The 144,179-nt window shown below is 34.1% G+C and overlaps 9 protein-coding genes and 2 pseudogenes across 12 annotated transcripts; 4 read left to right on the top strand and 7 right to left on the bottom strand.

Moving 5' to 3' along the window:
• Window positions 1–6,756: 6,756 nt before the first annotated feature.
• On the bottom strand, window positions 6,757–9,906 carry LOC146884366 (uncharacterized). Its single transcript, XM_085665273.1, has 7 exons — window positions 8,163–9,906; window positions 7,822–8,078; window positions 7,572–7,739; window positions 7,393–7,497; window positions 7,255–7,303; window positions 7,075–7,161; window positions 6,757–6,985 (listed from the first exon to the last, which is right to left on the bottom strand). The coding sequence occupies exons 2-7, from the start codon at window positions 8,016–8,018 to the stop codon at window positions 6,896–6,898; spliced, it is 696 nt and encodes a 231-aa protein (XP_085521399.1). The 5' UTR covers window positions 8,019–8,078; window positions 8,163–9,906; the 3' UTR covers window positions 6,757–6,895.
• Window positions 9,907–10,323: 417 nt separating this feature from the next.
• Window positions 10,324–24,116, bottom strand: LOC114195038 (LEAF RUST 10 DISEASE-RESISTANCE LOCUS RECEPTOR-LIKE PROTEIN KINASE-like 2.1). 2 transcript variants are annotated; one of them, XM_085665800.1, is made up of 3 exons: window positions 23,224–24,116; window positions 22,418–22,450; window positions 10,324–10,419 (listed from the first exon to the last, which is right to left on the bottom strand). In XM_085665800.1, exons 1-3 carry the CDS (start codon window positions 24,050–24,052, stop codon window positions 10,355–10,357), a joined length of 927 nt encoding a protein of 308 aa, XP_085521926.1. In that variant the 5' UTR covers window positions 24,053–24,116; the 3' UTR covers window positions 10,324–10,354. The 2 variants fall into 2 exon arrangements, with proteins under 2 accessions (XP_085521926.1, XP_085521925.1); XM_085665799.1 differs by lacking the exon at window positions 10,324–10,419 and adding an exon at window positions 10,999–12,285.
• A 625-nt stretch (window positions 24,117–24,741) lies between these two features.
• On the bottom strand, window positions 24,742–40,516 carry LOC146884367 (rust resistance kinase Lr10-like). Of its 3 annotated transcripts, none has more exons than XM_085665803.1 (4): window positions 39,649–40,360; window positions 35,644–35,676; window positions 27,069–27,092; window positions 24,742–26,922 (listed from the first exon to the last, which is right to left on the bottom strand). In XM_085665803.1, exon 4 carries the CDS (start codon window positions 26,580–26,582, stop codon window positions 25,713–25,715), a length of 870 nt encoding a protein of 289 aa, XP_085521929.1. In that variant the 5' UTR covers window positions 26,583–26,922; window positions 27,069–27,092; window positions 35,644–35,676; window positions 39,649–40,360; the 3' UTR covers window positions 24,742–25,712. The 3 variants fall into 3 exon arrangements, with proteins under 3 accessions (XP_085521929.1, XP_085521927.1, XP_085521928.1); XM_085665801.1 differs by having other exon boundaries at window positions 26,633–26,922; window positions 39,649–40,516; XM_085665802.1 differs by lacking the exon at window positions 35,644–35,676 and having other exon boundaries at window positions 26,633–26,922; window positions 39,649–40,516.
• A 16,655-nt stretch (window positions 40,517–57,171) lies between these two features.
• On the top strand, window positions 57,172–59,121 carry LOC114195326 (rust resistance kinase Lr10-like). The gene is made up of 2 exons (XM_028085745.2): window positions 57,172–57,856; window positions 57,989–59,121. Exons 1-2 carry the CDS (start codon window positions 57,175–57,177, stop codon window positions 59,119–59,121), a joined length of 1,815 nt encoding a protein of 604 aa, XP_027941546.2. The 5' UTR covers window positions 57,172–57,174.
• An 85-nt stretch (window positions 59,122–59,206) lies between these two features.
• On the bottom strand, window positions 59,207–63,708 carry LOC114195321 (LEAF RUST 10 DISEASE-RESISTANCE LOCUS RECEPTOR-LIKE PROTEIN KINASE-like 2.1). Its single transcript, XM_028085741.2, has 4 exons — window positions 62,776–63,708; window positions 62,206–62,244; window positions 61,637–61,660; window positions 59,207–61,230 (listed from the first exon to the last, which is right to left on the bottom strand). Exons 1-4 carry the CDS (start codon window positions 63,593–63,595, stop codon window positions 60,017–60,019), a joined length of 2,097 nt encoding a protein of 698 aa, XP_027941542.2. The 5' UTR covers window positions 63,596–63,708; the 3' UTR covers window positions 59,207–60,016.
• An 8,030-nt stretch (window positions 63,709–71,738) lies between these two features.
• On the top strand, window positions 71,739–74,190 carry LOC114195323 (rust resistance kinase Lr10-like). Its single transcript, XM_085665719.1, has 2 exons — window positions 71,739–72,783; window positions 72,861–74,190. The coding sequence occupies exons 1-2, from the start codon at window positions 72,039–72,041 to the stop codon at window positions 73,955–73,957; spliced, it is 1,842 nt and encodes a 613-aa protein (XP_085521845.1). The 5' UTR covers window positions 71,739–72,038; the 3' UTR covers window positions 73,958–74,190.
• A 4,897-nt stretch (window positions 74,191–79,087) lies between these two features.
• On the top strand, window positions 79,088–82,886 carry LOC114195039 (LEAF RUST 10 DISEASE-RESISTANCE LOCUS RECEPTOR-LIKE PROTEIN KINASE-like 2.4). Its single transcript, XM_085665718.1, has 4 exons — window positions 79,088–79,901; window positions 80,384–80,422; window positions 80,916–80,939; window positions 81,419–82,886. The coding sequence occupies exons 1-4, from the start codon at window positions 79,088–79,090 to the stop codon at window positions 82,645–82,647; spliced, it is 2,106 nt and encodes a 701-aa protein (XP_085521844.1). The 3' UTR covers window positions 82,648–82,886.
• Window positions 82,887–119,631: 36,745 nt separating this feature from the next.
• LOC146884368 (uncharacterized) lies at window positions 119,632–121,020 on the bottom strand (annotated as a pseudogene).
• A 122-nt stretch (window positions 121,021–121,142) lies between these two features.
• On the bottom strand, window positions 121,143–124,322 carry LOC114195040 (uncharacterized). The gene has a single exon (XM_085665220.1). The coding sequence runs from the start codon at window positions 122,946–122,948 to the stop codon at window positions 121,143–121,145; it is 1,806 nt and encodes a 601-aa protein (XP_085521346.1). The 5' UTR covers window positions 122,949–124,322.
• A 2,050-nt stretch (window positions 124,323–126,372) lies between these two features.
• On the top strand, window positions 126,373–129,886 carry LOC146884369 (uncharacterized; annotated as a pseudogene).
• A 5,432-nt stretch (window positions 129,887–135,318) lies between these two features.
• Window positions 135,319–139,018, bottom strand: LOC114193381 (7-deoxyloganetin glucosyltransferase-like). Its single transcript, XM_028083147.2, has 2 exons — window positions 138,455–139,018; window positions 135,319–136,502 (listed from the first exon to the last, which is right to left on the bottom strand). The coding sequence occupies exons 1-2, from the start codon at window positions 138,978–138,980 to the stop codon at window positions 135,556–135,558; spliced, it is 1,473 nt and encodes a 490-aa protein (XP_027938948.2). The 5' UTR covers window positions 138,981–139,018; the 3' UTR covers window positions 135,319–135,555.
• Window positions 139,019–144,179: the final 5,161 nt, after the last annotated feature.

Here is a 144,179-nt window from a genome sequence, read left to right on the forward strand (position 1 = left end):
GGATTGACGTATGCTCGACTTTGAGAGACATAAGAGAGCTTATTAGGGTAGGAGACCTCAACATTTCGTTAAGCGAGAAGATGAGGGGCATAAAAAAATAGGTATCGTAAGTATGATGATAAGAAGGATGAAAGAGGAGATCCTGAAGTTTGACCATCACTTATCCATGTGTAATTTACCTTATTAACCTGTTATCCCATAACATCTCTCGATCTCTTGAATATTTGCTTTCCATTTCTCGATACCCCTAATAGTATTAGAAGAACTTTCTAGTGTATCATCTGCATTGCAAATGGGGGCACTAGTGCAGGAAAAGGTTTCAACTGTGATTATTTTGGTCATTTGGCCTCGTTTAAAAACCCAAGGCTTATCCAGCGGAGGCAAAAAAGGGTCACCTTTCTGCCTCGATTCTTAACCGCATATCCCATCATTACTGCCTATATTCTGATGGCAATCGACAAGGTGTAATATTCATTAAAAGTTAAAAAAAATACAGAAACTCCTCTGCCACGTTCTCGAGTCTTCTCTTCTCCAACCTTCCACTCTCTCGGCCTTCCACCACCCTTAGCCTCCCTTCCTGCCTTTGAGACACAATAGCCGTCGCACGGATAGGAACATGTTTCCATCTCTCGGGATTAGGGTTTTGCCATCCAAGTGTTTCTATCAAAATACAAACCCAATTTCTATAAAAAATCATTAGAATATCAAATTCAATCTTGAAAACCCAAGAACATACAAAACAATGCAAAAAAAAATGGAGAAGAAGAAAAAACGAACCAAAAATGTTCGGTGGAGGGACAAAACCAAAAATTGTGAATGACAGCAATAGAGACAACGCCGCAACGCTGGAACACCAGCGGTGGTATGAGCATGAGTGGCTGGCATGGCTGCTACGCGATGGAGGAACGAAACGCTAGCCAGAGGAAGAAGACAAGCAACTGTTGTTGGCGAGGATGAAGACAATATTGTTCATAATTTGGGTTTCTTAACCCTATACTTATTGCCTCGGTTAATTGAAACTAAGACATAAATCCTTATATGCCTCGGTTGGAAAAGGCCCGAGTCCTATTCTAGGTCATATGCCTTGGTTAAATTTGAACCGAGGCATAAAACTCACGATAAAATTTAAAAGTTTCAAAATAGTGAGAGATGTGAAAATTTTTTAGAGACATATGCCTCAGTTGTATGGATAATCAAGACATAAAACCTATTTTCCTCGGTTGTAATGAAAATTGAGGCATTAAAGTACTCATAAATTACAAAAAATGGCACCGCGTCTTCATATACCTTATTGGTATTTGTGCTAGAATCGCTGCATATAGGATGAGTTAATAAGTCCAAAATACACTAGCGGGAGATTCAATTGTGAGACCCATGAATGAGGAGATGAAGTTGCTTCATCTAAGCAATACTTAAACTTTTGTTTGTATGCTTATGGGTTTTAGGTTGATCAATTATAAATAAATTTTAAATTTTGAAGATGGTAATCTCGGAACCGATCAACAAAAATTGCGAGATGGGATTGGAAGCCCAAGAATTTACTCAAAGAAAGGAGTGGATTATAATGATGTTTTCTCTCTTATCGTTATGCAAAAACCCCTATAGATATTATTAGTCAAGGTTGAAGAGTTTAACCCTCATATAGAACCAAAAGGACATTATGATTGTATTCTTATATGGATACTTAGGAGAGACCACCTACATGAAGCAACCAAAATGATTTGAGGTAAGGAGATAAGAACGATTGTGTTTATAAACTAAATTGATTTTTGTATGGTCTGATTAAAAAAAATCCTCAAAGCAATGGAATAATAAGTTTGATAAGTTCATTAATAATATTAGTTTTAAACATATTAGTTTCTAGCAAAAGATCGCTCCATAGTATTGTTGTTGTATATTGTTGACATTTTGATAATTTATAATATTAAAATATAAGATTAAAAAATATTAAGGATGAACAATATAATAAATTTGATAAGAAGTTGCTAGAAAAGGATTGATATATATTAGAAACATATTTTTATTTAGTTGAAGTGCATTATATTATGTCGGAAAAAGGAAAGTATACTAATAAAGTTTTCGTTTTGTTTGTTTATGTTTTTAGTAAGTTTTTTTAGAATTGCATCTTATTTCTTAAAATGTTCTTTGTTCTTGGTTTATTAAAAAGGGAGGGTACAAGGAACAAACTTTTCTTTGTTCTTTACAAGAGCAGCAAACACATATAGTTTCTAGTGCTGATAATTGTTGTTATCAAAAGGTTGTGAAACAAGAATGAGAGCATAACTTTGTCCTAAATGCAAAAAAGAGCAATGGCCGGATTGGTAAGATGATCAGATCGAGAAGTGACCATTAAGAAACAAAAAAGAACAATGACGCAAAGTTAGACTACTACCATGTAAGTGTATTGAAGATGAAAATTAAGAGAAAGAGAATTCTTTATTGAAAGACTACACGTTAAAATTACATAGAAAAGATATTGCATATATATATATTTGCATATTCAAGTCACTAGAGAAGCAAAGAAAAAATCGGAAAACATAAGCAAAAAAAAGATTAATGTTCCTGCATGGATAATGTTAAGTTATTAGGGGAATCAAACCTTATCTGGCTCTTCGGATGGATACTCTATGATCTTGTTCATGATGTCTTCATTAGCGGATACTTGGGGGAACATGGGGTCGTTACCTGTTGAAAAGACTTTGACGATCAAGTCAACAAAAGCTCTTAAAGTCAAATTTCAGATTATGCTCTAATGAATTGCGTACCTTTAATTAATGGGGTCTGAATTTATTTATAAAGGATTAATCACTTGTAATTTCCTTGCTCGGTTTACTCGTGGATTGGGCTTTAACTAGGTTTAAGTGCCTTTGAACCAATCTCTATAGGACCTAACTGGGCTTTATTGGTATTGTGCTTTAGGCCCAATATTATTTGAAAAGGCTTAATTTAGACTTTGCCTTATTTATGGTTAAGTTAGAGTTGGTTCGGCAACATACCGACATAACAAACTTTGTTGTCTACATATATTTGGTTATTGTGCATGTCTCCTCTTTAGCTGAAAAGGCTGGATAGTTGACTAGTTTTGCTGCTATGTAATAGACCTTGTGCATATAAGGTGTAGATAGAGGCCAGGAACCATGCTATTTGCTATGTTACAATGTATCTAGCTGCAATGTTCGTAGTATATTGGGTTCAACGGTCATTTGGGTTCGCGACCATTTCGGGTTACCGATTTTATGGAATAACGGCCAATCCGATCCCTATAGTACAATCAATATAAGAAAAAAAATAAAATATTAATCATATCTCAATCAAAAAATGATAAATAAATCTAACTTATCAAACTCCTTTTTATTTTACAAGTCAAGTCTCCATCTACTCAATGTCGTTGAACAAAGTGGTGAGTTAGTCTTATGCTATTCTTTCAGCAATTCTTTGAAGTTCTGATAAATATACTAAAACAAATTTATTACTAAATATATTACTTTTTATAACATTTAAAAGATGTTGCTAAAGCCTAAAAAAATGTTACCATTTGCAAAGGTAACATTTATACACATGTTATCTCTAGTGCATGTTATCAAAAGGTTTTAGTAAAATTTTTACGTAACATTCGTATCATTTTTTTAAATGTAACTACTTAGCATCTTTACTAACATTTAAAAAATGTTGTGAATTTAATTTGTTTTTAACATTTGAAAATTTTTACCTATACATTTTCTAACATTTAAAGAAAATGTTACTTGTATATTTTCTAACATTTAAATAAATGTTACCAATTATCTTATTTCGTAACAATTAAAAAATGTTACAAATTGCCTTTTTGTAACATTTTAAAATTGTTACTAATTTATCTATCTAGAAGTAAGAATGGTACACTTTTTTGTGAAATTGAAACAATCCTATGACAAGATTTAGGTAAAAATCAATTTTATTGTACCATAAAATACTCCATACAATTCTATTCACTACATGATTTTTTAGATTTAGAACATTTTTCTAACATTTTTCTGTTAAATATTGTCCTAATGACTGCATCCTATTTTGAAAAGAGCATGAGAACGAAGATACATGCCCCAAGTGTGGCGCTTCTAGTGATAATTAAGTTACCAAAAGAAGTAGCAATACTTTTAATTAAGTTAAGCTCATTCTTCAAGATTTTATGCTCCAAAGTTATCAATGTTGAATTATTTGAATGTTTGGATGTTGAAATTGCATTGATTCTTTGCGAATTGGAAATAATTTTCACTCTATCTTTTTTTGTTATAATGGTTCATCTATCAATAGATTTAGCATATGAAGCTAGAATTGCAGGACCCGTGCATTACTGTTTGATGTATCCAATTGAGAGGTAATTTGATTTATAGTTTTGTGCTTTTATAGGTTTCTTTTTAATTTGTACTTTAGTTTTATACTTTTATGCTCATAGGTTTCTTCTTAAGTTAAAGATCAATCTTTGACATTTTGTTCCAAGAACTTAGATGACGATATCCAAACAATTCAATAAACAAGCAAGGAGTTTAGATGGTCCTATAGGAGATGGAGTCATGACAAGTTTGGATCCTCTTACATGCCGATATGTGTATTCAATTCTGATGCTATTAAACCATTTCTCAAGTAAAAAGATATGCATACTCGAGAATACATATTATTACTACATGTTATTATATTCCAACGCACCCCCATCACGCTGAGGTACATACATCTCGTGCGGGAGTCTAGAAATGGGTGGTCCGATAGCGACCCTATAGTAGGTGGAACAGAATGTCCAAGAAATCTCACTAGAATAAGCTTTTTTTTAAAATAATGGCTTTGATACCATGTTAGAAGTGGACCTTTAAGCCTAACACAATCCCATAAAACTGGCTTGTAAGGTGATGTTTGCAGCTCACTTATATATTATGAAATTGCCTTATCTCTAGTCAATGTGGGACTTCCAACAGGTTGTCAAAAGGGCCAAATACAGTTGCGAGAAGATTTTCTGCATATGCAATAAATGGCTAAGTTTGTCATTGAAAGTCATGAAAGAAAAACACAAAATTTAGGGGTTATGGTTGTTTCATCTATAGTCAAGTTTAGAAGCAAGAAAGATGAAAATCCCTTGGTAGAAAATGTTACTTACTATGGAGTTTTCAAAAATATAGTTAAATTGGATTACTATGGACATTTCAAGTTTGTTTTGTTCAAATGTCATTGGTTTCAAATTAAAGAAGATGGTTTTGGATTGGTACTCATAAATTTTTGAAGGTTGATCTATGAAAATGCTCCTTTTGTATTTGCATCTCAAGTAAAGCAAGTGTATTATACAAAAGACCTAAATGATGATTGGCATGTTGTTACTAACACCACCCCTAAAGATTTGTTTGATATATATGGTGATCTAGAGAATGGTGATATGGAAAAGCACTTGGATGATCAATTACGAAGTTCAATGTTTGATCAATTTACGAATGAAGATGAAAATATTTGGTTTTGGGACGATGTACCTAGAACAACAATTGATGCAAGTTTAACATATGATGAAGAAACAAGAGAAGAACCTAGACAAAAGTCACTTGATGATTGAGTTCACAATTTAAATTGCTTATGTTTTTATTTTTATACAGTGGTACAATAACTTGTTTTTCAAGAAGTTGCGACCACTAAACCTGTAGTGGCGAATTTTGCAATTGAAAAGTGAGGAATATCTCAATATCCCATTCTAAAAGAAAGAGGAGAAGGCGTGATGTTTGGGTTTGTGAAGAATCGACAAAGGTTTCTAAAGGTGAAAGGGTGCTGCAAGATTGAAACAAGGTTTCGACTTTTCCTCTTCTGCATCCAACAACGACATTCCCAAACCCGACTCTGCCCTTGCCTCCTCCTCCTCCTTTATCTTCAAATTTGTCAAAGCCATCCGTCACATCTTCCAAGCCTAGGATTTCTAGCAAGGAAGGATATGAGTAAAAGATGAAGAAGGAGCAAAGATAGATACAAGGGATCGCGGAGGTAGAGAATTAAAAGGGTTTCTCCTCGCAGAAAGCATAGGTCAGAAAAGGCGATGAATGATATAGGGAAAGTGAGTGAAACGAGAAAGGGAGAGAATGATGCAACTGTTTATTTCAACCTAATTGAACTTTATGAGGGTATGGAACGTTCCACTCTTCTAATTCCATTTTTTTCCTCTCTATTTGGCAGAAATTATCCATACTTCTTAAATACTTTTTTCACCAGGTCTTTGAAACTAGTAATGTTTGGAAATGAATTATTTTTCTTGATGTATCGAACGTTGATGTTAGGTACACTAATCTTGAATGTTCTGAAAATTTTTCCTATAGTCGAGTAGTTGATAATGAAATGATTATGTTAATCACTAACACAAAAAAGCCTTTTAACGTCCGACATTTCCGACCTTTGACGTTTGCCCAAACACCGACGTCGTACCGGGTGACGTCAAAATAACATCAGAAAAATAGTAGACGTCACTTGACGTCGGTCCTTTAAGAGTCCGACATTATCCAACATTGGGGCCAATAACAGTAGACGTCAATTTTTGCACTGAAATGAGGGAAAAACTTGAGCAATTTAACGTCTATCAGAGCCCGTCAGACGTTAAATAACGTGGCCTTGGTACGGTCAGACGTTAAATAACGTTTGTCATGGCACACCAAACGTCAAACTGCTCCATTTTTTTTAAAAAAATTTGATTGTTTTTACAACATCCATATACCTGAAAATCAAAAAATTTCTAGAACAATTTCATTATACTTTTAGCACAATTCTGGAGTTACAGTTATATATAATAGAACTTAAGTTTCAACATATATTCTAAACTAATATAAATAACAACAAACTAAAAGTTTCAACATGAAATTCTTGTACAATAAAGTTTTTGAAAGGAGTTCTAATTCATGTGGTATCAACTCCATCTCTCCAATAGATATGCTGCCCATTCCTGTCTTAGTGTGTGGATAATGTCATCTGGCAGAGGTGATGGATTCTTGAATCGCTGAAAAAGTAATACAATTTCATTATGTATGAATATCATTCTTTAAAGTTTGATATGATTTATAATATGTGAAAGATATATATAATTACCTCTATCCATTCATCTTTAATTGCAGCTCGAATGATTGTTCTTATCCAAGACATGACATAATATTCCCATTTCCATGAATCTTCTTGCTTGTTACACCGAACATTACAAATAAAATAAACACATCAAAGTCATAAGTTGACATACAGAAATTAATAACTTTAAAATGAATGAGTTCTAACCTTTGGATATATGACTTTAAGTTGTTGGCCTCTAGGCTTACCCACAATTCTAATGAAATTTTGGAAACATAAAACATATGTAAGTTTTTATAACTAAGTAGATACATAGGTTAGGATTGAAAAAAAAATAATACTTACTCTTGTAACATGTTTTTAAAAGCTGGTGGAATCTTCCTATGGCATGAACAAAACCATACAACTAGGCATTGTCTTGGAATGATGAGACAAAGTTGCCAATGATACCTACCATCAATCACAAGTACTTAGCCAAAATAATTAATAATACTTCACAAAATATTATTAGCAAAAACACTTACGAATCAATGTATGGTGCAAAGTAGATCTCTCTATTTGACTCAACCATCCATGTTTGCAAATAAAGTTTGATGTGGTCAGGTGAGTTTCCCGAAGGTTGAATTATGTGAGGTTCAATGAATCCATAGACGGAAGATCGACCTTGGTCCACAATGACTTTGTCCATGTACCTACAAGAAGACAGTTAGGTATAATATTAAAAGGTACCAATTCCTTGTTTTAAATATGAAATACAATAAAAAAAAATCTTACATGCACCATAGTTGTATGACTAAAATATTTAACATCTTGTCTCCTGTAATGATCTCTAGTGTATCATTCAGGTTTAATGGGACATGACAATGGAGGCCAAATACTTTTAACTCCCACTCTAGCTCTACTGGTCCTATTTTCAACTTGTGTAATTTTAGAAGCAGCTTTTCTAGAGGATCATCTTCTGCTTTTGCCATTTCATCATCTTCACGTATAACACGTGGACGTCAGACCGGCTGTTTTTCAGGACGAGTGGACTGAAATAAAGATTTAGAAAGGTGTGACGTTAAAAGTTTTATAAATTGTAAGATTGAACTACTAAAAACATGATGTCATAATACCTTTTGTGGGCTAAAGTATGGCATGATCAATGCTTTAGGCCAAGCAATAAATGTGCCTAAAGCTTCCCCAACAAATTGGATTTCTGAAGTTGGCACAGGCACTTAAGCATGGGGATCTCGAACTCTAAAAACACATTTTACACAAGTTTAAATTCCCAAACCGCATAAAATAACCATGATTCAATAAACAGTACCTGAAACCCTCATCACATTGCTTATTTCATACCCAAAAGACTTGGCACCCATATTCTCTTCCAAATTCTCAATTGCAGTATACTTTATAGCAAAAAGCACAACATATAAAATCCCAATTGAGAATAAAACGCAGGAATACAACCAGATAAAAATGCACATAACTCAACACCCCTAACCTAGAATGAGTGCTCAACAATTGTGAAGACAGGACCCCCTTGATTCAAAATCCCTTCTTGCTTCAACCCTTGCACCCCCAAAACTCAATTCACCCTCTCAAACTCGTGCTCCCCTTAAAAGCAAATTCCCAGCACTGCCAAAACCCTTCTTTTCCCTTAGAATGGCCTTTTGGAGGTGTCTTAATTAAGGGTTTAAAGGGTAAACGAAAAAAATGGGTTTAATTATGTTTTTAATTTCTTATTCATTATTCACTAAGGTTTTTCAACCCTTTGGCTACTCCTCCCTCTGATTTTTACCTTTGCCCTTTCAACTCCACTCTAAGCTAGAATTAGCAAAAATAAAGCCTTCTTTATGCCCAACAAGGTTTGAACCCATGACCTTCCACTCACAATGCAACAGCCACCACCACTATGCCAATTCACATTTAATGATATACACAAATCAACATCATACATAGGACTCGAACCCAAGTCCTTTCATACAAACCAAGTACTCTCAACCACTTGAGCTAGTACTTTTTCACGTCACCCTAAACAATAATTAATGCCATAAAGGCGCTTTCTACACGCATTTATTAATTAATTAAATATTTAGTTAATTAATTTCCACGGGTCTTACAACAGGCGTAAAGCAACCAATATACAATGATGTATGAAGAACCCTAGCTTCCCTTACCTGGAAATGGCTTGAACAAGACCTCGACTCTAAACAGTGGGGCACGACAGCTCAAGGAACAGCTTAAGGAGCTGGAAAAATTACACGAACAGTAGGGACATAAGTTACCCAGAGCAACAGTAGCAGAAAATGCAAGCACGGATGAGGAAACACTTATGTGGAGAAGAAATGAACTGGTTTGAACTTGCTTGACCAAGGTGGTACCAAACCCTATCAGAGAGAGGGAGAGAGAGAGACGGCTGTAGCTCTAAAGGAAAGGGGTTGTTTCTGAAATTGAGTAGAATGAGTGTGTTAGAGCAGACTTAAGGTTTGGTTTCTCCTTTGGGCCAGCTCTTAGGCCCATTAGATTTGGGGCAACCCTTAAAGATTGGGGCTGAAAAAAGAGGGCCTTACATTTACAAAGCGTCAACATACTCTCTCGCTCAAATGCATAGGCTGAATATAGAGGTTTTGTCAATGTTGTTTCTGAAACATGTTGACTCTGCAATCTTCTCCTAGAACTTTATTTTCCTCTCGCTCAAGCTACTTTGATGTAGTTCTATAATGTTAGTGTCATTTATCTATCCGGAAATCTTGTGTAGCATCAACTTACAAAACATATTGAGATTGTCCTTTTAATGATTTTCAAACTAGTCTAAGTGTCTTTGAACCTCCTGCTTCGACTATGGGGTGTGATACAATAGGAATTATTTTCCTATAATTATTCTAATTAATATCTTGTAATTAGGTATAGAATCGTTCTCCTAGAATTAATTTAATTTATTTTCTATAATTAAATAATTATTTTTTACTATGGAGTGGAATGTAGTGAGACGACAGAACATAGAAAAAAAAGTAAGTAAATTCTAACCATAAACCATAACTTCCTCATTCTTATAGTTTTTCAAAAGTTTATCTATTTTGATAAATTAGAAGAAAAATAATCACCTTGCATATTTAATGATCGATCAATATTACATTAGAGCTTTAGAAACAAAAATTTCAACACTTGTTTAAAATGATAATATGATCAAGTTTTAGTATTTTTGTTGTAGTCAACATCATATTTATCACCATAACTCACCAATCTCATCTTCTAGACCCACCCACCCACCCCCTTTCACTACATAGTAGGCCACACCAACCTTCCACCTTCTCTTTGCACGTCATTTCATGTTTTTCCCCTTTCTCATGCATCTTTCCTCGTACATATCCCATGAGAACCTTATCCCTAAATAATGAAAAATGTGTTTATATTAATATTTTATTATATGTAAGAAATTTATTTAATAAATAAGTGTATTGTTTCTTGATAATTTTTAATAACTAATATGTTTAAAGGGTTAAATATGTTTTATGTTTCTTAACTTTCAATAAAAATTGGAATTAGTTTCTTGTCTTTAGAAATGTGTCAAATTGTGTAAACAACTCAAATATTATCATGAAATGCATTCTAAAAATCAAATAAACTTAACAAATTTTGGTTAAAATGACTAAATTTATGCATTGGTAAAGTCGAGAGACTAAATTGGTCTTAATTTTTAATGAGGAACTAATTCTAATTTCCACTTAAATTGAAGAGACCAAACATATTTAACCCTATATTTAAATTATTAACAAAATTAATTTTAAATTGTCTAGAAAATTATTCTTTAAAATCTCTTCAAAAGCTTTGAAATATTAAATTTAATTTTTAAAGATAAGAGTATAAATTAAAACTAAAAATATAGAAAAGCACATCGACACTAATAAAAAGTTATAGACAATCACGCACATAATATAAACTAGCAATATATAAGGCATAAGCTTTAATTTTAAATTACACACTTTCCATTGTAATAATTAACTTCTACAAAATCAACTATTCCAAAAATTACTTATTAGGCATATTTGTATCGACATTCACATTAGAACTAATTGAATCACTCCATGGTGTTTCATCAGAGTAGATTGCACCACCATGCTCTAATATTTCATGAAGATAAAATGAAGGTTTTGGAGGAATTTCAAGAGTTTCAACTTTTGCTTCAAGCATCTCTACAACCTTGTTCATTGATGGACGGTCACTTGGTTTGAATTGTATACACCAAAGTGCAACTATGAACATTTTTTTCATGAGAATATTATCCATTTCTGAAGCATCTTTCATGTCAATATTTTTTTCTTCTTTAAATTGATCATGAATCCAAAAAGGAAAATAATGTTGACTTGAATGTTGTGCAAGAGGATTTGAGTTTTTCCTCCTACTTGTTATTTCCATCAAAAGCATTCCAAAACTATAGACATCAGCTTTATAAGAAACTCCACCTACATTTTTGTAGAATAATTCTGGAGCCATGTAACCCAATGTTCCTCTTATTGCAGTCAAAATAATGGATCCATCTTTTGTAGGATACAACTTTGCAAGTCCAAAATCTGAAACCTTTGGAATAAAGTTATCATCTAAAAGAATATTATGAGGCTTGATAACGAAATGTAAAATTTGCACATCACAACCTCGATGTAGATATAATATCCCATGAGCAATCCCAAGAGATATTTCATATATCTTTTCATAACTTAGAGGAACACTTCCTTCTTTAGAGAAAATATATTGATCCAATGACCCCTTAGACATGTATTCAAAAATTAAACCACGTTTTTTTTCCTTCCACACAATATCCAATAAGACTTACTACATTCACATGATGTATTCTTCCAATGGTAGCTACTTCATTTACAAATTCTTGTCCATTATCTTTGGATTTGCTCAACATCTTTACAGCAACATCTAACCCACTTCGAAGCTTTCCTTTGTACACACAACCAAAACCTCCTTCTCCTAACTTCACTTTGAAATCTTTAGTCATTTTCTTCACCGCTCGATACTCATATCTAATGGGATTTATGTTGTTTTCTAACAAAAAATTTTCAATGTTTTCATACATTGAAAAATGTCTTCTTCGCCATTTATAGATGATTAGCACTAACAAAAGTGAAAATATAAATAAATATCTAGCTATTATGAATATTGGTAGAATATCTTGACCTATAACTTCTCCCAAATCATTCTCGACCGGTAATGAACGTCTGGTCATTTTTATTCTCTGGAAAAATCCTGTGAAGTTAAGTTTAGTCAAAATTTGAAGTGTATGACCCTAAAACATATAGAGAGAAATAAGTTGGTTATAATGAAAAAAAAAATCAACTAACTTATTATATTGAGTAAATTATTAAAGGGAGAAATAAATAACTTCTATTACCTTCTATAATATTAAGAAAAAACACTACAAAAAAAAAAAACACTTCATAAATAATAAAAAAAAAATATGCATAACATCAAGACAAAAAATGCTTAATATTAAAAACTTTGGAGATACAAATATTCCACAAAAATAATGCGTTATTTAAATATTTTAAATATTTAATTGAATATATTTTATAAAGAAATTGTTGACCAGTAACAATAATATTATATTTTCTCCAAAAAGTGTCAACCATTTAATTTTATATTCTATATTTTATTTGATATAATATATATATATATATATAATATAATATAATATGATAATAAATATATAATATTTAATATAGACAACATAGAAAGAAAGTTAATATTAAATCATTCAAAGTAAAAAGACTTTTGTAAGGTCCACTTATTTTATGCCCTAATATTTAAGGGTCTGCCCTAATATTTAAGGGCCTACCCTAATCAATTGGGCCTAATGTTAGCTCATAGGGTTCCAAAACCCCTAAACCAGCCTGAACCCTCTCATTATGTCACTTTTCAGAAGTTGTTCCTATCCTCTCTTAGAACTACAACAACGCTCTATTAGGGTTTGGCCTCCGTTCCTTTTCAAGCTAGCTAAACCCCATTTCTATCCCACATAAGTTGATTCTCGACCTCTCTGGTTTTATTTCCATGGTTCCAACAAAGGTTCATTTTGATAACCTTGTATTCAATTTGTGCAATTATTTCCAGCTCACGAATTTGCTCCTAGAGCTGTAGTGCTCATTTGCTTAGGTGTCAGTGTCTTTTGCTAGCATTTTCCAAGTAAGGGAAGCTAAGGTTTTCGTGTTCCTTCATATTTGCCTATTTTTAGCTTTGTTTTGTATGTATGATGCTTGTGTGCTATTGTGGTTGCCTGGAATAATGATAAATTTGATGTGGTTTGCAAATGCCTGGTTGTTGCACACGTGAACAGTGGTAAGAACTGATATTCTCGCCTAAGCGAGCATACCTCGCTTAGGCGAGACTACCAGAAGCTCACCCAGGATTTCTGCCCGAATTGTCGCTCAGGCGATGAGCCTTCGTTTTAAGCGAGGAGTAATCTCGCTCAGGCGAGGAGGTCTCACTTGAGCGAGAAATCGTAGAAGCCATTATTCCACTGGTCGAGCTCTCGCCTAAGCAAGAAGGGCTCGCATGACCGAGAGAACCTCTCTCGCCTAAGCGAGGACTTCTAGCTTGAGCGAGACTAAGGCAGGTTTTGTGCTCTAGTTCTGATTGGTTCTCTGATGTGGTTGCTTGCCCGTCTGATAAAGTGTTTTACCATAGAAGCCTGATGTATGATGCCATGTATATTGTATGAGATTAAATGGGAATGAGATTTTGCTATATTGAGTATGAAATGGAAAACATGAATTTGTTGGTTGGTTAGTTGAATATTGGTATGAGATTGGTATGCATGATAAATCTATGATTGGTTGGTGAGACATGGCTATGTTATGGGTTGGACGTAATTCCATGAATCTCTTGGTGAGATCTCATGGTGGGGCCTAATGTAAAGGACATAATGGAATCTCTTGGTGAGATCTCATGGTGATGCCTCATGTAAAGGACGTAATTCCAAGAATCTCTTGGTGAGATCTCATGGTGATGCCTCATGTAATGGACGTAATTCCACAAACCTCTTAGTAAGGTTTCATGGTGGTGCCTCAGCTTATATAATTAGGTAAGGATTCAAGTAAGGATTGCATCTTGAAACTCTAAAGAGTCAGTTAGTCTCTCGTAGAGCGTACTGACTCAAGTGGTGCGAGTAGTAGGAGGCCCTAGTCAGGCTAACCTTGTGCATGGTAGGGTGAAACCCATTAGCAATGGCTTTGCAGAGTAGAGAGGCCACCACAAGTGCAAGCATCTAGTGAATCCGACCGATTATATGTATCCGAATATTTGAGTCTTAGAGTCTTGCTTGTTTGCTATCACATGATTGTTTGCTTATCTTGTTGCATGCATATGATTTGTTTTAAGTGTCCATGTTCCATAAGATGTTGAACTGATTTATACTCTAGCTTACCCTTCTTGTTTGTGTTGTCTTCTTGTGTGTGGTTTTTCCTTTTTGTAATGATCATTAATTTATTGATGTGAGTAGATGTGGAAACCCCTAGTGGTCATCAGGGTGATGAAAACTCCGCAGTGTAGCTAATCTTGGGTTGGATTCCCTGCTACGAGTACTCTTTAAGGCATTGTGGCCTATGTACTATCTTGCTTTATAAGCATGTATTTTGGATAATTGTCAAACACGTATTCTTGTTCTTCTGTTTTGTTAATGGGATCATAGTGTGCCTTAGTTTTCTCCGAGTATTTTGGATAATTATAAGGAGTGACACTTATACTCCATGGTATTGCTCTTTATATTATATTCTATGTGATGTTTCATTTAATTAACTTTATTTATTAAATAGGATGTTACAACTTTACAAAGCACTAATAAGTTTTTGAGGTTTTTTTTGGAAAGTGTTAGAGTTGGCTAATGATAAATTTATAAAATTCATATGGAATATAAGTAGATTTCATCGATTTATTTTATTTTATATTTTTCAGTTTTTTTTTTCAAAATAGGATTATTTACCTATATGTATATGTATAGTGTAGTTTTATCACGAATTTTATGTGATCCACCCATTTTTTTTTATCTTTTAATAATATCTTCATGTAATAATAGTGTTGTATTTCATGAACTTATTGGAATATTTATTGACATTTTTATTTAAAGTTACAACACATTCAAATGAAAGTAAAGTAATGAACATTATTTTTTTAATTTATACCATTGTATAAAACATATTGTATACAACTTTTTTTTTAATTTTACTCTTTAATATGTAATAATTTCTTTTAAAAAAAATCATTTTACCAATTTTATCCTTTAAGTCATCTTTTAAAATTTAACCATTCTTTCAATTTAACTATTTTTTTAATTTTAATAATTGTTTTAAATTAAAATAAATATCTATAATAAAATAAATTTACCCATATTTAAATAAAAATTCTCTAAAATAGAATTGTAAAAATTATTTATATTTTTATAATTATAATTTTATTTTTTTATTATAATAAAATATAAGTGAAAAGACGTGTAACTCACGTTCCATAAGTAATTATAAAATGTTTACCAAATGAAAACCAAACCCTGCGAGAATGAGAATAAGATAAATAAAAAATAAATAAAATTGAAAAATTAACCTGTGATAATATAATTTATTAATTAATTATTAAATTAAATTAATTTTTTAACTTATATAAGACAAGAAAAAACCTCAATTAATACTAATTCGTTTAATTATATATAAATACATGTATGGTTTATAAATTACGTTAAATGCTGAATTCTGTATAATAACAACTTTATACTCATGTTTTAATTTGTAATCGATGTTTTTATGAGCATTAAAAATATCATAATCAAATTATAATGGTGGTAAAAAAAGTAATTGGTTAAAAAGTTAAAAAGTAGTGTTAAGGGATAATTCATCTATTTGTAATTAACTGTGTATATAATCAAATTGAATAAAATAATGTAATGTAAACACGTTTACGGATAATAATAATAATAATAATAATAATAATAATAATAATAATAAAATATTTTATTATAAAACCTATAAAGTGTGATACCTAACTTGTTCAAACAATGTTGTAACCCCACGCACACATCATATATTTCATTCTCTATCTATCAAATAAAATAAAAAAATTACCTCTTCTTTCTAACTTTTCCTCTCAATATCTCGTCTATTTAAAAATCTAATGACATCTCGTAATAGGTAAGCAATCTAGGATATTGTTGTTTGGTTATAAATCCTAACTAAGTTTATGTTTACTCTATGGTTTCCTTTTTCTCTTACTTTTATATGATTTTTGTTATCAATCTTAGGTCAATTGAGAGAAATGCTCTTTTAAACTTGTTATATCAATACTAAATTTTTGTTAGGTTTAGAAACTTTGTTCCAAGTCTCTAGTTCTGAATATAGCTCTATTACTTGAGTAGTAGTAGAATTTAACTTTGCCTAAAGTTATTTCATGTAAGGGAACTAGTAATTTATTTTAAAAATGTTTGATTGAATAATCTGATGATAGAAATTATATGATCTATTTTTGTACGATGTGAAATTAACTTGTTGATATGACTTTGGTGACTCAATTTGTGGTTGGATTATTAATAACTTGATTTTGATTTGTCAATACGAATGAGTAATTTATTTGATTGATCTAAATATATCTTTTTAATGAATCTTCTCTATTTGAGGCATAATTTAGACCAAATTATTTTTTTAAAACTAAGAATATAGTGTCCAGATAGCCAAATTGACACTTTGATATATCAGTTATGTTTCTTTGAGATTATGTAAACTCACTTGGTGACTCAACCAATCACAAGCCAAAAAACAAAATTTAAGATATTAAAGAGCTCGAAGGCCTTACTCATTAGACGATCTGAGACCAGTCGCACGAGCTTTTGAAAAAAAAAAAAAAAAAAAAACTCTAATAGGCCTTGATCATTATGAGTAAATCACTCACTAGATGAAATTTTTTTGAGATGTTTATCTCCAATTTAGAGTTTTTGAGGCCTTGGATAGTACTTATTGGGCATAACAGTTACAACTAAGTAGTGAGATAATGGTTCAATGTAAATTATGTGATGTTGCTTTGAGTTTTTGTTTTCTGTATGTTTGTCAAAGAGTGCAAAGTCTTAAGTGTGTATGTGTGTTAAGTGTTGATTTTGACATGGTTCTGATATTTAATTTCATGTTCTTTTATTCTTATTCTTTGATTTTAATTCATTTTCAAATTTTTGTGAAAAAATCCTAGTTTTTATAAAAATGTGTTAGTAAGTTACTTTTAGAGTGATTTTTATATTTTGGTATATTTTGAGTCATTGACAGTAGGTTAATATAGCTTTGTGTTGGACTTGTGATTCAAATGTTCAACTTTAACTCATTTTTGTCTTGTGATTTATGTCAAGACTAATTTTTTCGTTGAGGTAAACACATTTATTTAAAAAATTAAAAATGTTTTTAATTAGTGGTAGGTAAAAAGGGTAAAATAAGTTTTCTGTAGAGATTTGCAAACTTAAACTTTAATTTTAGTACAAAAATAATAAAAAAATACATATAAAAAAATAAAAATGAAAAAATAATAAATAATAAAAAACTGAGAAAATAGAGGAAAGAGAAAAAAAAATAAAGGAGAACTCAATTTGTTTTTAATTATCAAACCTTTCCTCACGACGCTAAGGGTTTTTTAAACGTATCGTCCCTAGGAATGTTAAAAAAATTTGTACATGTGGGGTATCCGCGGATAAAACCAGTAACGAATGGAAAATGGATATTAAAAATGGATATCCGCAGATAACGGGTACAAGTACTTTTTATACCCGCTTGTTAACGGAGCGAGTATGGATATCATAGTATTCATACCCGTGGATACCCATACCTGGTATACTCTCATTTAAATCAAAACTTATTAAATCATTAACACATTGATTTTGAATGGATTATTTTTTATCAATTGGTTTTAAAAAATCTCCATTCATTTATAAATTGTCATTCAACACTATTTAAATGGGTTGTTTTCACTTTGTTTGAAATTTATAAATGTTCTGCATTTTATTTTTATTTGAATTTATGGTTAAAATTTGTTATTAAATATTAAATATTTTTTTTGTAAATACCCGCGGGTACTCGTGAATATTCGTGGATATTAAAAAAATATACAGGTACCCGCATAACGAATACCCACACAGATATGGGTATGAGCACGAGGCGAATATTTATCCAGCGAGTAGGGTACAGGAGAGCTACTACCCGTACCCTACCCGCCCCGTTGACATTCCTAATCGTCACCCCACTATTTGCTATTTGCACCCCTCACAATATTGTCCATATCGTTATCAAAAAATGTTTTGAGACTATCAACAAATATTTTGAAATTAGGAGAAGGTATGATTCTAATAAATTAAAGCAACATTCCTAATAATAATTAAAATCAATTAGTCTAATATGATTTGATTAAGGATGTTAACGGGGTGGGTAGGGTACGGGTAGTAACTCTCCCGTATCCTACTCGCTAGATAAATATCTAGCCCGTACCCGTATCCATATACGTCGGGTATCCATTATGCTGGTATCGGCATAATTTTTTAATATCCACGGATATCCACGAGTACCCGCAAGTATTTACAAAAAAAATAAAAATAAATATTTAAAAACATATTTTAATCGTAAATTCAAATAAAATACAATACATAACATTCATAAATTTTAAAGAAAGTTCAAATAACTCATTTAAATAGTATCGAATAATAGTTTACAAAGAAATGATTTTTTTTTAAACTAATTGATAAAAAAACAACTCATTCAAAATCAATATGTTAATATTTTAATCATTATTTTATTTTTAAAATTTAAATTAGAGTATAGCGGGTACGGGTATGCACGAGTATGGATACTATGATACATATACCTGCCTTGTTAACATGTGGGTATTAAAAATATTCATACCCGTTACTTATAAATATCTTTTTACAATATGTTGTCATCATGTTCAATTTCTTCTTTATATTGTTCGTACCCGTTATCCCCATATTTATATTATGATTTGTTTTTTATAATATGTTGTCATCATGTTTAATTTCTTCTTTATATTGTTTATTGAGGTTAGAACTACATTTGTATCACGATATGTGTGTATAAGCACACTATCATGACGAAAAATATTCAACCCCTCTTTTTGAACTAAATAAAAAACATAGAAAAGGAGGCATAGAGAAAAGAGAAAAAGAAGAGGAAAAAGGAGAAAATAAGTTGGAGTGTAAAAACCAAAAGAGTGAGACAGATAAAGATAAAGGAACAAAAGTTTGCATTGAGGCGTAAGTTTTAGCCATTTATTAGTTTGACATTCTTCATTGCTATACACTCATAGGTAGTTTAAAAAAAATCTAAGAGAACAATTTGTTTATTTGTTTATTTATTTATTTATTTGTGTAGCTGTTTTAAAACTGGATATTTGTTTATCTTTCCTTACACACAAATATACTAAATTTTCTTTTTTCTGTTTTCTTTTGATTTATGCGCTCATTTTTTTTCATTATATTTTTGTTTTAAATATTGTATGCACTTTTATATACCTAACTTTGAGATTTTCTTTTATGTCCATTATTTCTGCTATTAATTATTTTCATCATTTGTTATTTCATTTTAAATTTAATACTTTTATGGTCAGAGGCAAATATATTTGTATGCATCTACTATTTCTTAATTTTTAGCATTTATTCTTTAATACATTTACTATTATTTGTGTGGTGCAGACATTTGATTCATGTTTAATATGTTTGAATGGTTGTAATAATGATTGTCTTTTATAAGATAATGTATAATATGGTTTATTATATTTACACTAATTTATTTTATTTTTTTTTTTTAATATTTATTATGATCATATATTATACATAAGTACAGAAAGATATCGGTGAAGATATTTGGACAGTAGCAAGTTTGCGTAAAAGCCTTAAGGAAGTGTATAAAACTTTGATTAGTAGTGCAAATTTGGGATGTTACACATGTATATTAATTTATAAAATTTCTCTTTTATGGGAACTCCAATATAATTCATTTAAATTACAGAAAATACAAATTAGTTTGAATTATAATTTTCATCTCTTTTATCCATCGATATTTTTTCCTATGATTTTAGTTCCTTGGTTGTGAAAAACTTATTTTCAATTTTCATATTTTTTAATCGATAAATTATTTTCGGGTTGTTACCTTTTAACACTGAGGTGGAGTTCATTTGGATCAAAATAAAAAATAAAAAATAAATATACAGAATTAAGAATTGGTTGAAAATTACTTTTTAAAGTTTACTTGTAAGATCCACTTATATTTTTTGCCATAATATTTAAAGGTTGCTCCAAACCAGTTGGACCTAGGGCTGGTCCATAGGAAGCCAAAGACCTTAAACTGTCCTAACACCCTCATTCCCCTCACTTTCAGAAAAGCAGCCTCCCTCTCTTAGCACAACCACACTCCTTTGCTAGGATTTGTAGTTCATTCGAGTTCAAGTGAGTTCAACCCATTCTTCCACACTCATGTAAGTTATTTTCAGTCCATATTCTTCTCCTTTAGTTTGATTTCTGTGATTCTAGCTAGGGTTCACCATGGTAACCCAATTGGAATATGTTTTCACCATTTTCCAACTCCCAAACCCATTCTCAAAACTGTCGTGCTCACTCGCTTAAGTGTCAGAATCGTTAGGCTAGCTCTTTTCAGGTAAGGGAAGCTAGATCCTTTTCATGTTTTGAAGTATGTGGTTTGTTTCCATCTGTTTCATGCTTAAAATAATTTGGAAAGTGATTGTATTCGTGTGTGAATGATCTGTATGGAAGTGCTTGGTTGTTTCTAGTTTTGAAGGCGTAGAACAGTGGGAGAGAACTGCTATTTTCGCCCAAGCGAGCTCGTCTTGCCCAGGTGAGAGTAACAGAAACTCACCCAGGGGTTTTTGCTCGAACACTCGCTCAAGCGGAAAAACTGAGTTTTGAGCGAAACACCATCTCGCTCAGGCGAGATGGCCTCGCTTACGCAAGGGTTCGCAAAACCCCCATGAGCCTTGTTCGCAGTCTCGCCTAAGCGAAAGCTTGCAGCTTGAGCGAGAGCACTCCTCTCGCCTGAGCGAGGGCTCCTACTTGAGCGAGACCTGACATAGATTGTACTATTTTCTCACATGCTTGTTATTGATGGTATGATTGATTGGTTTTCTCTAATTAAAGTATGAGGTATGTGAAAATGTATGAGATCTCTGATATTATGGGCTGGATTCATGAGTTTTGGTATGATTTTGGCATGAGACATGTATGGGATGGTTGGTTATCAAAGTGACATGGAATTGGTATGACCATGAATGTTATATTGTTTAATGGAACATGTTGGTATGGTTAGGACGTAATTCCACGATAGTTTCGTGGTGGTGCCTTATGGGTTAGGGCGTAATTCCATGAATCTCTAGGTGAGATCTCATGGTGGTGCCTCAGTTGATTAGGACGTAATTCCATGACCCTTGTTAGTGGGAGTTCATGGTGGTGCCTCATTTATATAATTTAGTAAGGATTTAAGGTAAGGATTGCATCCTGACACTCTAAAGCGTCAGTTAGTCTCACGTAGAGCGTACTGACTCAAGTGGTGAGAGTAGCAGGAGGCCTGGAATACTTTAAGGGCTAACCTTGTGTGTGGGGTATGAAACACTAGAACAATTAGCTCGGTAGAGCAGTAAAGGCCATCATAAGTGCAAACATCCACTGAATTCGACTAATTATATGTATCCAGATGAGTCGTGTCTTGAGTCCTAGTGTATTGTTTGCAAGTCATAACATGATTGGTTGACATATGCATCTTAGACTATGAAATTATATGTAACTGTATGATAAATCATTTTCTGCTCTAGCTTACCCTTTGCTTGTTTGATTGTTATGTCTCTTTTTGAGATGATCATCAATTTATTGATGTGAGCAGATGCAAGAACTCCCCGTGGTCGTCAGGGTGATGGAGATTCCGCTGCCTAGATCATCTTGGATCAGATCCTGTTTTGTCTGAGTATTCTTTAGGGCTATGGCCCATGTAATATCTTGCTCGCTCTTTGGATGTTTATTTAAGTACTGTGTAACTTGTATCTGGTTTAGTCTATGACATCGTGGTGTGCCTTAATACTTCATTTTAAGTGCCTTGGATACTGTAAGGAGTAGTATTTATACTCCAGGACTTTGTCTCTTATATTATCTGTATGATATTTTCTTTAATTAGGGATTAATTAAATGGAGTGTTATTAAAATGAAAGAAAAAAAAATCATTGATAAAAAGAGTAAAGGAACCAAAATTATAATTTTACCTAAAACTTAATTTTAAGAAATAAATACAATACTATGGATGGAGAAAATAGTTTCGATAGAAGTTAATGATGACATATGGTTTAGTGCGCGTACCTTTAAGGTATCCTTCAATTCGTGATAAATTTCCTAAAATAATAAAAAGAAAATATTTATATAAAGATAAACATGTAAATTAAAATATTATATTATTTACATATAAAATAACTTTTAGAAGCAGTATTATCATTTAATTTAATATTTAATTATGTACAAACGACTTGAAAGCTTATCTCGAAATTAATATAATTTTATCTATGATTTTCAGCATTGGCCATGTTTTAGGAAATTAGTACATCTTAAAAAATTTACAAGAAATAAATAAGCCGTGTTTTAGAACATTCATAATAAAAAAAAAGTTCAAAAATATAATTTTGCTTTCTATTTTTCTAAACTGAGGTTTTGTTTAGCAATATAATTTTTTTAATTTTAAGAATATAAAAAAGTTAAATCTTAACACCAACCCTATAGGTTTTTCTACCTTCAGGTAAATTTTTGAAAACAAAAATTAGTAAATTTTAAAACAATTACTAGAAATAAATAAATAGTGTTTTAGAACCTAGATTGTTTATAAACAGATTGCATTAAAAAAATCTGTTTTCTATTTTTTTTTTTAAAATGAAGTTATATTTCACAATATATATTTTTTTTAAATATAAGAAAGGAAAGTCTGAACACCTTCACCACGTTATCGCAATGATGTTTTGAAACATAATTGTTTTTAATCAAAACACAATTTATTGAAATTTATATTTCTAAATTTTGTCCATTTTATAAAAATTAGAAATTTTAAAATAAATAATGATGAAATGAACACGATAAGATTAGGAAGGACGAGGCATAGGTAGAAGAACAACTCTCACCGCAATTCCGGATATAGAAGTGGAACATATCACAATCGGTGCATTGAAGTTGTTGTGTGGTTTGATTGAAGGCGCAAGACATACCCTTTCCACACTGATCCCAACAAGCAAGTCGTAACCAAGTCAACCAAAACCCTTCTTCAAGAGATTTGAGGATAACAGCACAGGAGTCCTTCCTGTCATGTGTCCAGTTTGCGAAGGTAGCAACCTTCAATCTGCACCCGACCTTCACGTCCATCCCTGTAAATACCGCCGGAAACCCCTCAGCGGTAACCCCGCCAACCAGAACGGCGTAGATATGGCCCCCGGAATCACAACCGTCGGCTTTCACTTCCACATATCGAGGATCATCACTCACTCCATTACTGCAGTTCAGAAACACTACTTTTGCAGGCTTATACTTATACTCCTCCCCAAACACATACTTCTCCCCAGACATAGCCAGCGGATCATAATCAAATCCACTGAAATTTCGTGTGCACAAGAAATAGCGAGGAAAAGAGCAAGAAGTGTCCTTCACAACGCCCGGATCAATCAGCCGGATTTGATACCTATCGTAATTGATTTCCTCCACAAAGTATTTCCCTGAAAACAGAGTAAACAGTGTTCTGTTATTCACGCACTCAAATTCGTACCCGGGAAGGCCGCAACCGCGAGGGTCGTTTTTCAGTCGGAATGGATATCTTATGTCGCGAATTTCGCCGCACGAAGAAGATGGACAGGAGGTGCGATGCTTGGCACTGCAAGTTTGGTGAAATAGCACAAGAATGGTGGCAACAGAGACAACCACCGATTGTGCGCAGCGACTGCACCAAGGTAAGACAGCCATTGTTACCTCATCTCCTCAAATCGGACAAAATGATGCTTAAATATTAGCACAGGCCGGATGCCTCAAACTATTAATCAAGGTTAAAATAGTTTTTGTCCAATTATTGTCACATTTTATCAAATAAATCCTAAATTTGGTTTTCTAAATTTGGTTTTGTATTTCATGAAGAGCAACGGTCACGTGTTACTTTGTGATTTCTTTGAATTTTTTTTTTAAATGTTCATGTGCTAATCCAGTCGCGTGTCACGTGTCAAAATCAATGTTCTATATTCAATTTGGTCCTTATATTTGTTAATTTTGTTAGTCCCATTTTTGTTTAAAATTAACCAATTTTGTTAGTTCCTATCGATGTGACCAAATTTAATTTTTATATCAAAGTTATAATGATGTGAATTTTAATATATTATATAAAAATATTCAATAAAAAATGTAAATTTTAATATAAAAAATAAATTTGGTTTCAATTTGGAGAGGGATCAAATTGATTCAGGTTAACAAAAATTAGGACTAAATTAAACAAAAATAACAAATATAGGGACCAAATTGAATATAGAACATTGATTTTGACACATGGCATGTTGTTGGGTTGACATGTGGATATTTAAAAAAAATTAAAAAAATTGAAAAAAATTAAAATAAAAAAATTCAATTTTTTTTTTAAAAAAATCACGAAGTGACACGTGACTGTGACTGTGACTGTCACTGTTCATGGTCGTTAATGATATAAACGATGTTAGCAAAAATGATCCAATTGAACAAAATTGACGAAAATTGAGATATATTTAAACATAAAACCAAAATTAGGACTTATTTAACAAAAGTTAACGAAAATTGGGACCAAAAAATTATTTTAACCAATAAAGATACTTTGTGTTTTAAATTGATTATGGTGACACAAAATTTATATATGTGTGTCTCTACTTATATCCCGTTTACCACTCTTTATTTAAATTACTAAAATAATTTTTAATTCATAATATAATTTAAAAAAAAAATTTAACATTTAATTTAATAACTTATATTTCAGTCATACGTTTAATTATTATTTTTCTACAATTACTTAATATTTTTAGTTGTTATTTGACGCTTTTAATGATTGAAACACATAAAAAGATCCACCTGCAAAAGCTCTTTGATGCTGCAAAAGCTCTTTGATGCTAAAGTCAATAAGATTTTGTAGTTATTTTCTACGTCATGGTTCTAACATTTCTCACGATAGCTCACCAATCTCATCTTTTCTTTTTACCACTTTTCATTGCATAACACGTCTTACCATCCTTTCCATTTCCCTTTACACGTCACTTCATGTTCTCCTTTCTCTTATATCTTACCTCTATATATTTCATTAACCTTATCTCTAAATAATGAAAAATGAGTATATATTAATCATTTATTATACATAATAAATGCATTTCATAAATAAGTGAATTGTATCATGATAATTTTTAATAACTAATATATTTAAATTATTAACAAAACTAATTATAAATTATCAAGAAAATTATTCTTTAAAATCTCTTCAAAAAATTTAAAAGATGAAATTAATTTTTAAAGATAAGAGTATAAATTAAAATTGAAACTATAGAATAACACATTGAGAATATTAAGAAGTCATAAAAGAGTATGAGCATAACTTGTACAAAATGAGTGATTCCAAAAACTAGTGATTAGGCATGTTTGTATCAACATTCACATTAGAACTAGTTGAATCACTCCATGAGTTGATTGTACCATCATGTTCTAATATTTCATGAAGATAAAAAGAAGGTTTGGGAGGAATTTCAAGAGTTTCAACTTTTCCTTCAAGCATCTCTACAACCTTGCTCATTGATGGACGATCACTTGGTTTGAATTGTATACACCAAAGTGCAACTATGAACATTTTTTTCATCAAAATCTTATCCGTTTCTGAAGCATCTTTCATGTCAATATCTTTCTCTTCTTTAAATTGATCATGGATCCAAAATGGAAAATAATGTTGGCTTGAATGTTCCGCAAGAGGATTTGAATTTTTCCTCCTACTTGCCATTTCCATCAAAAGCATTCCAAAACTATAAACATCGGCTTTATAAGAAACTCCACCTACATTTTTGTAGAATAATTCTGGAGCCATGTAACCCAATGTTCCTCTTATTGCAGTCAAAATAATGGATCCATCCTTTGTAGGATACAACTTTGCAAGCCCAAAATCTGAAACCTTTGGAGTAAAGTTATCGTCTAAAAGAATATTATGAGGCTTAATATCGAAATGTAAAATTTGCACATCACAACCTCGATGTAAATATGTTATCCCATGAGCAATTCCAAGAGATATTTCATAAATCTTCTCATAACTTAGAAGAACACTTCCTTCTTTAGAGAAAATATATTTATCCAATGACCCATTAGACATGTATTCATAAATCAAGCCACGATTTTTTCCTTCAACACAATATCCAATAAAACCTACTACATTCACATGATGTATTCTTCCGATGGTAGCTACTTCATTAACAAACTCTTGTCCATTATTCTTAGATTTGCTCAACATCTTTACTGCAACATCTAACCCACTTCGAAGCTTTCCTTTGTACACAGAACCAAAACCTCCTTCTCCTAACTTCACTTTAAAACCTCTAGTTATTTTCTTGACCGTTTTGTACTCGTATCTAATTGGATTTATATTGTTGTCTAACAAAAACTTTTCAATGTTTTCAAACTTGAAAAATGTCTTTTACGCCATTTATAGATGATTAGCACTAGAAAAAGTAGGACTATGAATAAATATCTAGCTGCTATAAATATTGGTAGAATTACATCGCCTATAAATTCTCCCTCAATATTCCAATACGGTGATGATCGTTTGACGATTTTTATTGTATGAAGAAATCCTGTCAATTTAAGATTAATTCAAAATTTGAAGTGTATGAAAAAAAACATATAAATTGATGAAATAAATAAGCTGATTCATGGAAAACTGAACTAATTTAATATATTGAGTAACTTAGTAAAGGGAGAAATAAATAACTTCCATTACCTTTTATAATACCAACAAAAAAACCTGCAAAAAAGAAAAACTGCTTAAATAATAATAAAAAAATATGCATAACATCAAGACAAAAGAACACTTAATATTAAAAACTTGTGATACAAATATTGCACAAATATAATGTATTATTTAAATATGTATAAATGTTAATCCAATATATTCTATAAAGAAATTGTTGTCGAATATTACCTTAAATTCATATCACTATATTAAATGTTATATTTAATATTTAATATAGTATATGAATTTTCACATTTTTATTTAAACTTGACACATTCAAATGAAAATAAAGTAATATCAATGATTTGAATATATAATTTTATTATTTTTAACCTATACCATTGTATAAAAGAAATTCAATATAAGATTTTTTTTTAATAATGATCAATTTTAGTGATAAAAAATAATTAGTTATCATGATGACAAATTTAGATACCAATTTATAAACTAAAAAATATTTGTAGTTAAAATAGTCTCAAAATTATAATTGATCTCTATACTGATGGGTAAAATTGTTTTTATTATGAGTTGGTCTAAATTGGTCACTAACATTAGCTACTAAGATTTTAACTACCAAAGAAATTAGTCTCTAAATTAGTCTCTAATTAAAAAATTGGTGTTCAAATATATTTTTATCACTAAAATTAATCATTACTTAAGAGTTTTCTTGTAGTAATTGTATACATATTTATTTTTCATTTTATCATTTTAGTATGTAATTATATTTCTACAATAAAATAATTATTTATCAATTTTGCCTTTTTTTTTTAAATTTAACCCTTGTTTCGAATTTGATATATATATTTTTAATTTTATTGATGTTTTAAACTAGAATAACTATCCATAATAAAAATAATTATTTATATTTAAATAAAAAAAATATCTACAATACCATTTTAAAAGTTATTTATATTTAATTTTATAATTGTACTTTTATTATTCTTTATTATCATAGAAAGATATAAATATATATGCACCTAATGTGTTTCTACTAGTATTATAAGGAGTTTCCCAAGTGAAAATGAAACCTTAAAAAAATGTGAATAAGATAAGTAAAAATAATTAAAAGTTGAAAAAAAATTGTGATAATATAGTTAATTAATTATTATTAAATTAAATTAAATTAATTTGTTTAAATCATATAAGAAAAAAAATATTTGTTTAACTATATATAATAATTTGGTGACACGTTCTTATTCTTTGTAAAATTCTCAATTATTTTAATATTAAAAGGTTTAATGTATTCATGAGTTTATAAATTTGATTATTTTGCACGGTGATGATTGATTGTATTTAGAATTGGACTATTTCATAAATTTGACATGTTAATTCATGTTTGAATGATCTTATTTGATTTGTTTTGACTAGGAGAATTTAGCATTAGAGCAATGGAACAAATTGGCACCCTCTACCATGTGGTAAAACTGTTTTGAATCATTGTATTGAGAAAAGGATACCAATTTGAAGCCTGGTCAGGTCCAAGTTCACAACATAAAATGGAGTTGTTATCAACTGATACAACGTTGAGCGAGGGCATTGTGGTGCTGAGTGCCACTTATGCTAAGAAGTTTGGTGTTGAGTGTTGGCTTTGTACCCCTGAGTGCTAGGTTTGCTTAGAGGTTTGTGCTGAGCAGCATTAGAGTTGTGCTGAGCGCCACTTTTTGTGAGAAGAATGGCGTTTTTGCATGTTTGACCTGTTTGACTATTTTTGAATGTTAGTAATTGATACGAAAATGTTGTGAAGGACTTTTTAATGTCATGACTATGAATTGTTATGAGTTTAAGGTGAAATTGTTATGTGTATGTATGATGATGATGATGTTTGAGGAATTTCAAGGAGAAATTCCTTCTAGTGATGGTTGTGGTGGTATTGTTAGTATATTTTTGACATGAGGAGGTCCAAGAAGGAGGTACTTGAACTTTAATAGATATTCACACTTAAGTATAACAGGTAGTAGACCAGTCATTTTAACCCATAATCCATGGGTCGACCCTAGCCCTCTTTAAAACTAAATCTCATTTCAATGACCCATCTAATGAGGGGCTTTTTAAAAGTCTCAAGTCCCAAAAGCCTTGACTGAAGTGGGTTGGGACAGGATTAGTGTGGGTTTAGCCCCTTTTCAATAAAAAGTCATTTTCTCTCTGGATATTGAAAGTCTCTTAAACTTCTTCTTCTCATCCGCAACACCTTGCCAAAGTCTTCATTCCTTCTTTCCAAGGCCTCCCCAATGACCGTCGTCGAAGCCGCCTCTTTCACAAAGCTTGCAGACACCAACACCCTCTCTACACGGTTGTTGGAGTTCTGCTCCGCTGCGCACCTTCTCTGCTTTCCGGAGGTACGTCCAAGCCTCCAGAAACACACCAAAGATGAGAATTTTCAAACCTACATCGACGATCAGAACTTCACCAACTATGGAAACAATAGAGTAGACGGAATCGACACCTTCAAGAACTACTCCAACGACATCTTCAGCACTCCGTTCAACGCTTTCTGTGGATACAGTCGCGGATCCATTGACCACAAAGAAAGCTTCACCGGCTATGCCAGCGGCACCAACGTTGCCGACAGAGCTTTAACACGTACGACTCCAAGAGTGCCAAGGAAGGCTCTAGCAACTTCAAAAATTACTCTAGTAATTCGAACGTCGCTAAACTGTGATTCGTCGCCTACTCCGACAACACGTCAATAGGAAGCAGTCGTTCTCCAACTACAATGAGGACTCAAACGCAGGCGATCAGACATTCCAGGGCTATGGTAAGAACTCCTTTGCAGCCAAAAACGACTTCACATGTTATGGAACAGAGTCCAACGTCGCCTCCTCTAGCTTCACCAACTACGGAAAGAAAGGCACAGGTGGCAATAGTATGTTCACCAACTACGGCGTTAACATCAATGATCCCCAAGAGAAATTCCAAAGCTATGGCGGTGGAACCGTTGGTGAGACGCACAACTTTGCCAACTATAGGGACCAAGCTAATGTAAGAGACTAAAAAACAGTGAAGATGCATACGGTGTTCTGTTGTGTTTTTTATTCAATTTTTTTCAATTTTTTTTTATATTCAAAATGATTATTTTTTTTCTGAGAAAAAGGCCCATGAGCTAGCCCTATCCCACAGGGCTTTTGTGGGCTTTTTGGCCCTGTGGGCTTTTTCAATGAAGGGCTTTTCTAGCCCCAACCCATGTAGGGTAGGGCCAAACCAAGAGAAGTGGGTCAATTTGACAAGTCTAATAGCAGAATAGGTTACATTGCAGGGGATCCTATGCATTGGATCATTTTGGTCCTAGGCACGAAGGGGACTTACCGTGTGTAAGACCTGAGAAAAATAAATAAATAAATATTTATTTAATAAATGCGAGGGTGGAAATCTCTATATTAAATAATGTAGAGAGAGAAGATAAGGAATTGTTCTAGCTCAAGTGGTTGAGGGTACTTGATTATATGAAAGGACTTAGGATTTCGTTATATTGAGCTGTTTAGAGTTTTTTTTTTCTAAATAAAGCGCACTTAATATTATTCTTATTATTAATTTTATTTTATTTTTACCATTATTACTATTATTATTATTATTATTATTTTCTTTTACTATTATTATTACAATTACTATCATTTTTATTTATTTATTTATTTATTTTATTTTTATTTTTATTTTTATTATTATTATTATGTTGATTATTATTATTAATTTCATTTCATTTTATAATTATATTTATTAGTATTATTATTTTATTTTATTTTACTATTATTTTATTATATTATTTTTATTATCATTGTTATTTTTTATTGATTTTATTATCATTATTATTGTTTTATTTTATCATTATTATTTTATTTTATTAATATCACTGTTTTATTATTATTGCTTTATTTTATTTTATGATTATCTTCATTTTCATTATTATTTTTATTTTTAAAATTTCGTTTTATTATTATTATTATTATTATTATTATTATTATTTATATTAGTATTATTATTATTTTTATTACTATTTTTATTTTTATTATTTATTATTATTAAATATATTACTATTATTCTCATTTTATTTTATTTTATAATTATCTTTATTATTATTATCATTATTTTATTTATTTTATTTTACTATTATTTTATTATTATTGTTATTATTATCATTGTTTTGTTTTATTGATGATTTCATTATTATTATTATTGTTTTATTATTATTACTTCATTTTATCATTATTATTAATATTTTATTATTATTATTATTATTATTACTTTATTTTATTAACTGTTTTATTATTATTGTTTCATTTTATTTTATTATTATTTTCATTATTATAATTTTTATTTTTAAAATTTCATTTTATTACTCTTATTAATATTATAATAATCATTATTATTATATTTATATTATTATTATTATTATTATTTTGTTATTATTTTATTATTATTATTATTATTATTATTATTTTTACTATTATTATTTTTATTATTATTACTATTATTATTTTGATTTTATAATTATCTTTATCTTTATTAATTATTATTATTTTTTTATTTATTTTATTTACTATTATTTTATTATTATTTGTATTATTATCAATGTTTTATTTTATTTATGATTTTATTATCATTATTATTTGTTATTATTGTCTTATTTTTATTATTTTATTATTATTGATTTATCTTATTATTTTATCTTATTAGTATTATTGTTTTCCTATTAACGTTTCATTTTATTTTTTTATTATTATTTGTATTATTTCGTTTTATTATTATTATTATTATCATTATTGTTATTATTGTTGTGTTTTTTATTATTATCATTATTATTGTTTGATTGTCCGTGCGATATTTTGGGGCAATGGTTATATATTCTCCCTGCTTTTGTATATTGTTTGGTTGTTCAAGATTGTGTTGGACTATGATCCAGTCATGTGATTATGATTGGATAAGCATATCTCATGTTATGGATTGTATGTATAGTGCTTGGGGTTCTTTGGAATTTGCTTCAAAGTGCCAAAAACCAGTAGTAGTGACGCTACTGGTGTGGCGCCTAGCGACTTGGGGTGTGCTGCTTGGCGACTTGGGATGGGCTGTCAGGTGATAAGGGAAAACCAGAGAAGCTTGGAACGCATGGCACTTGGCGGAAAATGCGATCCCGCTAGGCAGAAAAGATCTGGTAGAGGCTTTGGAGAGCGTATGGCACCTAGCGGCGTGAGGTGACTACTAGGCGGTGACAGTGCGACAGGGCTTTGGTATGGTGCGTTGCGCCTGGCGGTGTGAGATGCCCGCCAGGCGGTCTGGAACCAGGCTCTGCCTTGCGACGCGAGAGGCGCGCCAGGCGGTTTTGGTGCAGAGTTGGTGCGCTAGGAAGGATTTCTACACAACTTGAGGTGATGTTCATGATGCGATGCTTTGGCTGGGGCCCAGTTACGAGTGTATCTTGTATTGGGATAACACATGGCCTTTCTAGGTTGTAGCCTAGTGGTTTAGGAAGTCCAGTGGAGTGTGCGAAATTGTGGCTCGTACGACGAGGTTTCAGATGATTGCCCTCTTCAGTCCATCTAATTGAGTTTGGTATAGTCCGGGGACAACTACGGACTCCTGTTCGTTTTGGGGAACTCCACTTGGTGTCGCGATGTGAGGCCGTGGCAAATTTATTCCCGCGTGTGGACTATTAGGTGATGGCCTGTAGTCGGAGGGGCGAGTAGACACTCGTGCAGCAAAGATCGATCAGTGGACTCACCAAAGGGTGTAGAATCAATAGACGTCTAACGAAAGGGTTGAAAGCCGAGGAACTGAGAAAAAGGGAAATTTGCTAACACGTTTTATAGTTTTGAGATGCTTTATTAATGTAATGTTTTATTTGTTTATTTACATGAGCTCACCGTATCTGTGTGTGTTTGGCGATGATTATGTAACCTTTTACATGGGAGCAGGGATTGATGCAGGTGAGCAGGTGGATGCGTAGAGACGGAGTGGGAAACACTTATGAATTATTTGTATTAGTTTTATAAACATTTTATAGTTGTAATACTTGAACGCCGCGAGTTTATTTTAGTTTGGCGCGTTGAAATAAAAGTTTTAAATTTTCCCACGTTTAGGGAAAAGGAATTATCATAAATGCGATTTTATACTTATATCCCTATTTTAATTATTTAAATTAGTAATATCCAACCGGGATGTTATAGTGTGTGGTTGGATGATAACCTCTTGAGGTCAAACTCTATAGAGCTTGGAAACCACCACAGGTTCACACCTACATTGGGTCTGACATCATTGGCATGTATTTGGATAATTGAGTTAGTGTCAACTATTTGTGCGTGTATATGTATTCCCATATGGTAATCTTGCTTAGTAATATTTAATATGCTTTAATTGTGTAGGATAACTCTTTTATACACTAGCTTACCCTTTTTTGTTTTTTATGTTGTATTTGTGGTTTGCCTCTTTGTTTTGCGATGATCACCTATTCGATGGGATCAAACGAAATTGTAGGTTTAGAAGCACCTCTAGAAGATAAAGAATCATCGATTAGAGTATATGAAAGGTCATAAAGTAAGTGGTTAGTTTTGTATGCTTGTTAGTTTAGTTCGAGTGAATAAATGATATATTTTTATAGTCTCATCTTTTGTAAGACTATATTAATATACTTTATACATTATTTATACATTAGATCAATTGTTTTGAACACTGAGATTAAATGTTCTATTGTATTAGTTTTAAACTATTAATCTTATCATAACATATAAATTAACAATATAGTAGTTTTAAAAACTCTATTTTTATAAATGAAACTTAAATTTAATTAATAAATATAATAATATTTATACGATAAATAATAAAATAATATCAGAACTAAAAACGAAATAAAATATAGAATAACTATTTTTGTGGCTTAAAAATATTAAAATTTAAAATGAAAATAATTTAAGAAATCATTTTTTGTTATATAATTGAAAAATATATACAAAATATAATATGTTAAAAAGTCAATTTAATAAAAATATGAGTATAATATTTAAATAAATATTAAATTTGATCTCAATTCAGAGAGGGACAATATTGTTCCATTTCGAAAATACTTTGGGCTAAATTGAATAAAAAAATATATATAGGGACTAAATTGAATACAAGACAATGACACTTTATACTGATATTGACATGTGTCACACCATGAAACCTGACACGTGAATAAAAACAAATTACAAAAAAAAATTAAAAAATTAAAAAAATGAAATAAAATAACTACGAATTGACATGTGACACTAACAGTAATGATGTTTCTAAGATATTAATGGATTTCAGTCAATTTTACAAAAATTGAGACTCAATTAAAACAAAAAGCTATGTGGGCGATCGACATGAAACTTTCTAACCAAAATTGGGACTAAAGGAGTAATTACACCTTATATTTACATTGAGATGGATGTTGTTTAATACAAATATGAACGTTTTATGTCTAATCTAGGACGTTTGAAGTAAAAAATATTTTAAACTCATTAATCTATTCTTTTGTTGCAAATGGTGATACAAGATTTTCTATGGTGTTCTACACTATAGGCATCCCTATGTGATTTCATATATTTGTCCCATTTTTTCATAACTAACATTTTTTTTTATAAAATTATATCAAATGAATGTAAAAAGTGCATTTCTAAATGGTTTCATCAAGGAAGAACTATATGTAGAACAACTCAGCTGGTTTTGAAGATTCAAAACATCTAGACCATGTTTTTAAACTAAATAACGCCTTATACCGTAAGGAAGCTTCTAGAGCTTGGTATGAGAAATTGAGTCTCTTGCTAATTGAGAAGAGTTTTACTAGAGATCACATAGACACTACAGTATTTAGGAAACACTACTTTGATGAATTCATATTAATACAAATTTATATAGATGATATTATATTTGGTGTCACCAATGAATCATTATGTGAGGTATTTTCAAATCTAATGTAAAATGAGTTTGAAATGAGCATGATTGGAGAGCTAAAATTTTCTTAGGCCTACAAATAAAACAAGCTAAGGAACATGTTTACATCCATCACACTAAATATGTTAAAGAACTACTCACTAAGCTTAACGTGGAAGATGCAAAGGAGATAAAAACACCAATGCATCCTAATGCATCCTTAGGATTGGAAAAAGAGTCTAAACTAGTGAATCGTATAAATAGAATCAAATGATATAGTCATTGTTATATCTCATTACATTTAGACCTAACATAATGTTTAATTTGTCTGTGTGCTCGTTTTAAGCCAGATCCAAAAAAATAGATATAAATGTTGTTAAAATTATATTTAGATATGTTAAAAAAACTGTTAATCTTGGTCTAGGTATAAGACATAATATTTAGGTCCTTTAAATGCTTGTTTTCAGATTCAACACTTCAAATTCTTGTTAATATAAGACATTCTTAGGTATGTTTAATCATTATTTTCCGAAGGATCCTTTTACAAGACACATCTAAAATTTATAGCAAGACACATAAATTTATAGTCTACAAATTAATTTGTAAAATTTCCCTTTTATGAACTCAAATATAGTTCAAAATAAAAATTAGTTTGAATTCTCATGAGACAATTTAGCGCGCGTACCTGTAAGGTATTCTTCAATTAAAGATAGCGTTCCTAAAATAATAAAAAGAAAATATTTATATAAAGATAAAAATTAGTTAAAATATTATACTATTTACATATAAATTGAAAACTAATTCACTCCAGCTTATCCAAATTTAATTTAGAAGATGCTAAAATTTAGTTCAACCTTAAAAATATATATTCAATATATATATATATATATATATAATATCTAGAAAAGCATTATTATTATTTAAGTTTATATCAATTATATGCTAACCATAATTAAACTTGAAAGCTTATTACGAAATTAATAAAATTTTATGGTTTAATCATATGTCTTTGGTCCCCATTTTTATAAAAAAAATTTCAATTTTGTCCTTTTATTTTTTTTTTGTCTCAATTTGGTTCCTTCTGTTAATAGTACAATAACGCCGTTAGAGTAGAGCTGTCAAAATGGGTTAAAACCCGCGAGCCAACCTGGCTTACCACGGGTTTGGGCCGGGTTGGGTTGAAATTTTTTTACAAATTTTAATACTTGTTGATTTTTGACCTGACTCATTTAGAACTTGGCTCATCCGGGTTGAACCCATGGTGAGCAAGGTTGGCTCACCAACCCGTAGATAAAAGGGTCACACAAGTGTTTTTACTTTTTTTTATTAAGTTGGGCTTTATATTTGGGTCATGTTAGGTTTTTTTTATCTAATACATAAATAATTTGTATATTTTTTATTTTGGTTTGTATTTGGATTGTATTAAAGTTTATTTAGATTTTAATAAGAATTACAATTTTTTTTACTGAAAAAAAATAAAAATAATTTTTTTTTAAATAAGTAAACCCGTGAGCCAACCCGTGGTGGGCCGGGTCGGGTTCACATTTTTTTGACTCGCTAAAAAGTGAGCTAGTATGGGTTGGCTCACTAAATCATCAACCCGTGGTGGGTCAAGTTGGGTCGGGTCGGATTACCCGTTTTGACAGCTCTACGTTAGAGGAGTGTCACGTGTTAGTTCATGACTTTTTTTGACCTTTTTTTTATTCTTTAGATTTTTGAATTTAAAAAAAAAATTGTCACGTGTCAAGCTGTCATCATGCCATATGCAGTGACAAAGTGATGTGTCACTTATATGTCATGTGCCATTTCTACTTTCTCAATTTTGTCCCTTTATTTTAATTTTTGTCTCAATTCAGTCCCAATTTTTGTAAAAATTAAGTAATTTTGTCCTTTTCCAAATTGAAATCAAATTTAATTTCTATATAAATGTACACAGATATTTCTATCAAAATTGATATTTCAAATAAATATTTTTAACAAAATTAAGTTCATTTAATTAATATTTACATTGAACTTTATTTAAAATTGTTTTAAAGTTGTTAATAGAAAATAATGTTAATAGAAAAGAAATTCATAAATTATATTGATATTTATTATATCGTACTTTAATATTGGTTTTTAATTTGAGTTTATATTTCAAATAATTGTATATTTTTAAAATGTGTAAAGTTCAATAATTTGTACACAAATGTTTTAATTGGTGTAAAAATAAAAATTGTAAAAATTTTAAAAATAATTTTAACTAGTTCATGTAACAATAAAAAACATAATAAATTTAAAGATTGAAAACAATTTTAAGTAAAGTTGAATGTGAAACACAAATTTAAATAAACTTAGTTATTTAAAAATATATAATAAAAATATTAATTTGAATAAAAATATCAAATTTAATAAAAATATTTGTATAACATTTATATAAAAATTAATTTTTGTTTCAATTTGGAGAGGGACAATATTACACCATTTTTACAAAAATAGAAACTAAATTGAGACAAAAATTAGAATACAGGTACCAAATCGAGATGGAAGAGATGACACCTGGCATAATATTGACACGTGACATTATCACTGTCACATCACTCTTCACTGCCATGTGGTACGACGAAAGCTTGACACGTGGCAATTTTTTTATTTTTTAAAATAATTCAAAAAATAAATAAAAAATAAAAAAAATTAATAAAAAATTCAAAAAGAAAATCAAAAAATCTGGGAACCGACACGTGACATTCCATTTAACGTTGTTACTGTATCACTAACGGAAATGACTAAATTCAGATCAAATTTTCCAAAATAGAGACCAAATTAAAATAAAAACAATAGCGAAACTAAATTGAGATTTTATTATAAAAATGGGACCAAATGTATAATTAAACCAAATTTTATCTAGGATTTTCTATATTGGCCGTATTTTAGGAAATTAGTATAGTTTACTAAATTTACAAGAAATAAATAAGATGTGTTTTAAAACATAAAGTCTTAATAAAAGAAGGTTTTAAAATATAATTTTACTTTCTATTTTTCTAAACGGAGGTTTTGTTTTAAAATATATATTTTTTATTTTAAAAATACAAAAAATTGGAATCTTAACACCTTAAAGTATTTATCTTTTTCTACATTCACGTAAATATTTTTAAACAAAAATTAGTAAATTTAAAAAAATTGAAAATAAATAAATAGTGATTTAGAACATCGATTTTTTTATAAACAGATTGCTTTAAAAAAATGTTTTCTATATTTTTTGTTTTAAAGTGAAGTTATGTTTCAAATATGATTTCTTTTTAAAAAATATAAAAAAAAGGGAAGATTGAACATTTACTGGAATTAAATAAATAGTAATTTAGAAACATAAATTTTTTTATAGACTTAATTATATTTTGAGTCCTAGATAAATTCGAAACTTTCAATTAAAATTTTAAAACTTTTCAATTATGTATCTGTTGTTAGAGTTAGGATTGATATTTTAAGATTTACGGGTATTTATATGAGGTGGGAGTTATCTTACAATGTCATTCTGCTTAATGTCGGACTACACAATACTTGATTACAAAAGACTTTAAGGATGAAGATCTCCATCAAAGATTTATTATACTTAAACGAAAATTATTCTTAAACCAAATTCAAAATATAAAATTAAAAATAAAAAATTAAAAGAAAAAATATAAAATATAAAATATAAAATTAGATAATTAGATAATAATAAAAATATTAAATTATTAAATATAAAATAAAATAATTTGATAATTTTTTAATTAACTATTTTCACCGTAAATATTTCCATATTTTATAATTAAGTCATTATAAATTTATAAAATTATATAATTATGAAATTATGAAATTATAAAATTACAAAAATAAAAAAATTACGAAATGGTAAGATTGAAAAGTATAAATTTTGAAATTATGATATTATGTCATTATAAAATTAAAAGGAGGTAGAATATAAAAATATGAATTGTAAAATTAGATAATTAAAAATTATGAAATCAAATTATAGAATTATATTTATATTTTATATTTAATAATTTAATTATTATCAAATTTTATAATTTTATATCATATATATATATTAATTTTATAATTTTAATTTGTTTTAAAAATAAATTTCGATAAATACAATAAATTCTTGAAGGAAATCCTCATCATTAAAATCTTTTAATATTATATGATTTAGTATAATATGGTCAAATTTAAGCAAATGACAATCTAAAATAATTGTCGCGTCAAATAGTTAACAATAAAATATAAAAACAAATACTCATTTGAAAAATTTTAATATTTAAAAGAGTTAATAGACTATTAAAATTTACTAACTCATTTGAAAATTTTTAAATTTATTATAAAATAAGACATAATTAAGCTTCTTTTATAACCAGATTACTTTAAAATATATATATATATATATATATATATATATATATATTCTATTTTCTATATATATATATATATATATATTTTTTTTTTTAAAAATGAAGTTATGTTTCACCCTTTAATTTTTTTTTTTAAATATAAGAAAGGGAAGACTGAACACCTTCACCACGTTATGGAAAGTGATGTTTTGAAACACAAATTGGTTAATCAAAACACAATTTATTCATATTTGTAGTTTTAAAATTTACCCATTTTATAAAATTTAAATATTTAAAAATAAATAATGATAAATGAACATGAGAGGCAGAAGAACAAATCTCACCACAATTGCTGCCATAGTAGTTCATCCTAAGACAACCAATGCACTGAATTTCTTGTGTGGTTTGATTGAGGATGCAAGAGATACCATTTCCACAGTGATCCCTACAAACAAGTGGTAACCAAGTCAACCAAAATCCCTTTTCCAGAGATTTAAGGATATCAGCATAAGAAACGTTCCTGTTATCTGTCGACTCTCTATAGGAAACACCATGTGTCCAGTTTGCGAAGGTAGCAACCTTTAAACTGCACCCTGCCTTCACGTCCATCACTGTAAATTCCGGATGAAACTTCTTACCGCGATCCACAACGGCGTAGATATAGCCTCCGGAATCACAACCGCCGGATTTCACTTCCACATATCGAGGATCATCACTCACTCGATCACTACAATTTAGAAACACCACTTTTGCAGGCTCATACACATTCTCCCCAAACGCTACTTTGGCAGTCTCAGACTCATAGTCCTCCCCAGACAACGTAGCCAGCAGATCATCGTCATATCCACTGAAATTTTGTGTGGATAAGAAATAGCGAGGAAAAGAGCAAGAAGTGTCCTCCACAACACCCGGATCAATCAGTCGGATTTGGTACCTATCGTAATTGATTTCTTCCACAAAGTATTTCCCTGAAAACAGTGTAACTAATGGTCTGTTATTCACGCAATCAAATTCATACTCGGGAAGGCCGCAATCTCGAGGGTCGTCTTTCAGTCGGAATGGATGTTTTATTTCGTGAATTTCGCCGCACGAAGAAGATGGACAGGATGCGCGATGCTTAGCACAGCAAGTTTGGTGGAACAGCACAAGAATGGTGACCACAGAGACAACTACTGATTGCGTGCAGCGATTACAACAAGGTAAAACAGACATTGTTACCTCCGCTCCTCAAATTGGAGAAAATGATACTTAAATATTACCTATGGCCGGACTACCCCAAATTATTAATAAATGATACTGGATTTTTTAAATTGAATATATATATATATATATATATATATATATATCGCTAGTTATATCCCTTTTGTACTCTTCATTTAAATTACATTTTTTTTAAATTTGTCATATAATTTATAAAAATTATATTAATTTTTATTTGATCTTTAATTTAGTAACTTATATTATCATATATTTCATTTTTTGTAATTTTTTTATAATTATTGAATTTTTATTCGTTGTTATTTGATATTTTAATTTTTATTATTATTAATTTTTATTATTTTTTATATTAAATGTAATAACATTCAGTATCGTTATGATATTTAATACTTAATAATATGGTAATTTGTCTATTTGGTTATGACTTTTTTTTATGTAAAAAAATTGTTTAATTAATATTTGGTTGGAGACGGGATAACAAATTCATACCTACCGGATATCAAAATAAAGATGATGGTCATTTGTACTTACTTGTAAGAGAATGAGATAATCAAAGTTATTTCAATTTTGCCCCGTTTTCATTAGTATGCTCAACTAATTATAATAGTAACAAAAAATATTTTACATGTCAAAATGTTGTGTTAGTACTTTTCTTCTTTTTTTTTCACTTTTCTATGGGTTATATTTCTTATCATAGAGAATAGAATGTCAAAGCGGGACAGGTTCGCTAGTTTGTCGGACCGGCTTGCCAACCCACCATAAAAAAGGTGGGCCATGTTGCAATTTTGAACCCACCAATCTGCCCAACCCGCCTTGCCCGACTAGGGATGATAAAAATATTCATGTCCGCGGATATCCGCGAATAAAATTCGTGATGGATAGTTAATACCCGCGGGTAGCGGGTATTTTAATACCCGCGGGTAGCGGGTATTTTAATACCCGCGGGTAGCGGGTATTTTAATACCCGCTTATAAACGGGTCGAGTACGGGTATCATATTATCCGTACCCGTGGGTACCCGTTACCCGTAAAAAAATTAAAATTAAAATTTAATTTATATTTTATTAAGTTAAATTTAATTAAAATTAAAATTAGCAGTATATTTTAGGGTTAAATATGTTTTTGGTCCTTCAAGTTTTAGTGAATTTTGGAATTAGTCCCTCATCAAAACTTTATACAATTTAGTCCTTCATCTTTTAAAATGCGTGAATTTAGTCATTTTAACCAAATTTTGTTAAGTTTATCTGACGTTTCAAGCACATTTCATGATAGTATTTAAGTTAAAATTGAAGCAAAAATGTGTCAAACAGTGTAAATAATTTAAATACTATCATGAAATGTGCTTGAAACGTCAGATAAACTTAACAAAATTTGGTTAAAAGGACTAGATTCATGCATTTTGAAAGATGAAGGACTAAATTGGTCAAAAGTTTTGATAAGGGACTAATTCCAAATTTCGCTGAAACTTAAGGGACCAAAAACATATTTAACCCTATATTTTAGTATGAAAAATTTAATTATAATTATAATTATAATTTAATTTAATTTAATTTTATATTTTATTTTTATAATTCTATATTAAAAAATTTATAAAATATAAATTTTTTTAAATATTTGCGGGTATCGGGTATCCACGGGTACCCGCAGATTTTAAAAATATCCATGAGTATTTTTTAAGCGGATACCTGGCGGGTAAATGGGCGGGTAGCAGGCAGATTTTTTTTTTGGCGGGTCGGGTTGCGGGTAGGCACTATCTGTGCCTGACCCGACCCGTTGCCATCCTTACGCCCGACCCTTTAGCTTGTTATAGCGCGCCAACCCGCTTCAATTAAGAGTTTTTTTTTTATATATTGACATTTGTTGTAGTGTTGTTTCTTCACTCATTTACGCACATTTTGTGTTACTTGGTCATTTTCTTAGAGAAGAGAAAGAAGCCTCAGCCAATTATCTCTGTTCTTCTTCTTCGACCAGAAGGACTCTTCTTCTTCTTCAACTAGAACAAAGGTACAAAGCCCACAAGCACACCACCACACACAATGCTCACAATAACCACGATGATGAGTTTGTGTTCTTTTTTCGACGACGACCACGACGATAGGTTCCACCACATGCATAGGTTCGTCTTTTGTGGGATTTCCTTGATTTTCTTATCAAAATTAAGGTTTTGAATTGATTATTCCTTCGAATCTTCATTTTCCTGAGCAAAATTAGGGTTTTATTTACTTCAAACTTGTGTTGTGAATCTATGATGTGTACTTGCGTTGTGATGTGCGAATTGGGGATTTTCATATTTTGCTGTGGTGATCTGGTGCATAGGTTGGGTGGAAATTTGTGGTTGCTCGCTTGTGATTTTTTTTTTTTTTTGAATTGGGGATGTCTTTGTTATCCTATACCCAAATATGCATATAAGATGTGTTTTGTTTGAGAGAAGTATTTGTTAGTTTTATTTGTTTTGCAGTACATTGGATCACCAAGAAGAAGAAGAGAAACTTGGTTTCATGGATTTTTTTTTATCAAAAATGTTAGAAAGCCAAAAAAAAAGAGAGGAAAATGGTGGGCCAGCCTGCCAACCCACCCATTGGTGAGACGAGTCTAACTCTTCAGCCTGCCAATTGGTGGGCAAAAAAGGGGCTGGGCCAAAACGGGTCAGGCTGGCCAATTTTAACATTCCTAGTAGCGAAGGATTTTGACACTGGTTTTTTTCTCCATTATGCTTTTTCTTAATGGTAAAGGCTAGATGGAGCATTTAAGGCCATGACCTTCAAATTTTTTAATTTTTTTAATTATATGTTTACATTTTCTAAATTATATATAATATATATAGGTAATAGATGAAAATTAAATTGGGTATTTTTTTATTTTTTATTTCTTTTTTAAATTATAATATTTAATGTTAATAAATAATAAAATATATAATTTAATATAATAAAGAATCAAAAAATTATTTGTTTTCTAACCTATTGTCTTTTGAGTTCATTAGATGTTGTACTAATCTCTCACTCTGTAAGGCCCAGTTTTCCTGCCCTAAAGCTTTAAGGGCTTCCCTTGAGCTATTGGGCCTTAGGGCTGGCACAAAAGATAAAGCCACCGAGTCTGACCTAATTCCACACTTTTGAGATTTCTGCTACCTTGGTGCTTAGAACCGCAGTCGCTCTCTCTTCGTTAGGGTTTTGTTGTGTTGCCAGTTCGCCTTCCGTTTGGCCCCGTTCTTAGCTCACGTAAGTGCTCTCCGACTCGTAGTTTCCTTCCTTGGTCTGTTTTCGTAAGTTGTTGTTAGGGTTCCGAAATGACCCACTCTCACACTATTTTCCAACTTCGAGCCCGTTCCTAGAAGTTGTTCGTACTCACAAGTTTGGGTGTCGAGGTTTCCAGCTAGCTTGTCCAAGTACGACAAGCTAGAACCTCTTTGTTAATGTGTTTGTAAACTGTTTTACGGTACATTTTTATGATTCTTGAACTTGTGTGTTGTTGAGAATGCTTGAGGTGGTTGGTGTTGTTGTTGGCATGTGTAAAATACGACTGTTCCATACATGGCAGTGGCGGCGACTGTTAAACTCGCCCAGGCGAGGTGGGCAGAGGCTCGCCCAGGCCTTCTCGCGCAAATGGCCGCCTAGGCGACTCGCTCAATTTCAAGCAAGCGAGCGTCTCACCCAGGCGAGGTGAGTCTCGCGTAAGCGAGAACGTGCGGAGGCTCCTGTTCCAGATTCGCGAACTCTTGCCTAGGCGGAGAGGACTCTCCTGAGCGAGAGACTATCGCCTGGGCGAGGCTCCTCAGCCTGAGGGACGGGTTGAGCGAGAATGCGTTCGGTTTGGGGTTTTTCCTGTCTTTTCGTGGTTGAACTATGTTCTATTGTACTATTATATGATGGCATGAGGAGGAATGAGTGTGCATGTTGGGAGGAAATTATATGTGGGGGAATTGTGAGCTTAGCATGATTTCTACATGAATTGTATATGAGAAGTTGGGTACATATGTATGTGCGTGTGGTCACCAACTTGGCATGAGCAACAATGAATCTTGGTGGTTGGTAAACCTTTGGTATGGTTGGTATGTGGAGAAACACTTTACTCATGATTGGGAATAACGAGTTGGTAATGATTCAACATATGAGAAATGAGGATTTGTTATGGGTTTTGTTTTGAAATCTTATGTGCAACGTATGTATAAATTCTTGGTTGTTTATGTATGTTGGTCCGTGTCAATGCATAATTCCTTGGGGTCTCTAGGTGAGACTTTCAGGGTTGCGCTTCAGTGGTCGGGACGTAATTCCATGGCCCCTGTTAGTGTGTGTCCATGGTGGTGCCCCATCTGTATAACTAGGTAAGGATTCAAGGTAAGGTTGCATCCTGACACTCTAAGGAGTCTGTTAGTCTCACGTAGAGCTGACTGACTTCTGTGGTGAGGGTAGCAGGAGGCTTGAAATTCATTAAAGGCTAACCTTGTGGTGACGGAAAAACTGATTCATTGTAACACTTGTAACACATAACTCGGGGGTGAGCAGAGGTATCCACCACAAGTGCAAGCATCCGCTGAATCTGACCAGGTTATACGTATCCGGATGAGTCGAGTCGAGTCGTAGTGTATTGATTGAAAAGTCTTAACATGCGTGGATGTTGTATGAATATTAGATGGTGAAAATATATTTGACCGTATGATGAATATGTTGTCGGCTCTAGCTTACTCGTTTTGTTGTATGGTTGTATTGTATGTGGCTACTCTTCCTCGTGATGATCATCAATGTGATTGATGGGAGCAGATGGGCGAGGTTCTCGTGGTCAGCAAGGAAATGGCGATTCCGCTGCTTAGCCATCTGGGCTGGATTTTTATTCTCTTCATGGTTTCCTTAGGGCTATGGCCCGTGTATTGTTTCATTCCTTCTTGATCTACTCTCTATTGTTAGACTTTTATTTAGTTTTCCTTTGGTATCGTGGTGTGCCCGGATTTGTAGAGGTTGTGTTAAGAACCCCAGGACTACGCTACATTGTTATCTCTGTGTGACGTTTCCTTTAATTTTGCGCATTAAATTAAATGGGGCGTTACATTTATGGTATCAGAGCGGTCATTCCTTAGGTCTGTGGACTTGGATGTCCGCTTAGTTTTCTCTATGTCTTCTAAGTATTCTTCGTTAAATTCTTGTCTTTATCGAGCCTAACCAAGTGATTTTCTGTGTGCTAGTGAACTATGGCACCTCCTCGTAGGACTTCGCAATCGTCCCAAGGTGACGTGCCCGATATCGCCAGGGCAATAGAGGCGATGGTAGTTGCCTTGACACAGCAAAACACAGTTATGATGCAGCAACATGAGGCATCAATGCAACGACAAGCGGCGTCGCTTGAGCAATAACAGGTAGTGATGTAGCAGATGGAGGCTGCACGTGTGGCTGTCGAGGATGCACACATGCAGCATATGGAGGCCCTCCGCCAATAGGAGGAGAACAGGGCAACGACCCCTATATTTGGTCCTGAACCACGACCTATAGTCAGGGAGTGGAGCTTGGAAGATTTTCTGAAGCACCACCCAGCGAAGTTTGATGGCAAGACTAGTCCTGACGTCGTAGACCAATGGTTGAAGGACCTGGAGCGCATCTATGATGCAAAGATGTGCCCCGCGGAGAACAGACTGGCATTTTCAGTGTATATGCTCACGGGGGAGGCGAAGAATTGGTGGAGCAGCACTAAATCCATCCTGGATGAGACAGTGACATGGGAGGCTTTCAGAGAGAGATTCCTCTCAGAGTACTTCCCAGACAACATCCGGTACCTCAAGGAGGTGGAGTTCCTCCAGTTGACCCAGGGAGGGAAGACTGTAACAGAGTATGCTGAGAGGTTCAAACACCTCAGCCGTTTCTACACTCTGTCGCTCGATGAGGAGTGGCAATGCAAGAAGTTCTAGAATGGGCTTCGTGGTGACATCCACTTGATGATGGCTCTCTTTTCAATCAAGGATTTTGCCGCTCTAGTGGAGAAGGCCAGAGTGATGGAGAAGATGAAGCGTGAGGTGGAAGGTCAGCGCCCACAGCAGCCACAGCCGCCTCAAAGGATTGGTGGACCATCTGGATCCAAGCCCAAACATGAGGAGCGGAGGAGACCATATGATAGACTCCACCATCAGTCTCAGAGGTCTAGGAGTTTTTCTCCTCAGTAGGGTCGAGTTCAGTGTTACATATGTGGAGGACCCCATTTGAGGAGCGCTTGTCCACGTATAGAGGGTTACTACAAATGCAACAACTGTGGCAAGGAAGGCCACTTTGGGAAGGATTGTCCCACCCTTGCTAGGGCAGCAACACGCCCTCCAGTTCAGGCTTCTCACCAGCACTAGCAGAGAGATAGAGGCAACAAGCCTCAGGCGACAGGCAGGGTATATGCCATGACCGGAGCAGAGGTTGCAGGCTTAGGTAATCTTGTTATGGGTCGATGCATGATAACGAGTGAATCTTTGTGTGTACTGTTTGATTTTGGAGCGACACACTCTTTTATGTCAATTGCTTGTGTGGAGCGTTTGGGTCTGCCGGTGCACGAGCTGTAGTGTGAACTTGCAGTATCTACCCCGACGTCGGGTCTGGTCAAGACGTCGTCCTTGTGTGCTAGGCTTCCAGTAGAGGTAGAGGGACGCATGTACAAGGTAAATCTAATCTGCCTGCCTCTACTGGAGTTGTAGGTGATCTTAGGGATGGATTGGCTCTCTGCCAATCGCATTTTGATAGATTGTCGGGAGAAGAGGTTGTTGTTCCCCGACTCAGAGGAACTAGAGTTGGTGTCTCCTCAAAGGGTAGTGAAGGAGATCCAGATTGGCGCACAGTGCTTTATAAGCTTTGTCCGCATGGAGGTGAGAGAGAGAAGGAACATCAGTTATACCTGTGGTACATGAGTTTGAAGACGTGTTTCCAAATGAGGTGCTAGGATTGACTCCCAGTAGAGAAGTGGAGTTCTCTATAGATCTAGTGCCAGGGACAGGCCCGGTGTCGATGGCCCCATATGGCATGGCTTTGATAGAGTTGGTCGAACTTAAGAAGCAAATAGAGGAACTGATGGCGAAGCAGTTTATCCGGCCCAACACTTCGCCTTGGGGAGCGCCAGTGCTATTGGTAAAGAAGAAGGATGGGAGTTCGCGTCTGTGTGTGGACTACAGGCAACTGAACAAGATGACGATCAAGAATAAGTATCCGCTTCCGAGAATTGATGACTTAATGGATCAGCTACATGGGTCATCGGTATTTTCGAAGATAGATTTGCAATCGGGATACCATCAGATTTTGGTGAAGGCTGATGATGTGCAGAAGACGGCTTTCAGGTCCAGGTATGGCCACTATGAGTATGTGGTTATGCCGTTTGGTGTTACCAACGCTCCGACGGTGTTCATGGACTACATGAACAGGACCTTCCGGCCCTTCCTAGATAAGTTTGTCGTAGTCTTCATAGACGACATCCTTATATACTCCAAGACTCAGGAGGAGCATGCAGAATACCTGAGGTTGGTGCTCGGTGTTTTGAGAGAGAAGCAGTTGTATGCCAAGTTGTCTAAGTGCGAGTTCTGGATGGGTGAGGTTCAGTTTTTGGGGTATGTGATATCCGCCCAAGGGATTGCAGTGGACCCGGCAAAGGTCGAGGCAATGGTAAAGTGGGAAAGTCCTAAGTCGGCCACAGAGATCAAGAGCTTTGTGGGGTTAGCGGGCTACTATAGGAGGTTCATATAGGGATTCTCCAAGATAGTGGCACCTCTGACTTTGCTTACCCGGAAGGACCAACCTTTAACTTGGATAAACAAGTGTGAGGAGAGCTTTCAAGAGCTAAAGAGGAGATTGACGAGTGCTCCTATATTGGTAATTTCGGATGTGGGAAAACCATTTGAAGTCTACTGCGTGTCTCATCTCGGGCTTGGTTGTGTTTTGATGCAAGAAAAGAAAGCAGTGGCGTATGCTTCAAGACAGCTTAAGGTGCTTGAGCGTAATTACCCCACTCATGACCTAGAGTTGGCAGCGATATTCTTTGCCTTGAAGATTTGGAGGCATTATCTTTATGGTGCTCAGTTTCGTGTGTTCAGCGACCACAAAATTTTAAAGTATTTGTTTGACCAGAAGGAGCTGAACATGAGGCATAGGAGATGGATGGAGTTCCTGAAAGATTATGACTTCGAGCTCCTATATCATCCAGGGAAGGCAAACGTGGTAGCAGATGCCCAGAGTAGGAAGACTGTACATACAACACACCTCATGATTAAGGAGGTGGAACTACTAGAAAAAGTTCAGAGACATGAGGCTACAGGTTGAGTTGGGGCCCGAGTCCATTAGATGTAGTACCCTTACTATATCTAGTGACTTCTTGGACTCAATCAGGGAGAGGCAGTCATTAGACGCCAGTTTGAACAAAGTTAGAGAACAACTTGGGTCAGACGAGGTTAGAGACTTTGCTGTGGGTGATGATGGTATACTGAGGTTTCAGGGCAGAATCTGTTTACCTAATGATGCAGAGGTGAAGAAGTTGATCCTTGAGGAAGGACACAAAAGCCGTCTTAGTCTGGATTATGGCATGACTAAGATGTACCAAGATCTCAAGGAAAACTTCTGGTGGCAGGGAATGAAGAAGGATGTGACACAGTTTGTATCAGCCTGTCTGACTTATCAGAAGGCGAAGGTGGAGCACCAGAGACCCGGTGGAATTCTACAGCCTTTGGAGATACTAGTATGGAAATGGGACAACATTTCCATAGACTTTGTGACCCATTTGCCACGGACTTTTAGAGGACATGACACCATCTGGGTGATAGTGGATCGACTGACCAAGAGTGCTCACTTCTTGGCGATGAACTTAAGAATGCCTATGGCCAAGCTGGCTCAATTGTACATCAGAGAAATAGTGAGGTTGCACGGGGTACCGTCGAGTATCGTGTCAGATAGAGATCCGTGATTCACGTCTTGGTTTTAGTAGACGCTACAGAGTGCTTTGGGGAGCAAGCTCACTATGAGCTCAGCCTATCACCCTCAGATCGATGGCCAGTCTGAGAGGACGATTCAGTCATTAGAGGATTTGTTGAGGACTTGCATATTAGATCACCTGGGAGCTTGGGATGAGGTGTTGCCTTTGATAGAGTTTACCTACAACAACAGTTTTCATGCGAGCATCGGCATGGCGCCATACGAGGCTCTTTATAGCAGGAGGTGTAGGACTCCTCTTTGTTGGTATCATGATGGATAAGCGGTGTTGGTCAGACCAGAATTGTTAGAGCAGACCACCGAGAAGGTGAGGATGGTGAGAGATAGGATGCAGGCTTCTCAGAGTAGGCAGAAGGCCTATGCGGACTGCAGGAGGAGGCCTTTAGAGTTTGCAGTGGGAGATCATGTATTCTTGAGGGTGACCCAAACCACGGGCGTGGGAAGGGCCCTCTGCTCAAGGAAGCTTTCACCCAAGTTCCTTGGCCCCTATCAGATCACGAGGAGGATTGGGCCGGTGGCTTACGAGATAGTCTTACCCCCACAGTTGGCGAACCTTCACCCAGTGTTCCATGTCTCCTAGCTGAGGAAGTATGTGTTTGACCCGTCTCATGTGTTAGAGGCCGAGGATATATAGATCAGGGAAGATCTCACAGTGGAAGTACCACCCATCGCTTTAGAGGAAAGTAAGGTTGAAGAACGCCGAGGAAAAGCAGTCAGCCTTGTTAAAGTCATATGGGATCGGAGGATAGGTGACTCGACTTGGGAGTTAGAGGAGGACATGAGGAAATCACACCCACATCTTTTTACCTAGTAAGTTTTCATTTTCGAGGTCAAAAATTTTTAATGTCGGGGAGAATGTAAGGCCCAGTTTTCCTGCCCTAAAGCTTTAAGGGCTGCCCTTAAGCTATTGGGCCTTAGGGCTGGCCCAAAAGATAAAGCCACCGAGTCTGACCTAATTCCACACTTTTCAGATTTCTGCTACCTTGGTGCTTAAAGCCGCAGCCGCTCTCTCTCCATTAGGGTTCCACTGTGTTGCCAGTCCGCCTTCTGTTTGGCTCCGTTCTCAGCTAACGTAAGTGCTCCCCGACTCGTAATTTCCTTCCTTGGCTTGTTTTCGTAAGTTATTGTTAGGGTTCCGAAATAACCCACTCTCACACTGTTTTCTAGCTTCGAGCCCGTTCCTAGAAGCTGTTTGTACTCCACGGTTTGGGTGTCGAGGTTTCCAGCTAGCTTGTCCAGGTACGGGAAGCTAGAACCTCTCTATTAATGTGTTTGTAAACTGTTTTGCGGTACATTTTTATGATTCTTGAACTTGTGTGTTGTTGAGAATGTTTGAAGTGGTTGGTGTTGTTGTTGGCATGTGTAAAATATAATTGTTCCAGGCATGGTAGTGGCGGTGACTGTTAAACTCGTCCAGGCGAGGTGGGCAGAGGCTCGCCCAGGCCTTCTCGCGCAAGTGGCCGCCTAGGCGACTCGCTCAATTTCGAGCAAGCGAGCGTCTCGCCTAGGCGAGGTGAGTCTCGCCTAAGCGAGAACGTGCGGAGGCTCCTATTCCAGATTCGCGAACTCTCGCCTAGGCGGAGAGGACTCGCCTGGACGAGGCTCCTCAGCCTGAGCGACGGGTTGAGCGAGAATGCGTTCAATTTGGGGTTTTTCCTGTCTTTTGGTGGTTGAACTGTGTTCTATTGTACTATTATATGATGGCATGGGGGGAATGAGTATGCATGTTGGGAGGAAATTATATGTGGGGGAATTGTGAGCTTGGCATGATTTCTACATGAATTGTATATGAGAAGTTGGGTACATATGTATGTGCGTGTGGTCACCAACTTGGCATGAGCAACAATGAATCTTGGTGGTTGGTAAACCTTTGGTATGGTTGGTATAAGGAGAAACACTTTACTCATGATTGGGAATAACGAGTTGGTAATGATTCAACATATGAGAAATGGGGATTTGTTATTGGTTTTGGTTTGAAATCTTATGTGCAACGTATGTATAAATTCTTGGTTGTTTATGTATGTTGGTCCGTGTTAGTGCATAATTCCTTGGGGTCTCTAGGTGAGACTTTCAGGGTTGCGCTTCAATGGGCGGGACGTAATTCCATGGCCCCTATTAGTGGGTGTCCATGGTGGTGTCCCATCTATATAACTAGGTAAGAATTCAAGGTAAGGTTGCATCCTGACACTCTAAGGAGTCCGTTAGTCTCACCTAGAGCGGACTGACTCCTTTGGTGAGGGTAGCAGGAGGCCTGCAATTCATTAAGGGCTAACCTTGTGGAGAGGGAAAAACTGATTCATTGTAACACTTGTAACACGTAGCTCGGGGGTGAGCAGAGGTATCCACCACAAGTGCAAGCATCCGCTGAATCCGACCAGGTTATACGTATCCGAATGAGTCTAGTCGAGTCGTAGTGTATTGATTGAAAAGTCTTAACATGCGTGGATGTTGTATGAATATTGGAAGGTGAAAATATATTTGACCGTATGATGAATATGTTGTCGGCTCTAGCTTACCCCTTTTGTTGTATGGTTGTATTGTATGTGGCTACTCTTTCTCGCGATGATCATCAATGAGATTGATGGGAGCAGATGGGCGAGGTTCTCGTGGTCAGCAAGGAAATGGCGATTCCGCTGCTTAGCCGTCTAGGCTGGATTTTTATTCTCTTCATGGTTTCCTTAGGGCTATGGCCCGTGTATTGTTTCATGCCTTCTTGATCTACTCTCTATTGTTAGACTTTTATTTAGTTTTTCTTTGGCATCGTGGTGTGCCCGGATTTGTAGGGGTTGTGTTAAGAACCCCAGGACTACGCTACATTGTTATCTCTGTGTGACGTTTCCTTTAATTTTGCGCATTAAATTAAAAGGGGCGATACACACTCTCATATATTTAGTTTTCTTTTGTTTTCGTTGAAGAAAAAGGAAGTTAAACATAAACTCATTATTTGTGCTGTCATTTCTCTTTTGTTCTCATTCATTTTTGAAGAAAAAATGACAAGTGTCTCTTCTCTCTCTTTATTGTAAAGTATTAGTTTAATAGTTAACATTTTTTTTCATCTCATGAGCCTTTTGTGTATTTATTTTTTATGAATATAAGAGAAAAGTTATGTATTGTGTGTTCTTTCATAACCAATTTTCAATTGCTGCTTGATTATCATGGGTTTTTATTTTAGAAATTATGGCTCTCAATTTTTTATCAGATTATGATAAATTATCTTTTAGCCTTAAACCTTGTTTAAATATTGTTGAAAAATAAAAGAATAAATTTAATTTTTAAAAGTGATAAATGGTGAAAACAAGATAAATTCAACTTCTTCAAATATTCTGGAGGATGATACCAATGATCCAATTGTTCAATTAGAGGGACCCTTTATTATTGTTCAAAAAATTACATGTGAGGAGTTTCATATGAGGTGTAACATGTGAGGGATGCTTTGTTTATTTACTTGATTGATTGTTTAATTCGTCTTATTTTAACTCTTATTGTTTCTTCAACTACAACATAAAGATAATTTTCTGTAATGAAAATTATTAAAACAAGATTGTAGAATAAAATGGAAGATGAATTTCTTGCTGACAATATGGTATTTTGAGTGTATTATTTTGGCTCCCCAAAATTAGTGGTCAAGATCTCTCACTGATAGTTTTATTCTTCAACCAAAACCTATACTCATGAGGTTAAGGTATTCTGTTATCTTCAAACCAAAGCCTATAGTTATGCAAATAATTTCGGAAATACCACCACGTTTTGAAAGGATTCGTATATCTCGAAACTATAGCCTATTATTAGATGAAGTTAAATAATCTTTCTACACTAGTGATAGGTGATCCTTTATAGGATTAAAATTAAATACACTTAAATATTAAATATAATTAATTATTTAAATTTTTAGAAATGTTCAATTTTATTAATATGTTGTTATTATATATATATATATATATATTTTTTCATAAACATGTATTTCATTTAATGATTTTTTTTTTATAACTTAATCATATTACGCTATGATCAGTATTAATTTTGGGCATTCATTCCTATTATTTTCTTTTGTTTTCTCCTATCAACACTACACCATTTTTTACTTTAGACCACACCGAACTACTAGCCCACATGTATAAAATTGTTGTCTAAACGTAGAAAAGACCATAAATATATAAGTGTGACTTAAAACTGCTAAAGGCCACATTTTATAAATTGTTGATTATTTCGGCAACATTTTGTTTAAATGTTGCCAATGAAAAATGTGGGAAAAACAATAAAATTGTGGTATCTTTATTGTGTTGTTTCCTTCTCAATTCTACTATAAGCTATTCTTCATACCTATTAGGCAACGCTGACATGGCAATAAATGAAAAAACATTGCATAAAATATGAATAAGCCACGGTTTTTTTATTGTTGCTTATATAATTAGTTTTATTTGCCTTAAACTTAAAGAGCATACAACAAATGTTTCCTATTTGTTTCACGCAATACAGTAAAAAATGTTGATAGTTATAAGCAACAATTGTTAAAATGTGGATAGTTTAGACCACATTTTTAAAATTGTGGTAATTTAACTTTAAATATTTTTAAATTAACATCATGTGACAAAATAATAATTAAATTATTGTAAGGTGCATCAATTTTCTCATGGTAGAAGATAGGTGGACCAAGTCACAATCAAATCATGACACTTAAGTTGTTATAATCTTAAGTAGAAGAGGTGCAACCTAATTATTAGTTTTAGCTTTTGACTTAGTGCTAAGCGCTCAATCCAAAATTTGGTATGACATTTAAGATCACGAGTTCGATTCTCAATCATGAACTTGATCACAAAGAGATTAGATAAATATGTTCTAATTAATAAGACCACAATTTTTTTTTTTTTTTTTACTTTAGACAACATTTTAAAGTTGTTATTTGAACTAAGAAATGGCATAGTGTAGGGTCATGGATGAATCCAACTATCACTACATTCATTCTTTCTATCATCCTAGTTTAGTATTTCTTTTAATACTCTATGTGAAAACAATTATAGTTCATGAAAGAAAGTGATTAAAATGACATTTCATGACAAGAACAAAATATAATTTTGTAGATGATTACATTCCGAAACCCCTGACAGGATCCATTGCGCATGTCATGTGGCTTCCGAAAGATAGCATTTTTATTTCGTGACTTTTGAACTCTCTTTAAAGGATATGCAAGTGAGAGTTCTACATTTTTCATCAGCCAAACAAACTTGGAGTGATATCCAATAATACTTTGAACAATGCAATCTACCGTTGATTTTCAATGAAAATGCAATCTTGTTTTGCTTCAAATATACATTTTAGTTTAATCCTATCACGCAAAGCTAAAATCAACAAGAGAATCTTTGATTAAATTGAAGTTTGGTCATATGTGTAACTAGAGCGACATCAACATGATGTGTGAAAAGCATGTCCCAAAAACTAGAGGTGGACATGGATTGAATTTTTATTGATCCAATTCACATCCATTTTAGATCCAAATAATTGTATTAGATTTTTGACCCAAACTCATTTTTTCATCAAAATTAGTTTGGATTTTTTTAAAATTCAGATCCAAATATTTGGATTAAGATTTAAATCCAGTCCAAATATTTGGATCAAGTTCAAAATCTATAATTCATTTTTTATAAAAGAAATTTAAATTGAATTTTCTAAAATTTGTGTCCTTAAAGCCAACACGACTCAACCTGTCCGGATCGTCGAGCTCGCTCGGCCCATCAGGGTCTTAGGCCTGCTCAGGTCGTCAGTCACGACACATCCAAATCGTCAGGTCCGCCCGGCCCAGCCCATTCGGGTCTTTAGGTCCGTATGGCCCATTCGAGCATCGAGCCTGCCCGGTCCGTACGGGTCGTTTACCACAATCCGTCTGAGTCGTCGGGCTTGCCTAGTTCGTACAGGTCGTCGGGCCGAACCATCCCAGTCCATCAGAGTCTTCAGGCCTGCTTCGCCCGTTCGGGTCTTCGAGCCCACTAGCCTGTTCGGGTCATCGAGCTCACTCGACTTTTTCAGGTTTTTGGGCCCAATCGACTCATCCGATTTGTTAGGCCCGCCTAGCCCATTCATGTCTTTAGGCCCGCCCAGCCCATTCTGGTCATCGGGCCTACCTGGTCCGTACAAGTCGTCAAGCAAAGTCCATCTGAGTTTGAATTTAGTCTAATCCATCTCAACCTTTAGCCTAGTCCAACTAAAAGTTAAATTGAAAATTTGGATTGAATTTTTTGGATTATCCATTTTTAAAAATCTTGATTTATAGAATGGATATTCAATCCATAAAATATATAAAATGTAGATTAGATTGAAATTCAGATCCATTAAAATGGATTGGATTTTTAATAAAATGAATTTTAGATGGATTGGATCAAGAAAATTATATTTTTTGTCCACCCTTATCCCAAACATAAGAAGGGAGGTTTGAATCTCATTTCAAGATTTTTTTAAAAATATTTATAGTGAATTGTCTAATGATCACTAACGCAAAAGGAGTCTTCCAAAACATCACATACAATAACTAATTTAAAATGTATTTCTTATTTTAATTAACATTTCTTATTTTTAAACTTTAGATAGTATTTAATTTAAAATGTACTATGTCTAAAGATCGAGAATCACATATTTATCATATTAATCAAACCATGCTTGGTACCACTCAATCAAATTCAATTAGCTCTCTTATAATTTACTAGTTTCCCTTTCCTAGATAGACACTTATAAACTCAAGGTATTTCACGCAAACTCTACCTCACATAGGTTGTTCTACCTGCATACAGAAAACTCTGATCAACAATTAGAACACATCCTTACAATCCTAACCAAACAAAAATTCACCTTAAGCCCTTTATAATCACATGCAAATATATACACAATTATATGCAACAAATTTACTAACAAGACTCAAAAAAGGAAAAAGATGAACTTACTTTCTTTAAGATTATAATCGGATATGATTGTAAACCTCAATGATATGAGTCTTATGGTGTATTCAATCTTCAAACAAATGAAGTATGAAGTCAAAGATCTAGAGACAATGCACAAAAATGTTTTAAAAAAATTGTAGAGAGATTGTTATAAAATGAAATTCGATTAATAAAAAATTCTATTTATAATTTTATTTTTTAAATAATAAAATAATTGAATGTCATTTTTAAAAAATCATTATTACCTAGATTATTTTCCAGGTTGTCGTATTCACAATTTAAATAATATGTAACTATCTATATGTATATAATCACATTTAATACGTTACCATATAATTAAACACGTTACCATATAATTCAACAAAATTATTGAACATTTAGTTTAACAAAAGTCTTGAAATATTATTTGTAAGGTTATTCACACTGATTATTAAACTAGCTTATTCATTTAAAACTATATAATATCCTGAAATTTGATTTTATAATAAAAATTAAATTTAAACCTGTCAGTCGATGCACTTTAAATATCATGTTAATTCATCCCACCAACATCACACCCAAAACACAAGCCACAGGACTGGAAACGGGTCATTTCACTGTAGTAGCTTGTTCATTTAAAAGTATACCACGTCTTGACATTTTCTTTTTAAAAGAGAAAATTTAGACCAATAAGTTATTAAATTCACTGAATAACAATAAGACAAGCGGAGTTTCCTGTACACCCAGCCGGCGCAACCCGGCCATGTTAAACTTGATCTGACAAGAAAGACAACATGAAACTGCAAAACAACCACAAAATGCTCAATTTTCAGAAACTGTCTCTTCTACTGACGTTGCTGTTTCTGGTAGTGAAGCCTGCAACGGCCAAGAACCTCTGCGCGGATAAATGTGGTCACGTTCGTATTGAATTTCCATTTTATCTCAGAAATAAAAACTTGAATCACACCACCGACTACCCTCCTGAATTCGGTCTATTATGCTCCCAACAAAATGAGCCCATGCTGAAGCTGCCTGCTGTTCCAATACCATTGTTTGTCAGAAAAATTGATTATAAATCTACGCTAATTGAAATATATGACCCCCAAAATTGCCTTGCTGATCTACTCTTGAAACTCAACAACGCGTCCATCTCTCCATTCCGATTCGTCAAATATTTTGGTCGTCCTCCTCCCGTCTTTGACGTTTCCTTCTTCCGTTGCGACTCATTGTCGTGCCCTATTTCGCTACTAGAATCCCACAACGACGTCGTTGACCCCCGATTAGTATCCTGCACGAAGCTGAAAGATGTTTCCGTGGAATGGTGGTGGTCTTGGTATTTTCAGCAGAAGCTTTTTATGGAATGGTCCAAACCTGACTGTGGATACTGTGAAGCACAAGGCCTAAAATGTAAATGGAAGAATGGTACTAACGGTGCAACTGAATGTTATGCTTGCCGAACAAAAAGGATTCCCACGTCAACTGTCGTCCACATTGCTACAGGTATGCAGTATTACAGCGACTATTATGCTATGATTTTTCTATTTTGTTGATTCCACCAACCACATTTGGAACTGTATGTGATCCTTGCTTAAATTGTTATTCACTTTTGTTAACTTATTTTTTCAACAACAGGAGTAGTAGTTGGTTTGATACTTTTGCTGCTACTGGTCAAGGCATTGTTTTATGCGTATGAATATTATGAGAAGAGAGGAGAAGACCAGACTCGAATAGAGAGATTCTTGGAGGATTACAGGGCAATGAAGCCTACCAGGTTCACTTATGCTGACATCAAGAGAATCACAAATGGGTTTAGTGAGGGTTTAGGGGAAGGATCTCATGGAGCAGTGTTCAAAGGAATGCTCTCCCGTGAAATTCTTGTTGCTGTGAAGATACTCAAAGATACAGTGGGAGATGGGAAGGATTTCATAAATGAAGTGAGAGCCATTGGGAAAATTCATCACGTTAATATTGTTCGCTTGCTTGGTTTCTGTGCAGATGAGTTCCACCGTGCTCTCGTCTACGATTTCTTTCCAAATGGGTCGTTGCAGAGATTCTTGGCTCCACCGGACAAGAAGGATGTTTTCCTTGGTTGGGAGAAGTTGCAACAAATTAGTCTTGGTATTGGCAGAGGGATTGAGTATCTCCACCTTGGCTGTGATCATAGAATTCTTCACTTTGACATCAATCCTCACAATGTTTTGCTAGATGACCTTTTTGTCCCAAAAATCACTGATTTTGGACTAGCCAAGTTGTGTCCCAAAAATCAGAGCACGGTGTCCATGACTGCAGCCAGGGGAACTTTGGGCTACATTGCCCCTGAAGTTTTCTCTCGGAACTTTGGTAATGTGTCATACAAGTCGGACATTTACAGCTATGGAATGTTGCTGTTAGAAATGGTTGGAGGAAGAAAGAATACAAATGTTTCAGTTGAGGACAGTTTCCAAATTCTGTACCCAGAGTGGATCCACAACTTGGTGGAAGGAAAAGATATGGAAATTAGCGTTGAGGATGAGGGAGATGCTAAAATTGCCAAGAAACTTGCCATTGTAGGACTTTGGTGCATTCAATGGAACCCAGCGGATCGTCCTTCCATGAAAACTGTGGTACAAATGCTTGAAGGGGATGGACATGAGTTAGTAGCACCCCCTTCTCCTTTTCATATTTCTGGTTCTTCTACAGCAAAAACTGTTGTTCCGACAAGACGTCAAAATTTTGAGTTGGAGGTTATTCATGAAATAGAAGAAAACAATGTCGATCACTTTTAGGTTTCCAAATGTTATCTACATATTTTAAAGGAGTTTTAAGATTGATCAACTATGATAATATTAACCATGTAAGCTTCTTAATCAACTTTCTTATTTCTTCTCACCTTAAGCTTCAACGATCCATTTTGATTAGTTTTGATGAAAAACATATATATTTAAAAATCAAAAATATCAAAGTATACAGGAGAATTGATTTCTATGTACTCACAAGAATTCATGAGAACTGGACATCGATCAAACTCCATTAAAATCAAATATAAGTACAAAAGAAACAAATAAAAAAGCAAAAGTAAGTGCCTGTAACTACTCAATACATCAAACTAATATAAAAAATAAAGAAAAAGAAACCAAAAATAGAATAATAGTACAAGACTGATTTTTCTAACCACATTTGTCTATTAAGTTTATTTGAGTCTACCTTATTTCAATAAAATTAAGGTTCTCACACTAAAATGGCCAAAATACACATTCCAAAAAAAATGCGAGCTTGGCCTAAAGAAATGACTTATTTACACATTTCCAAAGCTAAAAGAAAGTAACATTGGTCCTTGCCATTGGCCAGTGTTGCAACTCCTTGGATTAGTTTGCATCTTGTCTCATTTGTCAAAGAAAGATGAAATATGATATAAAAATTAATCAATCATATTAACATTCAACAGTCACAAATTCGTTAAATTGAAGAGTAATTTTTAATTATTTGATTTATAGATCTTGAATTTTGATAAACTTTTTTGTGATGATGGAGTTTGAAGTAGAAATCTAAACACATTTTGAAATTTAGAAACCAATATTTTAAACTTTGAAAGGGAGGGTAATGTATACAAATGATTAACTATAGAACAAATGTACATAATAAGGTGGATGAAATCAAATAACCATGGTACATAATCCAACATTATTTGTTAGTTGCAATTTTCATAGAGGAACTAGAATAACTAGTAAATTCACTTGCTATTGTGTGTTTGAAATTTTCTGTGACTTCATATGGATATAAAGAAAATTTTGGAGGGATTTTTAGGTTTTCCATATCTCCTTCAAGCATTTCCACTACTTTGTTCATGGAAGGACGATCATTTGGATTCATTTGTATACACCAAATTGCAACTATAATCATCTTCTTTGCTATTTTCTTTTCCTCCTCAGTGATATCTTCCATTTCTATATCTTTCTCTTCTTTAATGTTTTCATAAACCCAAGATGGAAAGTAAACTTGACTTGAATGCTCTGCGTGGGGATTTAAGTTTTTCCTTTTGCTTGCCATTTCCATCAAAAGCATTCCAAAACTATAAACATCAGACTTATAAGATATTCTTCCAATGTTTTTATAAAATAATTCTGGAGCCATATATCCAATTGTCCCTCCCACTACAGTCATGGTGACAATGCTATTATCCATCGGATATAACTTTGCCAATCCAAAATCAGAAACCTTGGGATTGAAATTATCGTCTAGTAGAATATTATGGGGCTTTATATCAAAATGCAAAATTTGCATCTCACATCCATGGTGGAGATAAGCAATTCCACGTGCTACCCCAATTGCTATATTATATATTTTGTCATATCCGAAATCTATATTTCTATCTTTAGAAAAAAGAATTTTATCAAGAGATCCATTGGACATGAATTCATAAACAAGAGCACGTCTTGAACCCTCAACACAAAATCCAATTAACTGTACTACATTTTGATGATGTATTCTTCCAATGGTAGCAACTTCACTTATAAAATCATGTCCATCACCTTTTGATTTACCTAACACTTTTATTGCAACACAAGTTCCAGAAGATAACTTTCCCTTAAATACAGAACCATAGCCTCCTTCACCTAATTTTTCTTTAAAACCTCTAACCATCTTCTTGATTTCGGTGTATGAGTATCTAATAGGCACCAATTCATTGTGTTCTAGATAATTTTCAATATTTTCATATATTGAAGAATGCCTTTTCCGCCACTTGTATGTCAAAAGCATAATAAGTAATGTCACCCCCAACGAAAATCTCACTAACAAAAATACTGGTAGAACATAGTGTCCTATAATGAACGATGCTGGTTCAAGATAGAGATTTTCATCAAATCTTTGGTTTCCTTGTATTGCTTCAAGCAGTGCTGAAAATTAAATCAGGAATGTAACTGTATTTCAATAACGAATGATAAAGAAAGAAATATGTATATTTAGGCGCATATAAATCTAATTCTTTCATTTGTGTACTTCAAAGTATAATATCAATAATTAAAAAAAAATCAATTATATTAATATTTTAATTAATTTTAAAGTTTGTTAAATATAAATCTTTTATTTGATCACAATTTTCAATTGTTCATTTTTAATCAATAACTAAACTTTATTTTCTAAAGTGAACGATTTTATAAGAGAGTGAAATCCAGTTTCTTAATATTCGAAGTTTTTAATATATGAAATGGTTGAGACTACCATATTGATGTTATTATAATAAATAGTAAAAAGCCGGCATATACTAATATTATTTGTAGCATAAAGAAGTAGAAAACTCACCTGCATAAATGTTATTCAGAAAATCTGCAAGAAAAATATACTGAAATCAGAAAACAGCGTAAAAATATTAGTTTGATGAGAAAGTTAATTCTAACTTATATCAATAAATTCAGTTCTTAATGTTACATATTCAGTCAATGTCATCTCAATATTAGTATTCGTCTACATAAATTATTTTTTTTTGTCAATAATAAAATATTAATATTTTTGTATTATATAGGGTTAAAAATAAAAGGTTACGTCTATTTTAGGTAACATTCATATTTGAAAAATATTTGTTAAATTCGGATAATATGATACTACAAAGTCATTATTTAAAATTGTGACCGATGCAAGTGAGTGATTCTGCTAATCTATATTAAATATATTTGCCCACATACAAAATATTTTGAAAGAGGGACAAATATACATGTATTCTTACTGAAAAGTAACACATGTTTAGAAATGTTTTAATACATGATTAATAAATAAGAAATTATATATGTTTTTAGAGTAAAATAAATTATGTAAAAGTATATATTTATAGTAATAAAACATAAAAAAATCAATTCATGTTACACGATTCTTACATGCTGGATAAGCAAGCACCTGTAACCATATCCCGGTACCTGAAAATGAAAGAAAATATCATTTTCAGAATTCGTTTTATCACTCCGAGACCAAGAATATTGAGTATCATGTCATATATATATATATATATATATATATATATATATATATATATATATATATATTTTGTTAGGTTTTCAAGGAGGGTATCATTGGGGAGATAACAAACACCAATGAGACCTGAGTCTAATCACATAAGATACTGACATCACTCTCAACCCAAAACCTGAAGGCAATAAGTTTATGGGTCTTTATTCTTAGATAGTACTCTACTTTTTCATTTCTGATCAATGTTAGACTCACACTTGGATTCCTAATATATATATATATATATATATGATGATTCGTAAATAAACAGATATCATGTATGATGATAATTGAGGAAATTTAAATATTGACAAAGAAATTAAAGGATATATATATATATATATATATATATATATATATATATATATATATATATATATATATAAATAATAGGTTTCCTTTAATTAAAAATATTAATTTAACTTGAACATGAATTCCTTTACCACATTTGGTTTCCAGTACTCCGAATATATCGTTGCAGTAGGGGAAACATCGAAGCTTGAGGGTGGAAGAGTCGAAATAGCAGTCGCCATATGGTGAGTGACATTGATCCTCACAGGCGAAATTTTTCCACGAAATCTCAAATCCATAAAGTAGCGCTGAGTTCATCATAGTGTAGGAAGATTTATTTGCGTCCAAACCCCACCACGACGTCGGAGAAAGCAGCTTTATACGACAACCAACTTCAAAGTCCGCTGATGTTAAGTCGCCAGCAATGGCATACATATACCCTTTCGACTCCCACTTAACACACGGAGTAGTATTCACGTACTTATAATTCTCACTCACTGGATGGCTGCAATTCAAGTATATTATGTGCTGGAAAAGACTCTTCCGGTGAGGACCAACCTCAGAGAATTGGTCTAGGGTGGCTCGGTATGGATCCATATCGCCAGCATGATAAGCATCACTGAAATTGGATCGAGACAAGAAATAGCGAGGAAGGGAGGAGCAACTTTGTTCTTCAACTCCCGGATCAACCACCCGGAGTGTGAAATTAATGTAGTTGATTGCCTGCACATGATATTTTCTCGAATACAAATTTAACACTGTAATATTATTTTCACAACTCAGTTCATACCTTCTGTCGCCGCAATGTACCGGGTCACCTTTCAATCTAAATGGTCGACTTATGTTTGCGATTTTCCCACAGGAAGAAGGGAGACAATCACTGGCGTGTTCTTGCTCATTCCTAGCACATATTTGTTGGACTACAAACAGCAAGAACATCACCAATAACACCATATCTTTCCATATGGTCATGGTTGGAGACTTGTCATTAGGAGTCGGACAATGGGATTATATGCGTGACAATATTTAAAAGTTTAAACGCAGGCTTACATTTTTTTACTAGGAAACTCTATCTGGATTTTGCACTTGCACGAAATTTATAAATGAAAAACCTATAGTGCGATTCCACATCGATCACGCTGTTTTCGCTTTAAAAATTTTCGTAATCACATTTAAAAGTTAAAACGCGGATTTCAACTGACTTTATCCGTGATTCCTCTCCGAATTCTTAGACCGAAACAAAAATATAAATATTGTATAAACGTACAGAAAAATCCGCGACATGTGTTTTTCTGTCTGTCATCACGTTCTTTTCAAAAAAGAAACCAAAGCATTCAGTGGTGTCCTTCCAAGTCAATTCCATGTTGATCACGCAGTCTGCAGGTATAATATTTTTTTCTTGAAAAAGTAGTGCGATGAAATTTAAAAGTTAAAACGCATACTTACGCTGACTTTGACTAAATTCTTTCATGTAACGATATATTGATTGGGTAAATTCTAGAATAATGGGACATTATAGATGAAAAAATCACTATTCTAGAAAACACTTCCACTCTTTCTGCAACTAAGTAAAAAGAGTTGAAAGAAGACAAGTAAAAGGATTTGTTAGGAATCCAAAGTGTGAGTCTAAGTCCCACATTGACCAGAAATGAGAAAGTAGAGCACCAAAGAAGGATCAAGGCCCATAAACCCATCGCCTTAAGGTTTTGGGTTGAAAGTGGTGTCAATACCTTATGTGGTTAGTTAATGACACAATCTTTCCAAGAATAATAGGTAGGTAGTATTAAACTTCATTCTGGAAGAAAAGAGTTTGAATTAATAAGAATAAAAAGAATTTGAGACATAGGTATTTCATATCTTCATTGATGGCTTCTCTAAAATGACATGAGTCTATTTCTTAAAGGAAAAGTTAGAAGTCTTTGGAATATTCAAGAAATTCAAGGCCCTTGTCAAGAAACAAAATGGAAAACAAATAAAAGTACTTAGAAGTGATCATGAAAGGGAGTACACATCTCGTGAGTTTAACAAATTCTTAACACCTTTTGGGTTGAAACGATGTGTCAAAAAGAAATAATCGCATAGTCATGCAGATGGAAAAATCAATGCTAAAAGAGAAAAGTATGCTTAACACCTTTTGGGTTGAAGTATGCTTAACACCTTTTGGGTTGAAGTAGTCTACATTGCAGTTTACATTATAAACAGATGTCCAACTAAGGCAGTCCAAGACAAGACTCCTACTGAAGTTTGGAGTGGAAGAAAGTGATCAACTAAACACCTACGACTATTTGGATCTATCTACTACATACATATTCCTTATAAAAGGATGCATAAGCTTGAAGACAAGAATATACAGGGAATATTCTTAGGATATATCACACAATCAAAAGCTCATTAATAGTCGAGATGTTGAAGTTGATGAAAACGCTTCTTGGAATTAGGAAGAAGAAAAAGCTTTTAAAAGCAACACTTTAGTTCCAATACAACAACATCAAGAAGAAACTGAAGAAGAGGCAAAAGCTTCAGGTACACTTTCTCCACCTTCACACTCGAAGACGATACGAAACTTGCAATATGGCCATGATTGATCCTAACTTGTATGAAGAAGCATCAAAGCAAAACGTATGGTTAAAGGCTATGGAAGAAGAGGTTAAAATGATTGAGAAGAATAACACTTGGGAGCTCGTAAACTATACTAAGGGAAAAGACATCATAGGAGTGAAATAGGTATATAAAACAAAGCTCAATCTTGATGGAAGACAAGAGGGGTATAAAGAAAAGGATCAATGAGGATCATGAGTTTTAATATCAGAGGGCTAGGAGGTCCTGTAAAATGGAGATATATTAGGGAAATCATAAGAAAAGAGGAGGTTGACATGGTATGTATTCAGGAGATGAAAACAATGACAATAAGCTTCAGGTACACTTTCTCCACCTTCACACTCGAAGACGATACGAAACTTGCAATATGGCCATGATTGATCCTAACTTGTATGAAGAAGCATCAAAGCAAAACGTATGGTTAAAGGCTATGGAAGAAGAGGTTAAAATGATTGAGAAGAATAACACTTGGGAGCTCGTAAACTATACTAAGGGAAAAGACATCATAGGAGTGAAATAGGTATATAAAACAAAGCTCAATCTTGATGGAAGACAAGAGGGGTATAAAGAAAAGGATCAATGAGGATCATGAGTTTTAATATCAGAGGGCTAGGAGGTCCTGTAAAATGGAGATATATTAGGGAAATCATAAGAAAAGAGGAGGTTGACATGGTATGTATTCAGGAGATGAAAACAATGACAATAACAAAAGATAAATGTTACGCAATTTGGGGAAATAATAATGTGCAGTGGGAACATTACGAATCAGAAAGGGGGGTCAGAGGTTTGTTAACAATTTAGAACATAAACTTTTCATTATCAAATTCTAGAAAGGAAGTGGGGTGATAAGAAACAACCTATAACTATTGTGAATGTATACTCCCCTTGCATATATTTTGAAAAGAAAACAATGTGGAAAGAATTATATAGTAGTAGGAAAGGTGATGCTAACAAGGTGTGGTGCATGTTGGGGGATTTTAATGCAATTAGAAAATCTGAGGAGAGGAAAGGGTTAACTCAAAAACTAACGATGGAAGAGAGATTGTCACTTTCAACATGTTCATTGAGAGTTTAGAACTTTTAGATATACCCATGATTGGAAGAAAGTATACTTGGTAAAAAGTCAATGGGACTGCCAAGAGTAGGTTAGATAAAGTTTTAGTGTCGAAAGAATGGTTGGACATATGGCCTCAAAGTAAACAATATGTACTTGACAGAACAGTTTCTGATCATTGTGCTCTAATAGTTAAAAATACAACGTTTGATTGGGGTCTGAAACCATTCAGAAGTTTAGATGTTTGGCAAACAGAGAAAGGGTTTATGGAAACAGTGAAATGTTGTTGGGGTAGATATGAGGTAAATGGAAATGAAATCTGGACCCTAAAGGAGAAATTAAAGAGACTTAAGCAAGATTTGAAAATCTAGAATAAAGAGATTTTTGGGGACATCAATAAGATTAAGCAAAGGGTTATATCATCCATAACAGATCTAGATAAAAGAGATGAAGAAAATAGTCTAGATGATGAAGGTACGGTAGAGAGGTGTAATTTATTTGCAGAATTAAAAAGAATAAACTTTAGACAAGAAGCTCTAGAGAAACAAAATTCAAGAACCAAATGGTTACAGGCAGGAGACTTGAACACTAAATACTTTCATAGAGTTACTAAATGGAGAAGGACAAAAACTATGATCATGGGTTTGGTAATTGATAATGAATGGTGTGAAGAGCCAGAAAAGGTAAAAGAAGAGATAAAGAACATCTTTAGGATTAGATTCAGTAAGGATTCTAATGTGAATGTTAGGCTAGATAACATAGGCTTCCCACTTATTAAATCGGAGGATAACAATCTATTGATTAGTAGATTTTTAGAAGAGGAAATTAGGGAAGCCGTATGGGATTGTGACAGTAGCAAAAGCTCAAGGCCAAACGATTTTAATTTCAATTTTATTAAGCAAGCTTGGGATATTATTAAGATGGACATTTTAAGGGTTGTCAATTGTTTTCATAGTTGTGGTAATTAGCCCACTCGGAGTAATGCATCCTTTATTAGTCTTATACCTAAGACTGAAAATCCCCAACGGTTGGAGGAGTATAGGCCTATTTCATTAATTGATTGTATATATAAAATCATCTCTAAAATTTTAGCAAAGAGACTACAAAAAGTTATACATAAGATAATAGACCAAAAACAATATGCATTTATAAAGGATAGAGGTTTATTAGACAGTGTGGTGGTTGCAAATGAAGTAATAGATGATGTAAGGAGGAAAAGAGATAAATGTATCATAGTAAAGGTAGATTTTGAGAAGGCATATGACTCGGTTGATTGGGCTTTTCTAATGTATATAATGGGAAGATTAGGCTTTTGTTCAAAATGGATCAAATGGATAAGGAAATGTCTAGAGTCTTCAACTATATCTGTTTTAGTTAATGGTAGTCTCATAGAGGAATTTAAACAACAAAAAGGGCTAAGGCAAGCTTGTGACTAAGGGGCTAGCAGGGGCAATTCGGGAGGCAGAAAACAAGGGCCTTCTACAAGGGGTAAAGGTAGGGCATAAAGACCTCTCCTTAAGCATGATGATATTTGTTGATGATACCCTCTTTGTGTGTAAACCAATGATACAAAATGTTTTGGCTCTAAAAAGTATTCTGAGATGTTATGAATTGGCCTCGGGGCTAAAGGTCAACTTCCATAAAAGTAGAATAGGGGGTATAGGAGTGCACTTAAGTGACATAGAAAGGTTCTCACTCATTTTAAATTGCAACACTATGACCATACCATTTACTTATTTAGGAGTACCTGTTGGGGGAAATCATAGAAAAATAGATTTTTGGCAAGTGATGCTAAGAAAAATGAGAAAAAGATTAGCTATATGGAAAGGAAGACACATATCATTTGCAGGAAGGGTCACCTAAATTAAATATGTAATATATGATATTCCTATATACTTCATCTCAATCTTTAAAATGCCCTAGAGCGTGTTGAATGCAATTGTTAAAATACAAAGGCATTTCCTATGGGGATGGGGGTTTGAGGGGAGGAAGATTGCATGGGTGAAGTGGGAGCAAATGTGTAAACCTAAGGAAGAGGGTGGACTAGGCTTAAAAGATATGAGATTTTTTAATTTCGCTTTACTTGGCAAATGGAAATGGAGGCTAGTGAATGAAGAACCAGGTCTGTGTAGAGATATTATAATATCAAAGTATGGGTCTTGGAGAGCCCTAAATGAGACAAAAGAAGGTGCACATGACTCATGGTGGTGGAGAGATATAAGGAAAGTTTGTGGGAGAGGACAATGGGGTATTTGGTTTGATAGTAATGTAACATGGAATAAAGGATTAGGAAATAAAATAAAGTTTTGGGAAGATATGTGGACAAAAGATTTACCTTTAAAACATAGATTCCCTCGACTCTTATCTAACTCAGTTTTAAAAGATGCCACTTTGAGGGAGGTTGGGTTTTGGAACGAAAACCAATGGATTTGGAATTTGGTGTGGAGAAGAGAATGGTTTGAATGGGAGAAAGAACTGGTGGAAGAATTGATGAAAGAGATACAAGAGAGTATACCCAACAGAAATGGGAGTGATGAATGGTTATGGAAAGCAGATGAATCAAAAAAGTACACGGTAAAGTCAACATATAAGAGGTTTTATAATGGAAATATAATGGATGACAATGACCAGTTTGTAAAACTTTGGAAATGCAGAGCATTACCAAGTGCTCAACATTTTGCTTGACGAGTTTTTATCAATACGGTTGCAACAAAAGACAACTTTATTAGGAGAGGAATGACTTTAGGAAACAATATGTGTGTAATGTGTGGAATTATAGAAGAATCAATATCACATATGTTTTTTAGTTGTTCGGTGACTAGTCAAATTTGGAACAAGTGTGACATTTGGTCTAGGATAAATTTAGTTCACAAAATTGTGCTAAAGAGCACTTTTCACAGTTTCACATTATAGGGTTGAACAACAAACAAAATATTGTTTGGAGATGTATGTGGGTGGTAGTTATAAGGAATATATGGAATCATAGGAATAACTCTATCTTTAGGCATTGTAAAATTGATGTGGAGGAAGTATTTACCCTAGCACAAGTAACGGTTTGGGCTTGGATCACAACTAAGTATCCAAAAACAACATTCTCTTACTTTGATTGGTGTTTTAGCCCGATCACTTGCCTCCAAACAATGCATTTATAAGTCATTTTTAGTCTTAAGGGGTAAACTATTCTAACAATATGTCTTCTAGATCTCCTTGTCTAGGCTAAAACTTGCTCACCTGTTATTCAAGTTATGATATACTTTAATCAAGTAAGTTTGGGCTCACATACTTGTGCATGTAGGTTCAATTCAAACGGAGGTATTGTGAATTTGTTTGCAGTTTGGTTGCAGGTTGTGTAATAAGCATGTTGTAGCTTACAGGGGTGCTGGAACATGGCTGTTAGGTAGCAGTTTTCAGGAAACAAGCATGAATGAAGCATCTATTGGTTGATACATGAAAGAAATCACTAGCAGTATTGGATCAAAAGCGTATAAGATTGTTATGTTCAATCAATTTTTTCATGTTTTTGTAATAGGGTCTAGTATTTGCTTTGTATGTATGGACATGCAATGTTCTTAACCTTTGTGTTATTTGAGAATGTCAGGTTTATGCACAGTAGACTTAATATGGGAGAGGAAACCTTAAGACTTTTTTTGTTTTCTTTTTGTACTGTGTATATAGATTGAGGTAACCCGATTATCTCATTAATTTAATTTATTTATTTTTGCCGATTAAAAAACAAAATTGTGGGACTTTATATCATAATTCAAAATTTGCATTTCACATCCATGGTGGAGATAAACAATCCCACGAGCTATCATCATTGATATATTATATATTTTGTCAAAGCCAAAATATAATTTCTTATTCATAACATTGACAATTTTATCAATCAATAGTTTTTTATTTTATAAAGTAATATTTAAATTAATCACTATAATGAATAGTAATTTTTTATTACTAAAATTAATTATTATTTAAAAGTTTTCTTATCTACCCTAAAGTGACGAAAATGCATGCCAAAAACTAAAGTATAATAATTATAAAAATAGTTTTAAATAATAAAAGTGCACTATTTTAAGAGTGTGAAATCTAGTTTGTTAAGATTCAATTTTTTTATTAGATGTACTTATACAAATTATTATAATAATCCTCTAGTAAAAAGCCATCATAAAGAAGTACAGGACTAACCTTGGCAAGCACCTGTCACAAAATAATCTGCAAGAAAAATATACTTAAATTAAGTTGCCTGAAACATATATGTTTGATAAGAAAGTTAATTATAACATGAGATGTAAGTAATATATTTGGTAAAATAAAGGATGAATTTTGTTTCTAAAATTTGATAGTTTGTTAAAGTTTCATACTAAGTATCAACTTAGTAGTAATAATAATAGTAACAACATTAAAAGAAAAGTAAATGAATTTAGTTGATATGTTGCTACACGTAGTCAAGTTCGTCTAGTCTAAATTAGCGTTTAGATGTCAAAAATAAAATATAAAAAGAAAATGTTCTATAAAGGGTTAAAATGAAAGGTTATGTCAATTTTAGGTAACCGTTTCACATTTTACATATATTTGTTAAATTAGGTTAATAAGATAATACAAAGTCATAGTTTCAAATATGTGACAAGTAAAAGTTTATGATTGTACTAATCTATATTAAATATGTTTGCCCACATACAAAATATTTTGAAAATGGGACAAATATAGATGTATTATTATTAAAAAATAACATATGTTTACAATTGAAAAAGGGACAAATATAGATGTATTATTATTAAAAAATAACATATGTTTACAATGTTTTATTCATAAACATCAAATTATATACATTTTTAGAGTTAATAAATTATCTTGAAGTATATTGTTGAATATAGTAATAAATTAAACATCAAAATCAATTCATCTTATTATTCTCATGACCAAAGGGCAGGTAAATTAGGATGATACTATTCTTACATGCTCGAGAAGGTAGCCCCTGTAACCATGTTCGTTTTGCTGTATCTGAAAATGAAAGAAAATATCATTTTCAGAATTTCTTTTATCACTCCAACACAAAGAATACTACATAATGCCATAAAAGGTTATACCCATTAACAAGTTTTAAAAGTTATTATTTTGTAGAACTGTTAAAACATATATCTTTTTCTAAGTTCAAGTAAACCATAAAAACAAATTTAATGAATAAACGTAGACATGGAAAGCTTTGCGTGGAAATATCTCAAATTATTAGATTTAACAATAGACAGTTGGTTTTGCTAATAATTGGTAAACAAATAGTTATGATGTATGATGAGAATTGAAGAAATTTAAAGATTGCTGAAGAAATTAAAGGAGATATATAAGGCTTTCTTTAATTAAATACATTAATTTAACTTGCATTCGAATTCCTTACCACAAAAAGTGAACAGTAATTCTTTTGATCCTCACAGCCGAAATGCACGTTCTGTGTCTTTCTGTCTGTCATCACGTTCTCTTCCCAGAACAAAATAAACCACTCAGTGGTGCCCTTCCTAATTAATTCTATATTGATCACGCTGCACGCAGGTACAATATTTTTCTCTATAAAAAGTTGTGCGATGATATTTTAATGTTAAGACGCAGACTTGCGCTGACTTTGACTGTAGCTTCTCTCTTGATTCCTGAACTAAATGTAACAACAAAGATTCATTGATTGTGTAAACTTAAATTGAAAATTCTCCGAGTTTGGTTATCTAAGGTTCTTATCGCAAAAGAAAATAAAGCCTTGCACGGTTTACACTAGAGATGTCAAAGCCTAGTCTACTGTCTCTCCATGGCTATGGCATATTGATCACACTGATGCTATCCCTAAAGCTCATTCCTATCAAAGGTAGCAGCTACAATAACGAGTGCGAGGAATTGTCTTGTGGGGCAAACCAACCACCTATTAGATTTCCCTTCCAACTCGTCAAGGGGATGCATGAATGTGCTCATCCTGGCTATTGTCTGTATTGTACTCAAGAAAACAACACCATGTTTGTGCTCCCTACCATAAAACTCCAGGTCGAAAACATTGACTACAAAAAGTTTCAAATTTACTTGAAGGACCCCAACAATTGCCTTCCAAAAACCCTTCTCAACCACTTCAATTCTTTTAAAGATTATTACATTACCGTATCAAGCAGCTTGAGCTTCTTTGACTGTTCTTCAGTTGGGAATACACAACTCAGAAATCAATATGGACCGTACCAAGATATGAACTCCTGTCCGATTTACGTTACTGATTCTCAAGCAAGTGTCTTAGAATGGGACCTCACATTCTGTTCAAAGATGTTCGACGTCCCTGCTGCTACCGTCTCGGCATTGGAGATGCTACAGAATCAGCTGACGTTGACATGGTCCAAACCAGCTTGTACTGCGTGCAAAAAAGGTAAAATATGTAAATGGAAGAACAACAGCACTGAAGTTATCGAATGTTTTGATTGCTACGACCGCAGGAGCCTTCAGAAAAGAATCACGAATTTCAGATCTTTTATTGTTTCTACTACAGGTAAGATCAGATTCTTGCACACTACTTCGTTAAAGCTTTTCATATCTCTTAACTCTTTTTAATCGAGTCTCCAACAGTTATCGTAGGTTCAGTTCTTTTGGGCCTGCTGATCATTGTGGCTTTTAAGACTTTCCGCTATTTTAGAGAGAAGGAAGAAGACCAAGCAAGAGTGGACAAGTTCTTAGAGGATTACAGGGCAGAAAAGCCCACAAGGTTTACGTACGCCGATGTCAAGAGAATCACCGGCGGTTTTAAAGAAAAACTAGGGGAAGGAGCTCACGGAGCTGTTTTCAGAGGAAAACTTTCGAATGAGATTCTCGTGGCTGTGAAGATCATCAATAATACTGACGGAGATGGGAATGAGTTCATCAATGAAGTTGGAATTATGGGGAAAATCCACCACATCAACGTGGTTCGTTTGCTAGGCTTTTGCGCCGAAGGAATCCATCGTGCTCTTGTCTACAATTTCTTCCCAAAGGGTTCATTACAAAGCTTTATATTTCCACCCGATGACAAGGACAATTTCCTTGGATGGGAGAAGATGCAACGCGTTGCTCTTGGTATAGCTAAAGGGATTGAGTATCTTCATCAAGGTTGTAATCATCCCATTATTCACTTTGACATCAATCCTCGCAATGTGTTGCTTGATGACAACTTCACTCCAAAGATTTCTGATTTTGGATTAGCCAAATTGTGTTCCAAGAATCGAAGTTTGGTGTCCATGACGGCTGCTAGGGGAACCTTGGGATACATTGCACCGGAAGTTTTCTCCAGGAACTTTGGAAATGTGTCCTACAAGTCAGATATTTACAGTTATGGAATGTTGTTGCTAGAAATGGTTGGAGGAAGGAAGAATGTAGACACGTCATCCCCACAAAATATCCATGTTCTATACCCAGATTGGATTTATAACCTGGTTGATGGAGACGTACATATCCATGTTGAGGATGAAGATGATGTTAAAATTGCGAAGAAGTTGGCCATTGTTGGACTTTGGTGCATACAATGGCAGCCAGTGAACCGCCCATCCATGAAATCTGTCATACAAATGCTAGAAACTAAAGAGGAAGATCAGTTAACTGTGCCTCCTAATCCATTTCATTCAACAACTTCAACTACTGCTAGTCTCACTTCAGCAAGAAGACCTTTGGAGCTGGAAGCGATTCATGAATAAGAGAATAGTTACGTTAACAAAGATGTGTTTTATTGATTTATTATCATAGAAGAAAACTGAGTATTTTAAGTTGTAGATTAAGTAAGAGTTGTATTTTACTCCGTAGAAAAAGTAACGGCTGTAATTTACATGATCTATCAAATACAATGGGAAAAGGATATTTAACAACTATTTCCTTAAACTTAATAATAAAATATTATATTTAGATGATAATAAAAAGTTTAAACAATAAATTTGTTTTGATCCATGATGATAACGTTTCTTGTCCCAGGAATAGTTTGTAAGACAGGATAGTAGCTCAATAAATATTTGTATAATTTTGTATCATGAAACAGAAATTCTATATTTGCAGGTATTTCATTTATATATATATATATATATATATATATATATATATATATTTTTTTTTTTTCTTTTTTTTACTTAACGTGTATGATTATAGAAGGGATTTTCGAAGTTGTTAAAATAAATACTCTTAAATATACTTTCTTTTTTATATTTGTTTATATTGTTTAGGAATACTACAATAAAATCCAATATTATTGATGACCAGTTATTCGTTAGTAACAGCAGAAATCCGCAATTAATTTTATTTTTTATGGATTACTTTTTTATGGTAAACAAAATTGTGATCTATCGATAATTTGACATGGATATTAGCAATGAATTTTCTCATCAATAAATGTAATATAATTAGAGATGTCAATTCGGTTCCTAGTCCATGGGTCAGTCCTGGCCCACTTTTCATAAAGTCCCTTTTAGGGAGCTCCTAAATGAGGGGGTCAAAAAAAAGCTCCAGCCTCCAAAGCCCCCTCTCTAGTGGATTAGGGCTAGGATTAAAGTGGATTAGCCCCCTAAATAATACTACATTAAGTCAGAGTCAAAGATCAAGTCGAGCGACTCGAACGAGCCCGATGACCCGGACGGGCTCGACGACCTGGACGGGCCCGATGACAAGGACAGACCCGACGACCAAGATGGGCCCGACGACCAGGACGGGCCTAACAACCCGGACATGTCCGACAACATGGACGGGCCCGATAACTCGGACGTGCCCGACGAGGTGGATGGGCCCTACGACCCAGACAGACCCAACTATTCGAACGGGCCGACGACCCGTATGGACCCGACAACCCAAACGGGTCCTACGACCCAGACAGGCCCGACGACACGTACGGGTCCGACGATCCGGACGGGCCAGACAACCCGGACGAGCGCGACGACCCAGATAGGCCTGACAACCCGGACGGGCCCAACAACCCCTAAGGGCCCAATGATCCGAAGGGGCCAGATGACCCAGACGGGCCCGACGATCCGGACAGGCTTGACGATCTGGACGGGCCCAATGACCCCGACGGGCACAACGACCCGAACGAGTCCGACACTTCCGATGGGCCCGATGACCTGGACTGGCCCAAAGCTCCTACAGGGCCCGACGACTCAAACGGACCCAACGACCTGGACGGGCCCGATGATCCATACAGGCCCGACGACCCGAACGAGCCAGATAACTCAGATGGGCCCGACAACCCGGACATGTGCGATGACCCAGAACAGCCCGATGACAAGGATGGGCCAGAAGACCCGAACGGGCCCGACAACCCAAAAGGGTCCGACGACCTAGACGGGTCCAACGACCCGAACGGGCCCGAAGACCCAGACGAGCCCGATGACCTAAATAGGGCCCAATGACCTGGATGGGCCCAGTGACCCAGAGGAGACTAGATGAGACCTTTATGGGTTATTGGGCCCGTCTGGGTCGTTGGGCCTGTCCAGGTCGTAATGCACATCCGGGTTGTCGTGCCCGTCCAAGTAGTCGGGCCCGTCTTGGTCGTTGGGCCCGTCCGGGTCGTCAGGCTAGTTCTGATCGTTGGGCCCGTCCGGGTCATCGTGCACATCCGGGTCGTCGTGCCCATCCGGGTTGTTTGGCCCGTCCAGGTTGTTGGGCCCGTCCGGGTCGACGGGTCAGTCTAGGTTGTATGGCCCGTCTGGGTCGTTAGTCCCATCCGGCTCGTGGGGCTCGTTTGGGTTGTCGGGCCTGTCGTGTCGTCAAGCCCATCTAGGTCGTCAGGCCCGACTTTGTCGTAAGACCCGTCCGGGTCGTCGGGTCCATACGGGTCGTCAGGCGTGTTTGGGTCAACGGGCTTGTTTGGGTCATTGGGCCTGTCAGAAGGACACAGACCACGAATTTTGCATTTTGTTTAAACATTATTGCATTGAATCTAGGAATTCAGAGTGGAATCACGGTCAAAGTCATTCCAAGTCCGCGTTTTCACTTTTAAATGTTATTGCACAATTTTTATAGGGAAAACTGTTAGCACTTTGTTAGACAACAACTCAAATGATCTTGTGAAAAAACTTTATTCACCTCTTGTTTTTGTTGTTCTTACAATACATTATATTTATAGACCCACATTTCCTCATCATTGTACTCTCAACGGCTATAAACAGCTATAAACGGCTATAAACGGCTAACTTATTAACTACCTAGACTCCAACGGCTAGTGCATTAACCACTTACAACGGCTAGTTACCTATAGTGGTTAATACATTTAAGTTTATTAAAAACCCAACAAAACTCCCCCTTAAACTTAAATGCTTCTATTATTCTCCATCTTTGTTCCTTTATTCTTCATCACGGCTTCCAACGTGCAATAACTCTTCTCACATTGTGCTTGTCCCTTTCATGAATAGTTAAGTTCTTCGCTTTCTTCATGACTGACTTCCCTTTCACTTTATTTATGGTCGACTTGTACTTCGCTTTCCCTGTGACTAACTTGTTCTCTGCTCTCTCAGTTTTTGCATCCTTACTGGCAAACTTGTTCTTCTCTTTGACCGACTTGTTACTCATTGGGTTCTTTGCCTTTGTGGCCGATTTGTCGTTAACTGAGTTCTTATCAATAGGTTGACTTCCTTTTGAAAGGTTAGACCACACCCACGTATTGTTGTGCTCAATCTCCTCATCCATTTCAAGTCGCCACTTCTCATCTTGCACTTCGAGTGCAGCTCTCAGATCCTTCTCAACTTGTAAATGTTCTTGCAAACTTGAAACATCTTCTTCAAATTCCAAGTGCCGCTTTTGCAAAGCATGTTTCCTTCTCTCTACGCTTTCTTGTAGAATTAAATTGTCTCTAACCTCCTTTTCAATACTCTGTTGCAAGTCTCCTTTTGCAATCTCCAACCTTTGGATTAGAAGCTTTTCTTCTTCAAATTCTGAGATATTCAAGCTTTTCACATGTTCCACCGAGCTATTTGAGTAATCCACTTGCTCCACCAACTTATCCGAGCTATGTAGGCGTTCCACCAAGTTAACTGAGTTGGCCTCATGCTCCACCATGTTGTCTGGGGTATCTACACGCTCAACCACCCTGTTTGGGCTATCTACATGTCTCACCAGCCTATGCAACCTACTCGATTGTCTTGTTGACCTATCCACGCTACTCGACTGTCTTGTCGAGTTATCGACTATACTCAGCTTTTTTGCTGAATTCTCCATGCTACTCGGTTTTCTTGCCGAGTTCACCACTTGTTTATGCTCGGCTCCCGAGCTACGCGCCATCATCAACAATGTCGCTTCTTCTTCAACATCTTTTGTGAGGTTGATCGTCTCTTCCTTTCTACTTTCAGATCTACAATCTTTGGCAAAATGTCCAGATTTACCACAATTGAAACACTTGCCTGAGTAATAGTCCTTTGCATAATGGCCATACTTGCCACACTTGAAGCACTCAACATTTGAGTTGCTTGATTGACCTCCTCTCCATGGACCTCGTCCTCTTCCGTGCCTATTTTGTTGACCGGATTGTTCTTTCTCTTCTTGTCCTCGGCTTCTACCACTAGGACCGTTTCTTATACCTCCTCGATATCGTCCTCTACCTTGAGTGTTCTGAGCGTTCTCATCTTTAATTGACATCTTTGTTTGGAGTAATTGATCAAGTGGCTCAACCTTCTTCTTCTTCTTCCGCTGCTCATGCGCCTCAAGGGACCCGACAAGCTCTTCAACTGTGAACATTGACAAGTCCTTGGACTCTTCAATCGCGCACACCACGTTCTCAAAGTCATCCGTTAGAGACCTCAAGATCTTCTCCACAACTCGGCTAGCAGGCAACGTCTCTCCATTTCTACTAAGTTGATTTGCCACAATTTCAACCCGAGTAATGTACTCGGCTACTCCTTCTGTCTCTTTCATCTTCATGCTCTCCAATTCGCCTCTAAGTGTTTGAAGTCGCACCTGCTTCACTCGATCATCTCCCTTATACGCCTTCTCCAATATGTCCCACGCTTCTTTTGAAGATTTTGCACTTGCAATCTTCTCAAAGCCAGACTCGTCCACAGCTTGGTACAGAATGTACAAAGCTGCCTTGTCCTTCACACGTGCGTCTTTCAGCACTTTGAACTGGGCATTTGACCAACCTGTAGTGTTGGCTGGTTCATCAAAACCATTTTCAACCACCTCCCAATTTTCTTGGGATCCAAGAAGGGCCTTCATTTTGAGACTCCAATTGTCATAATTGACAGCCTTTGTCAACTTGGGTAGGGAGACACTATTTGTAAGACTGGCCATCTCACTTTCTTTTTTTCTCAAACACTTAGCTCTCTTTTTTCAAGCACTCAAGCTCTCTAGCTCTCTCTCTTTTCCACTCAAACACTCAAGCTAACTGGCTCTTGATACCACTTTGTTAGCACTTTGTTAGACAACAACTCAAATGATCTTGTGAAAAAACTTTATTCACCTCTTGTTGTTTTTGTTGTTCTTACAATACATTATATTTATAGACCCACATTTCCTCATATTGTACTCTCAACGGCTATAAACAGCTATAAACGGCTATAAACGGCTAACTTATTAACTACCTAGACTCCAACGGCTAGTGCATTAACCACTCACAACGGCTAGTTTCTTACAACGGCTAGTTACCTATAGTGGTTAATACATTTAAGTTTATTAAAAACCCAATAAAAACAGCGTGATCGACGTGGAATCACACTGTAGTTTTTATATTTCTAAATTTCGTTGCAAGTATATAGAACTCTAGATAAGGAGTTTCTTGGTAAAAAAAAAAACGTAAGCCTGCGATTAAACAGTTAAATATTGCCCATGGTTCAAGTCTTTATCACAAGTCTCCAACCATGATGATGTGGAGAGAGATGGTGTTATTGTTGATGTTCTTGCTGTTTCTGGTCCAACAAATATGTGCGATAAATGAGCAAGAGTACGCTCTTGATTGTCCCACTTCTTCCTGTGGGAAAATCGCAAACATAAGGCCTCCATTTAGGTTGAAAGGTGACCCAATATATTCTGGCGACAACAGGTATGAGCTGGATTGTGAAAACAATGTGACGGTGTTATATTTGTACGGGGGAAAATATCATGTGCAGGCCATCAACTACAATAATTTCACAGTCCGAGTGGTTGATCCAGGAGTTGAAGAACAAAGCTTCTCACTTCCACGCTATTTCCTGTCTCAATCCAATTTCACTGATAATTATCGTGCTGTAGATCCATACCGAGCCACTCAAGCCCAATTGTCTAAACTTAGTTTTAACGAGAAGAGTCTTTTCAAGCACATAATTTTCATGAATTGCAGCCATCCAGTGAGTGAGAATTATAAGTACGTGAACACTACTCCGTGGGTGAAGTGGGAGACAAAAGGGTATACATATGCCATTGCTGGTGACTTAACAGCAGCGGACTTTGAAGTTGGTTGTCGTATAAAGCTGCTTTCTCCGACGTCGTGGTGGGGTTTGCACGCAAATAAATCTTCCTACACTATGATGAACTCAGCGCTACTTTATGGATTTGAGATGTCGTGGCTACATACTGGCTGTGAGGATGAATGTGGAAACTCATCTCATGGCGAGTGCTATTTCGACTCTTCCATCCTCAAGCTTCAATGCACCCTCTTCTGCAACGATATATTCGGACTACTGCAAACGGAATGTGGTAAAGGAACTCAAATTCAAGTTAAATTAAAATTAAAATTTCTTCAATTATATATCATTATACATGATAACTATATACATATATATTATCAATGATCACCAAACCCATCGTGTTAAAACTAATTTGAGATATTTCTAAGCAAAGCTTCCCATGTCTATATTTATATTTTTTTTATGACTAATACGTCACTCTGTTCATTAATTGTATGCTTTACATGAACTTTTAGAAAAGAAGATACAGGCGTTAGAAGTTTTAAATAATAATAATTTTTGAAACTTGTTATTGGGTATTTCCTTTATGGCATTATGCAGTAGGGCAATGATAAGATGACACTTATATTTTTTTTGACATGATTTTTATAATGGGATAGTAAAAACAATGTGTTAAATAAATGTAGAAACGTGTTAAAATGTATTTTTTCTATGCGGTATTAAAGTGATAAAAATAATTCTGAAAATGATATTTTCTTTCGATATTTTCAGGTACAGGGATATGGTTTCAAGTGCTAGCTTATCCACCATGTAAGAATAGTACCACCTCAATTTATCTGCTCTTTGATTTGGATGTGTCATTACTTTATTCAACTATATACTTTTCCATTATTTATAAACTCTACAAATATATATATCATTTCATATTTATTAATCAAGTAATAAAACATTGCTAAACATATCTTACTTTTTAATTAATAAATCTATATTTGTCCCTCTTTCATGTTGACATGAATTGACTAATATGTAGCAGCAAAAGAACTAAATTTTTTGATATAATTTACAAACAATTTTTTTTCTTTTGGTGTTCTTATTATTACTAAGTTGATGGTTGGTATCAAATTTTAGAAACAAAGTTTAATTTTCTTTTAATGTTATTATTATTTGTTATCGAATTTTGGAAACCAAATTAATGTTTTATTTTAACAAATATATTTTCTTATAATATCCCATGTTAATTAACTTTCTTATCAAACAAATGTTTTTCCCTCTATTTACTCATTTAGGTATACTTTTCTTGCAGATTTTGTGACTTATGTTTGGACAGGTAAATTGTTCTACTTGTTTATGCTAAAAATAATATTAGTTATATGCTGGCTTTTTAATAGAACATTTATTATAACAATTTGTGTATGATAGTCTCTAGAACTTCGTCTAATAAAAACCTTTATAGAAACTAGATTTCACACTCTTAAAATAGTGCAATTTAGAAATAAAGTCTAGTTATTGATTAAAAAACAATGACTCAAAATTATGATAAATCAAAATACTCTCATATAACAAAATTTAAAATTAATAATATAATTATTATAATTGATCTTTTAACATTGTCCTCTCCTTACTTTAGTAGGCGAATTCAGGAAGTTATACTTATGTACAAACTTTAAAAGTAATTATATAATTTCATAAGTGAACTTTTAACATGTACTCTTCTCACTTTATTAACCAGATTTAGGAAGTTCTACTTATATGGTGCCGACTTACACATTTTTTCTTCACAATTACATTTGTAATTTTATTTTTCAGGACTCCATGCAACAATAAAAGAAGGGAACCTAATATTTGAAAAAGTAGACCTTAGCTTTGCATCAATATCATTTATCATTGGACGCTATGCTTTACCATTATTCTTGCTACTCAGATTTTTGTTTGCGGTGACATTACTTATTGTGATTTTGATATACAAATGGCGGAGAAGGCATTTATCAATGTATGAAAATATTGAAAATTATCTAGAACACAATAACTTGATGCCTATTAGATACTCATACAAGGAAATCAAGAAGATGGTTAAAGGTTTCAAAGAAAAATTGGGTGAAGGAGGTTATGGCTCGGTGTTCAAGGGAAAATTATCTAGTGGAACTTGTGTGGCAATAAAAATGCTAGGTAAATCAAAAGGTAATGGACATGACTTTATCAATGAAGTTGCTACCATTGGAAGAATACATCATCAAAACATATTACAGTTAATTGGATTTTGTGTTGAGGGTTCAAGACGTGCTCTTGTTTATGAATTCATGTCCAATGGATCTCTTGATAAAATTATTTTTTCTAAAGACCAAAGTGTAGATTTTGGTTATGACAAAATATATAATATGTCAATTCGGATAGCTCGAGGAATTGCTTATCTCCACCATGGATGTGAGATGCAAATTTTGCATTTTGATATAAAGCCACACAATATTCTACTTGATGATGATTTCATTCCAAAGGTATCTGATTTTGGATTGGCAAAGCTATATCCGGTAGATAATAGCATTGTCACCATGACAACAGTGGGAGGAACAATTGGATATATGGCTCCAGAATTGTTTTATAAAATCATTGGGAGAATATCTCATAAGTCTGATGTTTATAGTTTTGGAATGCTTTTGATGGAAATGGCAAGTAGAAGGAAAAACTTGAATCCCCAAGTAGAGCATTCAAGCCAAATTTACTTTCCCTCTTGGATTTATGAAAACATTAGAGAACAAAAAGATATAGAACTAGAAGGTATCACAGAAGAGGAAAAGAAAATAGCAAAGAAGATTATTGTAGTTGCACTATGGTATATACAAATGAATCCAAATAATCGTCCCTCTATGAACAAAGTAGTAGAAATGCTCGAAAGAGATATAGAAAACTTGGAAATTCCTCCAAAATTTTCTTTATATCCATGTGAAGCTGCGGAAAACTCCAAACAATCAATAACAAGTGAATTTATTAGTTATTCTAGTACTCTACAGAATCAGAACCAATCCTACAATAGGGAATAATTTTTGACATGTTGAATATGCTCATATATAATATGTCATTTGTATAATTTATTCTCCTTTGTTTTTATATTTTGAAGTATAAAATATGGATTACCAAATTTATAATTTTGCTCAAATTTACTTCGATCTCCATAATCATGTTCACACATATTTTAGGAAAGACAAATGTTTGTCGAGTTTTTTTTTTTAGATTTCTTAGAATATGTAAGATAAGTAATTTATTATTGTATATATTGTCCGTTTTAATTGATAGATAATTTGTTTGTAAATAGTTAATGATTGTAAAATTTCAAAATAAATTTCTTGCCAAAGTTCCTATGAAAACTATCCACAGCAAATCTTTATGAAAATAAAAATCATAGCAACTTTCTTTTGTGAAAATAATCGATTAAAAACAATAGGTTTCTTTTATTGTAAATTTAAATTTTAAAAATAGTGTTTTTATGAATTTTAAATTCACAAATAAATTATTTAAAAAGAATGGACTATTTTTCTACATCATTTAATCTTCACTACAAAAAATCCTCTATTAACAACCACAAATATCAATGATAAAAAATTGTTAATCATTATAATAATTAATTTACAAAATAAAAAATCATTAATTATTAAAACAATCTCTATTATGAATAAAATAATTATAATTAATCAGTAAAATTTAGTCACCGAAGCTTTCTACTAAAAAAATTGGGTAATGCATGTTGTTTGCTTATGTATGTATGAAACAAATTCCATTGAAATCAGTCCAACCAATTATTTTGCAAATTAAAATGGGATTTAAAATTTCATGAATGAGCCAAATAAAAATAAAAGACAACCCCTAAACTTAGCACCTACAGATAAATTCTTAAGTCACAAGATCAGGGGAATTAAAATTAAACCCATAATTCCCCCAAAACTTTCGAATAAGGAAAAAAAGCAAACCGAGTAACAAGGATAAAATTTTTTGGATGAATCGAAAACCAACCAAATTAAAACTTTAAACCAAACACAAGCATTACAACCTAAGATAAGCATTCATTCTCGTGTAACATTTCAACCAATCTAGAAACGCCTTTAAGATTCAATATGATGCCAACACAGGGTAACAATAGCAACACACATTAAAATGACAAAGCAATTCTCAGTCACTCCAAAGTATAACCATAGCCCGACAGACATGTGCAAACTAAGTGAACGAAAGAGGGAAAACCTGTCAAAACGATGGCAGAATCACCGGTGTGGCAATGAGGGCAGATGACGCGGCGAATGACATCATCGAAAAATGCTCCAAACAACATCATTGGGAGAGGCTAATGACGGCAACGCTTGTGGAAGCTACGACAACGAGAAACGAAGGTCGCGTCGACTGTTTGAGAATGAAGGGAGACGACGAACGCAACATGGACTGGTTGAGAAAGAAGGTGGACGAGAAAGAGAAATGAAACTACTTTGAGAAAGAAGGGAGGCGAGAAAGAGAGATGAGAGAATGGAAAAATTAGGGATTTAGAGATATTATGACAGGTCTCCCAAAATCTACCATAATATATTTTTAACATATTTCAATTTTGCCATCGCATCTATTTATTATGATAGGTCTACTGCACCCGTCATAATAAGTTTCCTCTTTTCACTTATTGTGGTAGATCCCCTCTCACCCGTCATAATAATTGTTACTTTTATTACAAAAATGCCACCAGTCAACTTATTATGACAGGTGGCTCAATAAGTCGTCATAGATTCTCCCTTTTCCACTAGTGAAATGCTCATTTGGATTTTCTTGGCACCATTGGCAGTTGGTAAACGTACCTTTTTGACCCTTGCATACTATGTCCAAACAAGAAAAGATAAGTTTTTTTAAAGAGTGTCAAGGTCCAACAAGGATACTCTTTAAATATTAAGAACTTATAGTGTTGATGTAGGACTTGAAGCTCATTAGACCGAAGTCTCACGACTCCCACATCTTAATACAACAATTGTTACTAACGGCTATTCATAGTATTTTACCAAAAAATGTTAGACAAATCATAACTTATTTGTGTTCATTCTTTCCTTCAATTTGTAAGTCATTGATTTGGTAAAGTTAGATGAACTTCATAAGTTGTATAAGGTGGTAGTATTTAAGTCTTATGTGATAGTATTTAAGTCTGTCAACATTATTTGCTTAATTGGTATTGGCAAGTTTTATCTACATACAGAGAATAAAAAACTCTACACTAGATGCCTATATTTAGAGGTGTCAATTTGGTCTAGTCCACAGGGTTTGGCTCTGGCCCATTTGGGCTAGGGCCAAAAAAGCCCACATTGAAAAAAAGCCCCCAACAAAGAGGCCCACAGGACCAAAAACCCTACAAAAGCCTTGTGGGATAGGGCCAACCCATGGGCTTTCATCTTCCACATGAAAAATATATTATTTTTTAAAATATATTACTATTTGTGGGACAGGCCCAACGAACCGAACAAGCACGACGACCCAAATAGGTCTAATGACCCGGACCTACCCGACGACCTCAACAAGAACGACGACTCAAACGGGAACAATGATCTAAACAGGCCCAACGACCCGAACGGGCCCGACGACCCAAACGGGCTCGACAACCAGGACAAACCTGACAACACGGACGAGCCCAACGACATGGACGGGCTCGATGACCCGTACGAGCCCAACGACCCGGACGGGCCCGACGAACCTGACAGGCCCAATGACCCAAACAAGCCCGTTGACCCAAACACGCCTGACGACCCGTATGGACCCGACGACCCGGACGGGTCTTACGACAAAGTCGGGCCTGACGACCTAGATGGGCTTGACGACACGACAGGCCCGACAACCCAAACGAGCCCCACGAGCCGGATGGGACTAACGACCCAGACGGGCCATACAACCTAGACTGACCCGTCGACCCGGACGGGCCCAACAACCTGGACGGGCCAAACAACCCGGATGGGCACGACGACCCGGATGTGCACGATGACCCGGACGGGCCCAACGATCAGAACTAGCCTGACGACCCGGACGGGCCCAACGACCAAGACGGGCCCGACTACTTGGACGGGCACGACAACCCGGATGTGCATTACGACCTGGACAGGCCCAACGACCCAGACGGGCCCAATAACCCATAAAGGTCTCATCTAGTCTCCTCTGGGTCACTGGGCCCATCCAGGTCATTGGGCCCTATTTAGGTCATCGGGCTCGTCTGGGTCTTCGGGCCCGTTCGGGTCGTTGGACCCGTCTAGGTCGTCGGACCCTTTTGGGTTGTCGGGCCCGTTCGGGTCTTCTGGCCCATCCTTGTCATCGGGCTGTTCTGGGTCATCGCACATGTCCGGGTTGTCGGGCCCATCTGAGTTATCTGGCTCGTTCGGGTCGTCGGGCCTGTATGGATCATCGGGCCCGTCCAGGTCGTTGGGTCCGTTTGAGTCGTCGGGCCCTGTAGGAGCTTTGGGCCAGTCCAGGTCATCGGGCCCATCGGAAGTGTCGGACTCGTTCGGGTCGTTGTGCCCGTCGGGGTCATTGGGCCCGTCCAGATCGTCAAGCCTGTCCGGATCGTCGGGCCCGTCTGGGTCATCTGGCCCCTTCGGATCATTGGGCCCTTAGGGGTTGTTGGGCCCGTCCGGGTTGTCAGGCCTATCTGGGTCGTCGCGCTCGTCCGGGTTGTCTGGCCCGTCCGGATCGTCGGACCCGTACGTGTCGTCGGGCCTGTCTGGGTCGTAGGACCCGTTTGGGTTGTCGGGTCCATACGGGTCGTCGGCCCGTTCGAATAGTTGGGTCTGTCTGGGTCGTAGGGCCCATCCACCTCGTCGGGCACGTCCGAGTTATCGGGCCCGTCCATGTTGTCGGACATGTCCGGGTTGTTAGGCCCGTCCTGGTCGTCGGGCCCATCTTGGTCGTCGGGTCTGTCCTTGTCATCGGGCCCGTCCAGGTCGTCGAGCCCGTCCGGGTCATCGGGCTCGTTCGAGTCGCTCGACTTGATCTTTGACTCTGACTTAATGTAGTATTATTTAGGGGGCTAATCCACTTTAATCCTAGCCCTAATCCACTAGAGAGGGGGCTTTGGAGGCTGGAGCTTTTTTTTGACCCCCTCATTTAGGAGCTCCCTAAAAGGGACTTTATGAAAAGTGGGCCAGGCCCTTCTTGGATCCCAAGAAAATTGGGAGGTGGTTGAAAATGGTTTTGATGAACCAGCCAACACTACAGGTTGGTCAAATGCCCAGTTCAAAGTGCTGAAAGACGCACGTGTGAAGGACAAGGCAGCTTTGTACATTCTGTACCAAGCTGTGGACGAGTCTGGCTTTGAGAAGATTGCAAGTGCAAAATCTTCAAAAGAAGCGTGGGACATATTGGAGAAGGCGTATAAGGGAGATGATCGAGTGAAGCAGGTGCGACTTCAAACACTTAGAGGCGAATTGGAGAGCATGAAGATGAAAGAGACAGAAGGAGTAGCCGAGTACATTACTCGGGTTGAAATTGTGGCAAATCAACTTAGTAGAAATGGAGAGACGTTGCCTGCTAGCCGAGTTGTGGAGAAGATCTTGAGGTCTCTAACGGATGACTTTGAGAACGTGGTGTGCGCGATTGAAGAGTCCAAGGACTTGTCAATGTTCACAGTTGAAGAGCTTGTCGGGTCCCTTGAGGCGCATGAGCAGCGGAAGAAGAAGAAGAAGGTTGAGCCACTTGATCAATTACTCCAAACAAAGATGTCAATTAAAGATGAGAACGCTCAGAACACTCAAGGTAGAGGACGATATCGAGGAGGTATAAGAAACGGTCCTAGTGGTAGAAGCCGAGGACAAGAAGAGAAAGAACAATCCGGTCAACAAAATAGGCACGGAAAAGGACGAGGTCCATGGAGAGGAGGTCAATCAAGCAACTCAAATGTTGAGTGCTTCAAGTGTGGCAAGTATGGCCATTATGCAAAGGACTATTACTCAGGCAAGTGTTTCAATTGTGGTAAATCTGGACATTTTGCCAAAGATTGTAGATCTGAAAGTAGAAAGGAAGAGACGATCAACCTCACAAAAGATGTTGAAGAAGAAGCGACATTGTTGATGATGGCGCGTAGCTCGGGAGCCGAGCATAAACAAGTGGTGAACTCGGCAAGAAAACCGAGTAGCATGGAGAATTCAGCAAAAAAGCTGAGTATAGTCGATAACTCGACAAGACAGTCGAGTAGCGTGGATAGGTCAACAAGACAATCGAGTAGGTTGCATAGGCTGGTGAGACATGTAGATAGCCCAAACAGGGTGGTTGAGCGTGTAGATACCCCAGACAACATGGTGGAGCATGAGGCCAACTCAGTTAACTTGGTGGAACGCCTACATAGCTCGGATAAGTTGGTGGAGCAAGTGGATTACTCAAATAGCTCGGTGGAACATGTGAAAAGCTTGAATATCTCAGAATTTGAAGAAGAAAAGCTTCTAATCCAAAGGTTGGAGATTGCAAAAGGAGACTTGCAACAGAGTATTGAAAAGGAGGTTAGAGACAATTTAATTCTACAAGAAAGCGTAGAGAGAAGGAAACAGGCTTTGCAAAAGCGGCACTTGGAATTTGAAGAAGATGTTTCAAGTTTGCAAGAACATTTACAAGTTGAGAAGGATCTGAGAGCTGCACTCGAAGTGCAAGATGAGAAGTGGCGACTTGAAATGGATGAGGAGATTGAGCACAACAATACGTGGGTGTGGTCTAACCTTTCAAAAGGAAGTCAACCTATTGATAAGAACTCAGTTAACGACAAATCGGCCACAAAGGCAAAGAACCCAATGAGTAACAAGTCGGTCAAAGAGAAGAACAAGTTTGCCAGTAAGGATGCAAAAACTGAGAGAGCAGAGAACAAGTTAGTCACAGGGAAAGCGAAGTACAAGTCGACCATAAATAAAGTGAAAGGGAAGTCAGTCATGAAGAAAGCGAAGAACTTAACTATTCATGAAAGGGACAAGCACAATGTGAGAAGAGTTATTGCACGTTGGAAGCCGTGATGAAGAATAAAGGAACAAAGATGGAGAATAATAGAAGCATTTAAGTTTAAGGGGGAGTTTTGTTGGGTTTTTAATAAACTTAAATGTATTAACCACTATAGGTAACTAGCCGTTGTAAGTGGTTAATGCACTAGCCGTTGGAGTCTAGGTAGTTAATAAGTTAGCCGTTTATAGCCGTTTATAGCTGTTTATAGCCGTTGAGAGTACAATGATGAGGAAATGTGGGTCTATAAATATAATGTATTGTAAGAACAACAAAAACAAGAGGTGAATAAAGTTTTTTCACAAGATCATTTGAGTTGTTGTCTAACAAAGTGCTAACAGTTTTCCCTATAAAAATTGTGCAATAACATTTAAAAGTGAAAACGCGGACTTGGAATGACTTTGACCGTGATTCCACTCTGAATTCCTAGATTCAATGCAATAATGTTTAAACAAAATGCAAAATTCGTGGTCTGTGTCCTTCTGTCTGTCACATGTTCTCTTCCCAGAAGAAAACAAAACCACCCAGTGCAACAAGTTAATTCTATATTGATCACGCGCGCTGTCCGCGGGTATAATATTTTACTCTTTAAAAAGTAGTGCGATGATATATTTAAAAGTTAAAACGCAGACTTAAGCTGACTTTGACTGCAGTTTCGCTCTGGATTCCTGAAGTAAATGTAACAGACAAAAATCTAGTGATTGTGTAAACATAAATTGAAAGTAATGCTGACTTTGGTTCTTTAAGATAAGGTTCTTATCGCACTTTTGAGACTACCAAAATTTCTGTCAAACACTGCCTCCTCCTAATCCATTTCACTCAACCACTTCAAATACTGCTACTCTCACTTCAGCAAATAATTTGGAATTGGAAGAAATCAAAGGGCGAGAAAATAGGTATGACTGTTACGTTAACAAACATGTGCTTTATTGATTTAATCGCATCGGGAGAAAATGAGTGTTTTAAAGTTTAAGTCGGACGATGCACTACCCGACGTAAATCATAAATGGTTCGATGTAAATTTTTTCTTATATTTATATATACAAATTCTTTTCCTCATCATTCTCGTAACAAAAAAAACATGTAGGTGTAAGATCTATTTTAATTCTGTCCCAATGTTTAAGAGTTTGTCATAATCAGTTGGACTTAAGGCTGACCATAAGGTATTCAAAATCTCTAAACCAGCCTAACCTTCTTATTGTCTGTCCACTTTGCAAAAAGCACTCCCTTGCTCACTTCCTTTTTCCCTCAATAGAGTTCTGTTAGGGTTTGGACCTCATTCATCTTCAAGAGAGCTTGACTTCGTTTCCTTCTCACGTAAGTTGGTTTTCAACTCGCACCTTCTTTGTTTCTAGCATGATTCTAGCTAGGGTTCACCTTGGTAACCCGTTTTGAACCTGTTCCACCATTTTTCCAGTTTGCGAATTTGCTTCGGGAGTTGTCGTGCTCATTTGCTTAGGTGTCAGGGTGTTTTGTTAACATTTTCCAGGTAAGGGAAGCTAGGGTTTTGTTTGTTCTTCAATTTTCTGCTTGCTTTGGTCTTGTTTCATGATATTGCGGCTTATTTGATGTTGTGATTGCTTGAGAAATGATAAAACATCGTTTAGTTGTGAATACCTAGTTGTTGCACGCGTGAACAGTGGAGGAACCTGGTGTTTTCGCCCAGGCGAGCGTAGCTCACCCAAGTGAGAGTGCAAGAAGTGCTCCTTGGAGTTCTCGCGAGCTATTGCTCAAGCGACGAGCTCCAATTTTAAGCGAGAGTCTATCTCGCTCAAGCGAGGAGGTCTCGCCTCAACGAGAGAACGCGAGAGCCACTGTTTCCACTTTTTGAGTTCTCGCCTAGGCAAAAGGAGCTCGCCTGAGCGAGAGAACTGTCTCGCCTAAGAGAGGCCTTCTAGCTTGAGCGAGAACTGGGCTAGAATGTGCTCAGGTGTTGTTTTCTCCTCTACTCTTGGGTGATGGTCACATGTTTGGTTGGATTACTGTGATAAAGCATGAATTGAGTGATTTTGCATGTATTAAATAGTTTATGGACTAGAATTGATGAGTTTGGTATGATATTGGTATGGAACCTGATTGAAAGGTTGGTTATAAATATGGGCATGGAATTGGTATGCATGACAACTTTATGCTTGGTTGATGAGACATGATTTTGGTATGGTTTAGAACGTAATTCCATGAATCTCTAGGTGAGATCTCATGGTGGTACCTCATGATCAGGACGTAATTCCATGATGGTTTCGTGGTGGTGCCTCATGGTCAGGACGTAATTCCATGACCCTTGTTAGTGGAAGCTCATGGTGGTGCCTCATGGTCAGGACGTAATTCCACAGAGGTTTCATGGTGGTGAGAGTAGCAGGAGGCCCTAGTCTTTGGCAGGATAATGGCCTTAGACCTTTGAAGGCTAACCTTGTGCGTGGTAAGGTGAAACTCATTGGCAATGGTTTTATAGAGTAGTAGAGGCCACCACAAGTGCAAGCATCCAGTTAATCCGACTGATTATATGTATCCGAATAATTGAGTCTTAGTGTCTTGCTTGTCATTCATTACATGCTTGGTTGATTTATGTACTTATGCTTTTAAATTGTATGTTCAATTACATGATAAAAACATCTTTACTTTAGCTTACCCTTTTTGTTTACTTATGTGTTTTATGTGTGGTTTTCTCCTTTTGCGATGATCATCAATTTATTGATGTGAGCAGATGTGGAAACTACGCATGACCATTAGGATGATGGAAATTTCGCTGCATAGCTTATCTTGGGTCGGATCCTGCTCCTTTGAGTTTTTCTTTTAGGGTTGTAGCCCATGTATTACCTTGCTCTTTGAGCATTTATTTTAAATAGTGTTGAACTCTTATTCTGTTTTGTAAATGACATCGTGGTGTGCTTTAGTTTTTTGCTCCAAGTATTTTGGATAATTGTAAGGAGTGACATTTCCACTCCATGCCAATGCCTTTTTATTATTATGTGTGATGTTTCATTTAATTCTGTTATTGTTTAAATGAGACGTTACAGTCGGAATCTTACTTAAGGTTTCATCTCTAGTGATGAAATGGTATTGGTTTGGTGGTACTTTTCACCAAGTTTTCTTCTTTGTTGATGAACATTTTATGGAGAATATTTTGTCCAATTGATGTTGTCATTGATGTTTGTTTAAGTGTACACTTTTATTTGTGTCCATACTGCATTTTTGGAGAATTCAATCACGATGAATTTGTATAGATGTCTCCTTTTTTGTATAATATATATCTATCAAAATCAAACCTGGTTTTAACCTTGGTTCATTTTATTAATTATAAAAAAAAAAACTACAATGAAGTGGAAATATATGTAATCATATTTATCACTTTTAACAAGTTTGAAGTAGAATATTATGTTTACCGATTTAAATGCATGAGTTTGTAATGGATGCAAAGATCTTATTGCAAATATGCATAACTTGAAAATTACAAAATGTATTACATATGTATTGGGAATTTTGTAAGTAATATATCTTAAATTAAAGTTTTAAAAGTTATAACAAGGAATTGTAACTTTTGGCTATAGTGTTCAAAATCAAAATAGCAAAGTCAATGTCATAAAAATGCACGTTTTAAAATATTTTTTTAATTAAAATCTTGATAACTAAGATTAAAGATCAATTTAAATTTTAATTCATAAATTAATCATAATTTTTTATTTATAATAGAGATTATTTTAAATATTAATATTAATATTTGTTAATATAATAACTAATTACTTTTAGTCTGAAATTAGATATTCTTAAATGATTTTGTTGTTTTGCAAGTTCTTAAAATCAATAATTTAGATATTGGAAATGGTGAAGGTATTAGTTTAAAAGGTAACTTTTAATAATAATAATATTACCTAAAATATTAATAAAAATATATAGTATCTCAAACTAAAATATGAATATAACAAGACAAAGGATGTCTTCACAAACTTTCTTCTATTTAATAACGTAAAATTATCTTACTTTCTATTATTATTCTTATTATTTTCTTCTATTATAACTTTATCTTCTTTCTTAAATAAAATATAATTATTAAATGATTTAGTTATAATAAATCAAATTTGATCACAGGACTTAAAATTTTAGAAGTGATAAAATTCAAAACAATAAAAGATAAAAAAAATTCTTAATAAATTATAAGTTCTTTTTCATGTTTTTAGTAATTTTATTTAAAAAAAATATATTTTTCTCTGTAAAATAGAAAAAAAACAAATAATAAGGAGACTATTGTAATGACATAATACAATATATATTTTTCTAAGCAAATTACATCTTTTGGATTGTGTTTAGCGTAAGATATTGGAAAAATAATTAAAATTTCATGGAGGTAGGTTGGATATGGGAAGTATTATTTAAATTAATAAATTATAATTTATACTAAAGTGAAGTTTAGCACAATTGGTGTGATTATTTTTATTTTCTATAAATGTTTTGGATGGGGTATGTGTAATAATTGTTGTAATGTTGTTGTGTACGTGTATAACAAGATAAATATGATAGTTTTTTTTTGGTTTGTTTGAAAGTTGGAGGTGATGGGTTTGAACCTTGGTTAGAGCAAAATCATGTTAGTTTTTTTTTTTGTTAACGTTATTCACTTGAAAAGTGTTGATGGAGTTGTGGTGTTCTTAGTTCACGAGACAATGAGCTTCCTTGGGGTTGGTGGTTTTAGAGCAAAGATGGAATTTGTGTATAAAGCATCAAAATTATGAGTTTTTCTAGTGTTTAATTCATGTTTCTTTGCTACTTGTGGATGATGTTATGGTTGGATGACAATTGTTGTAAAACTTGGAAAAATTTAGAATAAAGAGAAACACATGGAAAAAAATTAACGATTTGATTAAGTATGTGGATTTATTCTAACTTAATTATTTTATTTAATTGTGGGTTATGGAATGATAATTTGAGTAATTTAAGTAATTGTTTTATTTAATTATTTATTTAATTATAGCTTGTGGAATATATGTGTTTATTAAACTGTAGTGCGCAAGTTATCATTGAGATGCATATAGTGTAAAGGTTGTTTTGTGTGCCAGTAGTGTGAAGGTTTTTTTTTTGTTGTTTGTTGATGAACGAAACTTGAAAAACATGCATGTGTAGGAGAAACCAATCTTGTTCTCTGTTTTTTTTTTTCACTTGTGTTCCCTTTTGTTAAGCCTTTGCGGTGTTTGTTATTGCTTCTTTGGGGGTTTACGGTGCTAGTAGTGTTAGGTTATACACGTTTCTTGGTTTCATGGTGTGCATGGGGTTGGTTAATCTCGTTTCATTGTAGTCACATTCTATAAATAAAAGCTTTGGTTCTTTTCTCTTTGCTTTCATTTAAAATAAACCACAAACCATTAGTTTAATGTTTTCATACTTGAAATAAGACCACGATGGGATGTTGCATGATATGGTTGGTGCATCATGGAAGATTGTCAATCGAGATGTAGTTGGTGTAAGATCCTGAAAATTTAAATAATTAATTAAATAATTATTTAATAAATGTGGGTAGTAGGAGCCTTTATGACATTTAATATAAATTATTGTGATGTGGAAAAGTACTAGCTCAAATGGTTGAGAGTACTTGATTGTGTGAGAGGACTTTCAAGTCCTATGTATGCCAATTGTATGATATTTTATTTTGTACATTATTTTAAGGTTATGATTGAATGTGAGTAGAGATAATGTAATCCTAAAATTATAAGAATTATCACGAAACATGAATTGGTTGAATTGGTTATGCATTTGGTTTGTGATTGTATGCTTGTGGGTTCAAACCTTGCTGAGAATGAAATTAACTTCTTTATTTTTGCTAAACTAATTGTGGCATGAATGTGAAAGGATAGAGAAACCCTAGTGACAATGGGCAGCCAAGGGAGGCTGGGAAAAAGAAAATTGTGAGTGTGGTAAAGTGCATTATGGGAGCCATTATAACCCCTTCAATTTTAAGCAAAGGAAACCTGGTTATCGGAGTTGTCCTTATATTTTTTAAAAATTAAATGGTATGTGTTGTGATTGTGAGTCCTCTCTTATGATTTTATGCTTGCGTGACCTGAATTTTTGTGCTCTATGTGATGGGATTAAAGGTTTGGAGTTTTGATGATGTTTGAAAAGCCTCTTATGCATTTGTATGAATATGATAAGGGTTTTTGTGCTATATGGTTGTTTATGGTTCAATCTCAAATTATTTTGGTGGTCAAATTGGGTTTAAATCATGTTCATAAGACTTGTGTACTATTGTAGATTGCTTGGTAATGATTGAGATGTGGTTTTAGCATTGTTTTATGGTATTTGCGTACGTGAACAGATAATACATCTGCTATTCTCGCTCAAGCGAGCAAGGCTCGCCTAGGCAAAGTAGCAGAGACTCAATCTTGATTTTGCTCGAGCATCTCGCTCAAGCAGAAAGCCCATATTTTGGGCAACAAAGCATCTCGCTCAAGCGAGAGTTCCTCCCATAAGCGAGAAATTGTAGGGATTGTGTGGTTCTGCTTGAGCATCTTGCTCAAGTGGAGAGTCTTGTTTTGGGCGACAGAGCATCTCGCTCAAGCAAGAGTTCCTCGCCTAAGCGAGAAATCGTGTGAATTCGTGTTGTTTCTGCTTGACTCGCCGCCTAAGCGAGAGACTTTAGTTCTAGGCGAAGAGCGATCTCGCCCAAGCGAGAAGAACTCGCTCAAGCGAGAATATGCATTGTGACACTGTAACACGATTGCTCAGGCGAGAGACCCTAGCTTAAGCGATCAGGCTTGGTCGCTTAGGCGAAGATTTCTAGCTTAAGCGAGAATAGTGCAGTTGTGTGGTTCCAGCCAGTCAATATTGTTGCAGGCTTGGATTTTTGTGTGTTGTTTGTACGCATTGATGCAGACTTGGATCAGGAGATATTGTGCCATGAGCGGGTAGGTTCATGGATGGTGGTGAACACGTGATGATATGAGTGGGAGGTTCATATCCAATTACTCTCGTGAGGAGATACGAGCGAGGTAGATTCGTATGTTCTATGCTCACACTTGAGAGATAATGTGTGCGGGGAGGTACGTAGCTGGTGGATCACGTGTGTTGGACTACGGGCGGGTAGGTCCGTAGAGCAGGACTACGAGCGGGGAAGTTCGTAGAGTAGGACTACGAGCGGGGAGGTTCATAGAGGCATGACCACGAGCGGGCATGTTTGTGTGAGCATCATAAATCCTGAGTCCAAAGCTAATTGTTTGTCTGAATTGAAGGTTGAAAATCCTTGGGATATTAAGGTCTTGGCCAATAACTAACTGGGATGAATCAGATGGGTGAATTGCTTTTATTATCTTAACTGATATGTTATTCTATTTATAAGCTCACCCTTTCTATTTGTGTTTGGCAATGATCGTGTGATTCGTTACACGGGAGCAAATAATGCTACAAGTGATGTTGTTGACGTTTAAAGACAGAGAGTGGGGCTAGCTTGGGATTCGAGCTAGGAACTGATTTATGTTTTCTGTTATCTTTATTGGATTTTGGAAATTGTAATAAGGCTATTATTTTAGCTTTAATAAATCTTTGGCGCTTTGAATAATTTGTTTTAATTTTTTTGCGTTTGGGAATAATGAACATATGAGGTTGTTTTATAAATTATTTATTTATTTATTTTAATTACGTAATTTCCAGTAGGGATGTTACAATTGTGTCTTTTCTCTCTTTGCATTATTTTTCACGTTCCAAATTTGATTCATATTTAGAGTGGAATGGTGTAGTTGTTATCTTTTATTTTGATATACTACTCGATGATGGACATTTTTGGTTTTCCTTTTTTTTATATCAATTTTTGGTTTGATGGTTAGAGAACCATAGCATGCATAGAAGGGTCATTTAGTTTTACAGTGCAGCCACAACGTTTATGGGCATAGTTTCTCTTTGTTTCTTTTCTTATAGCCTTGTAGGTAGTTTAGTTTTTGTCTTTTAGCATGATTGGGAACAGTGTGCACATTTAGGAGTATGGGGTAACTTGTGTTTAGTTTCATGTTAACATCACATTTTTATTTGTTGGGTAGGAAATTGGGGTCCAATTTCCTTTGGTTTTTCTTTAACCACGTAAATGCATGGATCTTGTGTTTTTTTTTGTAGCAAGCGTGACTTTCTTTCACAATACATGAGTAAGTTGCTATAGATATATGTGGGATAAGGTAATTAAAGCTAGATGGGACATTGGTACTTTGGAAAGGTTTGGTCAATGTTTTTCTTGTTTTATTTTGGGTTGGTATGTGTGGGCATTGTTTGTGGTTTACGAAAATGAGTGGCAACATCATGCAAGGGTTTTGTAATTATTCACATGAGTGCAGGTTACGTAAATATAGTATTACCTTTCTTAATGTGCAGTACATAAGGGCTCATATAATAGTGCATTTTCACTTCCATAAGTTTTTGGGTTTCTTTTCTTTTTCACTTTACATGGTAAGGTGTAGCCACTTTTGGGTCAATAACTGAGTCCTCTTTCTTGGATGCAATTCTATTTTGTTTCACTAGCTTTTCATTTGGTTTTACTAGTTGTCTTATGTTTTAATGTGTTGGTGGCCTTTGATGGGATGAGTGTGTTCTTTCGCTTTACTTTGTGCCTTATATCATGTGATATCTTGCTAAAGTGGGTTATATAGCCATAGTTGCAATGTCAGTGCTATGTCTTTTGCTTGGTTACAAGTAATATTGTGGTTGAGGGTTATTAAATTAAAATGGTGGCTTGGTACTTTAGTGTTTGTTGCTTCTTTTGGTTTTGAAAACACTATTTAAGTTCATTGCTTGAATGTATTGTTTGGTTTTTCGATAGAACTTTATTTTCAATGCATGATGTGGTGATGTGTACTTTGTTGGCAGTTTATAATTCTCATGTATTGCATGTTGAGAATCTGATTGTGATTATAATACTTATGCATCGTACTTGGATGTTACTTGTTTGAAAAGTATTATTTTACTAAGAATCTTTTATATATCATTGTTTATGTTAGCTTACCCTATTTGGTTGTTTTGTGTGTTTGTTATGTGTGTGATGATTGTATGATATGTGTGTTGTACGGGAGCAATTGATAATGCAGAGGATTCTGGCAAGAAGTAGATCGTCGAAAGGATGGGGTGAACTCAGGAGTTTATTATAATTTGTTTAGTTGTTTTAAATCAGATACCGGAAATTATGTAATTTTTATTTTCGCAACTATTATTTGAATATTTTAAATCAAACTAAAAGTTTTTTTATTAGTACATTTTCAATGATAATGCTTTTCTGCCAAACGGGTTCATTTTCTAACCTTTAGTGAAATCCCAAAATTGGGGTGTTACAATTGTCAATCTGGTGATATCATAAGAGCATGGAAGTGGTTATTATATTGATAAATTTCTATGGAAATGGTTGTTGTGTTGTTTTTGGCTTCGGAGTTCAATGCATAAATTTTAGTGATGAATTTTGGTTGCATGATTTTGACCTATGCATGATTCTTATTCTATTGCATATGTTGAGTGGGTGCATGTCTAATTGTGATCTAGTGCATAAATTCTTTCATGTTCAAAGTGATAAATTGTTTAAATGAATTATATTATATTCATTTGTGTGCATACTTTGGAATGTTAAAAGGTAACAAAGAGATTTCTTGTGAAGGATTAAGAGAAACCTTAAATTGATATAGTGCTACTTGGTGTATTCCAAGTTTTGGTGCTTTAGAGTTAACCAAATAAATTTTGGACACTATTTTTTGTAGTCCTGTACTTGTCAGGTCATTTGGCAATAGGGTTTGTTGTTGGGCGAGGGACTATGGTGAGGTAAACTAGTCACTAGGCAACTGATGCATTTGCTGAAATAAAAAAATGCAAGGTAATGTGGTCGTTGGCCAACTAGTGGTCACTAGTCTACTAGATTTCTTGTTTGTCAATGCATGTTTTGTTCGTTTTGATTGTTAGGTTACTTCTTTTGTTTGTTTGGTTTGTTTTGAATATGATTGTAGGTTTTGTGGTTGTGATACATGTATGATGTGATGTGATAAGTCATTTTCTAATGGATTCACATGATGAGTTGATGTGTGGTTGATCATATGATGATGTGATATGGGTGTACGAATGTAGGCGGTGATGGTGTATATGTTCTCTTGTAACCATAAAGTCAGGTTGGTTCATTTACCCAGAGGGCTTTAGTGAGTCGGGTACAAGAATTTCTTTCGACCATAAAGCTTTGACATGTGCTTTGCAAGAGTGCTCTTAATAAGGCTTTGGTGAGCAAGTAAAGTTGTTTCTTGTAGTTCTTATGGAAAGTAAGGGAAATGCCCTTTCCAACAGGCGTTGGTACGAAAGGAAGGAAAATGGTTGGTTATGAGAGAATAAACATATGTGATCATGCTAGGTGATTTGTATGTTGGCAATATATGTTATGTGATGTTTTATTTGGTTAACTCACCCTTCCATGTTGGTGGTTGTGGTTTCCAATTGTGATGATCGTATAACTTGTGTTATACGACATCATATGTTGATAAAGATGCAGTTGCATAAGCATAGTTGTGAGGAGACTCATTCACTACTGCATATTTGGCTTTCTAACTCAACCTTTGTGCCTCGGTCACAAAGGAAACGAAGCATAAAAACATGCGGTAACAATTTTGAAATTTTTGCAACATTTTATACTTCGGTTTGTCTTACACCCGAGGCAGAAACTAGCCTTCTTCCTTGGTTCCTACACATCCAAGGCCTAATGCCTCTCAAAATTTTCATCATTCCCGCTTTTTTGAATTTTTAAATTTGAACAGAAAGAGTTTAAGCCTCGGTTCTAAAGGACCCGAGGTAAAATCTGGTTACCTACTTTGGTTTTTTGGGTAAGCCAAGCTAAAAAAGTTTGTGTAGTGACAATGATAAAGAGGAACTCAAGCAACCATCGAACGATGATGACGAAGAGGAACTCAGGCAACGATTGATCGGTGGGGAAAAAGTGGAAGTGAGAACGAGAATGGCTGATTTTTTAATGCCTATTAAGCCTTTGTTATTCCCTAAGCAAGGTAGTAAGTTTCACTTTTCTGCCTTGGTTGCCTTAGAACCAAGGAAGTAAAGGCATAGTATGCCTCGATTGTGAACTGAGGCAGAAAAGTCACTTTTTTTTTACCTTGGTTGAATATGCCTCTGATCTTAAGCCAAAGCCAATTGGCCAAAATAGCCGCAATTGAAACCCTTTCCTGCACCGGTGATTGGGAAAGCTTTCGGGAGTTTTGGAAAGAATTGGGAATGGTTTTTTCTTATGAATAAGATGTAATAATTAACTTTATTAGAAGTTTTGATTCGAATTGGAAGGATTTATAATAAGTTTCCTTCGATGACTTATACTAGTTTGGTTTTGTTGAATGTTGACTTATTTTGGAAATAAAGTTTTTATTCAGATGAAGTTTTGCTGATTGTTTTTGAAATAAAAATTTTGAGAAGTTTCTATTTAATTAGGATGGTATCAAAGATATGTTGAGGTATTGTTTATGGCTTTAACTTCCAAGTAACATCCTCAAAGCGGTGTTACATTTAATGTCTAATTCTTGGTTTATAAGACTAATTTAGTTTCTATAGTAAATTTCCTTATTGTTGCAAATTTTTTTTGATAGAGTGTTTTTAGCTATGATTTTAATTTAATTCTAATTTTGGTTAATTTCTAGCTCAGAAAATAGTAGAAGTCATATTTTAATTCCTAGTTCTAAAGTAGATTTGTAGTTGTTCTTTTGTTATTTTTTCCTTAGTGATTGTGCATAATCTAGCTTAACTTTGATTGTTTAATTCTGATACATATTTCAGTTTTTAATAAGTGTTTTTAGGTGTTGTAAATAATTGTTCGGTGTTGTACTCAGATTTTAGAAGGAAGTTTGGACAAAATTAAGGAAACCTGCTGAAAGCTGGAATTGGATGCACCTCACGTTACCAGTCCTGGCTTTATTGTGACAAGTTTTTACTTAAGCTTGCTTTGCATAGAAGTCTTGCATGAGAAGTGAACCTATTGTCAAGCTAAAGTTGAACAAGTGACTTAGAACCTGCTAGAGCTTAAGTGGTGACCTAGACGAGTTGGGAGCTCCAAAAGTCATATTTTGTGCACTAATCAAACCTACACTGACAACAGTTGCATTGAGAGAAAGTTGACATGGTAACCGACTACTTATGTGTTAGGTTAAGTTAGTTTAGTTAGTTAAAACAATTTGTACTTTATTGTACTGGTTTTAGGCAATCAAAGTGTCTTATAATTTCATGTTCTTCAAATTTTAAGAATCACCAATGACAAGGCATATAAAGCGAAGATTTTCAGATTTTCGAAAGAGATAAAACTACATTTTTACATTTTAAGATTTTTTTAGTTTTAAGCTTTGTAAACACTTTCCTCTAAAGAATAAGATTATATTGACTACAACGTGAGCTGGATAATCATTTCTTACATATTTTAGTGTGATTGCTAGTTAGGTTTTTCTTCATTCAGTTCTTTACAATTCTCTACCGATTCAATTTTTGTTTTCTTTTACTTGTTCTAGGTAAGTTCGTTTGTCTCTCACGCCACTAGTTTTATGTTTGGTTTGGCTATTGATTTCTAATTTCTGGTGCTTAATTCTAGTTTTAATTCTAGGTTTCCATTTGTTTATATGTTAGAATCATGTTTGTGGAATCAATCTTAGGTTTACACTTAGAATTTCAATTCTCACATTTTCACAATAAATTCAATTAGTCTAAGTTTCATATGTTAGGTTAGAATTAATATTTTCAATTCTATCATTGTTATTGTTAATTCTCTATTCCATTAGTTAATTAAGATCATTATAAACACATTTGCATTTTCATTTAGCGAAATTAAATAGTTGGGCAAAGTAGAATAGGAAAATATAATTTTTACGTCACATTAAGCTAGTCTTTAGTTCTACCATGTCAGGTTTAACATGTGTAATTTTGTGAATTTGATGTTGTGTGATGATTTTGAACATTTTTTGTATATCATTTTCGTGATTCTAATAGGTTTCGTGCATTTATAAAGCATATAGCTTAGAATTTAGATTTAAAACCATATTCTACAATTTTTGTCAAAAGCCGATGAACTTGTTCCCTGTCAAATTTAGAAATGTGGTCTTCAATCGTGATTTTGTGATTTTTGCATTATTTTCTAGTTCAGCATGCATATCATACTTTGTTTTAGGTTTATGAATTTGTTCCAAGTATTACTTTTGCATAAATCTCATTTTTAGTTCATTGTAGCATTTTGTTTAACACATTGTAAATTTTCAGTTTTCACTTAGGCATTTTCACAAATACATTGCATTTTCATTGTTCTGCATTGCTTTAGGTAGTTTAATAGTTTAGAATAGGTTCAATATCAATTTTTAATACATTCCACACAATCATATATGATTTCCATGCATTAAAATTCATTATAGATATAAAAAAACAATATACACTGTCAAATTTTATGTAGTCTTAGATTTGTTAATACAAGCAAGCTTGGTCCAAAGATTTGATAAATCAAAGTGTGTGAGATAACATGTGGTTGATGAAGATGGATGAAGATCCATTCAAATATCATGTTTCTATTGTATTCAATATGGAAATATTGTTTTGAATATGATGGTTACATGTTATACCATATTGGTAGGCTATATTGTTGACATGTGAAGCCTGAGTGGTGTGTCTCATGAAGATTTGATGAAGCTTTGTTGAACTAACTTGAAGCCATTGCTTTGAAATCATGCCTACATTGATGAAGTTATGGAGATTTGATGGTATTCATGTTGAACAAGCCTTGAACACGTGGCCTCCACATGAATCAATCATTAGGAAAGAATGCTTGATGTTTGTAATTCACATTTTTTACCTCTTAGCAATAGTTTGATGTATTTGGTCTTTATTGTGTTTTTTGAATCTGTTGAAATATTTTTCAACAGGTTAAAATGTGTCTTTTAATTTGTTGAATGGATTTTCAACAAGTTAAAAGGTTAACTGTAGTAGTCTTAAACTATGACTTATTCAATCAGTTGATTTAATTTTTAATGGACTGATTTTACTTAAGTTAAGTGAAATCAACCTGTTGAATTTCGTAACAGTTTGACTATAAGTGTTGTGATTTTCGAAAAAGAGGTAACAAAACCACTTTTTACCGTAAAACTGTTATGGAAACCTTGGAATTCACTCTCTTTCGTGATAATTCAGACTGCAGCTGTTGAAGATTGATCTTGGATCAATTCTTGGAGGTTTTTTCTTGTGGTTGAAGCTTTGAGAAGGTGTTTTTGGTAGGCAAGACTGTGCTACCACTTAGGTTTGATCTTTCTCAAGCTTTATGTGTGTGCCTAATGGTTTTTCAAGTCTGCAAGAGGTGTCTTGTTGTGTTGTTATGCTTCTTATGTGATTCAAGAATCTATTATGTGTGTTTTTGCTTATTTTGAAAGTGTAAGAGTGTAAACTTTGTAAATCTTTTGAAATAGTGCAAAGTCAGGCTCGGGTTGCCTTGACAAACTGGATGTAGCTCAAGTTTGAGTGAACCAGTATAAAAATCTTGTGCTCTAACCTTTTCTCTAACCCTTCTCTCTTGCATTATCATTTAAAGTTTAAAGAATTTAGATTTAAACCATATTTTTCATATTCTTGTGTGTTTTGGTGGCATCTACAACATTGAGTATGTTTATATAATCAATTAGAACCTGTCTTGATTGATCTTTTACATTGTTCTTGCTCTAAATCGCAAATCCGCATGTCTGTATTTTTTCCAATATTTTAGTCAACTGTTTTTCTGATTCAATCAATTAATTATACCAGTATCTAGTAAAATAAATCAACTAACTCTGTTTTTGATCGGTTGAAAGTATATTGTCTAGAAGTTTTTGCTTCTAAACTTGGTGATCGAATTGATTCAATTAAAGATAGTTTTTAGCCTTTAAAGATTGCCTAATTTTTTAACTAGCCAATTCAACGCCCCTTCTTGACTTTTCAACCATTTCAAAACTTACAATTATATGACATAGGTGAGATGTCTTGTTAGTTTCAGTGTGTCCTTTTTAATATGTTAAAAAGGGTTTAACAAGTCAAAATGCTTGTTGTATATAGTTTCTGGTATGAATGTATTCAATCAGGCTATATCGACTGATTTAACTAATAGATTGTACGAAAAATTCAACTAATTGATTTCACTTAAGACAAAACTATATAAGTTCTGTTTTTGAGAGTAGAGGCACAATTTCTTTTGAGCACAAAAACCTGTCATTCATCACTGAAAAACTCTCTTTGAACTACACAACTGCAAGGTAAAGATTGAAGATCTTAGTTGATCGTGTAGGAATTTTGGCTCAGGAGTAACTTGAAGATCTCGTGTATGGTTGGCTAGGGAGAGCCACCAAGTTTTGTAGTTCTTGTGCCTTTTCATATGTTCTTGGTGTGAGTCCAAATTTGTGAGTGTGATTCTTGCATGGTTGTAGTCTAAATTTTTGTGTGAGTTTCTTTGTTCAAAAGTGTAATCTTAGTGTGTGATTTTTAAAACTTTTGAATATAGTGGAAACCAGACTCAGGTTGTCCTGAGAAACTGGATATAGCTTTGTGACTGAGTGAACTAGTATAAAAACAACTGTTTAACTCTCTTTCGTTCATCTCACTCACTTTAAAATCTAAAGAAAACCAACCAAATCATTCTTTGTTATGTTTAAATGCGTTTCTGTGTAATATGATACTGCAACCTTGTTAGAAATATTATTTGGAACGAATCTTGTGTGTAAAAGTATGTTGTGTGAGTGAAATTCGTGAAATTTGTATTCTGCATAATTTTCCAAAATTTTAGTTGATTGTTTTGAAATTTTAATCAACTAATTCATAGGTGTATGAACAAACTAACTTGTTGTCTTATTTTTTGACCAATTGAAATTGTACTTTCCTATAACTTTTGCATTCATTTTTTGTGTGGTCAATTTGATTCAATCAAAAGGGGTTTTAATCTTTCGAAAAAGTTTTAAATAAATAATTCAATCCTCCCTTGGCTTAAATCACCATTTCATATCTAACAAGATATAATTCATTCATCATTTCATTAGCATTTTAGGACCTTTTCGTTGTTGCTTAAAGTATTAGATTGTATTCCCCTTATGCTACATACACAATTTAGATTTCACATGCCTAAATCACTCATCACTTTATCATTTCCTTGGATTGATACCCAGGTTATTAATCTACTACATTAGGCAACAAAAGGGTTTAAGAGCATTAAGTGTAAGCTTCCAAAAAATTGATGATATTTGAAAGCACTTTGAATCATAAACACAAGTTTAGTTCCACCTTATAGGAATATCTAGACACAACCACTTGATGCATGAATATTCCAAATTTTTTAAAGGCATTGCTTAAATTTAATCATTCTACTCGTAGAATCCTTAACATACTTGACATTCTCCAAAATTTGATCTAGAGCATCACCAAGTACATTTAAACCTTCCTAAATAATCAAATTTAAAATGTGTACACAACAATGCATATGAAAGAACTCACCATCACTAGTAAGTGAATTTTTCAAAACAAACTAACATTTTAAAGTATTTTATGAAACATCATTTCTAGAAGTATTATCCAAAAGGATTGAAAATATTTTATTTTTCAATTTCCTAATCATGCAAAAATTCATTTATCTTCTTAGACAACTCAAATCTAGTGCGAGGTGGAAGAAAATGGCAAAAGTAAGAATTTTGGTAGCTAAATTCCAAATTGAATCAACATAATGTGTTGTCTAACATATAAATTTTATAGTGCAAGTTGTCCATAAATTAAAAGTTAAAATCCCACTTGTAAATTTATTCATCTCTTCCTTTAGCAAAAATTTTTCTTTCGTAAATATTCTCAATATGTCATTGTTAATAGTGTTTCTAGAAACTAGAGTTGCATCAAGATTCAAATAACTTAACCAAGTCCTAAGTTCTTGATACTCAACAAATTTGTATGGTAAACCATGTCAAAATATTAAGTTAGCCAACTATTCACAGGACACCATTTGATTTTTTGCTGTCAACTTTCTCTGCATGTCCAAAATCATTTAACTTGCATATTGAGATTTGTTTATACCACATCTTTCAACACTACTCTTTAAATGGGAAGTCCCATAATTTTTAACACCAATTATATATTTTTTGTTACAACCATTACAAATTGCACTTTCTTTTCCATCATCATAAACACCAATCCTAGTAAAGAATTTCCAACAATAAGATATTATAGACTTATCTTTTTCATTATTAGGATCAACACTTTGAGATCTTTTCTTAAAAGGATCTTTAGCCCCATTCTCAGCCACATGATTGTCATGGACACCAATATCACAAAGAGGTTTACTAATAGACTTGTCCATTATTGTTAATGTTTAATCCTATTACAAAATAAGAAAGTAAACTTAATTCCTAATATGCAACATACCATTGTCATTGAAAAGTAAACTTTTCCTAATATTAGCATACAAATATTATCGGCATATCAATATTCTGAGCATACCATTGTCATTTTGCAATGGCACACTCAAAGCAAAAGTATATGAATGAACTAACCTTCCTTCACTTTTAAAACTCTTGCTAAGGATGCTTTCCAAGCCACAACTAAGCAACATATGTGTAATCATAATGACCAAATACATGTGTGACAGTGACAAGATCATAACAAAAGAGAAAGATGTAGAGTGGACCAATGGTGATACGCACAAATGAAACTCTAACCCTATTTTTCCCCATAAATCAATTAACTATAAGAAGTGAAAGAAGACTAGAAAAATATAGAAGAAGAAATATGGGAAGCAACTCTAATTCGTGACCCTAAACCAAATGAATTTGAGAAGAGAAGAAGATAAGAACAATAGAGAAGAAGAAAAAAAGAATGCAAACCTAATTTTTCCCATAAGCAATTACATCTGAAAAGAGACAAAAGTTTAGAAAACTTGTTCAAAAGAAAGATGGATGCATTCCTGGTTTCGCGCAATGTGTGTGAGTGAGAACAATGTGTAAGGGAGAGCAATGACTATAAAATTCATAAAAGTAGTAAAGAAGAAAGAAGGATGTATTTGTAGTTTTGAGTAGTGTCTGTGAGAAAGATGTGGAATTAAAATTTTATGGTTAGATGGGCTAACAAGGTGGCCTGCCTCGCCCTATTTGTAGCCTGACAAGTTGGCGAGCTAGGTAGGCTGAGTCGTTGCGAGTTGGCAAGTTCAAAATTGTACAATAGCCCGCTTTGCCACCATTACTTAAGTCACACATACATAATGGTGAGATGATGTAGATGGTGAACATGTGATGATATTTATATATGTTAATATGCTTATATACATATGTGGTATTATTATTGTTGATGAGATGCATGCATGTATATGTTATACATAATGTTGTATATTGTATGTGATATATGTACGATGAGATGGTTCTTTTTTGTATGTGTTTCCCCCTATGTGTATGTCATTAGTGCAATTTTTCTATTTAAAATAGCCTTATATGTTTTAGTTTTATGAAAAAGAAGCATATAAAAATGCAATAACAATTTTGAAATTTTCGTTAACTTTTATGCTTCGGTTCCTAACAAGTCGAATCATATATGATCTTTATGCTTCAGTTTGATAGGAATTTACAATTTTTTATTTTTGTACTATCCTTTAGGCATCAATTTTACTAATAGCTTAAGCAGATTAGCTTTTAAGCTTCGGTAAATAACCGAAGCCTAAAGGTTTTTCTTGGCTTAATCTTCATGAAAGATTCAAAGGTGGCCACTTCATTTCTACTATTGTTTTCTTCCTTCCTCCTTTACGAACTAGCTCATCGTCACCCTTGAGTGCCACCGTCCTTACACCGTTATGTGGTCGAAGCGATGCCACTTGTTGTAAGGATAGCATATTGTTGTATGTAGATTTTGGTTTATTATAGGTTTCGTAAATATAATGTGCTACTTCTGTGTTGCTTCTGTCTTGTGTTGCTTCTGTCTTATTATTTGTAGGTTTATTATGTAGTACAAAAACAAAAAATATTTTTTAAAAGATTTCTACATTAGGCTTCAGTTATAACCAAAACCAAGCATAAAGAGGGTATTAGGTTTCGGTTAAGGTAATAACCAAACCTTAGTACCCTTTATGATTAAAAATATTATTTAATTTTAAGGGTACTAGGCTTCGGTTCTGGTAATAAACGAAGCCTAATATCCTTTATGGTTTAAAACATTATTTAATCTTAAGAATATTAGGCTTTAGTTCAAGTAATAACCAAAGACAAATAGTCTTCCTAATTTAAAACATTATTTAATTTTAAGGGTATTAGGCTTTTACTATGGAGATAACATAAACCTAATACCTTTTTTTTCCTATATTTATTTATCGTTTCATGCTTCGGTTAATATGGAACTTTATGCTTTAGTTCATAACCAAAGTCAAATAGCCACTTTTTTTCTCTGCCTGTATATGCTTCGGTTGTTGAGCCGAAGTACAATATCTAAAATAATCTGTGCTAAAATCATTTTCTGTAGTGAAGTGGTGTGACCTTTATGTGGATGTGGGGTGATGAATACATGGGATGAGATGATGATATCATATGTTTAGTTAATGATCTAATTACATAAATAAGACAATAAGTGATGAAAGGTTGAAGAAAATCCTTATAACAATTGTAAGGACCGTCTTAACATAAGAAATTGAGGTTGATTTTTACCAGTGGTGTTTTTGAAATTCATGTGTTAGTTTTTACCGGTGACAAAATATTTAATTTATATTGAGTCATATCTTGTGAAAGGTATTGAGTGTGATAAGTTTAAATTTAATTATTTCATTGATATACAATTAAGAACTCATGTACTCTTGAATACATGTTGTTCCATTATAATTTTTGTGTTGTATGTTCTCTATTATGAAAGTGTAATGTAATTGATGCTTATATTATATGTAAATAGTTTTGTATGATGATTGAAAAATAATTAATTTATTCTTGTATTTGTATTTTGTAAACTATTATTATCACATTTGATACATTAATTATTTAATTATAGTGAGTTGTTTTTTTTTTTGTTAAGTATATATTTAGTCTCTGAAATTTGATGCGAAATTGAGATTTGTCTCAATGTAAAAATTTGATATATTTTAGTCCTCAAACTTTAAAAATGAATGGATTTAGTTCTTTGAACACTAACGTTAATTTTTTTATCTGTCAAACGCTTTTTATACTACCACTTGAGTTGTTTATACCGGATAAAAAGATCTAGTATCAATATTTGTTGTTAAATGTGTTGATGCATCCAAAAAAAATTAATCTAATTGGATTAAAAGCACTAAATTCATTCATTTTTTCTATAATTTAAGGACCAAAATTTATCAAAGTTTAAGACATAGACAAATTCTAATTTCACGTCAAAAGTCATGATTTTTCTATGACCTTATATCGAAAGTTTTAAATTCTTACATATAATTTAAACGCATACTAAAATTAACAGCATTAATGCGTGTTACCTCCGGCAATTGAGTTTATTTATTTTACTAGTAAATTTTAAACTATTGAATAAAGACAAATGAACTCGAATTGTAAAATATTATGGTTATGAAACTAAAGGTTATTAACTTATAAAGCAATTACAAAAATAAAATCATACTCCACCAACTTCAACAAGATGATTAATGTAAAAAGCATTACGCTCACTTTAAATCAAATTAAGTAACCATATTTTCTGTATATATAGTAATTATGAGATCTATCCTGAAACATTATGATTGGTTCAGTGTTTTCATGATCAATTCATATAACATTAAAAATAATATTTGATCAAGAAGTATGTTCTTCTCTCAATAAAAACATAAGTTATACGTTCTCAATGAATAGATTAGTCCTAATTTATAAGTTTTAGAATATTGCATAATGAGATAAGAGAATACGTGAAAACAAATACAAATGGAGTCGGGTGGATTAGGCAACTTGCGAATGGTCAATCCTTTCTCGGCCATGTTGTGGACGCATAAATCGATGCTTCACTACTTTCTGCATATTGTAAAGGTCCCACACTAAGTTGTCAACTTCAAACCTAAATCATGTTATCACATTTCTAAATAAATTCATGCCGACATCACCTCACAGGTAATAAAAAGAACATGAAAATATGTTGGACTAACCAAACACATAATTAAATTACACCAGATAAAGCATCGTTACCGTATAAAGTAGTGTGTTGTACATGGTCAAAGTGTCCTATAGGGTACTAGGCCTAGAAAATTAGTGTGCCATATGCAGCAATATACCCTACAAAGTACACAGTCCGGCTGAGTACATATCGATCCTCTAGGATGATATGTTCTCTAATTATTCCAATGAACCAAGCCAATATAACCATCATTCAAAGAAGGTAAATCCAAGGTTAATTACCTAAATCCTTATATAAAAGGCACATTTTATGAAGTACATGACTATGTTTTCTCTGACATTTATTTTTTGGTATCTCAAACTGCGAAGTGCCTTTTGCAAACACCTCCCCCTCCCTTGTTTGCAACTTTAGAAGATGAGTTCCCTTCGAGACTGAGTTCATGAACCCCTAAAGCTTTTTAGGTGAATTTACAAAATATTCTATGAAGAGGAAGCTCTGAAGATTTGAAGACATAAGAAATGGTCTACAAGGAACATAGTACTGGTAATAGGAGTCATACTTCTATTGACCTCGCCGTTATACTAGAAGCTCAGGCAAAGATGCAACAAGACTATGATGACTATACGAAACAAAATGTTGAAGAGATGGAGGCCTTGAAAGAAAAGAATGCAAGGTTGAAAAGGAGGATCGAGGTCGAGAAGCATACTAAGGGGAAAATAATTGACGACATTATGCATGTAGGGTCGAGGACCCTGTCTAGAGGAATAGCCGCTAACGAACAAAAGAAGAAAACGAGTATCCAACCCCTAGGACTAGGGGCCTGACCTAAAATTTCTTAACAACAAAGAGCAGCCACTAACATCCCTTCATTGATGGCATCACCGAAACATCCCTCTCCAAGAAATGGAAGACCTCCAATATTTGTTATGATGACACCTCAAATCCTGATGAGTGTGTGGCATGTACACCAACTAGATCAACCTTTACTCAACCGACAACGTCGTTTTGTGCAAAGCGTTTTCTTCTACTTTAGGACGACCAACTCTAGATTGGTTCGCTAACTTACCACCATTGTCCATCAACTGTTTCGACACATTAAACTCATCAATTACAACCCACTTTGAACCAAGTCGTCATCATGACGTCTCCTCCCTCTCCCTCTACAACATAAGGTAAGAGCAATGGGAATCCTTAAGAGCCTTCATTGATAAATTTCGCATAGTTTCCCTTACAATGAAGATTTTGAACCCCGATATCATACTGTAGTATATGATTAATGGTCTCTAGATAGGGTCGTTCACTAATAAGTTGTGCATTAACCTCCCATTAGTATTAATGATTTGAGTCAACACATTGCCAAGTTCATAAAGGTGGAGGATATGAGGAAATATAAATTTTATGTCAAAACCAACATCTTCCCTATAGAGATGGAGACTGACAAAGCACCCATCCCTTAAAGCAATGTTTGGCAATGAGAGCGTAAGCCTATTCGATACACGAACTATGCACCCCTCAACGCTCCCAGGTCACACATCTTGGAGGAAGCTCTGTATGCTTACCTCATCCCACCACCATAGATGTTTGAGATCCCACTTAATGTAGATATGAACAAATAGTGCAGGTACCATCGCAACAATGGTCACAGGATTGACGTATGCTCGACTTTGAGAGACATAAGAGAGCTTATTAGGGTAGGAGACCTCAACATTTCGTTAAGCGAGAAGATGAGGGGCATAAAAAAATAGGTATCGTAAGTATGATGATAAGAAGGATGAAAGAGGAGATCCTGAAGTTTGACCATCACTTATCCATGTGTAATTTACCTTATTAACCTGTTATCCCATAACATCTCTCGATCTCTTGAATATTTGCTTTCCATTTCTCGATACCCCTAATAGTATTAGAAGAACTTTCTAGTGTATCATCTGCATTGCAAATGGGGGCACTAGTGCAGGAAAAGGTTTCAACTGTGATTATTTTGGTCATTTGGCCTCGTTTAAAAACCCAAGGCTTATCCAGCGGAGGCAAAAAAGGGTCACCTTTCTGCCTCGATTCTTAACCGCATATCCCATCATTACTGCCTATATTCTGATGGCAATCGACAAGGTGTAATATTCATTAAAAGTTAAAAAAAATACAGAAACTCCTCTGCCACGTTCTCGAGTCTTCTCTTCTCCAACCTTCCACTCTCTCGGCCTTCCACCACCCTTAGCCTCCCTTCCTGCCTTTGAGACACAATAGCCGTTGCACGGATAGGAACATGTTTCCATCTCTAGGGATTAGGGTTTTGCCATCCAAGTGTTTCTATCAAAATACAAACCCAATTTCTATAAAAAATCATTAGAATATCAAATTCAATCTTGAAAACCCAAGAACATACAAAACAATGCAAAAAAAAAAAATGGAGAAGAAGAAAAAACGAACCAAAAATGTTCGGTGGAGGGACAAAACCAAAAATTGTGAATGACAGCAATAGAGACAACGCCGCAACGCTGGAACACCAGCGGTGGTATGAGCATGAGTGGCTGGCATGGCTGCTACGCGATGGAGGAACGAAACGCTAGCCAGAGGAAGAAGACAAGCAACTGTTGTTGGCGAGGATGAAGACAATATTGTTCATAATTTGGGTTTCTTAACCCTATACTTATTGCCTCGGTTAATTGAAACTAAGACATAAATCCTTATATGCCTCGGTTGGAAAAGGCCCGAGTCCTATTCTAGGTCATATGCCTTGGTTAAATTTGAACCGAGGCATAAAACTCACGATAAAATTTAAAAGTTTCAAAATAGTGAGAGATGTGAAAATTTTTTAGAGACATATGCCTCAGTTGTATGGATAATCAAGACATAAAACCTATTTTCCTCGGTTGTAATGAAAATTGAGGCATTAAAGTACTCATAAATTACAAAAAATGGCACCGCGTCTTCATATACCTTATTGGTATTTGTGCTAGAATCGCTGCATATAGGATGAGTTAATAAGTCCAAAATACACTAGCGGGAGATTCAATTGTGAGACCCATGAATGAGGAGATGAAGTTGCTTCATCTAAGCAATACTTAAACTTTTGTTTGTATGCTTATGGGTTTTAGGTTGATCAATTATAAATAAATTTTAAATTTTGAAGATGGTAATCTCGGAACCGATCAACAAAAATTGCGAGATGGGATTGGAAGCCCAAGAATTTACTCAAAGAAAGGAGTGGATTATAATGATGTTTTCTCTCTTATCGTTATGCAAAAACCCCTATAGATATTATTAGTCAAGGTTGAAGAGTTTAACCCTCATATAGAACCAAAAGGACATTATGATTGTATTCTTATATGGATACTTAGGAGAGACCACCTACATGAAGCAACCAAAATGATTTGAGGTAAGGAGATAAGAACGATTGTGTTTATAAACTAAATTGATTTTTGTATGGTCTGATTAAAAAAAATCCTCAAAGCAATGGAATAATAAGTTTGATAAGTTCATTAATAATATTAGTTTTAAACATATTAGTTTCTAGCAAAAGATCGCTCCATAGTATTGTTGTATATTGTTGACATTTTGATAATTTATAATATTAAAATATAAGATTAAAAAATATTAAGGATGAACAATATAATAAATTTGATAAGAAGTTGCTAGAAAAGGATTGATATATATTAGAAACATATTTTTATTTAGTTGAAGTGCATTATATTATGTCGGAAAAAGGAAAGTATACTAATAAAGTTTTCGTTTTGTTTGTTTATGTTTTTAGTAAGTTTTTTTAGAATTGCATCTTATTTCTTAAAATGTTCTTTGTTCTTGGTTTATTAAAAAGGGAGGGTACAAGGAACAAACTTTTCTTTGTTCTTTACAAGAGCAACAAACACATATAGTTTCTAGTGCTGATAATTGTTGTTATCAAAAGGTTGTGAAACAAGAATGAGAGCATAACTTTGTCCTAAATGCAAAAAAGAGCAATGGCCGGATTGGTAAGATGATCAGATCGAGAAGTGACCATTAAGAAACAAAAAAGAACAATGACGCAAAGTTAGACTACTACCATGTAAGTGTATTGAAGATGAAAATTAAGAGAAAGAGAATTCTTTATTGAAAGACTACACGTTAAAATTACATAGAAAAGATATTGCATATATATATATTTGCATATTCAAGTCACTAGAGAAGCAAAGAAAAAATCGGAAAACATAAGCAAAAAAAAGATTAATGTTCCTGCATGGATAATGTTAAGTTATTAGGGGAATCAAACCTTATCTGGCTCTTCGGATGGATACTCTATGATCTTGTTCATGATGTCTTCATTAGCGGATACTTGGGGGAACATGGGGTCGTTACCTGTTGAAAAGACTTTGACGATCAAGTCAACAAAAGCTCTTAAAGTCAAATTTCAGATTATGCTCTAATGAATTGCGTACCTTTAATTAATGGGGTCTGAATTTATTTATAAAGGATTAATCACTTGTAATTTCCTTGCTCGGTTTACTCGTGGATTGGGCTTTAACTAGGTTTAAGTGCCTTTGAACCAATCTCTATAGGACCTAACTGGGCTTTATTGGTATTGTGCTTTAGGCCCAATATTATTTGAAAAGGCTTAATTTAGACTTTGCCTTATTTATGGTTAAGTTAGAGTTGGTTCGGCAACATACCGACATAACAAACTTTGTTGTCTACATATATTTGGTTATTGTGCATGTCTCCTCTTTAGCTGAAAAGGCTGGATAGTTGACTAGTTTTGCTGCTATGTAATAGACCTTGTGCATATAAGGTGTAGATAGAGGCCAGGAACCATGCTATTTGCTATGTTACAATGTATCTAGCTGCAATGTTCGTAGTATATTGGGTTCAACGGTCATTTGGGTTCGCGACCATTTCGGGTTACCGATTTTATGGAATAACGGCCAATCCGATCCCTATAGTACAATCAATATAAGAAAAAAAATAAAATATTAATCATATCTCAATCAAAAAATGATAAATAAATCTAACTTATCAAACTCCTTTTTATTTTACAAGTCAAGTCTCCATCTACTCAATGTCGTTGAACAAAGTGGTGAGTTAGTCTTATGCTATTCTTTCAGCAATTCTTTGAAGTTCTGATAAATATACTAAAACAAATTTATTACTAAATATATTACTTTTTATAACATTTAAAAGATGTTGTTAAAGCCTAAAAAAATGTTACCATTTGCAAAGGTAACATTTATACACATGTTATCTCTAGTGCATGTTATCAAAAGGTTTTAGTAAAATTTTTACGTAACATTCGTATCATTTTTTTAAATGTAACTACTTAGCATCTTTACTAACATTTAAAAAATGTTGTGAATTTAATTTGTTTTTAACATTTGAAAATTTTTACCTATACATTTTCTAACATTTAAAGAAAATGTTACTTGTATATTTTCTAACATTTAAATAAATGTTACCAATTATCTTATTTCGTAACAATTAAAAAATGTTACAAATTGCCTTTTTGTAACATTTTAAAATTGTTACTAATTTATCTATCTAGAAGTAAGAATGGTACACTTTTTTGTGAAATTGAAACAATCCTATGACAAGATTTAGGTAAAAATCAATTTTATTGTACCATAAAATACTCCATACAATTCTATTCACTACATGATTTTTTAGATTTAGAACATTTTTCTAACATTTTTCTGTTAAATATTGTCCTAATGACTGCATCCTATTTTGAAAAGAGCATGAGAACGAAGATACATGCCCCAAGTGTGGCGCTTCTAGTGATAATTAAGTTACCAAAAGAAGTAGCAATACTTTTAATTAAGTTAAGCTCATTCTTCAAGATTTTATGCTCCAAAGTTATCAATGTTGAATTATTTGAATGTTTGGATGTTGAAATTGCATTGATTCTTTGCGAATTGGAAATAATTTTCACTCTATCTTTTTTTGTTATAATGGTTCATCTATCAATAGATTTAGCATATGAAGCTAGAATTGCAGGACCCGTGCATTACTGTTTGATGTATCCAATTGAGAGGTAATTTGATTTATAGTTTTGTGCTTTTATAGGTTTCTTTTTAATTTGTACTTTAGTTTTATACTTTTATGCTCATAGGTTTCTTCTTAAGTTAAAGATCAATCTTTGACATTTTGTTCCAAGAACTTAGATGACGATATCCAAACAATTCAATAAACAAGCAAGGAGTTTAGATGGTCCTATAGGAGATGGAGTCATGACAAGTTTGGATCCTCTTACATGCCGATATGTGTATTCAATTCTGATGCTATTAAACCATTTCTCAAGTAAAAAGATATGCATACTCGAGAATACATATTATTACTACATGTTATTATATTCCAACGCACCCCCATCACGCTGAGGTACATACATCTCGTGCGGGAGTCTAGAAATGGGTGGTCCGATAGCGACCCTATAGTAGGTGGAACAGAATGTCCAAGAAATCTCACTAGAATAAGCTTTTTTTTAAAATAATGGCTTTGATACCATGTTAGAAGTGGACCTTTAAGCCTAACACAATCCCATAAAACTGGCTTGTAAGGTGATGTTTGCAGCTCACTTATATATTATGAAATTGCCTTATCTCTAGTCAATGTGGGACTTCCAACAGGTTGTCAAAAGGGCCAAATACAGTTGCGAGAAGATTTTCTGCATATGCAATAAATGGCTAAGTTTGTCATTGAAAGTCATGAAAGAAAAACACAAAATTTAGGGGTTATGGTTGTTTCATCTATAGTCAAGTTTAGAAGCAAGAAAGATGAAAATCCCTTGGTAGAAAATGTTACTTACTATGGAGTTTTCAAAAATATAGTTAAATTGGATTACTATGGACATTTCAAGTTTGTTTTGTTCAAATGTCATTGGTTTCAAATTAAAGAAGATGGTTTTGGATTGGTACTCATAAATTTTTGAAGGTTGATCTATGAAAATGCTCCTTTTGTATTTGCATCTCAAGTAAAGCAAGTGTATTATACAAAAGACCTAAATGATGATTGGCATGTTGTTACTAACACCACCCCTAAAGATTTGTTTGATATATATGGTGATCTAGAGAATGGTGATATGGAAAAGCACTTGGATGATCAATTACGAAGTTCAATGTTTGATCAATTTACGAATGAAGATGAAAATATTTGGTTTTGGGACGATGTACCTAGAACAACAATTGATGCAAGTTTAACATATGATGAAGAAACAAGAGAAGAACCTAGACAAAAGTCACTTGATGATTGAGTTCACAATTTAAATTGCTTATGTTTTTATTTTTATACAGTGGTACAATAACTTGTTTTTCAAGAAGTTGCGACCACTAAACCTGTAGTGGCGAATTTTGCAATTGAAAAGTGAGGAATATCTCAATATCCCATTCTAAAAGAAAGAGGAGAAGGCGTGATGTTTGGGTTTGTGAAGAATCGACAAAGGTTTCTAAAGGTGAAAGGGTGCTGCAAGATTGAAACAAGGTTTCGACTTTTCCTCTTCTGCATCCAACAACGACATTCCCAAACCCGACTCTGCCCTTGCCTCCTCCTCCTCCTTTATCTTCAAATTTGTCAAAGTCATCCGTCACATCTTCCAAGCCTAGGATTTCTAGCAAGGAAGGATATGAGTAAAAGATGAAGAAGGAGCAAAGATAGATACAAGGGATCGCGGAGGTAGAGAATTAAAAGGGTTTCTCCTCGCAGAAAGCATAGGTCAGAAAAGGCGATGAATGATATAGGGAAAGTGAGTGAAACGAGAAAGGGAGAGAATGATGCAACTGTTTATTTCAACCTAATTGAACTTTATGAGGGTATGGAACGTTCCACTCTTCTAATTCCATTTTTTTCCTCTCTATTTGGCAGAAATTATCCATACTTCTTAAATACTTTTTTCACCAGGTCTTTGAAACTAGTAATGTTTGGAAATGAATTATTTTTCTTGATGTATCGAACGTTGATGTTAGGTACACTAATCTTGAATGTTCTGAAAATTTTTCCTATAGTCGAGTAGTTGATAATGAAATGATTATGTTAATCACTAACACAAAAAAGCCTTTTAACGTCCGACATTTCCGACCTTTGACGTTTGCCCAAACACCGACGTCGTACCGGGTGACGTCAAAATAACGTCAGAAAAATAGTAGACGTCACTTGACGTCGGTCCTTTAAGAGTCCGACATTATCCAACATTGGGGCCAATAACAGTAGACGTCAATTTTTGCACTGAAATGAGGGAAAAACTTGAGCAATTTAACGTCTATCAGAGCCCGTCAGACGTTAAATAACGTGGCCTTGGTACGGTCAGACGTTAAATAACGTTTGTCATGGCACACCAAACGTCAAACTGCTCCATTTTTTTAAAAAAAATTTGACTGTTTTTACAACATCCATATACCTGAAAATCAAAAAATTTCTAGAACAATTTCATTATACTTTTAGCACAATTCTGGAGTTACAGTTATATATAATAGAACTTAAGTTTCAACATATATTCTAAACTAATATAAATAACAACAAACTAAAAGTTTCAACATGAAATTCTTGTACAATAAAGTTTTTGAAAGGAGTTCTAATTCATGTGGTATCAACTCCATCTCTCCAATAGATATGCTGCCCATTCCTGTCTTAGTGTGTGGATAATGTCATCTGGCAGAGGTGATGGATTCTTGAATCGCTGAAAAAGTAATACAATTTCATTATGTATGAATATCATTCTTTAAAGTTTGATATGATTTATAATATGTGAAAGATATATATAATTACCTCTATCCATTCATCTTTAATTGCAGCTCGAATGATTGTTCTTATCCAAGACATGACATAATATTCCCATTTCCATGAATCTTCTTGCTTGTTACACCGAACATTACAAATAAAATAAACACATCAAAGTCATAAGTTGACATACAGAAATTAATAACTTTAAAATGAATGAGTTCTAACCTTTGGATATATGACTTTAAGTTGTTGGCCTCTAGGCTTACCCACAATTCTAATGAAATTTTGGAAACATAAAACATATGTAAGTTTTTATAACTAAGTAGATACATAGGTTAGGATTGAAAAAAAAATAATACTTACTCTTGTAACATGTTTTTAAAAGCTGGTGGAATCTTCCTATGGCATGAACAAAATCATACAACTAGGCATTGTCTTGGAATGATGAGACAAAGTTGCCAATGATACCTACCATCAATCACAAGTACTTAGCCAAAATAATTAATAATACTTCACAAAATATTATTAGCAAAAACACTTACGAATCAATGTATGGTGCAAAGTAGATCTCTCTATTTGACTCAACCATCCATGTTTGCAAATAAAGTTTGATGTGGTCAGGTGAGTTTCCCGAAGGTTGAATTATGTGAGGTTCAATGAATCCATAGACGGAAGATCGACCTTGGTCCACAATGACTTTGTCCATGTACCTACAAGAAGACAGTTAGGTATAATATTAAAAGGTACCAATTCCTTGTTTTAAATATGAAATACAATAAAAAAAAATCTTACATGCACCATAGTTGTATGACTAAAATATTTAACATCTTGTCTCCTGTAATGATCTCTAGTGTATCATTCAGGTTTAATGGGACATGACAATGGAGGCCAAATACTTTTAACTCCCACTCTAGCTCTACTGGTCCTATTTTCAACTTGTGTAATTTTAGAAGCAGCTTTTCTAGAGGATCATCTTCTGCTTTTGCCATTTCATCATCTTCACGTATAACACGTGGACGTCAGACCGGCTGTTTTTCAGGACGAGTGGACTGAAATAAAGATTTAGAAAGGTGTGACGTTAAAAGTTTTATAAATTGTAAGATTGAACTACTAAAAACATGATGTCATAATACCTTTTGTGGGCTAAAGTATGGCATGATCAATGCTTTAGGCCAAGCAATAAATGTGCCTAAAGCTTCCCCAACAAATTGGATTTCTGAAGTTGGCACAGGCACTTAAGCATGGGGATCTCGAACTTCATCAATCATCACACGCGTATACTGGGGCAATAGAGGAACATCATGGATAGTCTCCCCACCCTGAAGTTATCGTCCTATGGCCACTACGCGCGCGAGGTCTTCATCAACCAATAGCTCATACTGACTTGTGTAGTCAGTATGATCTACACCAGAGCATGAGCCTTTTGTACTCACACGTTGTCCTGTTGGAGCTTGAGTGGGTAATGCCATGTTCTGTTGCTGCATGGACTGAAGCTTTTCTTCAAGTGTTCTTTGTATTTGTTGTTGTTGTTGAAGTTGTTCCATAAAATGTTGCTCCATAATTCCCATGCGTTGGTTGAATCTTTCCTCCATTTGTTGCTCCATCTTCCTCAAGGCCTCTTGACTCAACGATTCGTTACTTCTTTGTGGAGGACCAAAGTAATCTCGAAGACCAATGGCACCTCCAACACCGCGCACACGTCCTGGGTGCTTTGGCCTTCCAATTGCCGTTGTGAGTATATCGTCCCGACCATGGCCAACAAACAAACCCTGAGTCTCTTGCTCAATTAATTCATCCTACACCACAAAAGAAAGTTTAATCAAAAGAAGAAACATATGAACTATGATAGTCAAATAAGGTTTGTACTTACTATTTTTTGAGATATGATTTGAGCTAATTGTGATGTCATTTGCCCATCGGACTTAGTCCGAGTAGCCTTCCACATCTCGTACCTAGGAATTGCATCCACTAGGTCAGGGGACTCAAGTCCCAGAGACTGTGCACGAGACTTTTTCAATTTTTTCTCCAATAACGCATAGCCACCTCGAAAGAGTACATGTGGTGTATCATTAAGCCTTTGTCTTTCTTGGGCTGTTGTCCTTTTTTCCTGTCACAAATAACATTATTTAATAGTTTTAATGCACAAATGTATGACTAGTGTCACTACAAACAAATTTAACAAACAAACCTGCTAGTCTCTAGACTCTCTACATGCACGAAATTGCATCCACTCCTCCTCATAGATTTTGTACTTCTCACAAGAAGTGTCATGTTGTCTATCTCCAAACACATATAAACGTGTGAGCCTTGCCTTGAAGTCCCTCCATCTGGTGGCTATGTGAGATAAAACTTTCTTTCTAATTCGCTCAGTGTTCAGAGTAATCTCAAATTTGTGTTGTTTAAAACATAAAATATGTTATGTTAACAGCAACATAAAAAAATACTATAGTTGGTTTAAGTAAACATACCACAAGATCTTGCCATAGGAGGTTGTTCTCAACCTCCGCGACGTCATCCCAACATGCAATTGCAATAGACACTTTCGTTTTGGCCAACATTCCTATGTAGCTATGGTACTTTTTTTCCCAAGGGCCACTGGGTTCACCCGATCGAGGATCAATGTGGACCAACATCCTCTCTTGTCGGTTTGTGACATCCGACAACTGAGTCACAGATCTACCAGGTCCCTCCTGGTCTGATTCGGAGCTTGTCATACTTGAAACATATCATTAGGAAATGTTAACAATGAAAATATACTCAATTAACCTCTATTATATTAAAACAACAAGAAAAATAAAAAATTGTAAATGTGACAATATTATTAAATAAACACCTATCAAGAAATTATGTTCTCCCATATGCCTTCATTGTGATCACTTCGAATAGCATGGATGTCATCAGTTACATCATCAACTTTGTCTTGAATGGTTCTTGATGAGAAAGACGTTGTCTCAAGTATGTCTAAACAATCTTCATCATCATTTACGTGCATGTTTCTTCCTTCTAATACAACTGATAATTTCTGATTAGCTGGATTAATGACATAAAAAATTTGTCTTGCTTGACTAGCCATAATAAATGGTTCATTTGTATCACTCATCTTATTAAGATCCACCAAAGTAAAGCCAAAGTCATCTGTGCCAACACCCGAATTACTATCAACCCATTTACATTTGAAAACTGGCACTCTAAAAGTCACATAATCAACTTCCCATATTTCGTGTATTATTCCAAAGTAACTCATGGATGCTGTAATTGGATTCTTGTCCTTAGAACTGACAAAATGTACAGATTCAGCTTGAAGTGTAACCCCACTATTTTGAACTCTACTTTTGTCATCTTCCATCTTTGAATAGAAACAATGATTGTTTATGTAGTACCCGCCATATGTAATGACATCATTGTTCGGTCCACGAGCTAGCCTCAATAGAGTTTCAGAAACAGTTGGAGTCGCGTAAACCTTTTTCTTAAACCATGATAAGAATGTTTTGTTATGTTCATTAAGTGCCCATTTTTCACTCATTCGTGGATGTGCTGATTTCGTTTCATCAATGTGTTGCGTAATGTAAGGAATGACCTCTACAGTGTTGTTTAAGATGTACAAATGGGCTTGATCAACTAATTTTCTACTAACACTTTGAATCTTCACTCCACGCACACCCTTACCTTCACATTTACCTTCATGTCTAGTCTTAGAAACTCCAATTGGTTCATAACTTGGCATATAACTTGAGCAGAATTCAATGGCTTCTTCTACAATGTACCGCTTTATAATTGAAGCTTCTAATCGATACTGATTCTTGACATATCCCTTTAAGATTTTCATGTATCTTTCCACTGGGTACATCCATCTCAAGAAAACTGGCCCACATAATCGAATTTCCCTCACAAGATGAACTATCAAATGAACCATGATATAGAAAAATGAAGGTGGAAAATACATCTCCAATTGACACAATAGCCTAATGGCCTCATTTTCCAAATCGTCTAACACTCGAGGGTCAATAACTTTCTTGCATATGGCATTGAAGAACATACACAAACGTGTTAGAATTCCTCTAACAGAAGTAGGTAAGATGGCTCGAAAAGCTACTGGTAAAAGTTGTTGCATCAACACATGACAATCGTGAGACTTTAAACCGACTAACTTTAGATCTTGCATAGAAACAAGGCTACGAATATTTGAAGAGTAACCTTGGGGAACCTTCACACTTCTTAAACACTCACAAAATATTTGCTTCTCTTTTCTAGAAAGAGTGTGACAAGTTGGAGGCAGGTAGGTTCGTCTTCCAATTGATTGTGCATGTAACTCAGAACGGATGCCCATTTCAACCAAATCTTGACGTGGTTTAACTTCATCTTTAGTCTTTCCTTTTACATTTAGTAAAGTCGCGATGACGCTATCACATACATTTTTTTCAACGTGCATCACGTCTATACAATGTCGTACATCAAGTTTACACCAATATGGAAGATTAAAGAAGATTGATCGTTTCTTCCAAATGCTTTTCTCCGTGGTCTTTTTCTTTGGATGTTTCCCAAACACAATGTCAATGTTTTCCACTTGGTTGTATATTTCTTCACCATTGTGGGGTCTCGCTACAACTTCATCCTCAAGACTTCCATTAAATGCTTTTTTCATTCTACAATAAGGATGATTTCGAGGAAGGAACTTTCGATGTCTTGTGTACACAGTTTTCTAACTGTGCTTCAATTGAATATAAATCGTGTTTTTTTTACAAATGGGACATGCAAAATGACCTTTAACACTGTAATCGCTCAAGTTTCCATATGCTGGAAAATCATTTATGGTGCAAAACAACATTGCACGCAAACAAAACAATTCTTGAGAATATGAATCATACACATTGACACCTTCTTCCCATAACAGTTTCAAATCATCGATCAACGGCTTTAGGTACACATCAATGTCATTTCCAGGTTGTCTAGGACCCGATATCATCATAGACAACATCATATATTTCCTCTTCATGCACAAAAAAGGAGATAATTTGTAAATCATCAACAAAACTGGCCATGAACTATGTTTGCTACTTAAGTTCCCATAAGGATTCATACCATCTGTAGCAAGTCCAAGTCTTAAGTTTCTTGGCTCAACACCAAATTCTGGAAATGTTTCATCAATCTTCTTCCATTGTGGAGAATCAGCTGGGTGTCGAAGAAGATTATCACACTTTCTTCCATCAACGTGCCATTTCAGGTTTTTTGCATCTTTTTTAATGGAAAATAGTCGTTTGAATCTAGTTATTATAGGAAGGTACCACATCACCTTAGCAGGTGGACCATCTTTGTCTTCATCGCCACTATTTCCATCAACTTTCTTTTTAAACCGCGATAAACCACATGTTGGACACGTCTTCAGTGAAGCAAACTCGTCTCTGTATAAAACACAATCATTTGGGCATGCATGTATCTTTTGATATTCCAAACCCATTGGACATAAAAATTTCTTTGCCTCGTAATTACGGATAGGTAACGTGTTATTTTTTGGAAGCATCTCCTTTAACAACTCCAACAATTCTGTGAAACTTGTATCCGTCCATCCATGCCTTGCTTTTAAACTGAATAATTTCAAAGTTGCTAACAGTCACGTAAAGTTAGTGCATCCTGGGTACAATTCTTCCTCTGAATCGGACTTAAGAGAATCATATAAATGAACTTTTCCAAAATTTTCCTCCCCAACATCACATACCATATCTTCTAAATGATCATTCATCGAGTCGTCTACATAATTTGTTCCTCCTGACGTTGTAGGCTTGTCTAATACTTCTCCATGCCAAGTCCAAAGTGTATAACTTCTCATTATACCAAAGATGAATAGATGATCACGCATTGTTCCCAAGTCATGACGTATTTGAATAAGACAACGAACACAAGGACAAAAATATGTCCTGTTACTTGAGATTGTGTGTTCTTGAACATATTGCAAAAACTCAGAAACCTCATTTTCATACTCTTCACTTATGCGACGCTCATTTATCCAGCTTCGATCCATACTATGTTCGTAAAAAACTCAATCAATCTCAAACTTTTAACTCTCACAAGGTGAGGCCCTACCCATTCAAAAAAATTATTTTTCATAATTTGCTAACACATATACAAATAAGTCAAACATCATAAATTTCACAAAATTTTGACAGCATTTCGCATTGGTCTCTGAAGTACACGAAATGAAAGTGATTAATCATGATCACAATCAAGTATGCATCAAGAGAACAACACAAATTAGCCTCAATTGAAATTTTATGAAATTTATGCGTAAACCTCAATGTACACATTGTAGCAAATTATGAAAAATAATTTTTTCAAACTGTCCAATCGGACAATTTCAAGATTTAATACAAACAATTAAAAATTTAATCATTTGTACTAAATCTCAAATGGGAACTAAGTTTCGCTCACTATATACTATAAGTATAATAAATCTACATATATAAAATTACAGTGCAGCAATAATATTCAAAAATAAAATGCAATGAGAATTATTTAAACATGCATATATCTAATAATAAATATAATTTTATTTCGTAATTTTACAAATATCATTATAAAATTTTAAATAAAAAAAATAGGCCAAAAAATTAACAAAAAAAAATAGTCTAAGACTAAAACTATAATGACATTTATAAAAAAATACAAATAATTCTATACATGCAATGAACAAATATATACATACAATGAAAAACTAACCTCTTCTAATTGAAAGACGAACTTTGAGAGGGAGTCTAGGGTCTCCGCACACTACTGGCCAAATGGGAACGAAGAGCAAGTGGGACGAATCTCAAAATGCTGCAAATGGGGATGAAAACGGAAAATAATCGGTTCAAAATGCGTAAAATCAACCCATAATCAAACCCCAACAAGTTTGATGGTGAAAACCTTTCGAAACTCACCTGGAAGGGGTCGGAAATGGCGTCACCGGCGGGAACTCTCGTGGAAACGATGAACAGCGCGAGGGTTTCTGCATATCGCACAGAGATAAACCAAAACTTAACGTTAGGGGTGTGGTATCCGACGTTAAGTGACGTCTGGCGCGTCCTGGTCCGACGTAAAGGGACGTCTGGCGCGTCCTGGTCCGACGTCAAGGGATGTTTGTTGCGTTGGGGTTCGACGTCCTTTTTTGAGTGATGTCGAGGTATCTTTTAACAGACGTTAAGTGACGTCTGCCCGCTCCACGTCAGACGTTAAAAAGGTCCCGTTATTTACAAAAATGCCACCGATCATTTTTAACGTTGGGCTTTTTTTAGGCAGACGTTATTGGGGTGACGTTAAAGGGCTTTTTTGTGTTAGTGAATGTTACACAGAAAACTTAGTTTTTGGCACAAATACTTACGTTGCCTTGTTTGCTATTGTAGTATATGGTCATTTGATGTTAGAAACTACTAGTTAAGGTTGCTATTATCTAGTTATTATCTAGTCATATATCTGAAAAGAGCTACCTGTTACAAACCAAAATTTTAAAGTTTCACCCTTATAATGTCGATATAATTTATAAATATTTGCTCTCTAACTTGCCAAATGAGATGGTTTGTTTGTATACTCGATACTTTTAAATGTAGCTGCACATTATTCATTAAAGGGTGTCAGTTGGGAGGTGCACATTGGTCAATTTAATCCTTTTTCTAATTCCTTCTTAGAGCCATAAGTACAATTTTCCTTGAGTGCTGGTTGTTCTCCATTCTCAATAAAAGTCACAAAACTAGTACATTTTAACATTTTTAAGTTCTATGTACACATTTCTATATTATTTTTATACTCTCCTTTATATAAGCTTTCTTAAATTTGTTGATTTCTGTAGTTTGCTGACCCTGTTATAGGAAGGTTGGATGCCAAGGACTGAATTAACCTATTGCTAGTAGTTGTCAAGACCAGTTCTAGCAGGTTTGTCATAACCTAGTAAATAGAAGTTCCATTATGTATTAAGTAAGATTCATTTTCTAGTTACCAACTTGAAAATTTTCAATCATATCTAGTTATTGAGTCTTGATAAATTTTCTTCATTGCTTTAAAGGGAATCTCATGAATTCTGATTTCTTGATTGTACAATGCATGTTAACAATGAAGGGATTGATGGAGTAGTAACCAAATCAGTTCTCCTCAACTGTGGGGTGAGTATCCAGGCCTTTTCCAAATGGTAGTTAATAGACATGGAAAGTTGCATACTTGCCCATAGAAAGACCTTATATTGTTCAAGGTCTTTGAACTACATTATTTTTCTATTAAACAATTCTTAACTTGTCAAATTAAATTATCCTACTTATCTTGGTAGTATTCAGAATGTTGGAACTTGCCCTTTTTGCAATGTTAAGTAATAATACATGACAATGTAATTGTTAAAAAGGTTGTGATTGTTGAAATTTCTATATCTGCAAGATATTCTAAATTAGGAGTCTGGGTTATCATTTATTTATTTTGTTTCTAGATCAAGAAGTTTTACTTTCGCTGCTTTACTCACTAATGGGATATACTTCATCTCACTACACTTAAACCAGAAAGGCCTTGATAGTTGTAATATCATGTTGCATACTAAACTACTTAATTACTTCATAAATAGCTAGGCAATAAACAAACCCAGGCTTTGCTTCTAGAAGCTTAACATGAAAATATTATTTTGAGTCAAGCCTTTATTCTATTAATTTGATTATTTCTTTTTTGCTACTATAAGAGAAAAACCAACTAGTATATTCATCCATAAAGTACATTGGTAGTGAAAAATCACCTACTGAATGTTTAAACATGTATGGTAAGTTTTCAATAATTGTGTTATAGGCTTTATTGCCATTTTGAAATTTTGAAACTTAATGCATGGTTGATTCACTATCTCCTTGGAAACAAAGATAAATATAATTTAACTTGTGTACTTGTTTTTTGGTTTAGATATCTAAACTAAGAAATTGTAATATAATTGTAATTAGGTAAGTTTCACTGTATATATATAGTGAAAGCCTAATGAGGAGTGGAAGTTCACTACATTATATATTGTTTTACTAGTTAGGACTTGTGTTATTATTGTTTTACTAGTTGGGATTTAAATAAGGGATAAGTTGAACTTTTTATTTTCTTATTGTTACAGGATATTGGTGAAGATCAAGAGGAAAAAGAATGATAAAAAATCTAAATGTTATATGAAGATCAAGATAAAGAAGAATAGTGCAGTTAAGATAAATTGTACTTTTTTTTTTTAATTTTAGAGAACATACTTTTTATTTAGTTGTAGACATTTTTACTTATGGAGCTGAAGACAACATTACAATATAAGTTTGCAATATATGGAAATTTTCAATTCCATTATATATTAGAAGTCTTATTTAATTTATTTTATTTCAACTATTTTAGTAGGATAAATCTATTTTAATTGTTACTCTTCAAATAAAACTATTATATCTCATTTAAAATAGCATTATCTAAATGTATAAATAAAATAAAATTTTTATTTTAAAATTATTTTTCATCACTCCCTTTTTATAAGCCTTGTTTAAACAAATATATTTTGTACCACACATTCATAAATGTGGCTTATAGAAATAAGCAACATGAAAAAAATCGTTGCATTATACTAGCATGGAGACTATTATGTATTGGAATACCTTAGGCAACATTTTTTAACTGTTGCATAATAGGCAACGGTTTTCTAAATTGTTGCATATTAGGCAGCAATTTTTGCATTTCCTGGCCTAAACGATAAAAAACCATTACCTCTAGTATAGGCCACGACCACCTATGCAACGACTATAAATTTGTTGCCAATTCGTTGTCTAATGTTAAGGCTTATTATCAAGAAGAAAATGGGGTCCAACAAAGTGTCTTAAGACTCATGGTTTGAGTCATGAAGATCACATTCAAGTTAGACTAAATATTCTTGGCTAACCTATTGGTCAATATATTTGGGAACATTGGCTAGGAATGCAAACATTGCTCCTTTGACATACACACCTTGGAGAGAGTTGAAAGATAATTGGGAGAGGATATGTGGCAAATAGTCAAGGTATCATTTTTTTTTTCTTATCATTGATATATGCTTTCTATTTCTTTCTGAACTGATTTTGGACCAATATTGAAAACTAAATGCCAATATATTAGTGTTAAGAGCTATACAACTCACATCTATACAACTTGTGTGACTTCTGTCTTTGTAATTTTTTGTGCTTTAGACGAATTCTACCATGGGAATTATGTTGTCATGTTCTTTTTGTTATACCCTACAACCACATAAAGCGAAATCAAGTAAATTCTCACAATGCTATTAGATATTAGTATTTGTAGAATGCTATTAAATCAATTCTTGTGACTTTGTGGGATAGTCAAAATAGGGTTTGAACTTTGGACTTTTTGAATGTTGTTTATTTCCATTTGGAGTAACTTTATGGTTTTATTTTGAACACACAAGTTATTTCGGAATTGATATAATGTTAATTCAAATATGTTTTGGTGTAGTCAAAGTTTAATATAGAAGAATGTGGTAAAAAAGTGGGTGTTGCAAAGTATTGGTTCAAGTTGGAGGACTCACAAATGTCGCTTGAAAAATGAGTTCTTTAAGCCAAACATGAAAGAGGAGTACAATTTAAAGAATCAACCATCCATTATTCCACTTGCACAGTGGAAAATACTTTTTAAGTTGTGGAAATCTAACATGGCTAAGGTAATAGTAATTTATAGTTTATTTTTAGCTATGTTATTTCCTCCTTATGCGATAAAGGTGCTATTTTTTTTTATTTGTTGGTATTGGATGTCGATTCTCGTATTAATTAGATGTTGAATTGTACAAATTTGATCTTTTTTCTACCTTTTGGCTAGGTTACTTTGTTACTTTGTGATTAAATTTTTCCTTTGCTCATGTGGTGTTTTTATTTTAAAGGAACGTAGTGAGAAGAATAAAATTAGCAGAGCAAAGTATACATTTGTCCATACCATAGGATAAAAAACTTACGCAAAAATTCGTGAAGAAGAGGTAAGAAGACTAGTTAAGGACCATTTTTCTTGTGCTTTTGTAAGAATATTGGTTGAACTAATCTTACATATTTTATTTCAATAGAGGATGAAGAATGTTGATGCTAAAGAGCCCTCCTGTGTAGAAATATTCTTTTTGACATATAAGCCAAAGGATGGAAATAAGATAAAGTATGGAACAAGTACAATTGTTGTATGAACATCTCTATCATTTATCCTTAATTTTGTTTGACAATTATAATTCTTTCAAATTAAGTAGATGTGCTTTGATTTTCAGTCAGAGCTTGAGGATGCCATTGCTTTACACCCTAAAGTAGAGGAAAGCACAACTCAGGATGATCTATTTTCCCAAGTCTTAGCTTTTTACGCACATATGGAAAAGGGTTTATACCTACAAATTTATGGAGAACTAAGTCTACAATTAAAATCCCGAAAATAATAGATAAAGTAAAAAGGAATGCTAGAGTACATATACAAGAGGAGATGCAAGTAAAATTACAAGAACAATGGGAAGCCATCAAAACTGAAATGTTTACTAGTTTTAAAACATTTTTGGCTCAGTTGTAGACATGCTTTCCAATAGCAGCAATTCCAGATTTTTCTAGCATGTGAAATCTAAATTTAAATGAAAGAGATATGAAGGCATGTTTTTATTCAACATCATTTTAGGTCATTATTCGCTTATTGTAAATATATGCATCCTTGTAAATTTGTTTCATTTTTTCTATCCAAATTTAGGACAAAATCAACTCTCATAGGAAGAAAAAGTGAAAGGAGGAAAAAGCTCAAAGGAATCACATCTAACATGATTTTTATTTGTTTCTTTACATCTTATAGTAATATGTCTTGTTTCTGCATGTTTTCCCCTTCCCTTATTATTCATTTATTCATGTTTTAGTTAATCATTTTCCTTTGCCAATATTGTTCATACTTCAAGACATGATTCATATATATTTAATCATTTCCCTTCCCTGTATTGTTCATATTTTTAGTGTATTTTCCTGTTGAGATTGAGATTAATATATTGCTTGATGTGTGTATTAAATATATTGCTTGATGTGTGTTAGGGGTTAAGTCATGAATATTTAAACAGACAAACTTTTGTGTTGATTTTAGTTTATGTGTTGAATTCACAGGGTAATCCTTTAAAAGGTATTCACAAATTAGTGGATCCAAGCCTTGAAGAAAGTTATCCAATTGAATCAGTTCTGCAGGTTAAAGATTTTTTTCTTTTCTTTCAATAATAATTTAATATACAATACATTCAATTTGATTTTCAAGATGATATAAGCCTATTAATTCTTAATCATATTTTTTTTACAAACATTGAATAAGTTGAAAGCAAAAATGTAAGACCCGTGAAATTTAATTAATTAAATAAATAAATAATTAATAAATGCGGGTAGTGGGAGCATTTATGACATTAAATTCTAACTTGTATAACGTGGAAAAGTACTAACTTAAGTGGTTGAGAATACTTTGATTGTGTGAAAGGACTTGGGTTTGAGTCCTAAGTATGCCATTTGTGCGTTATTTATTTATTATTATTTTTAAATATATGTTGATCATGATTGAAGAATGATGTATTCATTGCATTATATTAGTCATTATGAAGTATGAGTTTGTTGAATGGTTTGAACATTGTTTTAGCATTGGCATGATTATGGGTTCAAACCTTGGGGAATCCAAATTAAACTTTATTTTTGCTAAATTAAGTTTTGGCATGAATTTGAAGGGTTAAAGGAAACCCTAACTGAAGTAGCAACCAAGAGGGGCTGGAAAATAGTCCATAATTAACCATTGAATGACAATTATCACATGCATTACGCCAATTTCGTTTTGGAACCATTAACCCCAATTAAGGTGCAATTAAAGAGGGAATAAGGGAGGGAGAGAAGGGTTTTTGAGTCTGCCATTGTTCTGCAACAATTTGAGAGAGAATTCAGAGTAGGAATTGTGTGAGAGATTGACGTATAGGAGCTGAATTGTGAGAGAAAGCCAATGGGAGGCCATTGGCGATCATAGGAAACTCTCAAGTATCCACTTTAAGCAAGGAATCCAGGTTAGGGGAGTTTTACATGTTATCTATTTACGTTTAAGCATGAACTGTATGTTGTATGGTATAATATGCCTGATTGTTCCCTTTAATTGTTGAATTTTCATGTTTTTGGAAATTTCCAGAAACTGCTTGGCGGCACGTCCCTGGCTGCCAGGCAACACATACTATTTTACCTGTTTCTGGGTTCCTGAAGAGGAACCGCCAGGTGACACATGTTATTTTAATCAGATTTCTGGGTTTCTTGATGAACTGTCTGGCGGTGATGAACAACCACCAGGCGACGCGAGTTAAATTCGACTCGATTTGGATGTTTTTGCGTTTTGTTGTGATTTTGTTTAGAGGAAAAGCCAATTGTAGTTGTTAGGGTATGATTGGAGGTCTAAATTCCTTTAAATTCATTTAAATGATTGCTCAATTGGATGGAACAATGAAGATAGGTTCTTAGGGTTTGGCAAACTGGGGGTTTTTATGATTCGTGTATCTCTATGGTAATCAGGTAATGAAATTGTGTTGAAAAATAGACAGAGTTGGTTATCGTAGCTTCGTTATTGAGTTTTTTATGGAAACAAAGAAAAGTGGGCAGAGTGATAAGAAAGGGGAATGAAGGAAGCGATTAGTAGGTGTGACAGAACTTGGAAATTTTCCCAGGACTGATGCACCACCTGGCGGGCTATAGCGTGCCGCTAGGCGACAACGCAGCACCCAGAAGCATTCTGGGGATTTTTGGTGTGCTGAGTTCGTGTTGGGTATTGTGGTAATTTTTGGCATGTAATGGTGTTGATAAACTAGTGAAAATGATTGATTTGAAACATCGTGGGAGTTGGAGGAGAAACTTGATTAAGGAGATGAAATGAGAATTAAAGAGTGAGTTAGCAATAGGTAATTATGGATTTTGGACACTTTATTTATCCAATGAAGCTTTAAATTTCTCGCGTTTTTGGAAAATGATGTATTATTAAATGACGAGTAATTAATGTTTTCCTTATGTTATTATGTAAATCCGTAATATCCTAATGGGATGTTACAAAAGACACCACAAAAAAGAAATTTTAGTGGTGCTAAGCTCAAGAAAGGTGAGAAGAAATAAGGATTTTGTCATGATTGAATACATTGCTTGTATTTGCAATTTGTTGAGAACATCTTTTCTTATTGTTGCAGACTTTTTTTCTTATTGTCGCAAACTTTATTGTTGATGCCTAGCAAGTCATGATGCTAGTGCAATTAGGTACTTGTTAGTAGAATTTTATGGAGCATTTTATGGGACAATAAAATTGTATGAAGCATTTTAGGGTACACTAAAATTGAATTTTACCTTGTCTTAGGATTGTTTCAATTTCACAAAAAATTTATTGTCCTTATTTCTATATATATAAATTAGTAACAATTTTAAAATGTTACAAAAAGGCAATTCATAACCTTTCTTAATTGTTGTAAAATAAGATAATTAGTAACATTCATTTAAATGATATAAAATATATAGGTAACATTTTCATTAAATGTTAGAAAATATATAGATAACATTTTTCAAATATTACAAAAAAATTAAATTCGTAATAATTTTTAGATGTTAATAAAGATGCTAATTGGTAACATTTTTAAAAATGATACTAATAATACGTCAAAATGTTACTAAAACATTTTGGTAACATACACTATATATAACATGTGTATAAATGTTACTTTTGCAGATGGTAACATTTTTTTAGACTTTAGCAACATGTTTTAAAATTTTATTGAAAGTAATATATGTAATAGTGATTGTCCCATAAAATGATTCATAAAATGCTACAAACAAGTACCTAATTGCACTAACATATTAGGATTTTTGCACAAATATAAAATTTGATCACCTTACTAAATGCAAAGTCGAAAAATTTGTTTAAACCATCTAAGTACATGTCAAAAGATCTTGGTTGACACATCCAATGTTGTCTATGACTTTGGTTTTCTCCTTAATTTTTCTTGATAATTGTTTCGACTACTATTAAGATAATAGATATAAAAGATATAATTGACTTAGATAATTGTTTCATATTTGTGATCTAAAAATATATCAATCATGAAATCAGATTGGTGTTGCAATGTAAACCTATTACCTTAATAAAGGAAAAAAGAAAAAAAATAACACAAGTAGTTGAAGATGTTCTAAATAATCAACATGTTCTACAAACTTACAACCATCCTAACTTCTACAACATAATCATGATTTTGTTATAAAAAAAATTTAATAAGTAATTAAAAGAAAATATTTTGATGAGAAAATAGCCAATGGTGAAGAATAATAACACCAATACTTGCCATGTAATTTTCTTTCTCAATTTCCACAACTCCCTTCAGAGTCTGATGCAATACCAACTCCTTGGATGCCTCCCTTCTACGTTTCTAGAATCGAGTTATGTCATTGATTTGTTCAAAGTAAAAAAATAATATTGGAAAAGTATCACGCAAAAGGTTGCCCTTCTCAAGAGAACATTGAATGGTGATTATGGGACCTTAATCATTGCAAGAAAAAAGTCCAAACCATTTTTCCTTTCATTTAAAAAGCGAATGTTTATTGCAGAGAAGAAAGATACAGTGTAACTAGATATTTTTATTTTCATAGTAACCATATAAAAATATAAGGTTTAATTATGTCTTTGGTCCCCATTTTAGAGTCAAAATCTCAAAATGGTACCCAAATTTTTAAAAGTCTCAAAATGGTCCATTTCTTTGTTAAAACGTCTCAGTTTGTCCTTTCCGTTAAGTCAAGGTTGATGCCGTTAGAGGGAGTGTCATGTGTCAGTTTCTCGATATTTTGAATTTTTTTATTATTTTTTTTTTGAATTTTTTTTTAAATTGTTTTAAAAAAATAAAAAAATTGCCACGTGTCAAGCTGTCATCGTGCCACGTGGCAGTGACAGTGACACGTGTCAATATTATTATTTCCTTAGTCTCAATTTGGTCCCTTTATTTTATTTTGTCTTAATTTAGTCCCAATTTTTAAAAAAAATGAACAATTTTGTCCCTCTCCAAATTGAGATCAAATTTAATTTTATATAAATGTTATACAAATATTTTTATTAAATTCGATATCTTTATTCAAATTGATATTGTTATTATATATTTTTAACATAGCTAAGTTTATTTAAAATTATGTTTCACATTCAACTTTACTTAAAATTGTTTTCAAATTTTAAATTTATATATGTTTTATTTTTACATGAACTAGTTAATTTATGAATTTTTTTCTATTAACATTATTTTCTATTAATAACTTTTAAACCATTTTAAATAAAGTTTAATGTAAAATATTAATTAAATGAACTTAATTTGGTTAAAAATATTTACTTGAAATATCAATTTTGATGGAAATATTTGTGTATATTTATATAGAAATTAAATTTGATTTCAATTTGGAGAGGGACAAAATTGCTACATTTTTACAAAAACTGGGACTAAATTGAGACAAATTAAAATAAAGGAACCAAATTGAGACTAAGGAAATGACACCTGGCATAATACTGATACGTGTCACTGTCACTACCACGTCACTCTGTCACTGCCACGTGACACGATGATAGTTTGACACGTGGCAATTTTTTGATTTTTTTAAAAAAATTCAAAAAAATAAATAAAAAATAATAAAAAATTCAAAAAAAAAATAAAAAAATTCAAAAAATTGAGGAATTGACACATGGCACTCTCTCTAACGGCGTCAACCTTGACTTAACGGAAAGGGCAAACGTGAGACGTTTTAACAAAAAAAAAGAACCATTTTGAGACTTTTAAAAATTTGGGTATCATTTTGAGATTTTGACTCCAAAATGGAGACCAAAGGCATAATTAAACAAAAATATAACTTGTATCAAAAAATTCAGTAAGGTGTTTCTCTGCGCCGTGGAACAAAAATGTGAATATGTACGTGAAGACAGAAAATGGGTGAGGGGCAAGATAAAATGCTTACCTTCTTCTTAGTACGACTTCTAGAACTTTCTTTAGAACTATTAAAGGGTAAATAGTTTTATTTTAGTTGGCGAAAAATCTGTAACATCAATATAGTTTTTCTAATAATTTGTATACAGCACCTCAGATATTATTTGATAATAACAATATTACCGCAAGAGACTACTCCTGTAGTAATATAAGGTTTTCAAAACAAACTGAAATAAACTTTCTTCTTAAGATAACTTCACACTGTACTTCATTTTAGAAACATAAAATATATGTAAAGCAACGAACTAATCTAAAACTGATTTATAACATTTTTTCCCAGAAGAACTTCACGAACCATGTTGTCCAAATTAAGAAAAGAAGTTCCGTAGGGGCCAGCAGCAGCACTCTTTGCCAATTCCTTCCATTGCAAGGCTTTCTCTTTCATCTCCTTACCCTTTTCACCATCCATCAACTCCTTCACAAGGCTCTCTATTTTATCTCTCTTAACATCTTCAATCTCCAACCCAACGCCCCATTCTTTGCAGGTGAACCTGCAATTGGTTTGTTGCTCCGCAAAGAAAGGCCAACATATCATTGGAACACCAGCACACAAACTTTCTAAGGTTGAATTCCAACCACTGTGTGTCAAAAACCCTCCAATCGCATGGTGATTCAGCACCTGCTCTTGAGAACACCAACTGGACAAAAGGCCTCTATTTTCTGTTTGTTTCACAAATTCTTGAGGTAAAACAGCATTTTCACCAGCCACAAGATCTGGTCTTATGACCCATAAAAAGCTTTTGTTGCTGTTTCCAAGTCCCCATGCAAACTCAACCAGTTGCTCACTTGTCATAACTGTGATGCTCCCAAAATTCACGTAAACAACACTATTAGGCTCTTTGGTGTCCAGCCACTCCATGCACTCAGACTCCTCCTTCCACAGATTGGACTGAATTGCATTCAGTTCTTTGTCATCAACACTCTTCACAAGAAAATTCAAAGGGCCTATGGAATAAACAGGAGGCAAAATAGACGAGAACGCTTCCAACACGTCATGCTCTAATCTATCAAACGTGTTCAACAGTATCGCAGAAGCTCTTCGAGCCCTCTTGCACTCCCCTTGCACGAAATCAAGCATAAGATCATTTGAATCTGTGGTCCTAATGAAACTAGGAATATCCTTCAAACGAATTTCCTTGATGCCTGGTATCCAATCGATGGTAGTCTCCAAATACCCGTTCGTGACATCACTTGAGTCTACATAGCAAACACACGACGTTAATTTATTAAAGGTTTAAATACTATTTTGATCTTTCTTTAAGTCCAGTTCGTTCAATTTTGTTCCTTTTTTTTACGCGTTCAATGTGATATCTTATTTGCTAAATTATGTTCAATTTCTTTCTTTTCTTTGATACCGTTTAAATAGATGATGACAGAGTTTTCATGCTAACACTATTCACAAAGTTCACATTATGATGGATTGTGTTTTGTTCAAATAAGTTCCTATTTAGTTAAATTTGTTCAATTTAGTCTTATTATCCCTTTCATGGCAATGGTGGTTGTTTCAATGTGGTGGTAGTGGTTGTGTGTTTAGATTGGTAGTGACAGTGGTTTTAATGTAGTGGTGGTTATGGTTGGGATGTTGGTGGTGGTGGTGGTGGTAGGGTGGTAGTAGTGGTTTTAGTTTAGTGGTGATGGGTGGCAGTGACAGTGTTGGTAGTGGTGGCAGTGACAGTATTGGTAGTGGTGACAGTGGTGAATGATAATTAAATAGAAGGTGAGACTAAATTGAACAAATTTAACTAAAATAGGCAAATATTTCAACAAAACACAATCAGTCATAATATGAATAATGTCATGTTATTTGAATAGTGTCAGCCTATACTAGGATGTCAAAAAAATTCATACCTACAGGTATCCGCGGATAAAACCCGCAATGGGTAAGAAATGAATATTGTAAATGGATACTTGTAGGTAACGGGTATGGGTATTTTTAATATCCGCATGTTAACGGGGCGCATACGCGTATCATAGTATCTATACCCGTGGATACCCGTACCCGTTATACTCTAATTTAAATTAAATAAAAAATAAAAAATCATGATTAAAATATTAACATATTGATTTTGAATGAGTTATTTTTTTATCAATTAGTTTTTAAAAAAATTCATTTCTTTGTAAACCGTCATTCAATACTATTTAAATAAGTTATTTGGACTTTGTTTAAAATTTATGAATGTTATTTACTTTATTTTATTTAAATTTACGATTAAAATATGTTGTTAAATATTTATTTTTATTTTTTTGTAAATACCCACGGGTACCCATAGATATACGTGGATATTAAAAAATTATATAGGTACCCGCATAACATATACCCGACAGATATGGGACGGATATTTATCCAGCGGGTAGGGTACGGAGGAGCTACTACCCATACCTTACTCGTCCTATTGACATCCCTTGCCTATATACTCTATTATTATCAATTTAAACGGCGAACACGAAAAAAACAAAATTTAACATAATTTAACAAATCAAGAACCAAATTCAACGCGCAAAAAGATAGATCAAATTAAATAAATTGAACCGAAACAGGAACTAAAATAGTATTTAAATCCTTATTAAATTTAAATAACATAAATACAAAACATGTAAAAAATTGACAAAGGAGTAATAATATTCTGAAAGTCTTTATTTTGTACATGATTATATTATTATATCACAAATAATTTTATAAGAAATAAAAATGATCAAAATATCATTATTTATAATTTAATAAAATTTTGTGTTACCTTCGTCTCCGGCTGAATGGAGAAACTGGAAATAAGTTTATAAGCAGACAAAATAAGTTTATAAAATAAATTAATAACATGTATATACATACACATATTGATGTTTCAAAGGCACTAAAACATTTTTTTTTTTTAAATACAATCAATTAACAATTCTTTCTGAAAAAAAAAGGACAAGACTGAAAGGTATACTTAACTGTCATATTGACGGTTACACACACAATACATATAATGTCTTAAATCATATATGGTTCTACCATTTTTAGGGGTTGAGTGGAAATATAATTAGACTCATGAAAAAAAAAAGTTAATTCATAAAATGAGTATCGTTCCAAAAATTTATGTACATAACTACCAAAAGTACCACGTCGTTTTTAATGGTAACATGGATTAAATAAAATTAGGAGAGATTACCTTTCAGGGGTGTTATGCCCTTCTGAATTAAATGTTCGTATTGAACATAACACATGAACCCACATGCACTGGTTGTCCAAAACAGCACCTCAGGGACACCCAATTCTTCTGCAGCATCAACGGTGAAGCTCATAACACCGTCAGAAACTATGCAGGTCACAGGAGGGGCATCTGAGTTATTAACCTTAGCGAGAAGGTTTCTGAAGTGAGGGAGGCAAGTTCTTCTGGTGGACTCACAGAGGGAAGGAACATCCTGAGTCACATCCACATCGTACTCGGGTAGACCATCGGGGATGGTTTCAAAACGAAATGAAGGGGGACCATTAAGCGAAGAAGCCCCTCTGGATTTAAGAAGGCGTTTATGGTTATACTCGGTGTTAACAAAGGTGATGTGGAAGCCATTGAAGTGAAGGAGTTTTGCCAGCTTTAGCATTGGGTTTATGTGACCCTGTGCTGGGTATGGAATGCACACGGCATGGGGTTTATTCACTATGCCCAAATAACCCATCTTTGTTACCTCTTCCATAGATTGCACTTGTGATATGAAAACGAATATGCAAGTTGTAGCTACATCGTATTCGGCTATCAAACGTTTGATTTTATAGGGGAACAATGGCTTGGCCGTTTTCAAATTAATGTCGATAGACTTCAACTTCAACACCACAATCACATGGGAGAGGTGGGTTAAGGAGGAGTTGTTTGCGTACATGCCTCTTGTATGTGTTGGATAAACTTAAATGTGGTAATTGCATTTAATAAGTTTTGTTATAATTAATTGTGTTAGGAGATTTCAAAGTTCAGGAGTGATTTTCTTTGCAATAATTATGACATACAATAAAATTCATTAATTATGTTTTGGTATCAGAAATTGTGTTTAAGAGTTGAAGTTGAAAGGCCAAAGGTCTAAGTAGTTGATGTATTAACAATATCAAGTAATAATACTAGAAGTATTTTAAGAAAGACATGTTGTAAACAAATTGACATCAGAGTTAGAGAACTTGAGTATTTGAGTGCTTAAGAAAGACTCAGATAGTTAGAAAGTTTGAGGGTGATGGCTAACCTTGCAAAGAGTATGTCCCTACCTAAGATAACAAAATTTGTCAACTATGATAACTGGAGTATACAAATGAAGGCCCTTATTGAATCCTAAGAAGTATGGAAGCAATTGAAAATGACAACCAAGAATGAGCAACTAAAGGACAGAAGAATGCCCAGCTTGCCGCGTTCAGAGCATCGCAAGTGAAGAACAAACCAACTATGTATTTATTGTACCGAGTTATCGATGAGTCAAGCTTTAAGCAGATAGCAAATGTTAAAGCTTCAAAAGAAGTGTGGGATATATTGAAAAAGAAATATAAGGGGGATAATCGTGTAAAGCAGACCAGACTTCAAACTCTTAAAAGCGAGTTTGAGAGCAAGAGGATGAAAGAGGCTGAAAGAGGTTAAAGGAGTGGTCGAATACATCTTTCGGGTTGAGACTATGTTGAATAAGTTTGGTAGGAATTGAGAAACATTGCCCACTAGCCGAATAGTGGAGAAAATCCTAAGGTTGTTAATCGAAAATTTTGAGAATATAGTATGCATTATTGAGGAGTCCAAAAACTTGTCAACGCTCTCGGTTGAAGAGCTTGTTGGGTCACTTGAGTTGCATGAGTAGCGAAAAAAGAACAAGAAGAAGGAGTCTCTCGAACAAGCATTTCAAGCAAGGGCAACTATTAAGGAAAAGGAAGCACATTTTACTCAGAGCACTCAAAGTTTTGGTGGTAGAGGCAAAGGAGGATATGAAAAGGGTAAATAGCAAAACGACCAACAAAATTGGCATGGTTGAGGATGACCTCAATGGAAAGAAGGTTGGTCAAATGTGGAAATTACGATCATTGCCCAAAATATTGCAAATCGGACTAGTGCAACAATTGTGGCAAGGTCAGGAATTTCGCGAAACATTTCTGATTTGAGAGCAAGAAAGAAATTAACTTTCTCTCAAAGCTTGTTAAAGAGAAAGATGGGTTGTTGATGATGTTAAGGAGCTTGGGTGGAAAACTAAGTTCGACATGTTCAGACAACACAATTTGTCTAAAGATATGAAAACCTTTTTAAGTAGCTCTCTAAAGTTGAGGTTGGGCACAATCGTTTGGAGATCTATCTAAGGAAACAATAACAGGCCAAGGTACAATCTGGTACCTGCAGAAGAATGGTCGAGTTGGAGAAATCAGAGACGTGTATCAAGTTTTTTCTATTTTTAATAATATCTTGGAAGTCCTAGTTTTTAGGCATAATTATTTGGATTTTCAATTACTACTAGCGCCTTTATTTCCGCTAAGTGGATTATTGGTCAATAAAAGCAAGTCATTTCTCTACAATTCATGTTTTATATCAAATCAATAAATAAACCATTCTTAACATTTTGGAACCAAAGCCCCCATTGGGTCTGATATGTTAAATTCGCAAACTTTGCATTCTTATCCTAACATAAAAAAATGACATCAAAAGATAGCTTCGTCCAACTGACCATTCCACACTTTGATGGTCACTATGACCATTGGAGCAAGCTAATGGAAAATTTCCTTCAATCTAAGGAATATTGGGAGCTAATTTGGCCTGACGTTGCAATAATAAAAGGTACGACACAAACATAACAACATCGAAAAAAGGATCGATGAGATGAAATTGAAAGATCTGAAAATGAAGAATTATTATTTTCAAGCGATTGATGAAACTGTTCTCGACACCATTCTCAAGAAAGACACTGGTTGAAGAAAATGCAAAGGCCAATAGATCTCACCTTCAAGCCCTTTGTAGAGAATTTGAAGTTTTTGAGACGAAATCTGAAGAAATAGTGACAGAGTATTTCTCTAGGGTCAAAAAGAGTGGCCAACAAAATGAGAATTTATGTAGAAAAAATTCCCTGCTCTATAATATAGAAGTTGGTTTATATTGTATGTCCTACTCAAGGACATTGAAGAAGAAGAAGAAGAAGCATGGTTTCTTTATTCAGGGTGTTCAAATGATATGTGTGGTGATATAACTATGTTTCATAATTTGGATGAAAACTTTCATGATTCAGAAGAAGAAGATGCATGGTTTCTTTATTCAGGGTGTTCAAATGATATATGTGGTGATATAACTATGTTTCATAATTTGGATGAAAACTTTCATGATTCAGAAGAAGAAGATGCATGGTTTCTTTATTCAGGGTGTTCAAATGATATGTGTGGTGATATAACTATGTTTCATAATTTGGATGAAAACTTTCATGATTCAGTAAAATATAGAAACAACTCTAAGATGAAGGTGATGGGAAAAGGAGGTGTTAAGTTGTCGTTAGATGAAGTAAATATCGTAGTCACTGAAGTATATTATATTATAGAGTTGTGAAATTATCTCTTAAGCATAAGGCAACTACAAGACAAAGGTTTTGGACATTTTGATCAAGGGAGGAATATGAAAAATATGTCAACATGAGTGCCAATAGGATGTTTATCCTGTTGCCTCAACCCTTGACTTTGGTACCACAGTCTAATAAGTGTTTCCACACAAGCACTTGAAATTTTTCTCTCCTTTGGCAAAGAAGGTATGGCCATTTAAGTTATAGTGGCTTAAGAAAATTACTAAACAAGAACATGGTACATGGACTTCCTCAAATCTCTATGTCAACTATGACCTACTCCAATTGTATCAATGGGAAGCAGCATCGCTATTCTATTTCCAAGAAAAGTCACTGGAGAGCAACTTAGATTTGGAACTCATTCATGCAGATATATGTGGTCCCATCATTCTAACATCTAATAGCAACAAAAGGTACATTCTACTATTCATTACTGACTATAGTAGAAAAGCACGAGTCTACGATTTGGTAGAGAAGCGAGAAGCTTTGAACTCTTTCAAATGCTTTAGGACTATGGTTAAAAAGGAGGCTGAGACATGTATAAAGTGTTTGCAAATAGATAGAGGAGGAGAATTCAATTTAAATGAGTTCAACAATTATTTTTGCAAACAAAATGGAATAAAGAGGCAACTGACCACTACTTATAATCTGCAACGTGTTGTTGCTGAGTTGAAGAATAAAACTGTGATGAATATGGTGCACTCGATGCTATCAAGTAAAAACATTCCAAAGACCTTTTGGCCAGAGATTGTTAATTGGACTATTTATGTTCAAAATAGGTGTCCCACATTGGCAATAAAGGATGTAATGTCAGAGGAGTCAGTGGTGTACAACCTTGAATTAATCACTTTCGGGTATTTTGATGCATAACACACGCACATGTTCCAGAAGTAAAGAGGATTAAACTTGACAATAGAAGCATTACTTGTGTATTGTTAGGAGTATGTGATGCGTCATTATTTTCCTACCTTTTTGTACCCTTCTTGTTGGATATTTAATGCTTAATTATCTATTGTTAGTGCATTCTCATTTATTAGGCTTCATTAGGCCAGTAATTCAAATTTTACTTAATTTGGATTTATTTGATGTAATATCATTTCTTAATTATTTTTAGGTTTTGGACTTGGACATTAATCTTAGGTTGAAAAGATGAGTGCCACATCATTTACGCCTCATTAGCCCTTTTTCCCTCTCAATGTTAGTGATGGGCCATCCTTTATTTCAACCTAATGGCATTTTTATAAGTCTGCAACCTAAAGTGGAAATTTTGTAATTCTACACATGTTGTATGATGTGACCACAAGCTCTTTGGGGTTTTAGGTGGAGATTGTTAGTTTAAAATGGTGATTTAAGCTAAGAATGGGAGTTGAATTGGCTGTTTAAAACTTTTTTGAAAGCATAACACCAATTTTCATTGAATCAAATAGACTATGAAATTCGAATACAAAAGTTATAGACTAGTACACTTTTAATCAGTCAAAAAATAAAACAGCAAACTAATTTGTTCTTGAACCTATGAAACAGTCGATTAAAATTTCAAATCAATTGGCTAGGAATTTATGTAGAATATACAATTCATAGATTTAACCCAAACAACAAACTTCTACATACAAGACTTGTTCTAATCAATACTTCTAACAGGTATGCAACATAAGATTACACAAAAACACATTAAAGCACAAAAAAGAATGAATTACTTATTTTTCTTAAGTGTTTAAAGTGCTTTAAAGTGAGTGAGATAAAGGAAAGAAAATTGCACAATTGTTTTTATACTAGTTCACTCAATCATAAAGCTACATCCAGTTTACCAGAACAACCTAAGCATGGTTTCCAATATATTCAAAAGTTTTATAAATCATACACCAATATTTCACTTTTGAACAAAGAAACTTACAAGATTTTGACTCACACAAAAATCTAGACTAGCACCCTGTAAGAATCACACTTATAGACCTGAAATCACATTAGGCAAACAACCAGAGGCACAAAAACTACAAAACCTGATGGTGGCTCTCCCTAGCCAACCATACATGTGTTCTTCAACCTATTCCCAAGCCAAAATGCCTCCAAGATCAACTAAGAACTTTAATCTACACGATGCAACTATGTATTGTAGAGACAAAGAGAGTTTTCCAATGATGAATGATAAGTTTTCGCGCTCTAAAACTCAGAACTATACCTCTACTCTCGACAACACAACTTATATAGTCTAGTTTAAGTGAAATCAGCCAGTTGAATTTTCCGTACAATTTTTTTATTTTACTTGACTTGAGTGAAATCAGTTGATTAACTTTATTTCATTTTAAATATTATTTCCAGATTTTATACACTAGAAACATA

The sequence above is a fragment of the Vigna unguiculata genome, chromosome 8 (genome assembly GCF_037176805.1).
Source record: "Vigna unguiculata cultivar grain cowpea cultivar isolate G323 ecotype 2 chromosome 8, ASM3717680v1, whole genome shotgun sequence".
NCBI lineage: Eukaryota > Viridiplantae > Streptophyta > Magnoliopsida > Fabales > Fabaceae > Vigna > Vigna unguiculata.

What these genes read in the sequence shown, in the direction of transcription:
- LOC114195038 (XM_085665799.1), bottom strand. Translation starts at nt 24,052, where the DNA reads ATGGCTGTCTTACCTTGGTGCAGTCGCTGCGCACAATCGGTGGTTGTC. An exon ending in CTTCTATATCCGGAATTGCG is followed by an intron (nt 22,451 to 23,223) that starts GTGAGAGTTGTT and finishes TTATTATTTTAG; the next exon opens with GAAATTTATCACGAATTGAA. An exon ending in AATTGAAGGATACCTTAAAG is followed by an intron (nt 12,286 to 22,417) that starts GTACGCGCACTA and finishes TTAACTTCACAG; the next exon opens with GATTTTTCCAGAGAATAAAA.
- LOC114195039 (XM_085665718.1), top strand. Translation starts at nt 79,088, where the DNA reads ATGATGATGTGGAGAGAGATGGTGTTATTGTTGATGTTCTTGCTGTTT. An exon ending in ACTACTGCAAACGGAATGTG is followed by an intron (nt 79,902 to 80,383) that starts GTAAAGGAACTC and finishes CGATATTTTCAG; the next exon opens with GTACAGGGATATGGTTTCAA. An exon ending in AGTGCTAGCTTATCCACCAT is followed by an intron (nt 80,423 to 80,915) that starts GTAAGAATAGTA and finishes CTTTTCTTGCAG; the next exon opens with ATTTTGTGACTTATGTTTGG.
- LOC114195040 (XM_085665220.1), bottom strand. Translation starts at nt 122,948, where the DNA reads ATGAAAAAAGCATTTAATGGAAGTCTTGAGGATGAAGTTGTAGCGAGA.
- LOC114195321 (XM_028085741.2), bottom strand. Translation starts at nt 63,595, where the DNA reads ATGACCATATGGAAAGATATGGTGTTATTGGTGATGTTCTTGCTGTTT. An exon ending in GGTGCTTGCTTATCCAGCAT is followed by an intron (nt 61,661 to 62,205) that starts GTAAGAATCGTG and finishes TTTTTCTTGCAG; the next exon opens with ATTTTCTGAATAACATTTAT. An exon ending in TCTGAATAACATTTATGCAG is followed by an intron (nt 61,231 to 61,636) that starts GTGAGTTTTCTA and finishes TTTAATTTTCAG; the next exon opens with CACTGCTTGAAGCAATACAA.
- LOC146884366 (XM_085665273.1), bottom strand. Translation starts at nt 8,018, where the DNA reads ATGGCAAAAGCAGAAGATGATCCTCTAGAAAAGCTGCTTCTAAAATTA. An exon ending in TTTGCACCATACATTGATTC is followed by an intron (nt 7,498 to 7,571) that starts GTAAGTGTTTTT and finishes GATTGATGGTAG; the next exon opens with GTATCATTGGCAACTTTGTC. An exon ending in TTAAAGATGAATGGATAGAG is followed by an intron (nt 6,986 to 7,074) that starts GTAATTATATAT and finishes TTACTTTTTCAG; the next exon opens with CGATTCAAGAATCCATCACC.
- LOC146884367 (XM_085665801.1), bottom strand. Translation starts at nt 40,516, where the DNA reads ATGTCTGTTTTACCTTGTTGTAATCGCTGCACGCAATCAGTAGTTGTC. An exon ending in CTACTATGGCAGCAATTGTG is followed by an intron (nt 35,677 to 39,648) that starts GTGAGATTTGTT and finishes TTATTATTTTAG; the next exon opens with GAACGCTATCTTTAATTGAA. An exon ending in TTTTGTTGGTATTATAAAAG is followed by an intron (nt 26,923 to 27,068) that starts GTAATGGAAGTT and finishes TTAAATTGACAG; the next exon opens with GATTTCTTCATACAATAAAA.
- LOC114193381 (XM_028083147.2), bottom strand. Translation starts at nt 138,980, where the DNA reads ATGGAAGAGGTAACAAAGATGGGTTATTTGGGCATAGTGAATAAACCC. An exon ending in GGGCATAACACCCCTGAAAG is followed by an intron (nt 136,503 to 138,454) that starts GTAATCTCTCCT and finishes TTTGCTATGTAG; the next exon opens with ACTCAAGTGATGTCACGAAC.
- LOC114195323 (XM_085665719.1), top strand. Translation starts at nt 72,039, where the DNA reads ATGTCAAAGCCTAGTCTACTGTCTCTCCATGGCTATGGCATATTGATC. An exon ending in TTTTATTGTTTCTACTACAG is followed by an intron (nt 72,784 to 72,860) that starts GTAAGATCAGAT and finishes AGTCTCCAACAG; the next exon opens with TTATCGTAGGTTCAGTTCTT.
- LOC114195326 (XM_028085745.2), top strand. Translation starts at nt 57,175, where the DNA reads ATGCTCAATTTTCAGAAACTGTCTCTTCTACTGACGTTGCTGTTTCTG. An exon ending in TGTCGTCCACATTGCTACAG is followed by an intron (nt 57,857 to 57,988) that starts GTATGCAGTATT and finishes TTTCAACAACAG; the next exon opens with GAGTAGTAGTTGGTTTGATA.